The 136140-nt window shown below is 44.7% G+C and overlaps 2 protein-coding genes and 1 pseudogene across 3 annotated transcripts; 1 reads left to right on the top strand and 2 right to left on the bottom strand.

The window, feature by feature from the left end:
- Positions 1-3775: 3775 nt before the first annotated feature.
- Positions 3776-5368, bottom strand: SLC18A3 (solute carrier family 18 member A3; the record flags this gene model as incomplete). Its single annotated transcript, XM_080926677.1, has 1 exon — positions 3776-5368. The coding sequence occupies one exon, from the start codon at positions 5366-5368 to the stop codon at positions 3776-3778; it is 1593 nt and encodes a 530-aa protein (XP_080782803.1).
- A 31394-nt stretch (positions 5369-36762) lies between these two features.
- Positions 36763-37069, bottom strand: LOC308427985 (peptidyl-prolyl cis-trans isomerase A-like; annotated as a pseudogene). Its single transcript has one exon. The product of its transcript is annotated as a peptidyl-prolyl cis-trans isomerase A-like (transcript).
- Positions 37070-48760: 11691 nt separating this feature from the next.
- ERCC6 (ERCC excision repair 6, chromatin remodeling factor) lies at positions 48761-117581 on the top strand. The gene is made up of 21 exons (XM_080926177.1): positions 48761-48811; positions 52584-53019; positions 54453-54573; positions 56396-56507; positions 61824-62550; positions 76669-76797; positions 82264-82422; positions 88401-88536; positions 94484-94654; positions 95078-95254; positions 99416-99532; positions 101328-101423; positions 105103-105318; positions 105660-105770; positions 106026-106145; positions 106516-106610; positions 108039-108184; positions 108269-108958; positions 114042-114246; positions 114963-115035; positions 116022-117581. Exons 2-21 carry the CDS (start codon positions 52598-52600, stop codon positions 116436-116438), a joined length of 4440 nt encoding a protein of 1479 aa, XP_080782303.1. The 5' UTR covers positions 48761-48811; positions 52584-52597; the 3' UTR covers positions 116439-117581.
- Positions 117582-136140: the final 18559 nt, after the last annotated feature.

Raw genomic sequence — 136140 nt, 5'->3', positions numbered from 1 at the left:
AGCTTACCAGGCTCAGAGCACTAGAGAACTTTGGTTTGCCTGTAACTAACATCAGTTTCTCTCCAGCATCAACTTTCCCCCAAGACTATAGCTCTGAAGTGCAAAACTGTATCTGCTGCCTTCAGATTTCCCCCTAGGATGCCTGGCACAGAGTATAGGGCATGTGAATTCAGAAAGCTTCCTCATCCTGTGTGTGTATGAGTATGTATAAAAGTATGCTTGAATGTCCCCAAGTATTCTAAGGCCCTGTACTCTGGGTGGCATTCTGGGCTGCTTGAGAACTCTGAGCCTGTTATTAAAGTGTTAACTTCTGTAGTCTGTGGACAGCAGGCTCTAAGGTTAGGTACAAGGGGACTATGGAAGGGCATGACACCTACTGGAGAGTGGATATAGTCAGTACCTCTAGAGACTCCTGACAGCCTTGGGAAAGGCAGATTAATTTGGACGGTGCACTAGAAATAAGCTAAGGACACAGGACAGTTTTTAGAGCTGTATACCTTCAGCCCCACTAAACCCAAACCTGTACAGATATAAGTCAAGATTTCCACCTACCTATCCTTTGTTAGCCTTCAAGAGGCTAAAGCTGGCATTTAACCTGTTGGACTGCCACCAGCAACAGCAGCCAGGTGCTGGCATAAGGCTCAGCTGGGTCATCTAGAAAGGTAGAAGAACCAGACCCAAGGCTGGAAGAGATGGTGAATCTGGTCCCACTGAACAGAGGATGGATGTGGACGATGGCACAGTAATCCTTGAGCCCAACTGTGTCTAGAAATGGCCGGATAAGTTTGGGTGTTCCATTGATTACTTTTGACTGAGGCAAGGTCAAATTAATAAAGGCTGTACCAATTATGCACCTAATGTCTCCTTTTGTGCCATCTCAGTAGTGGGACCGGGAAAACACTGGCTGGGCCTTAACGACTTCATATCTCAGAAAGGAGAATGGATCCCTGTCAGCTAACATTCTGATGTGGACTCCACTGTCCCCTACAACTCCCCAACTCCTTCCTCCTAAGGTCCTTAGCCCAGGCTTAGAGAATGTGTATGCATTTGTCCTTCTGTGGTTTTGTACTCTCCCATTTTGCTTCTATTGGCCTGGCTTGTGGGGAAACTTGGGGGTTCTCTGCACTGCTCTTAAGGTCCAGCACCAGTCTGGTCTGGTTTCCCACTCCTGCAGATGTGGCACTTAACGCCCTTCCTCCCCAAGAATGGCTGAAGAAAACTGAGGCCCAGGGATGTTACCAACACCTCCTCCCTACCCCCGGTTCTAGACACCAAAAGCACACACGGTGGGCTTGGCAGATGTTAGGCGAAGTCAAAGGAAAAGCCGGTAAAGATAAGGGGAATCCTCAGCCCCCGCCCCCAGCCCAGGCATCCTTGCAGCGGAATCCCGCAGTCTCCCAGCTGTGCCCCGACGACTAGTGCCTGGGATGCTGTAGACTCTGAACGTCCCCGGAGCCCCCTCGGAGCTGTCCCTCGGTGGACAGTTCCTCTGGAGAAGGACACCTCCCCCGAGAGACAACTCCTGGGTCCCCTCGCGCTTCAGCTCTTCGCGCCAGCCAGCGTACCGTGGCCCAGCCCTTCTCACCTGCTCTCCTGAGCTGTTCCGCGCCAAACCCGCGCTGTTCCACACCAAGCAGGGCTGTAGGCGGCTGCGTGAACCAGAAGGACCTGGGAAGGGGTGGCAGCAGTGCCAGAGGTTGGGGCCGCCGCCTAGGTTCTGTAGTAGAGCCCCAGACTGCGATGCCAGGTCCCAGCAGCCGCCCGGACTGACTGACTGACTGACTTGCAAGCAAACCGGCCACACCTCTCTCGACTCCCTCCCATCCCTCCTCCCTCTTCTCTTTTTTTCCTCCCCCTTTTCCCCTCCCTGCCTCTCTTCCTCACAGTCCACCGCTCCCCCTACCCCACGCTCTGCCCTGTGATTCCCATCTTCTGCCCTCAAAACCTGTCTAGGACAGCTTCCCGGATGAGTTCCTGCACTGGCATCAGATTTAGGCCCTGGAAAGGGTCACAGAACATTGCCTGCCCACCGCCCCACCCCAGCCTCCCGTAGTCCCCTCCCATCCCCCCATCCGCACAGCCTCCTGGGCAGCTGCTTATGCAGAACCCTGGGGAGTGTTTGAGTCAGAAGAAATGTTGCCCCTCCTCACAAGGCTGAAACCTTACTGCACCCCTTTAAAATATTAAAAATTCAGGAGTTGGTTGGCCACGGTGGGACCTCCCCTTCTTTTCTTTTACCATCTTATTCCTGCAGGCTCTTGGGGAGGGGAGGAGGAGACAAGGGACCACACAGACTTGCTCCACTCTGACTGCAGGTGGGGGGGGGGTGTTTAGAGTCTCAGCCAGTGGCCCACAGACACTCCTCCCAGGCCAAGTACTCCTTCACCTCACACAAGGAGAGTCAGACAAGGACAGACAGACAGAGTACTCCTCCTACCACTGTACCTCTTGCACAAGAAGACTCAAACAAGGACAAACACAGTGAAACAGACAGAAACACAGACACAAAGCCTTTGTATACAAGAAGATTCAGACAAGGGTGGACACACACACACACACACACACACACACACACACCTACTGCTGGCCAATGCTCTGCATACACAGGTTAGCCTAACCCAACTTCCTCTCCACCCTGAAATCAGAGTTCCATGTACAGGCAGCAGGATTCAGGAATGAGTGAGTGTACTGCCACCAGCCTGGGCCTCCATCATAGGAAACCAAGGGTGGAAAATCCCCTGACATCCTTGAGTGGCCAAATGTATTCAGAACAGGGTGGACTAGGAATTAGCACCATTTCCCACATCAATCTACCTTCCATTTGCCACTCAAACTTTCACAGCCGAGAAAAGGCAGGCCCACCAGTTCTCTCAATTCCTCAGACGGAAAAGCCTGAATCTTTACCGAACACTGTCGCCAGGCCAGGACCCTAAAAGACAGGGTCTACCTCCTCTTCTCTGCAGAAAACAGCTCCCTCGTGTTCCTTTCTTGACAAGAAGAGGCAAGGTCCCACTGTGTGGGAAAACCCAGTCCTTGGCACCAAAAGCTCCAGGTGCCAGAGGCCGTCCCTCCAAGGCCAGGCAGATCCTCAGGCTCCCTCGGGTGGAACCTCCAGGTGCTACACTGGGCTTGGAGAGGAGTGACTATTGTTCCTGTGTGTGTGTTTGTGTGTGTGTTCCAAATATCCATGGGGGAGAGCCCTCTTTTGGGCTTGTTCTTTTACCAGGCAGCAAAGGAGCATCAGGGCTTCCACTCCTCCACATGTCTGGATTGAACATGTGAAACCCAGACAGCCTTCTCTGTGCTTGGTTCTTGTGTCACACCGCCCACCCCTCATCAGTAAAGAGACTCGGCCTCCTTAGACAGATATGGTTTATTAATTCAGGCCAGAGGCACCGGGGTGCAGCAGACCAGGTTTGGCACTGGCAAGATCCGCAGGAAGGACAAACAGATGCATGACTCTACTTGGGGGCTCTGAGTGGGTGCCCGGTGATCACCCGCACACCTCTTCACCTCTGCCAAGAGCCCAGTAGCTTCTTATGTCTCCCTGCTCCATGTACTCAATGAATAAGAGTGTGTTTGGGGGATGGGGTTAGACTGGGAGGGGTCTCGGAGAAGGGATTCCAGCCAAGGAATTCAAGATTCAAGACCGGGGAGGGACTGGGGTACTCGTTAGAGGAGGTGGGCCCCAAGCCAAAGTTGGCCAGTGCTCTTGCAGAATGACCACCTTGACCTAAATGGGGAGGGTAGGTGGCCTGGAGGAGAAGCGGGTCTGCTAGCTGCGGGAGTAGTAGGTGTAGTCGTCCTCGCACCCATCAAAAGGGCCGGGAGGGCTACAAGGTTCGCCGCCATTCTTGCCCTGCACCTCACGCAGGCGCACCGCATCGTAAAGACCCTGCGGCGGTTCATCAAGCAGCACATCGCGCTCGGAACGCGAGCGTGTAAGGAGGCCTATATTACGCAAGAGCAGTAGGACTGGTGCATAGAGCAGGTTGGCCAAACCCATGCCAAGGCTGAGCTGCTCAAAGCCAAGCGAGTGAACGATATGGCCTGCCACTATGGGCCCGAGAGCGTAGGCCACGGAATAGGAGATGTCAGCTATGGCATAGACACTGCCATAGACCGATACATGGCGCACGTCCACTAGAAAGGCTAGCGTGGGTAGGAGCGCCGTGTCCACTAACGCGATGCCGAAGCAGAGGCCGCAGAGCGAGACCACTAACGGTGCGAAGGAGCGGCAGGCAGGAACGACGCAAGAGCTCACTCCAATAACCGCCAGCCCGAGAGCGCCGTACAGCCACTGCAGGTGTGGATAGCGCGCCGCTAGGCGCACGGTGAGATAGACGCCTAACACGTGTGGCACAAAAGCCGGCAGCCAAACCATGCCCATCTCCCACTCGGATGCCGCCATTGTGTGCTTCATCCACGTGGCTATGGTGGGCTCGAGGAACGCAAGGGGAATGTTACAAGTCGTGAGCGCGCCGGCTACCACAGCGATGTAAGGGTCTAACATGAGGCGATGGATAGGTGTGCCCACGGGCAGGTTGGCCCGCGCCCGAGCAGCAGCGGAGAAGGGCTTAGCCACGGCCAGGAGCAGGAGCGCGTCAAAGAGCGACACGGCAGCGAGCACTAGAAAGGGTACACGCTTGCCCGCGAACTCGTAGAGGATGCCCCCAAACGGTGGCGCCACTAGGCTTCCAAAGCTGATGAAGGCTAGCGCCACGCCCAGGGCACGACTGCGCTCAGGCTCCTCGGGATACTTGTCGGCGATCATGGCAATGCCAGACGTGTCGGCGAAGGCTGAGCCCAGGCCTTGTAGACTACGCGCAGCGAAGAGCGTAGCATAGTCTTCTGCAAAGGCAAACATGACTGTGGAGGCGAACATGACGCCCAGGCCAATAAGCAGCGGCACGTCGTAGCTCATGCGATCAATGAACGGCCCGCTTAAGGGGTTCACCAGAAGCTGCAGGATGGCTTTGGAGGCAAATAGCACGCCTATCTTCACATCTTCACTTTCTGTGGGGTAGCGAGGCCGCAGGATTGACCGAGCCGACCCGGCAGCCGTCGGGGACGCCGAGGTGTTGGCCAAGTAGGCACTGGCATTAGCCAGAGTGGGCGGCGGCAGGGTGGGTTCCCACACCTCAGAGACCAGGGTAGGGCTCTCGCTGCCCCCGCGCATGTGAGCGATATAGTCTGGAACAATGGGCACGATGACCATGTACAACATGTTGTCCAGTAACAGTGCAACGCACACGATGACCAGCACCAGGCGCCGCTGCCTCTGGGGCTCTTGTAGCGCGGCTCCCACCGCTTCCGACAGTTTGGTGGCCGCCGCCCGGGCCTGACCGGTTGGCGCGGTGGGCTCCATGCCCCTACCCGCTGCTCTTCCTAAGGTGCCTCCACCGGAGTCGGGTGTCGGCGTCCCGCAGTGCAGAGGCTAGGGCACCTTACTTCGGGGGCGCGGCCCTAGCCGCGTAGCGCCCCCTGTGCTTCAGGTGGCTGTGGGGTTCATATCCCCGAGCTCAGAAAAAAAGCCAAGATTGTCCCGCGCGGCGCTGCTGCTCTTAGATGCTCCGGGGACCAGTTGCCGCTGTTTCGAGTGCAACCGCGGAGGCCTGCAAGCAGAGGTGCTGAGGCGGGAGACTGGACGCGCGGTACCCAGAGAGAGCTGGAGCAGCCCTTGCCGCGCAGAGAGGCCGTGTGCACCCGCCCAGGGGCATGCTGCCGCCGCCCGCCGTCTCTCCAGCCCTCCCCGCGCGTCCGCTCTTGCCTCTTCCTCTACCTCCTCCTCCTTTTTTTTTCTCCCTCCACTTGGGGCTATGACGCGGTGAGTCTCGGCCCCCGAGTGGTGCCCGGGCCACTGGCGTCGCTCATGCTAATAGGACGTCGTCGGGGCGGGGGCTGGGGGCCGGGGGCGGGGCGCGTCTGGGCAGGGGTCCGCTTCCGAGATGCGCCCAGGCTGGAAGCAAGGGGCAGGGGTCTTGGCGAGCTGTAGTCTTAGTCAAGCCCCTGGCGATGGGTGAGCAGTGGGAGGAACCGGCCCTATGTTCCCCTTAGTTCTGGGACCTATAGGGGTGAGGCTCCGTTCTTACCCCCACTTGGGAGGAGGGGTGCGGCAGCCTGTTCCTGGCAGCCTGGTGGGAGACGGGAGAGCCGGGGGCTCTAGACCTCCTCCTCAGCCTGGACTTCGGCGCACAGCGGGCACGGAGCCCCCGAGGTGAGCCGCGCTGCCTCCATCTGTTCTCGCAGCTGGAACGCGCAGCCAGGACCCAGAGGCACGGCGCACGCAACCCCCTTCCTCAATCCCGCCCCTAGCCCGTCTCATCCCCTCCTCCGGGAAGGGAGGGGGAAGGTACAGAGCCTTCAGGGTCTGGTTCCGACCCACCCTCCCTTAGGCAGAAAGTCTTGGCAGCTAATTCCGGACTGTGAGGGTATGAGGACTGAGATGAGGAGTTCTTTGCACCCAGGGCCCTGGATGTCAACATTAACTCTCCCCCCCCCCCCCCGCCTGGTCTCTCCCTTTCGGCTTTTCCGGGCACGGGTCTCCCCCGCCCCCAGCTCCGCTTATTTTCCCTTTCTTTCTACTCTCCCACTCCTCATTCTAACTCCTCCCAGGTCCTCTTCTCTCCAGACCTTATGCTCCCTGGGCTCTTGAGAGCCTCCGCCCACTTTTCTTTATTTCCCCACCCCACCCCCACCCCGGCCGCCTCCAAGCCCTGAGTGGGCTCACTAGTGGCGTGGAAGCTTCTGGGTCTCACGCGGCAGGGCCTCCGCAGCTTTGCTGTCAGTAGAGGCTTGGGAAGGCTCACCTTCCTTCCGGGAGGGCTGCACAAGCTGAGAGTCCTGGCTTGCAGCCGACAGGCCAAACACATCAGCCTACGCGTTGGGCCCAGCGTGTCCTCAGATGAGTTTTGACCCTAGATAGCACGTGAGGCCCGTGTTCCAGTCCACAGACTGGCAGGAGAGAGGATACCAGTCAGCTGAGATTGGGGGTGGTGGTGACGTTGTTGAGATTGGACTTTCTCTGTCTTCCCGAGTCACAGGGGCCTTCAGATCCCAAGCTAGCCTTCCTCCACCGTGCTTCCTACTCGGAAGGAGGCATCATGATCTGGGCTTCAGAGGCAGACAGATAGGATGGCTCCCAATGCTGCCACTTAGTAGATAACAGTGCCAAGGTAGCCCGTGTTTCCTCCTTCTACCCCCACCGTCCCTTTATCTGTAAAATGGAATAGGAGTGCCTACAACCCAGGGTGTGATACACACAGGATGTGAAACATCAGTGCTTGTCGTTGTTGCCATAGCATGTGCTGCCTTGTGTTCGTGTCGCAGTGGAGGGTCGTGTGAAGGGCAGATAGACGGCAGGAGCATCCTGACTCTCTGACTTATTCCTCAGTTGGGTAGGCATTGTGAGCCTGGTCTCTCTCTGGGCAGGTGGAAGATACAGAAAGAGCTGGAAAGTTGGCTTCTGTTCTTAAGCCAGTTGCAAGATGAGGTGATGGAGACCAGAGGAAGGGAGAGAGGCAGCAGTCAAGTGGTCTAGTGCTCAGCCTCCCAACCCAGGTACTCCTGAAAGGAAGAGACTCCTCTGAGCAGGGAGCTGCCCTGTGATGGCCCAGCTGCCCTCAAAAGGAGGGGAGAAGCCTAAACATGGGGACAGCCATGGCTGTGGATAGCATTGGGCAAGTCATGGTCCCCCTACTCCTGGCCCATTTGGCCTCTGTTCATCAAGAGGTCACCAAGATTCACATCGCAGAAAGTGCAGCGAAACTACTTTATTATCCCACTGCCTTTGTTCACGGCACACACTCCGGCGACTGGTCTTTCCCTCAGCTTGCTTCATGAACTCTGTCTGTCACCCGCTTGGCTCTCCAGACACTCACATTTAAGACTTTTCTATGAAAACCCTACTGATGGTTTTTAAAGAGGTATTCCCCGCTCTACACGGCAGCGAGTATTTATTTGTGTATTGCTGCTCTGTCTGAATAAAGTCAGGAGGCAGGATGACACTGGAGGCGGCAGTTTTCTTTCTAGTGGTTAATGGACAGTAGAATCTTTCAGAAGAGAAACTTCCCAGTGCTAGCAAGAGGCAGACCTTGTCTCTCGGCTCTCTGGCCCACAGAATAATCCATAGCTGTTCCTGAGAATGAAGGAATTCGTTTTGGGACGCACATCCAACTCTCTGTTCCTTCATTCCTCTGTGATAAGATGTAGACTCACTGGTTCTGTTCCCGGCACAGGGTAGATGCTATCTGAGCCCCTCCCTCCCATCACATACCCTCATAGGGAACCAGGCATGGAGAAGGGAGCCAGTCGCTTTCCTGAGGTTCCAGGCTGAGACCTGCTTTGTGATCTTCCTGCCAACTCCCTTTTCTTTGTGTTTCATTACCCCTGTGTCACTCCATCTGCAGTGTGTCACACCTTGGCAGGGTAAGGGCAAGAGGCAGATAAAACTGGAATGAGGAAGGCACCGGGCTGGCTCCTTCCAGGTCCCTCAATGCCATTCTTTAGCTTCCAAATTAGAAGGCAGAGCCTTTGCATCTGAAGGATACAGGGGTCACAGTCTGGGAAGGACCCCTTTCAGTGAAGAGCTTTCTCTCCCAGATGTGTCAGGGCTTAAAAACAGCTTCCCTTCCAGGCCTCTTGGCTCGCTGGAACTGTCCGTGGTGCTGGACATTTGCTGCCTGGCAGCCTCCCAGGGGCGGGTCCCTGCTTGTGGCTTTTTCCTCACACTGGTGCTTGGTAAACTATTGTTCCCAGAGACTCCTGTATGGAGCATAACTTGCAGACAAGAGGAAATTTCCCATTCAGTCTTGGAGGAAAAATGGAAGCTTTTTTTTTTCTCCCTCCTTTTCATTTAAAATATAGAAACTATTACTACAGGGCACATTCCAGCAAGATGAACGAGTGAAGGAAGGCGTTTCTTTATTAGATCTGTAAAAAGAGCTAGCAATGTATCAGGTAGTGTGGTAGGCATGTACTAACTCACATAATCATCTCACCAACACGTATTACCCTTCAATAGCTGGGGACACCATAGGGAAGTAACTCATTCCAGTCAGCTCTGGCTCCCATGTTCATCTCCTAGTCACAGGGACATCAGTCCCAGCTGCAGCAGGGACAGGCACAACAGGGAACTCACCACATGACCTCAGGGAACAACCCTGGATACTCAGTGGGAGGTTCATTATTACCCTGAGGTCATGGGTCTGTAGGTGCCGCTGTAGAAGGAGGGGTTCAGCCTACTCTTGCTTCACTTCTGCCTGGGTGTCTGTGGAAAGGCAGGTTGGTGTGGTGGTTAGCAGTGTGTGGGCGGGTGCCTGCTCTTGATTTATTATTTCTTTGTCTCTGTGGAAGCACTTAAGTGCAGGCTTGGTTCCAATGACACTCAGGAGCCTCTGGATTCCAGCACTGGGGATGGGGGTTGGGTAGAGTGTTCTCAGGCCTCCCCAAGCCCTCCCCTGTGTGCTGCCTTGGGAGGGCCCCAAGGCTTCAGCATTACTTAATTAATTTAGTCCTCTACTGCTACATAGTCACAGATTCAAAAGAACAGAGTGGCCCGTGTCAGCCATTCCCGGAAACCTGCGAGTCTGATGGCTGGAAGCCAGAGGACTATGTGTCTGCCTTGCTGCCCTTGGCCAGCTCATCGCGAGGGCCCAGACTCAGACAAGGTAGTAGGCACAGTGGGGCAAAGGACGGTGTCTTCCGTGCAGTGAGTGGGCCCTGGTCTGCTCTCTACAGCTCCCAGAGAAAGGACCTGGCCAATTCGTGGCCTTTTCATTTACAGATACCTCACTTGCATTCTGATAGAAAGCCTGGCCACACAGAGCACAATGACTTTAGCCCTCATGTTTTCTTTCCATTCCAATTCAACGAGTCCTTCAGGTTCGCTTCCTTCTCCAAGATTTACCACAGACCAGTGGTTCTCAATCTGTGGGTCACGGCTCCTTTGGGGAAATTGAATGACCATCAGAAAACATAGATATTTATATTACAATTCATAACGATTGCAAAAATCACAGCCATGGATGTAGCAACTAAAAGAGTTTTATGGTTGGGGGGGGGGTCACCAAACAACACGAGGAACCATATTTAAGGGCAAGCAGCATTAGGAAGACTGAGCACTGTACCAGACTCTCCACCTTCCCCAAGACTGGAGCACTCATTAGCTCTCACCTGGGCTCCCTCCTCACTGGCCAATGCACACCTGCATGACACCAAATTTGTTTGCTCTGTCCAACTTTGGGCAAGTTCCCAGCTTGTTCACAGAGACCCACATACCACTTGCTACCTGGGCCTCCGTTCTTCTCCTGACACATGGCCTCCCAACCTTCCTGTTCTCAGACCTTCTCTAACCAACCACAGCAGCTCATCCCTGTTGTCTTCTTTTGTTGACCCGGAACTCTCAAAATCCTCCTGCCTCAGCTTCCCAAGTGCCTGTATTTCAGTGGCATGCCGTCGAAGGTGGGGTCTGTTCATTAGGGGTTGGCCACGGTGCTCTGCATGGGAATCATGGTGTTAGATTGATATTTAGTCCCCTGACACCATTACTGTTTTATTTATATTTCCAAGCCCTTCTAAACCTTTCTATACATAGATATAAGCTCATTAAATTCAACAAACAGTGTTGTGTTTAGTTAAGTGTACTTTGATGTATGTTGCTATACATGTGTCATTCTGGAGCTTTCTCATTTTCTACTTAACAAGAAGTCCACATTAGTTCATACAAAGGGAGTTACGCTTTTTTCTTTAAAGGTGTAATGATTTTTAAGCATTTGGGTGTTTTGTCTGCATGTATGTCTGTGTGCCACATGCATGTCTTGTAGTCCCAGAGGGTGCCAGATCCCCTGCTTTGTGTGTGTGTGTGTGTGTGTGTGTGTGTGTGTGTTGTAGTGTAGTGTACTCTATCTGATTGTACACCTGCATGCCAGAAGAGGGCATCAGATATCAGTATAGATGGTTGTGAGCTACCGTGTGGTAGCTGGAAATTGAACTCAAGACCTTTGGGAGAACAGACAGTGCTCTTAACTGATGAGCCATCTCTCCCACCCATACGATAGTGTTTTTTTGTTCTTGTTAAAATAAAAAGTATAATATTAATTTCCCACTGACACTCTGATTTTTTTTTCTTTCTGATTCTTGATGTTACAGTGTTGCAATGAATGTCTTCCTCCTTTTGTGGAGATGTTTCCCTCAGTGGTGTGAATATTTATTTTATTTCTTTGTTTGTTTGGTTGGGTTTTTGTTGTTGTTTTGAGACAGGATTCTCTGTGTAGCTCTGTCTGTCCTGTAACTCACTCTGTAGACCAGGCTGGCCTCCAACTAACAGAGATCCACCTGCCTCTGCCTCTCAAGCGCTGGGAACAAAGGTGTGTGCACCTGCTGCCACACAGTGTTTTATTTTCTTTAAGACAAGTCTCTTATGTAGGTCAGCCTGACTTAGGACTCACTCTGTAATCTAAGTTGGCCTTGAACTCAAGAAGAATACTCCAGCCTAGACCCCCTGAATGCTCTCTCACACCAAGCACGTTTCATCCTTTAAAAGAAATTTCCAAATTGCCTTCCAAAATGGTTGCATAAACCTTCACACCAAACCCACATCCGTGCCGGCGCTTGCTCTTAGCTGTCTTTTCCTTCTGTCTGTCTGATGAGAGATAGTATTCCCCGCCATTTCAATCATTAAATGCTTAATTGGCTGGGAAACTTTTCCTATGTTTGTAGGCCTTTTGCATCCCTTTAGCATCTCTCTCTCTCTCTCTTTCTCTCTCTCTCTCTCTCTCTCTCTCTCTCTCTCTCTCTCTCTGTGTGTGTGTGTGTGTGTGTGTGTGTAAATTGTCTGTTGCTTCACTTCCTGCTTTTCTATTAGGTTGTCCTTTTCTTTCTGAATCATAAGCAAATTCAAATGTGCTGCCTTTGCTCTGGACATGCCAGTTATAGATGACAATTATTACTAAACCTTTGCTCTAGCTTTGGCAGTTTATGGATTTTGAACAGGGTAAGTTGAAGCGGTTGTGAGGCTACTCCATCTGTTGAAGCCTTAAGAGCCTCTTTGATAGGAGACAATTCAAGTTGCTTAGCTTGATATAAAGGTCTTCTATCTGATCCACCCACTGCCGCCATCTAATGCAATGCCCAGGTTCAATTCCTAAGCCTATCACCTTCTATCTCTCTGGAAAAACTTACTCAAACGTTCTGTGTTAGAATCTGTCCTTTTAAACACCTTACAGAATCGTTCCTTCCTCAAGAAGTTGTTGCTTCTTTGCACATGTCTGAGTCTCTGACCTTGTACAGCTTACTCAGGCTCACCAAACCTTATTCCGGTCATGCAGTGGGTGCATTGGTGGCTTATAGAGTCTGCTACAGATGGACTGAGCTCACGGATGCTGTCCTTCACTCCTGCCTTCCTAGATGGCTTACACTCGGTGAATCTTCCCTCGTGTTGTGACCACGTCCCTATCAATGCGTGGATCACACTATGTCACATCAGTGCATGCTGTCTGCTCCAACACAGTGTCACCCATGTAGGTGGGATCTGAGGGAGCGGAGCCTTGATCTCTGGCTGGTGAAGAGCATCCTGGACTGGTGACTGTGGGATAAAGGATCTGCCCATTTCAAAAAGAGTCGGGGCTTTCTCCTTTTGCCGTGGTGTTGTGGAGGGAGACTGAAATAGATGTCAACAAGCACCAGATCCGTGCTGGGAAGAATTAGAAAACATCTCGACTGATGGATAGGTTGGGGAAATGAAGATATCAACAGGAAACTGCATTGCACAGTCTAGAGTCGTCTTTGTTGGGAAAACAGAAGATAAATTTTCTCTCCTAGATCCCAAGGCTGGCTGTGATTGGAAAAGAGGTCTGATGAGGTACTGTCACTTTCATGTTTAGTCTTGAAAAGCGTGAATTTGGGGCAGGAACTCTTTGGACTTTCTTTCATGTCCTGGACTGGTGGTTCTCAACCTTTCTAATGCTGCAACCTCTTAATACATATTGTGCCTCGTGTTGTGATGGCTCCCAACCCTAAAATTATTTTTGTTGCTACTTCATAATTAATTTTGCTACAGTTATGAAGCATAATGTAAATATTGTATTTTCTGATAGTCTTGGGTGACCTCTGTGAAAGGGTCATTCAACATCCTTCCCCCCAAAGGGTTGTGACCCACAGTTTGAGAACCACTGTTCTAGAAGGCTGCATCAACAGCGTGTAAACAGCACATGGTGGGGGTAGAAGGCTCCTTGCTTATCTAAAGAAAGGGTTGTTTGTGGAGCTAATCCCTCTAAATAGATAGGTAATGTCTATCTACCAGATATGTTCTGTTCTGTAGACACAGGGCAAGATTGTCTTGAAACCTCTAAGTCTGGCTCCCTAGTAAGTGTAGTCAGTGCAGACATGAGGAGAATGCCCCCTCTAGTGGCAAGGTGGTGCTTTGCAAAGCCTGCACCTCCTTCAGACTTGGAGCTGGGACAAGAGTCCAGAGCACAGTATTTTCAATGAGCCTGTTTTCCTGAATGGCCTTCCAACACTCCTAGCTGGTGCTTTGTCCAGACAAGTCTACTGAGGGGGAGACCAGCATCAGGAGAAACACCAGACAGGCCCAGGGCCAGCCAAGTAGAAGATTTTTTTCTTAGTGGCTTTTTGTCACATCATCTTCTGGAAAGAAAACCCCCAAAAGTCCATGTGATCAGTGCAGTTCAGCAGCCCATGGGTGGAAAGATGAGTCTAAGTCTGACTGGCCCTCTGCTGCTCGTCTGCTTGGCCCTGTGTCTTCAGTACTTTATTCTGTGGCCTTCAAAGCTCATTATTCTGGTCCCCCCAATAGGCAGTGTTCTGGGGGTTCCAGACAGCCAGGAATCAGCCATACAACAAGAAGGACAGGGGCATTTTATTTAATTTTTACAAAGACTGGGAGGAGCCAACTTAGGGTTTTGGGAAAGTCCAGCAGCACCCCATCATTTCCCACACCTTTCAGCAGTCAGGTGACAGGGCGGCCTCCTGAAGGGGGTCTCTGAGTCCCATGTCTACCAAAATCAGTCTCTGTCATAGTTAGACAGGTTTACAGAAACAGCAAGAGCAAGAAACAAGTGCTTCAGGTGAATGTTTTCTTTGTAGCAATGAAAACCACACCAACATTTGCAGATGACAATTAAAATAATCATTTTCTTAGCAAGCAGAATGGTTTCTTTCTTTTGCTCTGCTTTTCCTCTGTTGTTTGACCACATTTCTTATTTTCCCAGATCCATTTGCACAGTAACAATGTTCCTCACGTATAGATACAGAGTCCTTCCTTTTGGTTAGTCAGCAAATTTAATCCTCTTCTAGTCTGAAGGAGTGCTTCTGCAAGAGAGACTCCATGTCTCTTACTGTCTCTAGCGACTGGGCTACCTGTCCCACGTCTTACATCCCTTTTGTGGCCACCTGTTTATCCTAGATCCCCGAGGAAACTAGTCCTCCAATACCAGTCTATACTTCCAGTACTATTCCCAAACCCAGCAGCAAAGGTACAACTGGACAGCTCTTCTAATGCTCTCCTGGGACAGGAATCAACTGGGCCTTCCCCAGAGACAGGCAAAGTCAGTTGTATTCTGCTAGGCTAGGGTTTGATAAACCCGGGATCTGAAAAGTGGCATGATACAGCTGCCTATCATATTGCTAGGGCTAGGGAGTACAAATGTCCTGTGTATATACGAGCAACACTTGGATGTCAGGCAGCAAGGTCACCCTATGACAAAGCAACAATTGTCTTCTAACACTAAGCTAAGTATGATGTTTTCCCCTGGCAACAAAGGTTCTCATAGAGAATAAAGTCATCTGGGTTTTTTAATGTAGTAGGTCTTCTAGGTAACAAACATGTCACTGGGATTGTGACTCTGTTATATAAAACCTGAACAAGCCCTGGAGAGTTTAGGACTGGCCCAAGAGTTTAAGAAGTCTGTTTCACTGGAGATGTAAGACTTGCAGTTACAATGGGGATAGAAGAGGTTCATTATTGTCTTAGGACTTGAAAGACCCTATTCTTGGATATTCAAGGAGACATCAACAGTTAGAGAAAGCAAGTAATTCCTCCTAGCATACTTGCTAGTCCTATATAGAGAGAACATGGCTAGAATAATTTTCTGTGCCATTATGGAAGGACCATGTCAAGTTCTCAGGCTGCCACCGTGTATAGACATGTTAGCCTGAAGGTTTGTCATAGGAGCAGGGCTTCTCTGTGTAAACTAACCAGGTGTGGCTGGGACAGGACCAATGAGTGGTTACTCATCATTTTTGGAGGGTGACCCAGAGACGTTGTTCTGGTTGTGTTCTTGCAGTCAAGGTCTATTTTTCCTCTGGTGGTGTTACCAATTTAAGTCATGAATGCAACTTTAACAGCACTGGAATCAACAAAAGTTCTCAGATGAGGGCTTGTCTTTCTGGGCTGGAGGTAGGCATGGGTGTGTTGAATTAAACCAGAGGTCATAATGGGCAGAAGTCTTCTTATCAAGAAGAAAATTGTTGCTGAGAAATACTTCTTTCTATAACCCCATGTGGTTAGGTATAATATTCAATCAAATAACCAGTTCTGGTGTGTAATCTTTGGGTATAATTCCCTGCTGAGGGTCTAGAACAATGTAGGTGACTAAACTTATTCTTATGTTTTATGTCAAGGCCAGTTGAAGATCTGGCCCTTAAGGGTCACTTGGTATTGGGAGGAGCCTCTGGTTCCTCTAGCCTTCTTTGACCAGTTGTTGTAGCTATGTGAGGGCAAGTCAGAGGCTCTTCTGGACCATGGCTTCCCCTGGAACACCAAAGAAGGTATTTCTTTGTGTTGGCTCTCCTTTTTGTCGTCTGGACACTGGTTAGAGTTCACCAGGTGAATGACCTTCTTCCCCGGAGAACAGGTGATTCTGCACAGTTACAGAACCTGTCAAGAGCTACCCCACAGTCTCCTGGGACCTAACTGAGCTTGGAAGGTAAGAGGAACACACACACACACACACACACACACACACACACTACAGAATTTCACAAAGATAAAACTTTATTGTCTCAAGACTTAAAATGGCACACCAGGATAAAAACTACTTATTTCAAGCCACCTGAAACCATATCCATTTTAATCTTGTAGGTTGCTGGGTTACAGGTGCCTCAGTAGCAGCTGTCTTATGTCCTGGGTCCTTCTAGGCCCTTCCATGACACTCTGGTGATGCTCCCCACACAGTGGCAGAATTTTCAGACATGTAGGATACAGAGTCCATGACAACATTTTCTTGGGGACATGAGAACCCAACAGAAGGACCAAATGCCAAAAAGTAGAGCAGTGGAAAGATAATTAGAGCTGCCCCCTCATTCTGTACAGGATATAGGGGTCCCCTAGAAGGAAAGAGGTCCCAAGTGTCAATTGATCTTTATGTGTTAGCCCAGTCCCAGAGTGCAGAGAGGGCAGGTTCAGAGATAACACTGATAAGAGTGACCCCAGGTCTGACCATACAGGAGGCTGATTCCCTTTAAGAAAAAGTCTCAGGTTCTGAGGGCTGAGAGGTCTCTATGTGGATTCTCCCTTATAGACTTCTCAGTGTTTCCTTCCTATGCTGATGATGTGAGACAGACAGACAGACAAGGATGAGGAGTGTTTTAGTTAAGGTTTTACTTCTGGGAACAGACACGATGACCAAGGTATCTCTGAGAAGGACAACATTTAATTGGGGCTGGCTTCCAGGTTTAGAGGTTCAGTCCAGTGTCATCAAGTCATGGCAGCATCTAGGCAGGCACGGCACAGGAGAAGCGAAAAGTTCAACATCTTGTTCTGAAGGCAAATGGGAGGAGACTGGCTTCCAGACAGCTAGGATGAAGGTTTTAAAGCCCAGGCCCACAGTGAAATTCTTCCTCCAAAAGGCCACACCTATTCAACAAGGTCACAGCTCCTAGTAGTGCCACTCCCTGGGCCAAGCTTATTAAACCACCACAAGGAGTATCTTGTTGTGCAACCAGACGTTAATCTGGTGCCACTCTTAGACCATTGTTTTCCCCGTGGTATTTAAGAGAAGCTCCCATGAACTCTATAGCCTTATAGGGTCCTTTAAGGGAACCTGGCCTCGGAGCTATAAACTTGACCCTGATGTACAAGCCAATCAGCCACACATTCATTCAGATGTGATCACACTTTGGGAGATTTCTGACCTGATGGCCTTCTTAGGAATGACTCTTTATGGTGGAAAACTCTCTTCTACCCCAAGAATAGGCCTGACCCGAACTCTGGTCTTCAGAACCTTTCCTTACCCTGCAAGTTCTTCCTGTCAAAGTACTAAGTCAGAGTACTTCCCACAGGAATGTCGGATAGTACTTAGCATCTTCACTTAGAAATCCTTCACTCTGGCCCAGCTAAGCTGCTATTTCCTCAGTGCAAAGGGATGCTGTGGCTGGGGCCTTCCTGGGGCCTCCAAATTATGTCATGGGAATTCCAGCCAGCAAAGAAAACCATTCAACCAGAGAGATAAAGCAAAACAAAACAAAACAAAACAAATAAACAAACACCCATACAAACATTTGTAGGCAGTAATAAAAACAAATTCTTGTTTAAGGAATAAGATTTACAGTATGACCTTGGTCAGATGGCCACGGGGGTCACTCCTTAACAATGTTCCTGGGAGTATTCGCCTTCCCAAGATGAGAGGTAGGGACTTTAACAAATGGGCAGAGATCAGCACTTAAGTACAACTTTAATTTCTTGTACTTCTACAAAATCCTGCCGTTTCTAGGCAAAGATTTGAATTAGGCTAACATAACACAGAGCAATAATTTGATCTCATTAGGTGCCTGCATAATGCAAAATAGATATTCATGTTCTTTTCATTAGCGTGGGGCCCATATTGCTATCACCACTGGTTGTTAGGCACAAAAGGGCAGGTCAGCTTCAGCGTTCCATTGTTCAGCTCAATTTTATCTGCTCTGCCAGGCTTTGAGGTGCTCTGTGTGGTCTTCTCTCCCCTGTCACTTTCTCCTTGCACTTTTAGCTGGCACAGGCTTCCCTGCCTGGGGTACCTGTGTTCTGATGTTCTGACCCCAGAGCGTAATGTGCTCTCTTCACCCCCTTCCAGGATGAGAGATGACTCCCAACAAGGGGCACACTAACCTAGCATTGCTAGGAAGGTTTTCTTGGCCATGTTAAATTCACCTGGCATCTCTTAAGCCCACCATGGGATCCAGACAGAAAGACATTGAGGATGCTTTGAGTGGAGACATTAGTGTCTATGAAAGAGAAATGTTGCAACTCATTAATTTGGTTTTAGTTTGTGTGTGATGATGAAAGGGGAGAGAGAGAGAGAGAGAGAGAGAGAGAGAGAGAGAGAGAGAGACAGACAGACAGACAGACAGACAGACAGACATTTTACACACACACACACACACACTGGGAGGCAGGCAACTTCAGGTGTCCTGTTCTATTGATTTCCACCTTATTTTATTTTATTTTTGAGACAGAGTTTTGTTATATATCCCTGGCTGGTCCGAAGCTCATTATGTAAACTAAACTGACCACAAAATCATAGAGATCTGGCTGCCTCTGCCTTCCAAGTGCTGAGATCAATAGCACGCAACATGATGTGTGGTATTTACCTTATTTTGAGACAGAGTCTTTCACTAACCACGACGCAGGTATCGGCTAACACAGAGCAGGTATCAGCTAACATGGCCGACCAATGAACCTCCCACGTATTCCCCTACACCAGCCTGTCTTTGCCTTTCAGCACTGGGTTTATAGACTCGTACTCCCAAACCTGGCTTCCTAACGTGGCCTTCAAACAGATAAATGGTTGTTTCGCAACCCCTCCTCAAAGCACCTCCATCAAGTTGAAACTGCTCTGTTCATCTCAGGTGAGATGCAAAGAGAGGAAGGCGCTCCCTCCGGATCACGCCACCAGGGAGCATCGTGGCAGGACTGCAACTCAGGCATGTGCTCTAGAGCCCGAGGTTCACCTCCAACACGTGGCAATAATGACTGATGGTGGTTTGTGAGGTTGTGTCAGGAGGTTACCAAGACTGCCAGGCGCACGAGACACAGTGTCAGTTATCTGAGGGATCACGTACCCGAGGCACTGACTGTTGCCGGTGTGTGGTTTGGGGTAGCAGTGTCAGTCTCATGGTCCAGCCAAGTGCTGTCTAAGGCCGGGTGCCATCCCAGTGTGTCTCTAGCACCTGGTACCATGCCTTTCTCATGTAGAAGCTCTCACGGGGAGGAAAATGCCAATCATCCCCATTCTCTCTTGTTGAGGGTCAAAGTCATTAAACCCATCTGAATTTGCTGTTGTGTTGTGCCCATGGGGCAAGAGGTCTCTGCAAGGGGAAAATGGTCTGGGCTGATGAACTGATCGTGTAGGGGATCTTCTAAACTCCTGATGGGATTAGGTGTGTGAGGATGCTTGTGTCTAAGTGGAATGGATGTGTGGTGCACAAGTGTCCTGATGGGTACACGTGTCATTTTACTTCAGGGCAGGCCATGAAAATACCATCTTTTTTAGAGTGTCAAGAAGAGTAACCAGAACGATTGTTTCCTGGGTAGTTATGATGCAACTGATTAAGCTTCATTTAAAGTTAGTGTCAAACTAATCATGACATCCATCCATCCATCACAATGGAGAGAGCCTGTCTCCCCAGCCCCAGGGCATGTGGTCCAGTGAAATGTGTTTGAGCATTAGTTGGCTCCATGCCCTGCCAAACTTCCTCTTCGCGTGGACTGCCTGCGGATGTGTAGATGACAGGTGTCATCTCCTCATTTGAACTCCTCAAATGCCATCTGGTAGCAGACCTCATGACCTGGAACATTCTCACTGACCCCAGACATTGAGTCAGTTCCAGACTCCCTTGTGGAGCATTCAGTCTGCATGGTGGGTGATTGACTCAGACAGCCTCTGAGTGACTGGGCAGAGAACAGAAGGTCATGCCACCGGGGGACTGGCTCTTTTAAGCCACCCTCAGAGAAGGGGCAAGATTACTGTCAGTGTCTATAGTTCAAGAGGGACCCAGGCTGTACCCTATATAGAAGATTCCTAGGAATGGCCCCTCTGGTCATGGCCCAAGCTGTGCTCTTTCTCTGTGAGACACCTGTAGGAGAGACGTCCTTGTCCTGGACTGAGAGGGGAGGAAAACTCTTTCCTAAGGTTCAGAGGTCTTCCAGACCTCATTGTAGCTTGTTTATGCTCTCAAAAAGTGGTTCTTCAATACTGTACTCCTGGCTCCTGTGCCCTGGTGGCCTGTGGCTACCACTCTCTTAGATAAGGCCTGCCCTCAGGGTATCTGAAAGACATCAATGTGAGTCCCTCGAACAAAATCAGCAGCTTATCTCATAGGTAGAGTGTGCTTCTTAGGCTAACAGCCCTAGCTTTCTGGATGGGGTTAGCTGAGCTTAGCTTCCTTCTAGATTCGTCCTCTACTCCAGTAGCCAAATGGGAAGGGATGGGGGCATAGAGGGTCTTCATATGATGCCTTCAGGAAGGCAGGAGATTCCATAAGTAGGGAGAGTTCCTGCAAAGCCTTCATACTTCTGCCCAGCAGGCAGGAGGAGGGCCTCGATCTGGCCTACCCCTGAGGGTAAGGGACCGACACAGTCCCTTCCTTCAGTGTCAAGAATGGTATGTGAAATGCAAGTGCCAAGAAAAGTAAGGCTGCCTTGTTCCCGAGTGTAGGAAGGAGATGTGAGGGGAGCAGGACAGGCTGGGCCAGCTGGCGACTGATGTGAAGTGAAGGGCGCCACTGGAGGGTGTGCCCGGGCCAAGAGAGCACAAGACCAGCTAACAAGACTGCTTTAGGAACTGGTCGTTCCGTGGGGCCTGTGCATGACCAGTAACACCTACAAGATGCTTTGAAGAACATGGAGAAAAAAAGTGCTTTGGAGCCCTGGGGAGGATGTGTGTTGCTTACATATGGCCAGGCGAGTTCATGCTTGCTGCATTATCATTGCCCATGCTTCTTGCCTCTACTGGAAGGAGTAGTTTCATACGTGATCCATGCACATACGTGATCCGTGCATATACGTGATCTGAGCACCCCACTGGGGAGCAACAAAGATCTGCAGATCCACCTCTGAGACTCTGGGCCTTCATTGCTGGAATAGAGCATCTTAAATATTTTAGGGAAATATGATAATGCAGATTCAGGATAGATAGGATGAAAATTCCTCCACAAGATTTGGACTAATTTACCTATAATCAAATAGTTAATGTTTGTGCAAAAAATGTGGCAAATATTCCTATTCTTAGGGCTGGGGAGATGGCTCAGCAGTTAAGAGCACTGACTGCTCTTCCAAAGGTCCTGAGCAACCACATGGTGGCTCACGACCATCTGTAATGGGATCCGATGCCCTCTTCTGGTGTGTCTGAAGACAGCTACAGTGTACTTACATGAAATAAATAAATCTTAAAAATTCCTATTTTGAAAACCAATAGAGCATAAATAGACTGGTGTCATTTCGGGTCAGGTTTTTGTCAAAAAATGACATAAGTCCAGACAGTGTTGAAGCCACATGAGTCACAAGAAATCTTCTGGCTTTCGATCCCTTTCAGTGATGACATTGCAGCTAAAGGACTTTCGGTTTGTACAGTCCCCACGGAAGATCCAGAATGGCCGGGAATGAAGAATGGCTGAGCTAAGGAGACAGAGCTGGGCTACCTCAGAGACCTTTGCTTCTGTGTCACCTGAAATCTGCCTCCCCAGTCCTCCAAGTGGGCTTTGAAACCCCAATGTGAAACTGAGTTGCTGATCAACAAGTGATCAATTTATCTGATCAAGATTACTCTTAGGTCCCAGCAAAGTTAGCTTTCTTCCCTTACTGAAGCAGAAAGACAGACTGCTCCCCTGGACCTTTGGCTTCCTAAAAGAAGAGGTGCGGAGCTACTACAGGGCTGGGTGGGTGAACAGGGCTTTAGGCAAAGAGTTGTGCTAGGAAGCAAGTAGGGTTCCTGTCCTCAGAAACTGTAGTTAGGATCCATATGGAATGGTGGGTCTGAGTTGCTTTGTGACTCCTGGCTCAAGTGCTCAAAATACAACTGGGAAATCCAAAGAGTCCTCTCCAGCCATTTATGGTTTTAGGGAACAGGATTTATCAGCATGGCATCCTCACAGTTTCCGCAGATAGAGACCAATCCCAGTAAGTGCTTCCCAGCACTGCACAGAGTAAAGACACTTTGCTGGAACCACAGCTGACCTCTTCTCACTTGGAGACAGTCTGGGAAGCTGGGGAGGAGCCTAGAACCTGACTTGGTGTCTGGGTTCCAACATTCAGTAGTTAGAGACTTCCAGGCAGTTCCTCAAATGTGATGGTGTCAGAAAGTTCCAGCTACACATGACCCTGACCTAAGCATGGGTCCCTTCTGCCAGACTCCTTGAGAATCAGGCTACGGCCTGAGCTTCATACCAACACCTACATTTTTCATTCATCCCAATTTCTACTCACCCAGTGAAACCATTAATCACTCCCCTTAAAACTGATGCGTATAAGCTGCTTTGTGCTAAAACAAACCGACAAACACCAGAGGGGTCTACGAGGTAACAGACCAGAATGGAAGTCTAGCATCTCTGCCTCCATGTGTGTCTGTCTCTTTAGGGTCAGACTCTAGCTGGGCTGATAGGCCTGTCAATTCCTCAAGGAGAGTCTGTGTGAAAACTGGTACCAGACCTGCACTTTCAGCATCCTCCAAGGATAAAGGCAGAGACATGAGTAAAGGAAGCATTTTACCATGTCTTGCTCCAGAAACCCCAAAGCCGCTAGAATTTTCAGTAATTGTTCTAGACTTTGAGTGTCAGGAAGAGCAGAGCCCCAGGAAAGAGTCACTTCTTAGCAGAAACGATCTTCTCACAGGGACAGGCCTGCCTTCTCAGGCAATAAGGAAGACTTGGAGTCACTCAGCTCAACCGATGCTTAATGTTCAACCAAACTACCGCTCTTGACCAAGACTGATCCATTCTGCATCCTGCTGCTCCCTGCCCCAGTTATTCCTCTGTGGAAGCCATAGCTCGTCAGTACTCTAAAGATAGACTTGAAACACCTGCACTTTCCCCATTGGACAACATTGACTGAGTTTCCATTTTATATGCCTTTCTTCTCTTTGGCTGATGGGTTGGGACAAGTGGCTGAGCTTAGTGTTTTAGGACTCTAAAAAAACTCAGGCTCTTGTCTGAAAATCCAAGTAACATTTAGAAGGGCAGGTGGCTTCTGGTGTCCCACAGGTCCAGCAAACTAGTGTGCTGATTTGGGTCTGTCCAACACCCTGTAAATACGTGTTTGTTATCTCTGCTTCTCTAGGTTTGACAAAAGGGACATCTCAGTTCCTAGACTGCCAAGTATGGGGACACTCTACTTCTTGAGAGAAGGGGAGACCCCTCAGAAACCTATAAATGATGCTAGACCAGCTAGGGAAAAGCAAGAATGTGGCTTTGCCTCCCTTTTACAGCTAAGGCTTGGTGACTTGTGCAAATCTTGCCTTAAGTAGCAAGGCTAAGACTAGACTAGATCTGTCTTTTTAAGAGCAATGCTCTGTCTGCTTCTGGTAACACTGTCACCCAATCCCAGCCACCATGGGTAGAAAGCCCACACTGGGCAAGTGGCAGAGGTAGGTGTGGGTAGGAGGAGATTGGGAAGGGCCAGACATTTGGAGAAGGGACTACAGAAGAGGTAGACTCCTGCTTTAATGTATTCATTAAGACACTATGAGAAGAGAGAACCCCATTGGAGGTAACATCTGGCCTTCAGAAGGAGCCAAGACATAGAAATATAGAGCCATATTCCTTCCTAAGACAGAGCGAAAGGCCCACCGGCAGGCAGGTAATCAAGGTGTCAAGGCAGAACAGGGTGTAGGCTGGAGAGGAGTAGCTATGTCACTCAGGTAGGAAGACTCAGGACTTCAATCTCCTCTGTCCCCAGCCTTTACTACTAATGAGGTTTAGAGTGGCAGACAGATTCTCATATAAAGTTCTTTCAATACTAGGCAGTTCAGAGGTTAGGCAGAAACTATTCAGTAAAATAAAGAAATCCACAATCAACTCTGAGAGTAGTGCCTAGTGATTTGGAGGAAATCTGGTGGTGCTTGGGGGGAGTCTGGAGCACCTGGGTTTGAGATTTTGCTTTTCTGATTTCTTCTGCTCGTCTGGATCTTTAAGCCTTTTTTGGCTTGCTTGTGCATAATGTCTGGAAAGGCACTACTGCCAGTCTCTACTGCCACCATGTGGTCGGAGTGGAGAATGACAGGCGCTTCCTTTCATTTATATCAAGGCTCACCCAGTTTCATTTTAATCTTTATTTCCTCACAAGTAAACTCTCTTCCTTGTACATTTCTCGGTGAATATTTATTTTTACCCATAGGCTTTACACACCAGCAAAACTTAAGCCTTTTACAGGTGATTATTGTATCCAGTTCAGGCAACTAAAGTGTCTATGCTTTAAAACTTAGCATTTAAAACAATGGGTTTAATGTTATGTTTTTGAGCAGGTACAGCTCTACATTGCTCACATCTACCATTCATTACCCCCTTACTATGCTATTATACCTGGTGCTAATTATTTATAGCGCATCTTTCCTTCCTCCTCCAGGCAATTTGGTAAAACTCAGAATCTAAGAATTGTAAGCCTTGCATTTGAATTCAGGATCAGCTGCTTGTTGCGTGGCCTCCAGTGAATTCCTGGCGCTCTTTAAGAGGAAATGAGTTTCCATCTACTTAGTCCCTGGTTATAGAAGAGGTGTGGCGCCTGCAGATACCTGGGCTGTGTGTCCCTTCTGGACTAGACCACAGTGTGTTTTTGTGGAAGAGTAGCTGCCGAGATTGAAGGCTTCACTGGGCTCTGCAGAGGTGAGTGCAGGAAGGACCCTGCAGCATCCTGACATAGTCAGCAAGTGCAGGTAGAGTGCAGAAGACCCATGGGCCTCTGCTCCATCCAACGTCAATAGGACTTGTTCGGCAGTTGTGTGGGGCAACAAAGGAGTTTTGCCTGTAGCCCTTCCTGACAATTGGGCCAAGCTTTAGCCACACTTAGAAAACGTTGTGACCTCTTTCAATAGGGCAAACTGTAATCCTACAGTGGTGGCTGCCTACAATGACAGCAGTGAATCAAGTCCTCGGCCCTGTTTCTGCTTATTCCCCTGCCCTGTGCCATCTGTGAAGACATACAACAAAAGAGTGAGCAAGTGAAATTTCAAAATTGGAGTCTCTGTGTCTTTATAGAACTCGTTCTAATGATTTCTGGCTCAGGAGCAGAGCAGGGACTGATTCACAGCAGGTTTGCAGGTCACCTTTGAGAAGATTCCCAGGTCCTGCCTCAAGGCAGGACAGGGGGAAGGTTGATTAGCTTACTAGTCATCTGTCTCCAATAGGGGAGCCATTTCCCAGATAACCTTACCACTGTTCTATTACCATCTACTCAGGCTGTTAAGTAAAATAACAATATGTCTTTTTAAAAAACAATTATTCTTTGTGGATTTCATATCATGCACCCCAATCCCAATCATCTCCCCATTCCTTCTAATCCACCATCTGCCCTTGTAACCTTCCCCACAAAAAAAAAAAAAAAAAAAAATCTCATTGTAAAAGCTGTCGTGTGTTCTACAGTCTACCCTTTGGTCTATACATACACTTTTATGTGCAAATGTTCATTGACTAAGTCATTGGTCTGGCTCGAGGCCTCTGGCTTCTGCTGAACTATTATTGATAATGGATTTCCACCAGCAAGAAGCTCTGATATCCTGAGTCAATGGAGTAGACAGTAAACTAATGTGTCCTTGTAGGATTAGCCTTGGTGCCTGTTTGTGTTCTGAGGCTTCTTGAAGAGGACTTTATCTATTTTTTCTTTGATCCATAATCTTTCTAGGTCACCCTCAGCCCAAATGTGGGAACCATAAAGCTCTGACCTTATGAGAGAAGCATAGAAATTCATCCTCAGGGAACAAATGGGCTTGAAGGCAATATTGGTGTGTGTGTGTGTGTGTGTGTGTGTTCTTTGTGTAGACACTTGCTCAAGTGTGTGTGTTCAGTCACTGGGCTTTGCTTCTGACACCCAACGCCCTCTTCCTCCCTCCTTGTATGTGTACAAATGTAAACCATATGCTGTAAAGCTTGTCACTTTTTATTTGGGGGTAAATACTGTTTCAGTCTTTTGGCTCTAGATTTCCACCTGAGTGTTCACCGGATATCCACAGCAAGGCAATGGCTCGCTTCAGAACAGGAACTGAGGATGGGAAGGAGGTTCTCTCTGCAACAGTTGTTTAATTTGATTTTTGGATGAAGTTTCCATCTGCTGCAGTGGTTCTCAACCTTTCTAAGCTGCAATACAGTCCCCCCATGCTGTAGAGACCCCCCAACTATAAACTTTCATTGCTACTTCATAATTGTCATTTTGCTACTGTTATGAATTGTGACCCAAATGTGTGCTTTCCAAGGACCTTAAGTGACTTCTGTCAAAGGGTCGTTTGACTTGTCAAAGGGGTTGCTACTGGCAGATGGAGCACTGTCGGTCTACTGCATGTGGAGACAGACACTCTTGCTGCTGTGCTGCAGAGCTAAGATACAGCCAAGGACTGAATTATCTCCAGTATGAGGGAGACTCTCACGCTAAATTCAAAGCTGTGTCCAAACTGAGGTTTGTCTCTGCTCTCTTCTCCAAGCAAGCAAAGACCTTTCACTGAGGTGCTGGGTGCTAAAGTGTCTGTGCCTGGGCCAGCACGTATCTTGAAGCCATCTTCCCAATCTGGCTTTTCCCTCTACCCTGAAGTTTTCTAATGAATTTTCATGACCTCTGTAATACTGTAACTATCTAAGTTCCACTTCCCAAACTTTAAGAACTTCAATCAAAGTTTAAATGACTTGCCACCAAGGGACGCACTGCCATTGTGACATCATGACAAATCCTTGAATGTTCTCCAGGATGACGATGCTGGTCATCGCAGTTTTAGTATCTCCTGGGGTTTGAGCCTCTCTGCTAATCTCAGCTGCTGAGATTCTCCTCTCTTGGTCTACTTACCACCATTTTCTCAGCAGAGGTTGTGATGAGAGAAATAACTGTTTTCTCTCCCCATTTGCACACCACACATACATTTCAAGTTTTATTACTGCAATTAAGAGTGACTTTGATGGATTTCCTTAACAATTAAAAATTCTATTAACAAAACCACCAATTCCATTAGTCTTAGAAAAAGAAAAGCAGAGCTGGAGAGATGGCTCGGTGGTTAGAGCACTGACTGTTCTTCCAAAGGTTCTGAGTTCAAATCCCAGCACCACATAGTGGCTCACAACCATCTGTAATGGGATCCAATGCCCTCTTCTGGTGTGTCTGAAGACAGCAACAGTGTACTGGTATACATAAAATAAATAAACAAATCTTTTAAAAAATAAAGAAAAAAAGAAAAAAGCAGTCTTCATACTGGGCAGTGTTGCATGCCTTTAATTCCAGCACTTGGGAGGCAGAGGTAGGCAGATCTCTGTGATTTCAAGGTCAGCTTGAGCTACAGAGTAAGTTTCAGGACAGTTGGCTACACAGAAAAAATGCTGTCTCAAAAAACCCAAACAAAAGAAAACAAAGAAACAAAGGCTAATGAATGAGGGACTGGGCTATGATACTGTCATGTCCCAGTGTAGCCAATGTACTGGGCTAATGCTGAAGCCCTAAGACCTGGCCTTTAACCACTGCTGTGAGCCCTTCACTGTGGGCTTTGGCTGTCACAGAGCTCAGACACCAGACCAGTTTTGGAGTTTCTGGGAATCCACATCGATATGCATAATGAATTTGAATTTTCTGTTTTCTCCTACTACTGAAAATACAATATGGAATCTTACTTAGCCAGGCAGAGTTTTATTTATATGTCATACTTTAAATGTCAGTAGCACTTTGAGAAAGAAGTGGGTAGAGGGGAGAGAAAAATTGAGACCGAAGGAGAAAGATTTGTGATAGAGTATGATGTCACAGAGAATCTGATTTCCAAAAGGTTAATTCATCACCTAATTTAATTATCTGGCTTTGTCTCTAGCTCAACTGTACACATGGTCAATTACCACCCCCCCCCCCCAACACACATACACACTCACACGGCGTTAAGCATCTAAACTTCATGATTACAAGTTTTTTTTTAATTATTGTGGTTTGTTAAAGACCCGTGGAAGTGATGGAGCTGTTTTATCTTTTCAAAGTAAGGTTTTCACCCTGCTTCCTCTTTTGTAAGTGACCGGTGACCAGAACCTTGCTTACTGGTCTTCGCAGAGCTGCTATAGCTGCCTGTGTCATGCACGCATGCTCCGGGCATCATAGTGAGCATTGCCTCAACTCTCCCTTTGGCAGCATTTGCTCTCTGCATCCTCGGTGGAAACTGTGGCTAACAGAAAGACTTTTCTCGGCTGTCCATTCACCCTTCCATTTTCCTCTCATTTCCTCCATCTGTCTGTGTCCCATTGGCTGTTTCCTGTTGCCTACTTACTGCATGACCCCAGTGCCTGCTTTGTGCTTTACGAAGGAACTGGTCTCTTTTCTTATGTAAAGGCCTTGGCTATTTGGGAGAGTGGCTCACAGTGCCTCCAGATTGCCTCAAAAACAGCTGGCTTCACTTCCACCTGCTCCCCAACCACCCACTCACCCCATGGCAGGTGGGGAGCATAGTGTGGTGGTGGAGGGGTGAAGTTAAATTAAACATATAATATCCCTCTTACCAAACCATCCAGTGCTTTTCTATTAAGTCTAGAAGAATATTCAAATAAGTAGGACTCTAGTTGTACTTGCTAATTTTATGTCAATTTGACACAGCTGTGGTCATCTGAGAGGAGGGAATCTTCAATGAGAAAATGCCTCTATAAGACTGGACTGTAGGCAATCCTGTAGAGTGCTTTAATTATGAATTAATGGGAGGAGAACCCAGCCAGTTGTGGGTAGGGTTATCCCTGGGCTGGCTGGCAGTCCTGGGTTCTTATAGAAAAGCAGGCTGAGTAAGCCATGAGGAGTAAGACAGTAAGCAGCACCCCTCCATGGCCCCTGCATCAGCTCATGCCTCCAGGTTCCTGCCTGTTTGAGCTCCCGTTCTTTTGAGTTGCTGTTCTAACTTCCTTTAATGATAAAGGCTAATGTTGAAGCATAAGCCAAATAATTCCTCCCCACCCAAGTTGCCTTGGTCATAGCGTTTCATCACAGTAATAGTAAACTTGACTAGGACCAGCCCCGAGACTGCATGCGATCCCATCTCGCCCATGTTTCAGATCCAGCGTCTTCCCATCTCCATAGTTTTACTTCCTGAAGTTTATTTCTATCAGTCATGCTCTAAAAATATTAACTGGAATATTCCAGAAATAAACAATTTCTAATTCCTGGCTTGCATGCCATTCTGAGGCACATAATGAAAGCTTACATCATACTACTCTGCCCCATTCAGATACAGCTCATCCCTTTGTGCGGTGTGGCCGAGTGCTATACACTACCCATTCATTAATCATGCAGTAGCCATCTTGGTGATCAGAATGGTTGTAATGGTTGGCATGGCTCCAAAGCCCAAGAGCATGGATGCTGGCAATTCAAATCTGTCACAGAAAATCCATGAAGTGATTGCTGTAAGAGAAAGGGCAGAAGTTCTCCATTTAGTAGGGAAAGAAAAAATTGTATGCTTACATTGTTTAAAATGTGTAATACATGAAGATATTTAAACACAGAGAGAAATAGGACATCCATATAACTTAAACCCTATTACTCCTTGGTCTTCTGTTTTACTATTAATTACATTGTTAATCTTTTGCTATGACTAAATTATCAGAAGAGTGTATATTAGGATGCAGGCTCTGTTCTAGGCACCCACTAGGGTGTTAGAACAAACACACTCCTAGAAATAGGGAGGAGGCCTTAAATTCACTGTGACCTCTGTTCCTCTTTACCCACAATTCACTAGACCTTCCCTCATTGGCTTCCTCTTGTTAATCAAGCCTTCACTCACCTGTTACTGGTTGGTTGTGTTGCTCAATTTTAATTACAGTATTTTGGAGGTAGATGTAGGCAGATCTCCATGAGTTCAAGGCCAGCTCAGTCTACAAAATGAGTTCTAGAGTAACCAAGGCTACACAGAGAAACCCTATCTCAACAACAAAGAATCAACAACAAAACCTCACCTGTCAGCAGTTGTCTCTCAGCATGCTACCCAGCTCTCCTGTCTCACTAGCTATAGTCCCTCTGCCACAGGGTTTTCTCCCACTTTCATCACGGCATGTGTCATTGTCTGATCCGATTGCATTTAATACAATCTGACAGAGCAGAGATTGTGTGCTGTGACTCGCTGTTGTGATCTCAGTGTCCAGAACATTACAGATGGTTAACGATCACAGTGAACAGTCACAGAAACAGGAAAGTGCAGTTTGGAGCTGTCAGCTCACTGGTAGGCTACACAGGAGTGCCTGGCCCAGAACAACAGCTTGACCACTGCAATGGCTATCCCTGGTTGTCGCCTGGACTACATCTGGAGTGAACTACAATCCAGAATTGGTAGGCTCACCTGTGGTCCAGATCTCGACACTGGAAGACTCAGGTTTTTGACCTGGAAGTTGACATGGAGATCTTGAGGCAGCAGCCATGAAAAGCTTAGATCCAGGCAAGGTAGTATACGCCTTTAATCCAGGAGATTGAGGCAAGCAGATCTCTGAGTTCAAGGCCAGCCTGAGACAAAGCAAATTTCAAATCCAGATGTGGTAGTATACACTTTTAATCTGGGCCACACCTTTTGCTGCAGACCTACATAAAATATTGGAAGAAGGAAGACACACTCTTCTTCACCTGCTTGTACTTTCTTGACAGCACATCTGTTGGAACCTACCTCCTCAGGATTCCAGCTTATACAGGAGACCAGCTGAAACACCTAGTCTTGTGGGACTGAAAAGTTTCCTTATTCTTAGACTTTCTGTTCACTGCTGCCAATTGTTGGGTTAGTTGACCTGCAGACTGTAAGTCAGTACAATAAATTCCCTTAATATATATATTCCATAAATTCTGTGGCTCTAGAGACCTTGACTAATAAATCACCACATTGGTTCCTAACCTCCTGCTCTTTGTACCCCCAATGGCCACCAACGAAGAACAGTTCCAGAAGCCCCTCCTGTGTATAGGTGACTTGAGAAAGAAAGCACAACTGGGCATTCTTGTCAGACTCTCAGGGTAAACCAGGGGACCACATATCAACACACTGGATGCTGAAGTTGGGTCTTGGGGAGTGAGTAAGCTAGACTGCCACATGCCAGTTGGACCATGGATAGGGGTGGACTGAGTTAGGGTCAGGCAGGTGTTTGTAGGGACACTACAGCAACAGGATCTGTGAAAGGGACCTGGGAGCCTGGCCTCTAACCATGGAAGACTGGTTTAGGGATCTTGGGGCCAATACTGTTTATTGTGGCCAACAGAGAGGGCACTGATTGCAGCAAGCCAAGCGCTTAAAGACTGCTTCCAAAACTGAGAAGCAACTGGGGATTTATAGTTCAGAAAGCTGTGATCTCACTTGCTCTGGACTCCTTTCCTAGAGTTAGAGATTTGCTTGTTTCCCCTCCCTCCTTCTCTACCTCCCTCCCTCCCTCCATCTCTTCCTTCCTTTTGAATCGTCTTTCATTTTTTGAGACCAGGACTCTTCTGTGTATCTCCAAAAATATCTCAACTTTGTAGTCTTCCTGTCTTAGTCTCCTGACTGCTGAAATTACATGTGCGTAATATCACTCTTGTTTTAAATACTAGCACTTGCTTATAGACACACAACCCCTCAGAGCTTCTTGAAATACAGGAGGGCTGTTGAGGAGACATGAACTCCCCAGGCTTGCTTTAGTACCCACCCCAACTTTTTTCCCACTGTAGTGAAGCACCCTGGAGGCTGTCATTTTCTATCACTTCCTCTTTGCTGAGACAAGTATGCTCAGGGACCACCCATATGGGCCGCTCCAGTTTTGTGGCTTCTGGGAGTACACAGACCTGACAGGCTACAGCCTTATATTTTCCTAGCTTTGTGATGCGAAAGATGACTCATTAGGCGGATGCTAGCTTTACTGATTAATCTTACTTATGAATGTCTATTCTCCCCTGAAGCCTTGCCGGGAGCACTCGTTTTGCTACACTAGGAACAAAATCACTGGCGGGTCCCTGTAGCATTGCATACTGCCGACTCCATCTCTTTGGTCCTCCACATTAATTTACTTCAAATGACACCAAGGGGCCGATGTGTTGTAAATACACCTTTGCTTTGATGAATTTTTTTTGCTTTCATTTCTAACCATTTGTATAAAAATCTCTAGTTTCAGCTTGTTTAGACCTTTAGGGCAGGGAATTGAACTCTTCCAAACCACTTCCAAATTGCTCCCACTCTGAAAACGTGCTGAGGCTGGCATTTTCTCCTGGACCAAAAGCTTCTGTTCTTTTATCAGTCAGAAAACGGCACACACTACACAGCCTCTGACTCCCAATTCTGATCCCCCATGATGCTTTTAAATCAGCGGTTTCCAACCTCCCTAATGCTGCGACCCTTTAATACAGTTCCTCATATCATACTGATCCCAACCATAAAATTGTTTTGTTGCTACTTCATAGTTGTAATTTTGCTACTGCTACACTCATAATGCAAACATCTGATATACAAGACATCTATTATGTGACTCCTGTAAAAGGGTTGTTTGACCCCCATAAGGATTGTGACTCAAGGCTGTGACTCTCTAGGTAGAGCTGGTGCAGCCATGTGGACAGAGTGAGGTTGTAATCCACTGTGTGTTACCTCTGCATTAGATGACAGATGGGGGACCTCGAGACCTCGTAAAAGAAGGCTGTGGGTTGTAGGTGAATGGGTCTGTTATTCTCTGCCTGGTTACAGTAAACTAGTTCATAAATCCCCTTGGTTGAAAATGGCTCTTCTGGGTAGAAGAAATGGCTCAGTGGTTAAGAGCACTGACTGTTCTTCCAGAGGTTCTGAGTTCAATTCCCAGCAACCACATGGTGGCTCACAGCCGTCTGTAATGAAATCTGATGACCTCTTCTGATGTGTCTGAAGACAGCTACAGTGTACTTATATATAACAAATAATTTTTAAAAAGTGGTAACCTTTAAAAAAGAAAAGAAAATGGCATTTCCACTTTCTTTTTGGTCAACCATCCAAAAAGGTGGCCTGAAGTTCCACACACAGTTCCTCAAGTTCTTTAGCACATTCTGAAAGCTTCCTTTCTTTCTCTTGTTTGGAGGCTGAGTGGCTGCTCTCTAATTCTACCCAACTTTATTCAATAGGCTGACTTTCAGGTTGGCAGTCCTGTCCATGATGATAAAATGTGAGTCACTGAGGAGTTCCCATTTCAGGATTAAGCAATGCCAACTGGCTGCATTGTGCCTGATTTTTCTTGCACTGACAGATTAGACTGGTTTTCTGGGTAATGCATTTCCAAGAGTCTTTGCTTCCATGTAGACCACAGGCAGAGTCCACCAAAGGAAACTACATCATATTTGTTCTATTTCTTCTTTTAAAACTTTCATTATTTTATACATACTTGTTATGTGTAAGATGTCTTACCTGCATGCATGTCTGTACACCATTTGACTGTCTAGTGCCTTTGGAAGTCAGAAGAGGGCATCAGATCCCCTGGAAATGCAGTTACAGACAGTTGTGAGCTGCTTTGTGAGGGCTGGGATTTGAACCCTGGTCCTTTGGAAGAGCAACTCTTAACTGCTTAGCTATCTCTCCAGCTCTTCTTCCTCCACTCTTTGGCTGATGAATGTGAGGCTGGGTTTCTTTTTAAGCACGTTTTAACACTACCAAGAGAAAATGAGGAGTATAGTTTTGCTCTATCTGGAAACTCGAGAGTTTAATAAAATAAATAAAAAAGTATAATGATAAATAAAAAGTATTTCTTGTAGCTGGACTGATAACACCAAAAGTCAAATATAAAATTAATGAGTTAATTTTGCTGCATTGCGCTTGAAATTTGCACTCTGGCTGTGGAAGGATGTGATTCTGGAAACTATACGGGAACCTTTGGTTAGACCTCGAAGCAACTGTCAAGCTTGAACCTCCAATTGACTCTGCCACCTGAAGACATCAGTCTGCTTGTGTCTGAATCTCCTGTGGTACCTTACTTGAAGTAAGTGCCTAAAAAGGCAGTTCCCACCCTTCTCAAAAGACGAAGCCATCTGCTTGCTGTTGCCATGGGACCCAGAGCTAAGTCACATTTCAGCATGCTGCAGCTGCATATCCTCTCTACTAGCTACTTCTCACAGCATTGGAACAATGTACCTGGTGGAGGAAACCTAGACAGGGGGTTACTTTGGTTCTTGGTTTCTGGAAAGGCATCCCATATGTTAGGAAAGGTATGTCAAAGAAGCTGGTCTGTGATAAGATTAGTTGTGACATTTTCCATATCTTGCTAAACTAGGAAGCAGGGACAAGAATGGCAGGAGGGACGATTTTTATCCTTGGGACCTCACCTCTAGCAACTTTCCTCTGTTCAAGGTTCCGTAAGCTCTCAATACATTGCCACCATCTGAGAACCAATGGTTTTAACATGTGAGCCTGGGGGGGAGCATTGTACATTCAAACAACAACACACTCACCCCCAAATAGCTTACACACCAAGAATTCCAAGATACTGATGGTGTGTATCATTAGAGGCCTGGAAAAGGTGCAACTGAACCTGAAAGATGTTAGACCAAGGAGAGGGACATAGCAGTGGATCAACTCTAATCCGTGGATACAGCTGCATATTAATGTGTGTGGTACTTACTGAGAGTCTTCCTCACAGCTTTGCTCCTTACTCGACCTAAATGGGGGCACAACTACCCTTCATTTAAGAAGATGAGATTCTATAGCTTCTCTAGCAGGTGATAAAGAATGCAAAAGCCAGGGAGATAGGATTTATCTGTGCAAACGGTAACATCTGTCCCCACTGGTGCTCCCAGCGAAGGCCCCAGAAGACCTGTCTCCACAAAGGCAATGATAAACATGTTAGTGAACATGACACCTACCCTCCCAAGCAGCTGTGTGTTCCTTCTCTTTGTAGGTCAGCCACATCCATAGGGGATGCTAACAGTGTAATGAGCTCTCAGTTTTCAACTGAGATGAGAGTCCAGACCAGTGGCAGCCAAGAGACCATTACTGTAAGGGGCAGCAGGGAGGTACAGTCAGAATTCCCTGCTCCAAGGAGATCTTCAGCTGTGGTCAATTCTTCCCGGTATTCCTAGAAATTAAATAGGCAGAGATATTACTATAGCATTATTTGATACATATGATATAAAATACTCTAAGGCCTGTCATGAAGAATCTGACTGCAGCAGCCAGAGCTTTTGACACTGTCTCAAGGCAAGCAATTCAAAATCTCAGTCTGTTGAATGTCTGTGTGTGTGTGTGTGTGTGTGTGTGTGTGTGTTATGTCATATCATTGTCACAAACATGCTCTGTAAATCTTATGCCAAGCTTTCTCCAAAAGGCTCTATTGGTTAGAGTGGTGGTGTTTGAAATGAAGAATTTCTAGGCTTTTCCAAGATTACTAGACATTGATTCTGAGTTGACTCTAATTCCTGGGGACCCAAGATACCAAGTGACCCCACCAGTCAGAGTGTGTGTTGATGGTGGTCAGGAGATAGAATCTGAGCTCAAGCATGATTCATAGTGGAGCCAGTGAATCTACAGACACTGACTCTAATATTCCCTTGCTTCCTGCATGGATAATGGCAACACATATGCAGACGTGAGATGAAGATCATTCTGACAGGAATTATTGCCCATTCTCTTCACAATAGTATGGTGTAAGCCAGAGGACTCTATCCTCTCACAGAGATGCCTGCACATTCATGTTTTGTGCTTCCATTTTCACAACAGCAAGGCAATGAAACCAGCCTCTATGTCTATCAACAGATGGATACTGAGAATGTGGAACATATACACAAGAAATTTTATTCACTTGTAAAGAAAGATAAAATTTACAGGAAATGGTGAATATTATCTTAAGTGAGGTGACACAGAGTAAGGAAAACAAACACTGATTGCTGCTTTCGTGTGTGGGTCTTTCTACTTGGCATGCTTGTATATTTAGGTAGTATATTAGTATATATAAGTATGGTTAGAAGACACACACACACACACACACACACACACACACACACACACACACACACGGGGTGGAGGAGAGCTGGAGAGTGCCATATCAAGATGATGACTTGGCTGAAGAAAATAAGAGGGAAGCAACTTATAATAAAAATATTAATTTCAACACATAAATGCTTGCAATGACCAAATGAGTACTGAGTTGCATGTGGCTGTGTGTAGAGTCAGTGAGGCTGAGAAGCTCCGAAGCAGATAGACAGAAACGAGATGCTATGGACACTGTCTCTCTGATGACAATTATGTTAGACTCCAGTCCCAGAAAATTCGAGGAAGAAATGCAGGCAGGACAAACTGAATGTCAAAGGTTTTGTGACTGGGTTGGTGTACTAATACCTCCATGTGAGGACTTGCCTGGTTACAGAAGATGGTTGGTTCAGGTTCTGCATTTTCCATTGGTAGGTGTCATTGCTAGGGTTACCTTCTTTCTTTCTTTCTTTCTTTCTTTCTTTCTTTCTTTCTTTCTTTCTTTTTTCTTATTTAGTCTTCATTCCTAATCATAAACTTAACTTTGCAATTCAGCTAGACTTGGAGGGGAATGAGGAAAATATGGAACCCAAAGAACTTCAGTGAGAGCAGAGATCACAGGGTATTTTGAGCAGATGGGGTGGGAGTGCTCTCCTTAGCTATAGAAGGAATGGTTTAAGGGGTAAAATTCCCACAAGTCAAAAGAAATTAGAGTTGTCTAGTTAGAAATGGTGATCTTCTTACCGGTCTTGCCCTTTTTGGATCCAAAATGCTTCATGGCTTCCACAATGTTCATGCCGTCTTTCGCCTTCCCAAAGACCACATGCAACCATCCAGCAACACAGTCTTGGCAGTGCAGATAAAGAACTGGGAACCATTTGTGTTTGGTCCGGTACTTGCCATGTACAAGATGCCAGGACCTGTATGCTTCAGGATGAAGTTCTCATCCTCAAATCCTCATTATCTCCGTAGATGGACCTGCCACCAGTGCCATTATGGTGTGTGACATCACCACCCTGGCACATGAATCCTGGAATAATTCTGAGAAAGGAGGAATCCTTACAGCCAAATCTTCTCTCTCCAGTGCTCAGAGCATGAAAGTTTGCTGCTGTCTTTGGAACTTAGTCTGCAAACATCTTGAAGGAGATGAAGACTAAGGGCTCGCCATCGGCTATGATGTCAAAGAACACTGTGGGGTTGACCAAGTCTGCAGCAAATGGCAAAAAGCAACCATGGCATCTGCTAGGGCAACTTTCATAGTCCATGGACTTTCTGCTGTGCTATGTTTCTACCTCCCTCTGAAATGTCCCCACCCCCATTCTAATTTTTCTCCTAGGTTTTGTTCTGTCTCTCATCCCTTGTTTCCAACTCCACCCAGTCCACCGCCAACATCTACTCTATTTCCCCTTCCTGGGGAGATTCTTGTGTCTCCCTGAGCTCTACTTGTTACTTAGCTTCTCTGTGGACAGTAGCATGGTTATCTTTGACTTTACAAATTTATCACTAATAATTGAGTGCATACCATGTTTGTCTTTTTGAGTCTGGGTTACCTCACTCAGGATGATTTTTTTCTTTCTAGCTCCATCCATTTGCCTGCAAATTTTATGATACCATTGTTTTTAACAGCTGAGTTATATAAATGTACCACATTTTCTTTTATCCATTTTCAGTTGAGGGCTGTTGTTTCCAGTTTCTCAATATTATGAATGAAGTCACTATGAACATAGTTCAGCCAGTGTCCTTTGGGTATATGCTCAGGAGACATAGCTGGGTCTTGTGGTAGATAGATTCCCAATTTCCTGAGAAACTCCTATATTGATTTCCAAAGTGGTTGTATAAGTTTGCTCTCCCATGAGCAGTGGAGGAGTGTTTCCCCTTGCTCTATGTCCTGGCTAGCATAAGCTGGCACTTGTGTTTTTGATCTTAGCCATTCTGACAGGTGTAAGATGGAATCTCAAAGTTGTTTTGATTTGTATTTCCCTGATGGTTAAGGATGTTGAACATTTCTTTTAAGTGTTTCTAGCCATTTGAGATTCTTTTCTTGAGAATTCTGTTTAGATCTGTACCTCATTTTTTCAATTGAATTATTTGGTTTGTTGATGTCTGGTTCCTATTCTGTGGGCTGCCGATCACCCTGCACAAAACTCAAGCCTAAGTGGATCAAAGACTTCAACATAAAACCAGACCCACTGAACCTGGTAGAAGAGAAATCGGAAATAGATTTGAATGTATTGGCACAGGAGATGACTTCCTGAACAGAACACCAATAGCTCAGGCACTAAGAACCAACAGTTAATAAGTGGGAAACTGAAAAGCTCTGTAAGTCAAAGGATACCATCAAGGGGAGCCTTTCTCTTGTGTGTAGACAGCTGCTGTGCTTGGAGGAGTGGGCTAGTTACAGTTTATTACAAGAGTGAGTTCGGCAATGAAAAGTCATTGCCAGATGCCAGACTGATTTTGGACCAGGTGGTCCAGTCTCCAGAACTGTAGGAAACAAACCTCTGTTCATTATAAGTTACTCAATCTGTGGTATTCTGTTATAGCAGCATGCAACAAAAGGCAACCAGCAACCAGGAAAAGTTCATGCAGAATGACGAAGAAACATCAAAATGGGGATTTCACCAGCTTGCAAATTACACCCAGGGGAAAGGTGCTCTGTGGTCTCCTTTCTGCTGCCCTTACAGTTTGCTAAAACACATCACTTAATGTGTGACACTTTCATTATTTACTGCTCTGAGGCTCAGAGAGCAGAGCAGCCAGGCTGGTCTCCGCTCACTCATTCATTAGTTTTAATTAAAGCCTCTAATTTTATTTATGCTGCCACAAACTGATTAACAATTTGCCAGTACAGAGCAGGAAGCCTTAAAAAGTACCATGAGGAATTTGTGGGTCTCTAACCACAAACCTTATAGGAATGGGGGTGGGGGTGGGGACTGTGGAGGGCCTCCATCCACCACAGCACAGTGAAGCTGTGGAGTTCTGGACAGAAAATAAGAAAGGCTTCAGATAACCTGAAGGGGTTGGAAAGCTTCCACAAGGTGAGACAAGAGGACTTGTAGAATACCCTAGACTGACAACTTGGCTGGGAGAAAGTGAGGAATGACTCAAACATTTATCCCTTCACTCTCTGAGGTACAGGTAGAGTGCTAGCACCAGATATTAGGGGGAAAAATTAGAGACCAAAAAGGCAGAAGTAGGAAGTTTTAACCCAGACATATGCAAATGTGGTTATATATACACTCCAAGCTGATCTAGTTCCCATTGGGTGATAGAGTTGTCTTGGTCACATCAGAAAGCCCAACAGGTTTTTAATTTTTTTTAATAATTTATTTTTATCTTATGTGCATTGGTGTTTTGCCTGCATGAATGTCTGTATGAGGGAGTCAGATCCCCTGGAGCTGGAGTTACAGTTATGAGATGCCATGTGAGTGCTAGAAATTGAACCCTGGGTCCTTTGGAAGAATAGCCGGGGCTCTTAACCACTGAGCTGTCTTTCCAGCCCACCCACCCCATTTCCAACAGGGTTTTAATAAAGTGAAAGTGAGTGCTGGTTTTCTTTTGCTATTCATGCTCTGGTGTCATTTCTAAGAATCCATTCTCAAGTCCAAGGTCATAATTGCTAACTCAAAAGTTTCCTTTTAAGGATCTTATGGGGGGCTGGAGAGATGGCTCAGCAGTTAAGAGCACTGACTGCTCTTCCAGAGGTCCTGAGTTCAATTCCCACAACCACATGGTGGCTCATAACCATTTGTAATGGGATCTGATTACCTCTTGTGACAGCTACAGTATATTCATATAAATAAAATAAATAAATCTTTATTAAAAATGATCTTATGGTTTTAGTACTTATATTTAGCTCTTCAATTCATCTTGCATTATTCTTTTTGAGTATTTTCACTTCTGATTACCCTCTTCTATATTCAGTTCTTTTGTGAATGAGCATCGTCAATCTCAGCACCACCATTGAAGAGACTATTATTTCCCCACTGAATGAACCTAATTGGTGCCATTGCTGAAGCCCAGATGAATATGCATGTGTGGGCTCTAATTTATTGATTTATATGACTATGCTTATACGAGTATACACTTTTCTAGATATAAATTCAATCATCTCTTCTTTGCCTAGTAAATAAAATAAATCTAAATTTCATGTTCAGCTTACAAAATTTTAGATTCTGGTCTTTCCCTATCTTAGTTTCAGTCAGAGGCCCAATGTCTACTCTTTAAATAAGCCAACCTATATATGTTTAGCTTCTTTGCATTGCTGCTTCCTGTTAAAAACCTCTCTCCATCCAACCCTCTCATAGATGTCTTCAGGAATTCCTGTGGCTCAAACTACTGACATGTGTCCAATTCAGATCCCACTTCCTATTCACCGTAGCAGTGTAGATGCTTCCCCCGTGTTCGTGTGCTGAAATATTAATCCCAGTGCAGCCATGTCGAGGGGAGGCCGTGGAAAGGCCTTAGGATGATTAAGAGATGAATAATGGTACCAATGAAGCATGGGGCTTCTCCATTTTTTTTCTTGCTTGCTCTTTTGCCTTCTGCTACAGGACAACACATCAGGAAGGCACCCACCAGATGTGATGCCATGATGTTGGGCTTCCTCTGAAGCCCTAATAAAAGCAACTGGTATTGTTTATAAATGATCTAGACTCAGGTATTCAGTTATATCAGTACACACCAAGGTATCCACTAAAAGTTAGTTAGCCACTGTGGTCCTATCTTGTGATCTTTAATCTTTAGTAGCGTTTCTTACTTAAGATTTCTCAGCCTTCAGAACTTTGAGCCTATAGCATTTTGTTACGGCAGCAGCCTGAACTAAGACATGTGTACAACAGGCACTGGGAACTGAGCACAGCATGTACCTAAAAGCACTGTAAATGGCTTTCAAAATTCAGGGAGAAAGGGGCAGACATGAGAGAAAAATTAGATGGCGCAGGACAAGAGAGGAGCTTACATGACTGAGGTAGCTTAGAGTCACACCTCCATGGGGAGAGTCTGAGGCAGAGAAAGCACACGATCAGAGCTGGGTCTTGTGAAAATCCCATTGTCAGCGGCAGACGAGCGAAAGGAGAATGAAGGTGAGTAGAATCAAGGTTGCACACAGTGACTGAGACAGGCGGGGGGGGGGGGGTTGGGGGGAGGGGATGGAGAAAATGAAGCACACACTTGTGAGTTGTGGAGGGGGCTGAACCACTGCACCTCAGGACCGACTGGTATAGGCGAGGATACTGGGTTTAGCTGATGTTCAGACTTCTATGTTCATAAACAGTTTGGCAGATTTGGTCCCAGAAGTCTTACTATTTGGGATATCCAATCTTTAATTTTCAGCAGGGTTGACAATAGGGTTTCCACATTCTGACTGGTTTTTCTGGAGGCCTCTGCAGGTTTTTGTGAGCTCTTTGCACCTCCACTCTATGTGACTATCTCATGATGACCACATGCAAAACTCCAATTTTGTGTTTTTAAGAAACCAAGGAGAACACAGAATTTAGCATCTGGAAGCTGCCACCAACTCAAACAGTTCTCTGAATAGTTTTCCTCTTGAGAAGTGTCCGGTGCCATATGAAGGAGCTGCAGAAGGACAGCGGAACTCTAGGCACTTGTCCTGACCTATCCCATTCTGGTTCCTGGGCTCAACACTGGTGGCCACAGGTACTTTTAGCATCCTGGTCCTGAGCCGAGAACTTCTCAGTCCACGTGTAGGACACATACATGACAAGGACACTGAATTTTCCTTAATTGTTCAGATGATTCAGTGTAAGGGAACAAGGCACATGCCTGTGTATCCAGGCAGTAAGTAGTTTGAAGCCTGAACAAATGATTCCTATAGGACGATTGCTAGTTGTCAAACAATACAGGAGGGATTCCCAAGCTGTGTTTAAATTAGAAATGAGTCACGTCAGGGACAATCCTGGTCTCAGGCCACATCATGTCACATAGTGCTACTGAAGAACTGCCACACCAAAAAAATAAAAAGCATCATGGTGGGTGTGGGCATATGCCTGTAGAGGAAACCACCATGGTGTTCACTCTGTAGAGCTCTCCTGTGGGCAGCAGATCTGTGGGGTTCAGGATATAAGCAGAAGTGCTATGGTTTCAGGCCATAAAGGCAGCAGGGTCAATGAGGACCTCAGAGTGTCAACTAGAGTGGTTTTGGCAGAGTTCTTGGGACTCCCAATAACTGACAGACAATAGGATCAGACACGGCTCTCATACATGTATCTAACCTGCAGCCTTTATAAGCCCCAAGGAATGTGGCCCAACACAAAGTAACAAACTTACTTAAAACATCATACAATTTTGTGACTTTTTGGGGGTAACTTGGTCACATAGATATCTCATATGAACTTTGAAGATAATAATGTCACGCTGCCACAGTGTCAAAAGTTTGTACGTGCCTACTAGGGCATGGGAAGATGAAAGGAGGCCTGAGGACATCCTAGACTAGAGAGACCCAAACTCCAGACAGACAAGTAAGATGGACATGAGGCCACTAGTGACGACAGCAGCAGCCAGGAGGTACAGATAGGACATTTTGAGTTTGTGTTATGAAGATGCACTTGTATACCATACTGAATAAAATAGTCAGTACCTGACACACTATTAATGGTTCTTTGTTCTGAGTTAATTGCCTCTCAGTTGAAGGCCCCTGGGGGGATTTCAAGGTTGTTACAACAGGAGATAACTTGAGCATCCAGAGTGACAGAAGAGAGCCAGGGATAAGGGGAGAAGCATAGGTATTACAGGTCTCAAAATGGTGGCTCCACAGCTGACCAGACGGGTGAGCCCAAGCTCCAGAACTGTTATTGCCTGTGTTCCATCCCCATTACTCCTAATACAATCTGAAGACTCTAGAGTAATATCAGGTCAGACAGGTCTCTAGCCTACTTGCTGCATGTGTGATGGCTTAATATTGATTGTAAAGAACCACCCAGGAGACAAACTCTGGGTATGTCTGTGACAGGGTTTTTCTAGATTAGGATAACTGAAGTTGAAGATCTACCCTAACTGTAGGCAGCACCATTCCATGGCTTGATATCCAGAAAGAATAAAGCAGAAATCTCGAGGAGCACCAGGGTTCATCTCTGCTTCCTGACTAAGGATGGGGTGTGACCTTAAGCACCTGCAACCATGGTACCTACAGCAGCTGTGACTTCCGTCACTATAGATAGACACACCCTTGAATTGTATGCAAGAATAACTCTTGTCTTCCTTCCCTTTGTTTGTCAAGTATTCTGTTGCACCAACCAACAAAGTAACTAATTCAGAGATTACTGCCTAGCCCAGCTACAGACTGAAGCTCACCCTTGGTTTAGTCCCCCACAAGACAGGAGAACTGGTAGGCAATTGAAAGGATCTTACTGTTGGAAGGAGAAGCAGAGTTTCTCCCAAATACATAATGAATGATTCCTAGACATTTTGAGAATGTGATATCACTCCTAACGTTTTGGGGGGTAGAAGAGCTTATTCTTGTCTAGAGAAACAGATGGTAGAAGCAAATGAGGTAGTAGCAGAGGATTAATAGCTTCCAAGGTGTGGGCGGGGCTTAGAAAGGCCAGTAAGTGCCCACCCATCACAGACGGTGTTCTCTCCCATTCCCCTGATTCATATGCAGATCTTACCTTAGCTCCTTACCATATGAATGTACCTGGGGAATAGGGCTATCTATTAAGTCTCTAATTCTGTATTACTGTTGTCCTTGTGAGAACAAAATTAGACAGAGACGCATGCCTAGAGGAAACTCTGTGAGGGGACACAGAGAGAAGAAGGCCATCACAAGCCATAGTGAGAGGCCTCTGGAGAAAGTAACCCTGCCAACGACCTAAACTCAAGACTTCAGCCTCCAGAACCACAGGGAAAATGATTTCTGTTTTTTGAGCCAGTCATCTACTAACTACACTGCTTTAGTAGCTCTAGCAAACAGGCCTAAGGGGGTGGCAAAGGGCAGAAGAAAGAGACCATCTTGAGAGAAACACACTGACCTCGGGTTCCTCCAGTGTCACTTGCTCTGCCTCTCATTGTCAAAACCAGATAAAGCCTGCACCTGTTGACATCAGATGATTAGGTCAGCTTCTAGAGTGCATAGGTGGGTGGGAGAAGTGGGGAGTGGGCCCAGGGCCCCAAACAGAAAATATGCACTGGCATTAGGAAGGTTGAGAACCACTACTGAAGGCAATGTGAAGATGTAAGTAAGAGAGTAACTTCAGCGGAAGCACATTGCCCAGCAGTTTCCTCACAAGTGGTTACTGTACACCTAGGCACAGGGGGCTTGAGGGTTTTCTAGGGCAGAAAAGGCAACTTTAAAAGTAGAACATTCTATTTGTAGATCTGCTCCCCTGATATGAGACCTTGTTGGGAGCTTCCCAGAGCCTATGTTATCAGCCTCTCAAATGTTCTGTCAGGAGGTTCTTAGTTAGCCTTAGCTGTTAGGTCATTAGCCTTCCAGACTGGAAAACTAGTAGCAGGGCATGGAGAGTGTAATGACTGGTCAGAAGAATGGGACCTGAGCCATGTCTCTGACCCTGGGAGAAGACATGGCATCCTGAACTGCCAGTCAGGCCATTAGTAAATAAACATTTAACGAGTTTTCAGAAGATTGTTCCTGAAAGAGTTAAATTGTAAAGGCCTGTTGACCACTGGGCATGAAAAAGTGCTCCCCCTCCAGGACAGCTGTGTGCTCTAGAGACTTGAGAAATACTTAATTTTAATATTTTGGGGGTATAGCAGAATTTATTGATGATATTCAAGAGAGTAGGGAGGGCTCCCTAGGCCCTTCCTGTTACTATGGGGGTCTGGGATGGAAATTGTGAGGGAGATGCTCAGTGTTGGGGGCTGAGTTGGGATGGGGACTCCTCAGCAACTGAGGGCCTCTCTCTTGCTCTCAGTGTCCTTGCTGGGGGGTGGGTGGTCCAGGGTTTCTTACTCCTTGGAGGCCATGTAGGTCATGAGGTCTACCACCCTGTTACTGTAGCTGTATTCATTGTCATACCAGGAAATGAGCTTCACAAAGTTGTCATTGAGAGCAATGCCAGCTCCAGTATCAAAGGTGGAAGAGTGGGAGTTGCTGTTGAAATTGCAGGAGACAGCTTGATCCTCAGTGTATCCCAGGATGCTCTTTAGTGGGCCCTCAGCTGCCTGCTTCATCACCTTCTTGATGTCATTATACTTAGCAGGTTTCTCCAGGCATCATGTCAGATCCACAGCAGCTACACTGGGGGTAGAACATGGAAGGCAATGCCAGTGAGCTTCCCATTCAGCTCTGGGATGACCTTGCCCACAGCCTTGGCAGCACCAGTGGATGCAGGGATGATGTTCTGGGCTGCCCCATGGCCATGACGCCACAGCATTCCAGAGGGCCATCCACAGTTTTTTGAGTAGTAGTGATGGCATGGACTGTGGTCATGAGTTCTTCCACCATGCCAAAGTTGTCATGGATGACCTTAGCCAGCAGGCTAAGCAGTTGGTGGTGCAGGATGCAATGCTGACAATCTTGATTGAGTTGTCTTATTTCTCATGGTTCATAGCCATCACAAACGTAGGGGCGTTGGCTGAAGGGGCAGAGATGATGATTCTATTGGCCTCACCCCTCAAGTGGGCCCCGGCCTTCTCCATGGTGGTGAAGACACCAGTAGACTCCACAACATACTCAGCACCAGCATCAGCCCATTTGATGTTAGTGGGATCTCACTCCTGGAAGATGATGATGGGCTTCCCATTGATGACAAGCTTCCCATTCTCAGCCTTAACTGTGCCATTGAATTTGTCATGGGTAGAGTCATACTGGAACATGTAGACCATGTAGTTGAGGTCAATGAAAGGGTCGTTGATGGCAACAATCTCCACTTTGCCAGATGCAGAGCAGAAGGCAGCCCTTGTAACCAGGTGCTCCATACAGCCAAATCTGTTCACGACCTTCACCATCTTGTCAGTGTGAACGAGGCTGGCACTGCCCAAGAAGATGCAGCTATCGCTGGAACAGGGAGGAGCAGACAGCTGAGGAATACTTTAAATGGAGTCTGAGATGTAGCCAGACCCAGTGGTCCCTTTGGCCATTGTCCACTCTCATTCCTTGACTGTTCTCTGCTCCACACTGCAGTTAACTATGTTCTATATAAATGTTCTAAATTCTTTTCATGCATATCATAAGGACTGGGAAGTTAAGTTAAGCCCCCTGGGACTGTGTTACTGAGAATGATTAAGCAACCTTCTCAACTTTTCCCCCTCACTTGGGGTTCAACGTGGGAAGGTGCACATCACTACCTGAAACAAGATATGTCACTAGGGGATATTTAAGGAATGAGTGTCTGGATTATAATTTCAGTCATATCCTTGCATAGAACTTCCAGGAAGGGGTGCAGGTTTAGGAGAAGAGAAATAGGGGGAGAAATCCCAAAGCAACAAAACAAACAAACCCAGGCCTCCCTTCTTACATCCTGACTTCTGGCTGGGCAGAGCAAAAATGGCTCTACACAAAATTTTGGCTTACACAATTGTGACATCTTTGGCCTCTGACAGGGATGAAGCTACTGCCAGGACCAAGGACATTTTTGGCTTTTAGCAGAGAATCTCTGAATAAAGAACAACTTTACGATAAAATTGCTGTCTCTGCTCATTGGCTTTTGTAAGTGACAGGCAGCAAAAACCAAAGTCTGGTTACAGAGACTGGTGACTGTAGTACTCAGGTGAGCACAGGAGTCATCCTTTTACCATAAACTACTTTCCTCCTCCTCTTGAGTTTTCAAGACAGGGTTTCTCTGTGTAGCCCTATTTTGGAACTTGCTCTGTAGACCAGGCTGGCTTTAGAATCAGGTCCCCCTGCCTATGCCTTCCAAGAGGTGGGATTAAAGGTGTGTGCCACCATGCCTGGATCAGATGTGGATTTTAATGTTGGGTAGGGCTATCAGGTGATGATGTTAGGTTATTCTTCCATCAGACCTATGTAAGGAACCTCACAAGTACAGTAGTGGTTCCAACTGTGTTGTTAATACCCTGGTGCAGTTAGGAAACAAAGTCCTTGATGGGCACCTGGGTAAAGACAGGAGAACAGGCAAGAGAAGAGTCAGAGCTAAGTGGATGTGGAGACCACAGAGCAAGGGAAATGATTCCATTCCTCTAGGAACAGGCAGGAGTTTATAGCTTGGCATTACAAGCTCCAGGCACAGACCAGGAGGAGAAGCAAGATAATTTTAATGCATGGAGGTCAGAGGACAAGTTGTGGGAGTTGGTTCTCTCCTACCATGTGGGTCCTGAAGACAGAATTCAGGTCCTAAGGTTTGGTGGCCACCTGATCAGCTCAAGCCTGTTTTTACTTCTACCCAAGGTATCTCCAGAGTTAGCACATATCTAATTTACTAAGAGAAAGTTAACAGGAGGGGTAGAATGGGCAATCTTTTGAGCTGTAATACTTACATGGCTAATGCTATGATGATTGTGGCTCTCCGAGAAGCTCACACACACCCTGAGTGTGTCTCACTTTCTTCCCAGAGCCTCTCCTTTCCTTAACCTTTCATCTTAAGCCCTTTATTAAAATGTCTTTGATGAATTCTTCTGACCCTGCTTCATAAACAGGCTAGTCTTGAAATTCCTCAGGTTGCTAGGATGGCAGTGTGGAGCACCTCACTGCTGCTCCTAAACATTCTGTCCTCATTTTGTGCCTTCACACAGGACTTTGTGCCAAGGACCCTGACGATTCTACCTTCTCCATTCTTGGCATTTCTGGAATAAGAAGTTCCCAGTTTAATACAGCTATTCCTTGGGAAGCCGGGCTTTCTTTTTGTAAATTCTTACCCAAGTGAGGCCATCTTCAGAATTCTTGGCTGGGTAAAGAATTTTACTACTTGGCTCCAATAGTTAATATTAATTAACAAGTATTAAGCGACTTAATGCAATTAAGTCATCTATTGTAGACCTGCTGCACCAAGTACATGTACTCGGGATTTTGTCCAGGTGTGTGTCTTGGGGTGGTGGTGGGGAGTGGTATTTTTTACTCTTCTGTTTTAAAATGTGTCAGATGACTAAGGCAGTGAGGATGTCAAAGCAAACGATCTGAGCACCTTTAGCTAGTCATTCATTGGCAGGCTCCCTTTGTTTTTTAAGAATGTTTGGTTTCTGACCCAGGGGCAAGGGACTTAGATGCATATTTTACATATCAAAGTCTCCAGGTTTTCCCAGCATCTTTCAGTCCTACCTGGCATATCCGGCTCCCTCACCCCCAACCCTGAACTTTCCAGCCCCTGGGCTGCCCTTTTTCTCCCAGGCATTTTGGTCTCTTCTCTCTTTATGCACCCCCCTCCCTCCTTTCCCCCTCCCTCCCTTCCTTCCTCCTTCCCCTGGCCTCAGTCCTTGGGGCCAGTGAACTCAACCGACCGAGAACAGTTTCCTGATAAACCTGCCTTTAATCTAATCTGGTTTGAATTGGCTCATTTCGCCCGCGGCGACGGAGAAATAACCTATCAATATATTTTAATTCATAAACCTAGACAGCGTTTGCGGAGAATGATACAAGCTACCCAAATGGCCACAGGCTGACCGCACAGTCCAACCTAGCCCGGGACAAAGGCCTTATGCTGCTCCCTTTGGTCAATGCACGTGGCAAAGCCTTGCTTACAAACAAACGGCTCAGCAAAGCGCAGGCGCCGCTGGTCTTGCCCCCACCCCAGAGGCGGTGCTTATCACTGGTCTAGGGCGCATGCGCTAAGGTCTGTACCAACGCTCCGACGCGGCTGTGGCGAAGATTTGTCTGGGCAGCCGCGTGGTCCTGGGTAAGTGTTCGGCAGCTGGACGGAAGTCCGGGTGAGAGTGCCTGCGCCTCGGGCTCTTCATGCGACCGTGGCCCCGCGCCATAGGTTTCTAGCCTTCTGTCGCGGAGCCCACCGGAGCGAGCGGCGGCTTCGTCCGTGGGCCGGGTATCTTCCGGCAGGCGCACCTGAAACCGGAAGTGACGTGGGCGCACGCTCTCACCTGCGGGGCGGGCAGGGGGCTGTCGCGGCGTGGACCAGCCTCTGGTATCTGCTTCTGGGTTTGTGAATGGGGCCGGGCGTGCAGGGCCTGTAAGGCTCTGTTGGGTCTGGATGATGATAATGGTTTCCTTGAGAGGAGAGTCAGGGTGGTGCATGCCCGGGCGCCTTCCCTATTGATGCAGAGTTGAGTGGGAAGGACTGAGATGTGAATGCTGTAACCCGGTGCCCCTCCTAGTGTCATCTTCACCGCTGCCCTCCTCTTCCAAGCTCTTGCCGTTTTCCTCTTGACTACCTCCTATTAGCTCCGCATTACTATTTCTCTATTATCCAAAACTGGTCTTGTACGCATATTAGTTGGGTCCTGCCATTATCACACATCTTTAAACTCCTTGAGAGCTGTCTCAGTGAAATAAAACTTAAGAGCATGTTCCCCACCCCACCCCAAATCCGGACCTGTGTGACTTGGCCCTTCTTGCCTCAAAATCATGCTTATGTACAGGTAACTTCCAAACCCTAATCCAGCTCCATTGTGGCCGAAGAAAGCCCAAGACACAAGTCTGGTTACCCAGCCTTTGCAAGTTTGGAATGTATCTGAAGTGACTCTGAAAGATTTACAAAATCAGCAACAATCTAATCAGCTCTTTAATTTTGGTTACAGTTAAATTCTCACTGAGTTACAGCCTTTTCTCACTATCTCATTTGGAGATACTAACTCTGCTTTTGACCTTGACTAAATCCCATTAATTTTTTATAAATGTTTTTTATTTTACTTATTTTTTAAAAGATTTATTTATTATATTTATATGAGTACACTGCAGCTGTTTTCACAGACACCAGAAGAGGACATCAGATTCTATTATAGATGGTTGTGAACCACCATGTGTTTGCTGGGAATTGAACTCAGGACCTCTGGAAGAGCAGTGCTTTTAACTATTGCTGAGCCATTTCTCCAGTCCCCCCATTAATTTTTTAGGCTGTCACTTTGCCACAGAGGCTACCTCACACCTACTTTCACAATTTCACTTAGACCTCTCTCATCATGGAGTTAGGAAATTTCTTTTTATGGCCATCACCACCGTAGCCCTCATATATATCTGCACTAAGGCCATTTTTTAAATGCCTGGCTTCCCAAGAGACAAAGCTCTGCCCAGGGGAACTAGTGTGCCTCATGCCTTATGTGACTGAGTCAGTAACAGTTCGTTAATGTGTGATTTATTTCACCTCTGAAGCTTTAATGCTTTGATCAAATCCTTCAAGTTTACATTACACCACAAGCCCCCCCACCTCCATATGCATGTGTGCGAGTGGCTCTCTTCTGGCTTTAGCTAGAAGCTAGATGGCTTTTTGCTGTCTTCCAGTTCCTTTCTGGCCAAAAATAAATGAAAACTCCATCCAACAGTGAACTCCAAGCTGTTACTTCAGCTGCTCTTCCTGCCCCCTCTCAATTCTTACTTCTTTGTTCTACTGCTTCTCTGACCATCCCAAGGAATGACATTTCTGCACAGCCTGCTGGTTACGGGAGGAGAGAACTGTACATCCCTGGAGTATTGCCAGTCCGTCATCATTTCGGAAAGCACACACCTGCAGTGTTTATTTCTCACCAGCAGACTCTTTCTTCTCACACCCACCCACCGCATACCAACTGTGACTGACTAAGGAAAGGCCCAGGCTTCTTCCTTACAGAGTTGTCTTCCCTGTCAACTCCGTTTTGCATCTGTGGGCACCAGGCATCACTCCTCAGCTAGAGGCAGATAAATGTGCTGTACCTTCTTGTCACTTCTCTTTTGGTTCTTCCCTGGTTGCTGCACAATTTTCTGTTCAGGTCATTGCTTTCTTGCCGTATATTATTTTTCCTCTTTACTTTCCAACAAAACCTTGGGTTATTTATCACCTTTTCTTCCTTATGTAGTCAAGGTCCTTTCCTCTTTTGCCTTCCCTGCCTGCTGACCTCAGACAGTCTAGTTTTTAGTTTTTGTGTCTGTTGCTCTACTACTGGATTCAACTGTTCACACACAACACACACACACACACACACACACACACACACTTGTTCTTGTTGCTTGTTTTCAAATGGTATAGCTGTGTAGCTCAGGCTGGCCTAGAACTTACTATGTGGCTTCAACTTCTCAAGTGCTGGGATTACAGTGTGTGCCATGTCCAATGAGAAACTTCTTTCACTGGTGTCCCCAGTGCACTGCTAGAGTCCAAAATGTATAGACTCCTGCTTTTCTTCCCTAATCTAGTCATTCATTTCTTTTAATTGTTACTTTATCCTGTTTAAAAATCAATTTTCTTAAAATATTATTTGTAAATTTCTTTGATTAAAATGCTATTGGTAATTTTGATTTAATTGACATATTTTAATTAAAAAATAAATCCCTTTATAAGAAGTTCTTTAAACTCTGCATATGTGGATTTTTAATTCCAGTTCTTACAGGCAGGAACTTCACCCTTCTGTTGGAGGGTGACTTTTTCTTTAAAGATAAACAGAAAGACCCCAAAGGGTGGAATATTCTCTTTTTATCATCACCCTCCTTAGTGATGATCTCTGGTATATATTAGAGCTTTGGGACCTCTGGGGCTGCTCTTAGAATATCTTCCCCGTCCTTCCCTTCTCTTCCCCCTTGGATTGGACAACAAGGTGTATCAGTATTGTGACTTGCACGAACTCAGCAATCCCCACTTTAGCTTCCTGTCTGCTTTCTTTCTGAGAGTCATTGTTGTGATTGAATCCACTGTGACTCAGTCGCCTTGGCCATCCTTTTATTTTGGATTCCTGTGTGTAAACCTTACTTCCGTTCAGCAGATATCGACCCATACAATTGTTCCCCTTCTTCTACATGGATCCCTGAGTCACGAGGGCAGAGATTTGGTGACTGCATTTGAAATGGATGTATCTTTGAGGATTTTTCACTTTATCTTTGAGCTTCTGATGCACACCATTTACCAGATGGGGGTTCAGCTTAGAAGTTCCTAGTGTGAGTTCTTTTTTTTTTTTTTTAAAGATCTATTTATGTATTATATATAAATACACTGTAGCTGTCCTCAGACACACCAGAAGAGGGCATCAGATCTCATTACAGATGGTTGTGAGTTGTTGGGATTTGAACTCAGGACCTCTGGAAGAACAGTCAGTGTTCTTAACCACTAAGCTATCTCTCCATCCCCCCCCCCCCCCAGTGTGAGTTCTATAGTTCTCACATTACTAATAAATGCACTGTACAGTTGGCCAGGCTGCTCTAACACAAAGCTTGTGTGCCACAGACCAGTGAAGGTGCTAACTGCCAAGACAGAAGCTGGGGCATTTTACCTGTTTTAGAACATGTGGCCATCACTTAGGATTGGGCCACTGGCTTTTTCAGGTGGCTGTCCGTGTGTTCTTTGTTGTTGTTGCTGTATTTACTTTGTTAGCTTTTTTAAAAAAATCATCATTTGTTCTCTTTAAAGAAGTTAGTACTTAAACTTTAATTGGAAGGTTTATTGATGTTTAGAGAAACTCTTACATTTAACATATTTAAGACACTGTACACTGATTAACAACCAAAAGGCTTATCAATGTTTTTTCCCCTTTTAGATAGTTTGTAGAGGATGCCCCACGAGGAAATCCCCAACTCCACTCAACCTCAGGAGCAAGACTGTTTACCAAGTCAGCATGTCAGTGCTGACAAAGACCTGCCAGTTGGGCAGGAGAGTATTGAGGTCTCAGAGGCTGGGGAGTGCCTCTCATCTACTTCCTGTGAGTATGGGCCATCCACATCTGCTGAAGCTTGTGTACTGGCAGCCACAAGGCGGGGGCCGACCCTGCTACACATTGACCGGCACCAGATTCCTGCAGTGGAGCCCAGTGCTCAGGCCTTGGAGCTGCAGGGCCTGGGTGTGGACGTCTATGACCAGGCCGTCCTGGAGCAAGGCGTGCTTCAGCAGGTGGACAGTGCAATGCATGAGGCCAGCCGTGTGGCCCAACTTGCTGATGCAGAGAAAGAGTATCAGTCAGTCCTGGATGACCTTATGTGAGTATGAGTTTTTTTTTTTTTTTTTCAGAGCTTGCATTGAAGTATGACAGAAATTCAGGTAATAGAAAGCTGAGATGTATAGAATCTCTCTTCTAAGTAATAGTTGGTTAAGATGATCCTCTATTTGCCTTCTGAGTGCCTGTCCCTCCCTTGAGGAACAACATTTGCCTGTAGTTAAGCTTAGATCAATCCTGAACCTGCCTTGGGTCTTGAAGAGCAAGGCCTTCCTGGCAGCATGTGTGGTTACTCTTTGAAGTGAATTCTGGGAATTTCATACTTGAGACACAGGGAACGCTTGGGGTCTGTCGTTGCCTTTCTCTCCTATAGTTTCTAGTCTGCTGATCCCAAACAATATTTATTCTTTTTTGGCAATTTTTTGGATTTTAATTTATGAAAATATTGAGAATAAACTCCCTGCCCTTCTTTTTTTTGTGTGTCCTATTGTTAGCTCTAAAGAAAGATGCAGTCTTGTGAGGACTTCATTTGTGTTGTGGAGGAAAGAGGCTTGGACTCTGCTGAGTGAAGTACTCTGGTGGGGAAGGTGTAGGCCAGCCTCAGGGAGAGGCCAAGGGCAGGGAGGCAGTATGGAGCCCACTCATCCTCCTGGGTGATGGCTGGGTAGGGTCACTGAGGACTGGCCTGGGTGGAAAAACGGGCCACTCCACTGCATGGCTAGAGAAGGAGGCAGGTGAGTGTGTACAGAGCGAGAGGCACTACTCGTGGTGGGGGCTGTTGCTAGGTTTCTATGGATACTCAGAGACCACGTCTTTAACAGTTCCTTGACAGGTTCTTTTGTTTGAATTGAAATCATGATTGTTGTCATTATAATTTGCTTACACCCCATGCGTAGCTTATCTTTTGCTTAGGTGTTTTTGAAAACGTCCTTGTTCTGTGTAGTTGCCCACCTTCTATGAGTGCTCTCAGAACTGTGTCCACTTTCTGCAGAGGTATTAGAGAATACTGCCTTAACTAGCCAGTCAGTGGCTTATTGTTACCTTGAAAGAATACAGACAGCAAATTATGAGATTGGTTTTCTCTTTAAAAATTAGAAGCAGCAATTTTGTAGTATTTTAGGAGCAACTAATTTTCAATTCTTTTCTCTTTACACTATGAAGTCTACTGTTATAGTAGAGGAATTTCCAGTTCTGTGAAAGGAAAATATTTACATAGATAAGTGAACAATTAAGCACTTTTAGGACTTATTCAAACTTTGGGGGGCTTCCCTGGTGTGTATCATGGAACCTTGGACTGAGTTCGGTCCTTACCCCACTGTCTTTAATAAGTAGACACTAAAAAATGCTTGTAGTAGAAATGAGTCGGTTTCCAAATAGGCACGGACTGGTTTAAACCGCCTGAGAAGAGAGGAGCACTGTTACTGCTTTTGTGCCTCGGATCTATTTGACAAACAGACAATCATTCTTATTTTTCAGGTCATGTACAACATCCCTGAGGCAAATCAATAAAATTATAGAGCAACTTAGCCCTCACGCTGCCAGCAACAGAGACATCACCAGGAAGCTGGATTCTGTGAGACGACAGAAGTATAACAAGGTGATGCTGAGTGACCTACTGAGCACCACAGTGCACTAACTACCGTTTACGTCCACGCTGTGGGAATAGCATTATGATAGAAACATATTTCTTAAAAAGATTGATCTTTAGTTTAAGTGTTTTGCCAATATGTGTACCATATGTGTGCCTGAAGAGGCAGAAGAGGGTCCTGGATCCCTTGTAACTGGTGTTACAGAGAGTTGTGAGCCACCTTGTGAGTGCTGGGAACAGAAGCTAGGACGTTTGTACGAGTAGTAGTTGCTCTTAACCTCTAAGTGACCTCTCTAGCCCCACAATAGGAAAATTTGGGGTGACTTTTGTGTGATCTGTCTGTCCTGCTCTACAGTATTTTTAGTTACCCATATGTACAGACACATCCTATCCATGTATACATGTGGATGCACACATCCACGCATACATACTCGAGAGGAGTTCTTGTGGTTTTTGCACGTTCCTCACCTCACTTCTGTGCTCTTTCATGGCCTTCCCTGTTACCATCATTAACTCCAGCATTTCAGCCTCCGTTTGGACTCCGACCTCTCACTCCATCTCTGTTTTAGCTCTCTGCTTAGGTCTTGCTTACTCGAGTGTCTTCTCATTGTCTCGCCATCACCACTCACATGCTCCATCTCTGCTTTGGGTATAGTCAGCACAGCTGTGCGGGGCTGCCCATGGAGGCACAGAACTTGGGTAGGAGGGAACTGTTGCCTCTGAGATTGCTTTTCTGAGGCGTTTAAGAATAGGATTTTTATACAGCTTTTGAAGACTGAAATGTTTTTAGGGTTTCACACACCACCCTGTGGAAATTGATGGCAGCAGCTGAGAATGACTAGTGTTGATGGTTTCGGCTCCCAGCTGGCAGCTGTACGTCCACTTGAGGGCTGTGTGTAGACTCTGAGGTGGAGTCTTCCTTTTCTTATCTCACTGGGCTCTGCATCTCCACAGCAGCAGCCCAGATGTCCACGCAGGCAGTAGTTCAGTGCAGATGGGGCTTTATAAATCTTGGAGGACATTTGGCTTCATGTGCTTTGAACTAAACCTTAGGTGACTGAGTCATGGTCTGACCTAATTATATTCTGTGTTTAGGATTTTCAGAGGGAAAGTGCTTGAAGCAGGATACAGGAAGACTGAGAAAACAACAAGTTGCAAATTATGGTAGCATACTGTTTGTGTTTCCCATTGACCTTCACCCTGATGCTAGAGCTCAAACCCAGGGCCCCTGTGTACTAGGCAAGAGCTCTTTACTCCATGAAGACAGTGGAAGCTCTTAAGGTCTGGCTAGTTGAGGCTTTAGGAAGGCCACCTGTCTGAGTTCTGATAATGTCAAGGGAGACAAAAAGGAGTCTGAGGTACATGGGAAGAAAGGCTTAGCAAAATGTCTTTCAAAGATTTGATGGGGTAGAGTACTACAAAGGCTGCCATTCAGGCCAGGTCTCCATAGGCCTGACTTTGTAATTAACTGCTTGAGTGTTTGTATTTTATTTCCTGTCACTCTAGGATGTGGGAAACAGAGTTTAATGATGTATGCAGAATGTATAGAGAGAACATTTCCACTTCCCAGTCAGTGCATGTGACCTCAGTGCTCAGTCCCAAGGGTGAGGACCTGTGGGTGTGGTAGCTGTTCAGGAACACTGTGGCTGCCGTGCTGCAGGAAAGTGGGAACTGTTCAGCTAGTGCTCACTAGTGATAGATTACTACGTGGGGCTTCTGTTTCATTTTTAGTTTACTCTTGACTGAAGTTTAAAATTGTACAATGCAGTCTTTTTGTTTTAACAATAAATCACTGTATTGTATATCTTGTATTTGGGCTTTACAACTTAAGGAACAACAGCTAAAGAAGATAACTGCAAAACAGAAACGTCTCCAGGCCATTCTTGGAGGGGCCGGGGTCCAAATGGAACTGGATCTTGCCAGCCTAGAGGAGGAAGATGCAGGTGAGGATGCAGGGGCAGCTTGGCATGCTCTTAATTGATGCCTGATGCCTTTTTAGAGGCTGAAATAAAATGTTAATCCAAGTCTTTCTGGTGGTTACTGGCACACACTGTGTTAAGCTTAATGAATAAGAAATTTACATGTTTATATGCATTAACTTCATAAAGAGAACTAGTATCTTGATTGGGTTCACTTTATAATCTTAGCATCCTCAGTCAGTGTCTGTAAGATTGTACCCACTGTCCAGCATCCTCGGTCAGCATCTATACGATTGCAGTTTCTTATCTTTAAGGAGCACAGTGGACTTTCCAAGCATTCCTTCTGTTAAGGAAAAGCATACATGTTAGATCGTGGCCATTTAAAATTCTCGTCAGGACAGATGTGCTTTGGAAAATCTCTGGGGAAAATGTATAAACTCCAAGACTAAATATTTTTTTCTGTGTGTCTGTATTTACACACTGTTGGTTGTTGCCTGGTTAGTTTCTGCTTAAAACATAGATTAAAGATTAAACTTAGAGTTTGGTTGGTCAAGCAAACATTCTTTGCTAGCTCCTGGAGCTTTCTTTCACATGGACAAGAGGATTTGTATGATGAATGTAACAATGGAGGAAAAAAATGTATTCCCCACCCCCAAGTCACTTAAAACAAGATCTCACTGTGTACCTCTGGCTAGTCTCAAAATTATGGTGCTTCTGCACCAGGTGTATATCCTCACTCCTGGCTTTACATTTGCTTCTAAAGTTCAGTCTCATACGCTCCTTCAGTTCTACCATGGTTTCTGCTACGTGGGCACTAGGTTTCTCATTGGTAAAGGGGATCTTCCCTGTTTGTCTGAAACCTGCAGTTCTTTAGTTCTGTTGATGCAGAGTTCATAGGTACCTCTGAAAATCCTGACGCTTTTTCTTCTCTGCCAAGTTCAGCCTGATGATGCCTTGAGAGAGTGCCAGACTCCCATCTCCTGGCTTCTTTTCTACCCCCTGGTTAGTCCTGGTTAGTTATTTTTGGTAGCTCATCTGGCAGTATCTTAATATTGATACTGCTTAGGATTTGTCTAGTGCTCATGTTGCTTCCTCTCCCTGTGTCATCAATTTCCCATAGGTTTGCAGCCACCTAAGATCTGGCGTCTTACAAATCCATAGCCCCTTTTTTTCTGAACTCTTGGTTCCCAGGATACTTTCCCATCTGACCACCGGCCATTGCTGGAGACTGGATCCTCTCACTGCCCTTTGCCCTTGCCCTGTCTGCAGAGGTCGTAGAGCTGGATGCCAGGATAGCCAGGTTTTGGGGGACCCAACTCTGTACTGCTGGGTGTGAACCTCTCTCAGCCCATCTGAAGTCATATAGCAAGTGTCAGGGGATGTGCTGCCCACATGCTTGCCTGGGGACATGGCTTCACTGCTTTTCCCGTGGTGATTATGCAGCTTAGCAGCAGCAGCTTCCCGCATGTGGGTGGGATGAGGACAGGTGGGAGATCTGCCTTAGCCAGTGTGCTCTGCAGGGCAGCAGGCTCACCCGATTACCTTCTCTGTGCAGCCGTACATGGTCCTGTTTGAGTAAAGGTGGAAAAGAAGGAACTCATTATTTACAACCTATGATAGTTTATATAGAAAATTCAAAAGAATTGCTGTGGAATTACCACAAGACTTTTTTTTTTCTCTCTTACAACTTTATTTTTTAAAAAAGAAAGATACATGTACAGATTTTTAAAGGCATTTTGGCACAACACTATATGAATATATTTTTGTCAGTACTTAATTCTTTTAGAGGTTTGTTAGTATGCATTGAAATCTTACTAGTTACCATAAGCATAAAGTACATGTAGAACGTAACATGGAAACAGAGTTTTCTTGGTGTATATAGATTAAGCATAATGATTTTTGAATACCAAAAATTGCCACAAGGTTATATTCTTAGCTCTTGGATTATTAATGATTTAAGGTCCAGGTGTACCATACTCTGAGAGGGTGCTATACACTTATTTTTTTTCCTAAGAGGAACTGAGGCTTTCACTTTTTGGCCTTTGTTTTTCTTGAGCTTCATATGGCCTGTGAGTTGTTTCTGGAGTATTCAGAGCTTCCTGGGGCTAGTATCCAATTATCAGTGAAGACGTTTAATAATAGCATTGAGTACATAGTATATAAAAATTAGATATTTTTGTACATTAGGAAAACTAAAAGATAAAACTTAATACAGGTACCACTTGCAATCCAAATACCTAGAAATAAATCTTAGAAAAAAAAGTAGTTCTACATTGTTTTATACATCTAAAAACTGTAAAATGTTATTGACAAAGAAAAGCCTAAGTAAATGTGGTGATATACTGTGGTTTATGTTGGGTGATTCTATATTATAAAGATGACATTTCTAGCCAGTTGTAGTTTCAGTGCTCCCCAATATAAATTTGAACCTTTTTAAAAAAATGACAAATGGCATGTATCAGACATGTAGGCTGAAGGTAGAGGTTACTAACAAGCTAGTGCTAAACTCTGCAATTTCAGCTCTTGGGAAGCAGAATCAGCAGGATTGCTGTGAATTTGAGGCCAGTATAGCCTACAGAGTAAGACCTTGTCTTACCACTCCTTACCTAAGAAAAGAAAACAAAATGCCAAGGTGTGGTATAAAACTGTAGTGACTACGTCAGTGTTGCATACACAGTCAGGCTGATGGATGGGATGGAAGGCTCCAGAAACAGGCCCACCTGTGCATAATCACTTGATTATGATGAAGATCGAAAGCAGCACTATGGTGAACACTGTTTTGACCAAAAGACTAATTTATATAAAAATAAAAGGAATCTCGATCCATTACATATATTACATCCAAAAATATTCCCAGACTGTTTATAGATCTGAATGTTAATGATAGAAAGGCTCTGAAATTGTAACACTGGGAGACCCTATCACGATCCTGGGATAGGCGAGGCAAGGACTGAGGCAAGACCAGAAGTGTAAAGTGTGTAAGGGAAGAGAACTGCTTAACAACTAAATGAACAGCCAGGAGCTTCTGCCTGTCAAGAGAGTGTTGAGACTGGGAGAAGGGAGGCTGCAGATATCTGGGAGATGTCTGTAGGGCATGCACAGGATTTGAATTTATGATGCAGTAAAACAAAACAAACAAAAAAACTAGAAAAGTTTAAGACAAAGAACAAGATTTTGTACACAAAAGCAGTTATCCATAAGGCATGGGTTTAAAAGGCCTTTTATTCACTGGGAATCTTTGAAGTTGTGGGATGGCAGGAATGTGGGCCAATTGGAACTCTTAAACACTATCGAGACACAGTGCCACTTTGCTAAACTTAGCATTCTAAAGAATCAGATGTTATTATCTAAGGATGTATACCAGAGTGTTCACGGTAGCCTTGCTCAAGTCTAGTGGTCCAACCTTAGAAACCACCCAAACTAAGGTAATAGTGAAAAGAGAGAACCATATAATCACAGAACGTTAGTAACAGTTAATAAATTTCAATTCAGTTTAACATTAGATCAGTGTGGATTTTGTGCTGAATGCCAGGCATAGCAGGCAGACAGGGACACAGAACCAGGCATAAGTCATCCTCAAGAGTCAGGCCTGTCCGTGTCTCGGGGGAGGCTGGAAGCTGAGAAGGTGGCAGAGAGGGTGCTCCAGGAACACTAGTTCTTGATTTCTGTTGATCTGGATGCTAATATAGAACTATAGATTTTTTTTTTCCTTTTTGACAAGTCATTGGGACTTATAATTTATGTATTTTGATGTATATTTTATTTCAATGCAGCATTAGTGGAAATCTGGCTGTGGTGGCATTGGCCTGGTAGGTCTTTAGACATATCTTCATATTTAATTTATCTTTTCAAGTTTTTCACATCACATGTCTAGCATGGTATCATCATACAGTAGGGGTGTGTGTGTGTGTGTGTGTGTGTATGTGTATGCATGTATACATGCACTGCATGTGTGCATATGAAGACCAGAAGAGGATATGAGGAATTTTCCTCTGTCATTCTGTACCTCATTTCTTGAGACAGGTTTTCTCATTGTACCTTGGGCTTGCTATTTTGGCTAAGCTGGCTAGCCAGAGAGCCTGCAGGATCTACTTGCCTCTGCCTTAATGTTAGGGTTACAGCACTGTGCTCATACCTGGCTTCCCAGGAACTGAGGATTTAAACTTAGGTAGTAGGTCCTTGTATTTTTAGAGCAATCCCTCTTCCCAGCTCTCCGATGGACCTGTCTGCACTGAGAGGAACATGTTCTCTTTTGTTCAGTGTGCCAGCCGTTGGTCAAATCTTGATGTTGAGCACCCACTACATTGTAGCTGTGGAATTTCCCATTCGGAAGTGAACCAGGCATGTCCCACCTGTGTCCTGTGGGCCACATGTATCCCCAAATAGCTATGAATGCAGCCCAACTAGATGACAGTGTCTTGTGGCAATGCCAGAAGGTTACACAATCGGATTCTGGTGACTGGCTGTGACCATGCAGGAGGTGCAATACTTTGTCTTTCTTAGATAGACATGCTGGTGTCTTGGATGAACTAAGGTTCTTCTGAATAGTGGGCAAAGCAATGACATAGACTGTTGGGGATCACTCGTCATGGCTTGCTTCTTAACTGATGAGCAAGGATAGATAAGTTTGTCTGTTTATACCCAATAATGTGTAGGTAAGCCTGCCTTTGTACAGAAAGTATGACTATAATGTGATACATTTTTATTCACACTCAAAGTTAGACAGAAGGTAAACATATAGTGTACTTATGGGGTGTCATGTAATATTTCAGCGCATATATGTTATGTAGTGCATAATTAGGCTAAACCTATCTGTCTTCTCAAACATTTTTTTTTAATGGTGAAAAACATCTAAAATCTTATTTCAGCGATTGGAACAACACAATCTGTTACTACTCTGTGCCACTCCTCCTCCCGTGGAATGGCATCACAGATTTCCCCTTCTGTTATCATGGACCAGCCTTCTCTCCCTCCCTGATGTTCTTCTCAGCTCTTGATAGTCCCGTTGTACTCTCAGTGCTGTGAGGATCAGCTTTCCTAGGTTCTGAGTATGAAGGAAGCACACAGTAATTGTCTTTCTATGCCTGGCTTGTTTCACCTCACAGAATCATCAGTTCTCTGTTGTTGCAGGTGTAAAATTTCATCCTTTAAAAAGTGGGTACGTAGTGTTTGTGTGCCAGTTATATAGTGTCATATTTTGGGGAAAAGAAGTTACTGAGAATATATATTACACTGGTATTTTTGTGAGTTCCTGGAAATTCTTACTATCTGTGAGTGAGTGATTGTTTTTCTGTGTGTTCTTTGAGAGTTTTACTGGCGTCTTCATTGTTTCCCTTTCAGAGCCAGGGCCATCATGTCTTGGCAGTATGCTCATGCCTGCCCAGGAGACCGCCTGGGACGAGCTTATCCGCACTGGCCAGATGACACCATTTGGTACCCCAGCCCCTCAGAAACAGGAGAAAAAGCCTAGAAAAATAATGCTCAACGAAGCATCAGGCTTTGAAAAATATTTGGCAGACCAAGCACAACTTTCTTTTGAAAGGAAGAAACAAGCTACTAATAAAAGAACAGCTAAAAAAGCTGTGGCTGTGTCTGAGTCAAGCCGAGGACCAGATGAAACCAAGCCAGACCAGAGAAGCCAAGTGCTCTCTCAAACAGATAAGCGCCTGAAGAAGCACATCAGGAAGCTCCAGAAGAGGGCGCTGCAGTTCCAGGGGAAAGTGGGATTGTCAAGGGGGAAGAAACCTCTGGAGCCTGAGGTGAGGCCAGAGGCAGAGGGAGACACTGAGGGTGAGGAGTCTGGGTCCTCTCCCACCAATGGGGAGGAGGAGGAAGAACAAGAGGAGGAGGAAGGGGTAGCCAACCTGTCTTCTGATGACGTTAGCTATGAACTAAAGCCTCTCCGGAAGGGGCAAAAATACAAGAAAGTCCCAGTGCAGGAGATCGACGATGACTTCTTTCCAAGTTCTGAGGAGGAAGATGAAGCTATGGAAGGAAGAGGAGGAGGCCGGAAGGTAGCCAGGCACCAAGACGATGGAGATGAGGATTATTATAAGCAGCGGTTAAGGTTAGTGTTTGGGGCCTCTGCTGCTTACCAGGAGTGAGGAGGCCACCCTAAAGATCTTAGCATTTTTAGAGCCCTATTGTACTAGACACCCAGCTGTGCAGAAGCTAGGCTTGCTGCCTTAGCCCACAAGAACCTGGGCATGAAGCCCTTAGTGAAGCTGGCCCTAAAGGTTTCAGTCTCATTCTAATTTAGAGGCAAGTCTGGGATGAGGAGCAGAGGGGAAGGCTGGGCAAGAGCTGAGAGGACTAACAGTAGCTTCATGTTCGACTCAGCTATTGTCCTGCAACAAGTGTCAAGAAGGAAAATGTGCTGCTCTACCTTGGGTTTTTTCCTTATGAGGTAGGATATTCACTTTAGAGAAGTTTCCTTTAGAAAAAAAGCTGAAACATATTTTGGCATATGAGAGAAGATGTTCTTTTTCAAATACGTCCAGCCTTGAGTTTGAGAGAACAGTTGTCTACAGAATTACAGACCACTGTAATGCTGACGGGACACTATGCACAACACACGTCCCCCTCACCACCATCTGCCATTGCTGACGCTGGGTTGGCTTTTACCCTCAGGACTTTGTCAGTGCTTGGTGTGAGCTGAGGGGGAGAAGAGCATCTGTAGAGTTACAGTCATCATCGCTGGGTGGTTTCTATGAGCCAGGAGAGCATTCCACACACCACAGGCACAGGGTTTCTGTAGAGGTCAGAGGAGAAAAGGAACCATGGCACTACTCAAATCTTTACTCTTGGGATGGCTTTGGTTAGTCCTCAACAGTGCTTTTATTCCTCAATGAGGGGGAAGCTAATTGATATTGTTTCTAGTAGAGTTCCATGCTCCTTCCTGTGAAAGTTGGCTTATTGGTTCTTAGTTCAGAGCTGCTGTAACCCTAGTCCAAGCTTCAAGTACATTGCATAACTTTTTCAGAATTTCTTAAAGGTAAATGAGACCCAGTGACACTGCCACTGTAGTAGCTCCTTGTGGCAGTGCGTGGATAGGGAGGGGCCTGTGCTGGTCGCTGACCACTGCAGCCTGTTAGTGTGCACACCTATAGTTGTAGTGTTGAGAAATACTGCTCAGTACTGACAGTAGTGTCAGTCTTTACTGTAGAAAATTAATAAAGATGTTAATCATAGCATATTGATTATAAATGGAGCAATATATCGTCTTCTCATTAAACTGGGTCAATATTAAATGTATTTTAAACATAGCAATTTATTTTGATTGAATTTTAAATATGGGTACGGTTTAATTTCATGGCAATAAGTTTTTTTTAATAATGTTAAGATTGTAAAACAATTTATTATTTCCAAAGCCATATCATAATCCATTTTTTTTGCTAAAGTTATAGTAAAATCTCAAATGAATTTCAGAAATATCAATAATTCTTAATTGCCACCAAAATATGATAGCTCTTAAAATTTTATAGCTAGTTATTAAGGTTGCTAAGCGGCAGATATACACATTGAAATGTTTATATTACATCTCCTTTGGTGCGCTTTCGATGGGGGGATGTTAAAAGAAAATAAAATGCTAAGGATTGAGAGGCATATTAATGTTTGGAGTTTGTCATTCATCGATTCTGTTGTGCACTGTTCATCTGTACAGATAGCTGGAACTGTAGTAGTAGCTCTTAGACTAAACAACTCAGGGCTGATGGTCACAGAATGACTAGGATCAGCAGAATAAACCCATAGTTTCCAATGTAGAAAATAGAATTTTTAATTGTTAAGGATTTGGCATACCTCTCTAGAATTGGCAGCTGTAGTTGAAACCCTCTGTCTTCTGATAGGTCTACACTCTCAGCTCAGTCTTGGATGTAAACTGTGTGGCGTTGGCTCTTCGTGTGCATTTCTTATCCTTTTATACACTCAGATCCTCAGCTGGGGCCCAGGAGCTGCTGTAGGTCAAATCTCTGAATATTCTTAAGCAGGAGCTATGCTTAGAAACTGATGTGTGTGGGCTCTTGTTTGTGCTGGAGGTACACAGGTATCCATTAAGATTGACTTTCTTAACATAATGCTCATGCTCCAGAAGTCTTCATGCTAAATAGATTTTCTGGAACTGATAACCTTTTCCCAGCATGCTGGTCAAGTCACCTGTACCTGTGCCTGATTCTTGCTACCTGGGTGATATGTGCTCATTTCCCAGTTGTGATGAGAGGGCAGCTCTGTAGCTTGGTCTTTGCTTCCACATATCTGTGCCTGTCTGTATCCTGTGATGGGCTTAGAGGCTAGTAGACATGAAGAGATGCAGAACCTTAGTGTACAGGGAACTGTGAATGCGGATGAGGTGTGGAGGAGACTCTAGAGGAAGTTCATCCTGGTGCAGGGCCTTGTCTACTCACTAACGTTGCTGGGCTCCTTGTGGTCCATATTAACTTCGCCTCAGATCCTCTGCTGTGTCATGGGAAAGAGAACATTTTATGACAGTGGCAGGGACATGCAGCTCAGCACTACTCCCTTCAGAGACCTTGCTCAGTTAAGCCAGACCCTGATGACACCATAGAAAAACACCCGAGGACAAGTCAGTGAAGCAGAGTGAACGTGTAGAGTACAGACGAGGGATACACACTTCAGATTTCAGCACCGCCGGACAGATATTTGGCAGGGCATACATACCTGAGACATGGCTTTGGGCTTCTCAACAGAGAGAGGCGTACAGATGTCCGCGGCAGTAAATATTAAATGGAATCCGGCTTATCTCCTTATTGGCCCCCTGTGGTCTCACTCCATGGGTGTCACTTTTAGTTTGGAGCCGTGTGCATGCTTGTCATTCGGTCCACAAGTTACACTCTAAATTACATTGCTCAAAGGATACAACTTGTAAGGATTAAAGATTAAGCAGTTTAAAAATTAAGCAAAATGCATGAATTAGTTTGTAAAGAGTTTCCATTTGTAAATGAAAGTGCACAGTGGTTTTATGAGGTATGAGTGTGATAGAAGTACTAATAACAGTCAAATCAAGGCTGCATCCCCTTAGGCCCTGAGCACGCATGGCTTGTTTGTTGTTTTTAGCACCCTGTTCGCTCCTTTGGGAAACCTAGAGTTCTCTCCGTAGGTACTCTTGGTTTTGTCAGTGCTCAGACCCTGGGAGGGGTGGTCTGCTTTCCAGGAGACCCAGGCCTTTTGGGGGGCTGGGGAAAAAAAAAACAGCATCCCTCAGTGATCTGTCCTAGCCCCAGAGGGTGAGTAAGGGGACATCAGCAGTTTTCCTGCCAGCTATTCACCTGAGATGGTAAAATGGAAATGTCCTGGGCTCGGGCCTTCTTCCCCAGCAGTAGTTAGCACTGCTCAGATCAGTCGAAGGACATGGAGGAAGTTCATTTCCAAAGACTTTTGTTGTTGCTTCTTGTTGGCAGCAGGAAGTTAGCATTTAGCTTTAATTCATACCTAGAAGCTTTACTTTTGGTTCCAGCCAGCTATAATTTAAGTTGCTGAATGAACTGCCTGTACATCTGTAGTAAGAATTAGGCACTGGAGCAGAATTTAGCACAGACTGGTCTCTGACCCTGGGAGTAACTGTACAAGTCTATCCTGGAAATCCCACCCAGAAGCTTGTCTGAGCATCCTGTGGTGCTGTCTGTGTGGAAACAGCCAAGATTATATGTCCATTACTGTTTCTCTTCCGAGACCATACATAGCTTTTGGATGATTTGGTTTCTCCAAAAGCTTTCCATGTGCGCCTTGATAATTGTGTATGAGAGGGCCCGGGGTAGAGTTGAGTCTCAGCCTTTGATGCCATTGGAAAAAAGTGGTAATGTTGGGGCTTGGGGTGCAATGTTTCTCTATTCTTCTCTGAAACCGTGTGGAGTTGCTTTTGAGATAATCCTTGTCCAGTCGTCATTGCTGGGGGTTCAGCCAGAAGTTGGATCCAGTTGATCCTTGTGCTTGGCATACAGGCTTTTTCCATCTTCCTCCACTTGTTGTAATTGTAAATTTATAGCAATATCAATATGGGAAACATCTTTACATATTTTTCTTTATTATTCCCGACTTTGAGTTTATACACACCTGTTTTGCCTTGTTATGTTATAATGGCGCTCACAAATGTGTTACAGTCAACTTGCTCATGGTCTCAAAGGCTTGAAGTTGTGAAATGTTGGAAATGTTGCCTTCCATTGAGGTTTGGTGGAAAGTACAGTGTCCATGTGTGACCACAAGGTGGTGCCAAAAAGCAGCACACAGCTGCCGCTATGATGGCTAAGAAACCAAACAGAAACCTGGAGTCTGGGAGGTGGAAGTGGGTTAAGGAGATGGCTTCTTAAACTTTGATCGCTGTCAGCAAAAGAAATAGCTCATACCTCAAAAGACAGCAGGGGTGGTTTATTTTGGAGTCAAATATGAGAGATTTTGGCCCAGAAACACAGATTTAACTCAATTGTACTTTCTTGTGATTTAAAATTTTTATCTTTTTGTGCCCTGTTTTTACTTTTATGTGACTAGACTGGAAGTGGCTGATAAAGGCTTCATTCATTGTGTAACTGTTACAGCGCGTCTTCAGTTGTCTCAGGCAACTAGAAGCTAATGCTCCCCTTTGCCCTCCCGTCCTCTGGAGCACCGGCTGGGCTTCTGCAGTCTGGCAGAGTTGGATCATACTGTGGAGATTTGGCTTGTGTACAAGGCCATCTCTGAGGAGGAACAGGTTGTCCTTGTGCTGCCAAGGGTCAGACCCTGAAAGGGTTCAAGCTTTTGGTGGGATGGCAGTCTGAGTGACTGTACTCCTCATCGTCTGTCCCTCTCTTGGCTGAGTTACTGACTTGGGAAGCGGAGCCTGTGAGTGGGACAGCAGCAGCTCGGTCGGCAGCAGAGGACTCACAACACTGTCTCCAAGATGGATTCTCTGCTCACTGGGGGAAGGAGGTGTCAGTTCCACCCTGCCCGAGGTCCAGCTCCTCCTGAAGACAGCTCCAGCCATTGTGCTGTGGAGCCTTTTTCTCCTTTTGCCAGCATCCAGTGTAGGATGGATTGTTTCTGTTCCTCTGCTGGATCCTTGTTTGGACAGAGTAGACATTCAGCAGCTTTAGAATGTACATGCTTAAGCAAAAGCCAAATTGATTTATTTGTACTTTTTTAGAGGCCCTAATAATTTGATTTCTGAAAATATAAATAATATAATAAAATGAATATTTAATCTAGCTATGGTCCAGAAACCTAAATACAACAATGTGAAAATTGTTTTTAACGTGTTTCTAGGAGCTTAATTCTTTATCAAGGAAATAAGCCATTTTTTTTTTTTTACGTTCTTCTTAGGAATCTAGATTTTAAAGAGGAAAGAAAGTTGTTTCCCCTCCCCCCCCAGCATGTTTTCCTAGAGAGCATGCTGGCTTTGAAATGACAAAACCAAGACACAAATGAAGACTAATTCTGCTTCCTGCTCTGTGCACACCTTTTATTCTCGGCTCAGGGCATAATTGTCTGCATCAGTCTTAATTTACTCTGTGAGATCTGGACTCCTAACTGAGGGTATTTAATCTGCTCAGATGTGCCAATTAAGTCCACCCAGATAGACCATAAAAAGGGAGATAAGAAAAGTAAAACACTGAGCATCTCAATTTAGCAAATGAGACTAATCTGCAAGGGATTCTTAGCTGTCTGAAGCAGAAAACCTATTGCAGGGTACAAATGCAGTGGTGTTCGATACACAGCTTGGTGTCTGGGTACACTTCTAAAAATCAGACGGTTCTCACTGTGCTGCTGTTGGAGAGTCTCTGTCATGGAAATTGCAATGGACGAGAACGATCTTGAGTTTGAAATTTCACTGTTAGCAGTGATTTGACTGTATAGTGTATGTTTTCCCCGTTTCCAGTCTTAAATAGTGCTGGGTCCAGGGATCGTTGCAGTTGTAAAGACAGTGGAGAGACCAGGGCAGTGAGGACAGTGGAGTTTGGGAGGGGCATGCTCATGTTTGACTCAGTTCCCGTTACTAGGCATACTTTGTCCTGTTAGTGGGTTGGTGTGGGCAGTTGTGTCCATCGATTTGTCTGGTGTTAAGTGTGTCTCTCGGGATGGTTCAGCTCAGATCATCTGTAGTCAGAACTGCCAAGCAGCTGTTCTGTGACTTGGGAGAGTCTGTAGGTGTCAGGTGTCAGTGGGTTGTAACTTTCCTTATGTAAGGTGGGGGTGGAGTCATGTTGTTGCAGGGAAGCAATCCGTAGCATTGCTGATTTTCTCATAATAAACTTTATTATAAAATCCTGTAAAAATGTTCACACATAAATTAACCATGCCCAAAGTCTGTATGTCTAATTATACAGAAGGCCACTGCATACTGCTGATGTTATGGCAGAAGTTGACGGTGTAAAATTTGGCCTTCCCTCATTATAAAGGTCATCACCGATCCTTTGGCTAGCAGTTTGGACAACATCCACTGAGAGACACTGTAACATAACAAGAAGGGGGATCCTGGGGAGCCTGCCAGACTGGGCTGGTGTCACATGTACCTCTCCATTGCCCCCAGCTTGTCCCTCTCTGGGGAAAAGTCAAATGTCCATCCTGTTAAAGGAGTTAATAAATGTGAACTGTCTAGGTTAGTGCCTGGAAGAGTGACACCAGTGACTTCAGCCACTGCTACTCATCAGCGTCTGACTCTAAATTTAAAAATATAGAAGTATTCATATATGATGAACATGTGATCTCAAAGTTTGTCCGGGGGCTAATGACCTTAGTTTAGTTCCTAGAAGTGAAAAGCTTTGTGTGACGTTGCACATCTGTGGTCTAGCACAGTGAGATGGGAAGTAGGACAGGAGAAGCTCCTGGAAGCTCACAGGCTGGATAGCCTGGGGTATGCTACCTGCACACTGGCATAAACCAGGAGCAAGTCATTGCTGAAGTTGAAGGAGAGAACCAACTCCTGGAAGTTGTTTGTACTTCGCCCCCGGGGACAAACCGACCCGATCACTGCCAACATAAACCAACAGAAAATGTGTCCAAGGCAAGCCAGCTCTCACGTCTGAGGTGGAAGACATAGGCCATGAAATTAGAGCGTCAGACATGCAACTGGTAGCCGTGAGATGTTTCATCTATAAAACAGGAACGGGAATTGTACCCTGCCACAGGTGGCAAGACTACAACAGACAAGACCACAGGCACAAGCCTCTAACTGTGGGCTGGCTGTCCTTAGTCCTCATGCCACAAACAGAAGCTGAGGGCAGATTCTGACAAACTAGGAAGAACCTTGAGAAGAGGTCTGTGAAGAGCTGTGAAGACATTGCAGATACTGTACACATGTGATGTACAAGTAAAAGGCAGCTCAACATTGCGGCTAGTGTGTGTGCATAAGTATTACCTGTCACAGGCTTAGTTTTATTGCAGTTATGCTTTCTGTAGTATTTGCATTTTTTTCTTAGATATGAGCACCTTTGTTAGTGGTTATTTCTCTTTTTGCAAACACTAGGGGGCACCAGACCCCTACCAGGTAGGTCAAGGTTATATCCGTGAGTCCCCAAAGTGCTGCTCTAAAGGATCTTTTTTTGAGGCTCTTATGTGGTCTTCCATGGCTTGCTTTCTAGACCCCTTGCTATCTTTGATACAGGATGTCATATCTGCAATGCCTTATCCATCTTGACAGGCTGAGATGGGGTGGAGCAGCCATCCATGCTCAAGGGAGGTTGGGCAGTGGTGGGTTTACTTCTAACTGGTCCAGGTGTATATTGTGTAGTTTTTGTTGTTTGTTTACTTATTCTTGAAAATTTCCCCCTTTTTAGAGACAGTGTCATGTAGACCAGACTGGCCTCAAACTGTGTGCTTGATACACCATGAACTCCTGATCCTCCCTGCTCTACTTCCTCAGTGCTGGGACGATGGTCTGCACTGTGACCCTAGCTGCAGTAGACACTTTGAATGTTTATTTGTTATTTATGTGGAAACTACAGTTAACTAATATTTCTTGATTTTCCTTTTATTTTTTTTTTTTAATTAAAAATGGGCTGGAGAGATGACCTAGAAGAGTAGTTGCTAATCTTCCAGAGGACCTGGATTCAGTTCCCAGCATCTGCAGGGGGTTAGTTGTATAGTTGTTTAGAACTCTAGTTCTAGGAAGTCCAACACCCTCTTGGCCTCTGTGAGGGTAAGGCTTGGAAGTGTTACAGACAGTAGGCAAAATACCTATTCACACAAAAGAAAAGTAAATAAAGGTTTATAAATTAAAAACTTAAAAGGTTTGTTTTATGCATATGAGTGTTTTTTTGGCTGAATAAATATATGCACACCACCTATGTTTCTGGTGTCAGTGAGTGTCAGAATGGGGTGCAATCCCCTGGAACTGGAGTTGCAGATGACTCTGAACTTCAGTGGGTTCTGGAAACTGAACTCAGATCACCTGTAAGAGCAACAAGTGCTCTTAACTGTTGAGCCATCTCTCCAGCCTTGACTTTACATGTTTTGGTAAAGATAAATTTGAGAATTAGCAGATGCTATGCAATACATATATAGTGTCTTTCTATGCTATATTTACAGTATCTCATCTGGTCTTTGTAGCAGAACATGGTGGGGCTCTTTGTATGGTTGAGGACATAAATATGACAGTGAGGAATGATATTTTCTGGAGTGTAAGCCCCTCCTCTTCCCAGTTAGAGTCTCTGAAGTAGCTCTCTGTCTGCATCTGGCTCTCTCAGTGTTCAGTTTGCTTGCGGCTGCAACAGTTAGGAGGACAGCATAAAGGAAAACATAAGGATGAGCTCATTCAAAGCATCATTTCCGTCCTAGTGATACATGGGTTAGAAGTAGCAACTCTGCTCCCAGCCCAAGAAGGGCTCTTTTCTAAGTTGTGGAGTACTTACCCATCCTTTTCAATTGATCCTGGACAAGCTTGGAACCAAAACTGGGGTCCCTGGTTCCTACTGTAGGATACAGAAACCCGCTGGTCTGAACCAAGTAGATGCTTTGGGAAAAATTGAGCTCAGTTTTGAAAATAAGAACATTTTGTTTTATGTATTTTGTTTTTAATTGTTCAAAGTGATGAGCTTTCCTTTATCTCTTTTAAAATTGCTGTTATTCTAAAATTCTAAGAATTTCTCTGACATTGTAGCTAGCTACCCTCTTCTGTGGATCAACCTTTGTCCCAGACTGTAATAATGCTTATTAGTAGGCAAAGTAAGGTATGGGGCTTTAGGGTCAGGTGTGTGGGAGTAAGAAAGCAAGCAAGAGACAATTTCTAAATGAGGTAGAACAGGAAGTTTCTAGAAACATTTCTGAATAACCCCCTTATGTCATTTTCAAAACAGCATCTGTCCTTCTCGTCCCAAGTCCAGTTCTGAACATTGTTTATTTCTCAGCATTTACTTAGTGTCTGTGTGAGCTCTAGGGCATCATGTCAGTCTCTGGCCTCTGGCCCCCTCTAGATTGGGAGACAGATAAGGATCTCAGGGTATGTAGACAGGCACTGTGCACAAGACCCTACCCTAGTGTACCTAGGATGCCATAGGATTAGGATGGCACTTGGTAGACCAGATACCTAACTCTATTTGGTCATGAACAGCTTCCTCTACGGCAAGGAGCATGGTATGTGAAGGGTCTGCCAAGTGTGAAAATATACATGTTTGGAGGATGTAGGCTGAGGACTGGATATTTCAGTTGAAGAGAATCAAAGTCATGTAACAAGGCATGGCATAACGCGCCCAGCTGTGTTTTTCCATTTATGTAATTCAACTTTCCCTGGAATGCTAGGAATTCTAAAACAAACTAAGAGTAAATGGTGGCATTTAGCTTGCAGTATGCACTTAAGCTTTCATTGACAGAGCACCCCAGTAGCTTACATGGACCTTGGTGCAGTTCAGCTGGTTATTCGGGGTCTGGGTTGCTTCTCACAGACATTATTGCAGCATCAGCCCCAGATCCCACAGCCTGGGCCAGAGTCTCATTCCTGCAGGCATGTAGGGAAGCCAAGGAGTGTTTTCTGTGCCTGTATCTGATGAGAATTTAAGTTTATGTTTCTCGCTGGCTTCCCCTGTAAGTGGCTGCCAGTGGAGTCAGCAGCAGGCTGAATGCAGCAGTTGTATGAGGAGGTAGAAGCTCTGCCAGGGAACACCAGGCACTTTAGCTTTATGTGGCTGCAGCTGTGACTATTACATGTGTGATTTTTTTAAATGAGAGGATGAAGGACATGAAAAAGTTATTCTTTTCTGAAAAAAGTAAATGTTGGACCATTTACTGCCACCAGCCATTTTTTTAGTAATTCTGCATGTGCCTTTCGTTACATATAAAAGTCAGCTGTAATTCAGACCATATACACATTTATGGCCAAATTTTTATTTCTGTCTTTGGTGCTGGTGATTGAATCTAGAGGCGTGTACATTCTAAGAACGTGCCCTGCCATAGAGACACCTTCCTAGTCCATAGCAATGGTTATCTTGTAAAAATTTAGACACTTAGCAGGTGTTTTCTGAAGGCAAAGTATTCTTGTTTGGTCATATCATTGGTAATAATTCACTGTTTGATCAAGTGTTGTAGTTTTCACTGACATACATTCATTCCTTCTAGTAGTTCTGTGAAATCTTTGAGAGCCATTGCATTATTGCACATAGATGGTATGGAAATAATATTGCCTCTGCTTCCCCTCTGTAAACTGGTAGTTTAAGGTGGTAGTTCCCTTTACAGAGGGATGGCGATGTCAACAAGTATGCACAATCACACACAAGTCTGTCTTAGTTAAGCACTTAGATGACCCAGTGAAGCAGGTGTCACTGATTTTTCCAACGCTCTTTGGGGACACTTAGTTGCAAGGTTAAGTTTCTTGCTGAGGGTTAAGGGTGCCTGTCATGGTTAGTTCTGTAATGTTCTCTGGAGGTTCATGTATTTTGCAGCAATAGCAGTGTTCAGTGGGGTTTTGGGGGAAGTGACTCTGGCCTCATGCATACATCAACCCATCGGTGGTCATATTTGATGGGTTATTGGGAGGTTGGACGTAATGGAAGGGAATATGCTGTACCTGTCCTTTCCTATCTTTCTCTGCTTCCCGGCTATCTTCACCAGGAGATGAGCATTTTGGCCCCTCCTCATGCTCCTTAACACTATACCTTCCCCAGAAAACAGTGGGGCCAGGTGACCATGATATGAACTCTGAAGTCAAAAAAGTCTCTCTCTTTTAAGTTAACTTTCTCAGGTACTTTTGATATAGTGACAGAAAGGTTGACTCACATAGCTAGTACATGTAGCAGGGTTTGCTTCTAGCCAGTCTGTACCCAGACTTCTCTTTCCTCCTGTGTAGGATATTTATTTAGCCCCTTCATACCTGCTGGCTAACAGATTGCTCAGCCTGCTATGCTGTAGGCCAAGCTGGATCCTAGAGGTCATGTTGAAAAGAGCAATCTCAAGAAAATGCTGGGACTGGTGGAATGGCTCAGGAGGTAAAAATGCTTGTGGCAGCCAGACCATCTGTGTTTGACCCTGGAACCCATGTAGGGGTAGAAGGAGAGAACCCACTAGTGGACATTTTCTACCTCCACGTGCAAACCATGGTACGTGTGGATCTAACAGTTATAAATCACCACCAACAGAACGGTTCTTGGCAGATCTTTGGGTGGAGAAGCCACTGTTTTGCTGTTTTTTATTTTTCTTGGAAGAACTGGTGCGGAGCCCAGACCCCGGCTCACATGTCAGACATGCACTTTATTACCACACTACATCTTTTGGTATTTGGGTGGCTACAGCTCTCCTGAGTTTGCCGAGTCCTCCTTGGAGCCACTTCTTAGATGGTGAGCTGCAATCTACACAAAAAAAAATGTTGCTGTCTATAGCTCCACCCACATGTACATGAGGTTGTATTTTAGATTCTTCTGGGATGATTTGTCTTCACAGTGGTTTGGTTGCTTGACTGAAATGATTTAGCCCCACCACCTTTGCTCATTCTTTGGCCAAGCATTAAATGTTGTCATCTTTCTTTATGAAGCGGAAAGCTCTGGGATGTAATCATTTCTGTGGTGACTTATGTGGTTTCCTAGGTGCTGGGTTCTGTGGCAACAGGATGCCTGTGTATTTTAGGACAGAGAGAGGAAGGCAGAATGAGAAGATGCAGCCTTGTCAATGTAGGGTGATGTGGTGGGAAATTTAACAGCCACAAACACTGAGTGGTGGAGTCTAAGGAAACAGCTGTTACCCGTGAGTGAAAATGTATTGTGCTATGTGGAAAGACCATTGTTCATCTTGTGCCAAACTGCCAAAGCCAGTACCTTCGGAGATTTCTGTTTCCCTCCCTGCAAAAAATGCCAAACAAAGTCTCTTTAAGTGGCAGGGATAGCTTTTGTGATTCTTGGAGTGTCACGGGATTTGCTGAGTAGAGGTTTCTTACTTTATAGAAATCTGATGCTTAAGTTCTGATGCTCAGGGTTTGGGTGCCAAGGATTATCTTATTACCCGAAACTGTAGCCCATTTCAGATTTGTGCATCAGGAAAATGCCTACACCTTTCCTGACTGTTCTCTGGACAGCTTCTGCAATTCCAGGCTTTCTTGGCATTATTGATATGTGAAGCTAGGTAAGATTTTTACTAGAAGGTTGGGCTTCCCTAAGTCTGTCATCATGCCTTAAGCTTCTCTAGTTTCCTCATCTAAGAACTGAACTGCAGTCACCTTCACAATAGACAAGAAGGAAGAGTCATTGCGCTCTGGAGGAGGACGTGTGTGGTAGCATGCCTAGCAGCTTTGGGCTCCCCTTACAGGATACCAGCCGGAGGCCTCTGTAGTGGCCAGGAGTGTCTCTAAGCTTGTCAGAGTGGTCTAGGTGCATATGAAGGGAGCAGTTGTCCCTGTTGAGAACCACTGAGGCATACCATTGCACTGTAAGACATTTGAAAATAATGTGAGACTCAGCCGAACAGCAGGTTGTTGTGGTCACCCAGAGGACTCATTGATCAGGTGCATGGAGGTAAGTGTTCAGGAAGACAACTAGTAAAGGGGAGAAGAGCTGGTCTTCTGTTCCCTGGTGAACTGTTCCCACCACATTGCAGAGCAGTTTCCATCACCAGCTAGTGCTTCCTTACTAAGCACAAGTAAGTTTTAGGTACTTTGAAGAGCTGAATTTTGAAGGATGTGCTTGACCACCTGCTAGTGGCCTCCTGGATGGGCTGGTTGCCCATCTCTTGGGCCTGTGGCCTCTGCAGCTTTTGTGATGGGTTCTCCAGCCAGCATGTGCCTACCTCATCCTCTCACATTTTCTCAGCTTCCGAAGACATCCTGTGCTCCTCTTGCACAGTCATTAGAAGTTCAGAGCCTGTGTGTGCTGCTCTTGTCTTCCAGCTTCTGGTTAGAGACATTTATAAGTAGTCACACCTTAGCCCATTTCTACCATGTCGTAACATTAGAATGTCAGTTGTATACATGCTAAGAAAGTGATAATTCTTCTTTTAAATAATGGAATCCAAGGCTATTTACTTTGGTAATTGTTTTTCTTTGTTCACATCATCAGCTTTTATTACAGTTGGAGGAATGTAAAATTAGTCTAGTTAAATGGCTGTATCCTTCCTACAGCTGTGGTGTACTGCAGGGCCTTCACAGCTTGTTACTGTCTATAAAACAAATACAACGTCATGCTTCTGAAATAGCAGTGTTCATCTTTTCTTTAAATTTAAGTTTGTCTGTAACACATTCTTTCTAGATGGTGATTGTCAGGGCCTGGCACTGCTGTTCCTCTTCAGTTGAATAATTAGAAACAATATCTGATATAACAATTTTGAACAAAAATTGTTGTCTTTTTTCAAAATAGTGTATTTTTATCTCGTGACTATTATTTTCAGCAGAGAAATACCAATTCTAAATGCAACATGCTCTTGTTAAACTGTGTTACCATTTGGCAAATGCTGTTATATTGTAAGTTTCCTGAGTCTCTTCTGGGATGAAGGCCATGTGTCTTAGAAGCTGGTAGAGGAGTTTCCCCTTAGGGTGTGCTGAGGAGGAGTGGCTGGTGTAAAGCCATGAGAGTAGAGGAGTCTCTGTACAGTAGCCATAATAATTCAAGTAATAATTGACTCGAGGGGGCATGAGAGGGGTTTGTAGATTGTTAGTGTTGGATAGTGATGGCACTAGAAGCCTGAACAGCCATTCAGATTTGACTGTTCTTTCCAGTGCATAGTCTAGAGCTGTCTCTTTTCATAGTCTTATAATCCAAATAATGGAAATGGAATTTTTTTTTCACTATAGGAAGTGGAATAGGCTGAGGCTGCAGGACAAAGAGAAACGCCTGAAGCTTGAAGATGACTCTGAGGAAAGCGATTCTGAATTTGACGAAGGTTTCAAAGTGCCGGGTTTTCTGTTCAAAAAGCTCTTTAAGTACGTGCCATTTGTTCTGTATGTTCTGTTTGTCATTGAGCTATTGTGTACAGATTAACATTTAGAAATTACACAGTAGTTACCTGTGGGCCCTGAAGGTACTTGCAGCAATTTATTGCAAATCCAGATGCTGTCAAATGAAATTTTAGCCACATGCTGTTCATTAAAATTAGATGATAATAAATTGACTAAGGTGCGCATTGGGTGTGTTTGTAAACTGATGAATCTGTATGGACTTGTCTCAGCAGACTAAAAGCAACACATTTAAAAGCCTCTGCATCAAATTATGTTTTTGCTTTTAGTAATTTTAAGGCACCAAACTTCTCATTTTAAAAATCAGATTAACTTAAGAAGATTTATATATTAAAACCAACAAGAGGCGTTACAGATATTAAAATCAATCCTTGGAGGAGTTTTTTACTTTTAGTTCTGTGAGGAAACAGAAATTGTTGATTGATTTCTGAGGACCTTGTCTCATACCTAAGGGATAATATTTTTGAGCTGTTTAAATATGCATCTGAATATTTTATGTAGACGTCTTTCTACATAATGTCAAAAGATAAGACACAGACAATACCTTGAGGATCAAGTTGGTGTTGGAAGACTTAACTTCCCTGTAAATTGGCGAGTGCTGTGATGACTGGAAGCTGCCTGAGAGACGCATGCTTGGTCTGTGGCTGGGCAGGACTCCTGTGGTGGACATACCCACTGTTTCCAGTCTCCTCTTTCAGAGGCTTTAGCTGTGCAGAGGAAGTGAGACCATTCCCCAGCTTCTCTCCTTTTCATATCACCACTTCACAGAGCAGCGAACTTCTGTGAGAAGGTGAAGTTTAAGGTCCTGGATAAACTCAGCTGTCAGCCATGCCCTAAATTTATGGAAGGTATCTACTCGAACATAGCATGCTCTTTGTATTTCTTCTCAAAGAGCTTATTTGTGTACTTCTGAGAGATGTCAGGCAAGAGCAAGACCTACAATAATACTTATTTATTTGATTATTGTGCTTGAGGCTGGGATCCAGGTATTCTACGACTCACCATCCCCACATTACAGTTTTATGTCCAGTTGTCATGGTTCTTTGGGTTGGAGGCATTTGGAGTGGGGAGTAAAGAGTAGACATTTATCTCATTAAACACGTAGCAAACCAAGTCCTAACTGAAGTGGTATGGCTGGGCGTCCCACTAGAGGAAGAGCCACTGGAAGGTAGACCCTACATTTCTGGTCATTTCTGCAGACAAGTCAGTTTGTAGCCTAGAATGGCAAATGGTTTGTTCACTGCTGCTTCCCAGTGAGAATCAGCTATAGAAAGATAAATAAAGATTACACTTATTGGCAGCTCTTTTTATTTTCTGGGAAGTAATTATTTATTAAGTAACAAGAAAAATAGTGTCTGTGTTGTACTAGCAAAAAGAAATACCCAAATTATACATTAAAGTGATTTAACAAGGACAGGCTTCTTCTGCATGATCAGACAGTGAGCTGGCAAATGTCCTCAGGAGTCAAGTTAAATGCACAATTTTGTATAAGTGTCAGATTTTCTAGCAAAGAAGCTTCATAGGTAACAGCACCAAACTTTGTTTTACTAAGTATATGTAAGTGTCAGTATATTGGCTATTAACTTTATTATAGTTACTATAAAAATACATGCTTGTTAGTGTTTTAAATTTGTCTCAGTTATGTCTTTCTAGAAAATATTCTGTTTTATCTCTATAAAAGTAATTTAAAATACTTTATAAATGATACTAGATTTCATATTTTCTATTGTAAGAAAATGGAGGATGGAAAGAAACTGCTTTTAAAAAGTTATTTATGTGTATGGGTTCTTTGCCTAAATGTATACTGTGTGCATGCAGTACCCAGAGAGACCAGAGGAGGGGGCCAGGTGCCCTGGAACTGGAGTTCTAGTGAGTTATAGCTGCTGTGTAGGTGCTGGAAACCATACCCAGGTCCTCTGCAAGAGCAGCAAGTGTTCCTAACTGCTGAACTCTCTCTAGCCTCTGAGCTCTGCCTTTTAAAAAAAGATTTATTTATTTTTTTGTATATGGGTACACTGTTGCTGTTTTCAGACACACCAGAAGAGGACATCAGCTCTCATTACAGGTGATTGTGAGCCACCATGTGATTTCTGGGAATTGAACTCAGGACCTCTGGAAGAGCAGTCAGTGCTCTTAACTGCTGAGCCATCTCTCCAGCTCTGATCTCTGCCTTTTTTATGATTAAGTTTTAGCTCAGCCAGTTTACTTTTAAGTTGTGGATATATTTTTATTCTATTTACTATATTCAGTAGAATTGAATTAACAGGGTATAGTTGCACCCCAGGGAGTCAGGCACAGTTTTCCATTTAAGTGCTATTTTCTGCAAGATAATGTTTAACTTCTAAATTTCAGTTTTGAAAGTTTGCCCAGCAAATGTATTCATCTGTATAATTTAACAGCCTCATGAAAAACTTCAATTTGTTTTGACCTTACCCTCCACCGAACTAGTAAATGCAATCTTGAGTTAGTGCAACAGTGCCAAGTCCAACAATTCTGTGTGGTTATTTTCTGATGCTTTGGTCCCATGGGGATAACAGAGTTTAGTCATTTCCTTGCTGTTGTATAATAATTTAAAAATACTATTTAACTTCCTAAAGAGTAAAATTTATATGCTTCTCAAGGATTTTAAGAACTAGATTCTAACCCTTGTTTTCATTTTAACTGTGTAGTTGTTTTATGGTATTTACTATTCAGAATGTAAAACAGTAAAACTCAGGGCATTTACTGGTTCTAGAGCCAGAGTGTAGGTCTTCAGAGCTCAGTCAGGTCTTTTGTCCTTACTCACTATATATCCCTGCTGGTCAGGGTGGTGAGTACACTTTTGTTATCAATGAATATTCTTCACCTGAAGTCTGAGGGCCTGTTTATGATGTGGGTTGGGGGAGCTAGCTCCTTACCCAGGTTTTGTGCACTCTCTGGCTGTTGAGATGCAGTTCCTGGACTGCCTCTCAGTAACCATTTCTCCTTCAGTTATTTCTGTAGTACTTCTCACTGCTGTGTAAACATCCCATTATGCATCTTGTTAAAACCCTTGGGGTGTTAGGGTTGGAGATGGCAAAGTATCTGGCCCACTGTTGCTGATTCTCCAGGGTCACATGGAGTCCAGTCTGGTTCACTCTCAGATTCTTTCTAAGAGACACCAAACTGATAAGTATTCCTTTCCTAAGTCCCCAGTTGGTGGTTTATGAATTCTTACCATTTTAATAAAATTGGACCCAAGGGAAAGAAAAATGTTGACCCTGTGTTGGGTGGATTGATTTCAGAGTAGTCACTAGGAGATCCTGGGCCTGTGTGGAGCTGCTCCCATGTCTTCCCTGCTTTGATAGGAGAAGGCCAGTGTCCAGAGTCCAGCCATTCTGGACTGTGAGTGCAAACGGTCTAATTTGTTTTCATTATATTTAATTTTTAATCTTTTGAGACATGGCATTATCATGTAGTCTAGGGTAGCCTCAAACTTTAAAACCTCCTGCCTTAGCCTCTTGTGTGTTAGGATTATAGGTATGTAAATTCTAAGTCAAGACTTACTCAGCCTTGGCATGCTTGACATTCTGGGCCAAAATTTTTTTTCTGAAGGGACTGACCATAGTGGTGTAGGATGAATAATATCATCTCTGACTTCTGCCCACTAGGTCCTAATTGTTCTTTTCCACATGAAAAAAAGATGTCTGTAGATATTGCCAAATAGCCCAAGGGAGCAAATTATTCCTGGTTCAGGACCGCTCTTCTAGATTATTTCCAAAATGGGGTCACTTTTAAGTCATACAGTTCTGGATTTCAACTTTGCTTGCTTCTATTCTTGTTGTCTGCAAGTCATTCCCCTTCCCTGGCTCCTCTCTCCTTTCCTGAGCCTTTTCTTTCTACCTATAAAATACACCACCAACCTCCACTGTGGAGCCTGCCTAGTCCAGAGCCTTCCTACAAATGGACTAGTTTGTTCAGTGGGAGACATTGGTCTCCCAGGACTGAGATGCATTTGTGGGACTTGTCTTCTCAAATTGTCTTATTTTTATATTTAATTGTGTTTTGATTTTTTAATCCTTTTCTCCAAAGTGTATTTTCAATGTATTTATTATAATTAGCCAAATAAGCAGTGTCTCAAAGTTTTTCTTACACATGAGCAATGATGTTACCATGTAGATTTACACTTAATAACTTAATACTGAGAGAAAACTAATTATGGCACATCTACTGTAAGGAGTTAAGTAACAGCTCACCAAGAACAAGGTCCACAATGAGATGGGCTCATTTGTCTGTGTGTCTGTCTGCTCCTTATCTCCCTCCTTCCCTTCCTTCAAGACAGGCCTGGATCTCCTGGAATTCTGCCATAGCCCGTGTACTGAGGCTATGAACAGGCCCATTGCAGAACACGATTTCAGTGGGCAGTAAAGTAGGAATGATAAACCCACCTTCTCTTACCATGGGAAAAAGCCTTAGCCTTGGTGTGTTTTCTTTGGGCAGGATTGTCCTTTGGCTTTTATCATAAGTGGGTTTTGCTTATGTTTTGTAATTTGGCAGATAATCTTCATACCATTCCATAATAGCAGGTCATTATTTACTCCTGAATACATTTTTGCTTTATTACTTAAACACAAAGCAAACCTAGAGGTTTCTAAGGTTGCATGTGTGAATGGTAAAGAAAGGAAAATACCAGCTGGATTTTTTTTTTTCTGAGAGGGGAAAAGGAGATACTGTTTTATTTTTTACTTAAAATTCTTATTTAAAAATTTATAGTCCTGGTCTTGTAACTTTGGTTAAAATCCTTGAGTGCTTTAAAATACTAAAAGACCTATTGTGCTGTTTGTCTTTTGTAAATAGTCTTTTATTAATTACATCAGTTAATTGTGGAACAGAATTATCCCTTATACACTAATTTTAAGAACATTTCTGTTATTCATACTTGTTTATGGCCTTAAAATTTAATGTAATTTTCTCTAGTAAAAGATAATGTGATTACAAAGCGGCTTTACAGCTATATAAGCTATAAGTTGTAGTGTCTTTAATTTGCTTTTTTGATGCTATGTAGAGTGAAAAAAAAAAGTATCACTTCTTTTTTGTAGAAAAACTTATAGAATCTAATTTAGAATGTTTGAAATTCTTATTTTACAGAAAGTGAGTCAAAGCTAGTAAGTTTATGCTTGTTTATCTAGCTATATCTAATGTTGAAAAAGAATAAAATAGTCCTAATTACCCCATCTATCAGTTTAATGAGAAATGTGTTAACATTCTATGACAAAAAATTAGGATTTTTATGCCTAAGTGATCAAAAATGTATGTCCTTATAAATATAACAGCCATATAAAACACACATCCGGCAGGCTCCTCTGACTGGACTAGAACCTAACCAAATGATTAATTCATGAGTACTTTCTGTTACAGTCTGTATTACCCACCATTTGCCATTTTCTCTTTCCTTGTTGGTGTTTGTTGTTGTAGGTATCAGCAGACAGGTGTTAGGTGGCTGTGGGAATTGCACTGCCAGCAGGCAGGAGGAATTCTGGGAGACGAAATGGGATTGGGCAAGACCATCCAGATAATTGCCTTCTTGGCAGGTCTGAGCTACAGCAAGATCAGGACTCGCGGTTCAAATTACAGGCAAGTGCTCCTCTGCAGACTGTCAGTCTGTGGAGCTCAATTAATATTTCATCAGATGGATTGCTGTGGAGGAGGGTCTTGTGAATTATTGATGACATTTCAATTACAATATTCCTTTAATTCTTTTAGTGGGGGACATCAAAGGAAAAATTTTACGAGACAATGGAGCTGTAGGGCAGGAGAAATTAAACATGTAACACTTGTAATGAATTCCAGGCGTTGATGCTTCATTTTGCAGATGGGCCCCACTAGATATTTTGGGTCAATACAATGTCTAAGGTTAGCTCTTGCAAATGGATTGTTTACAAACTCAATTATGTTAATATCAATAGTTTACACAATATGGAATTTTAAATTAGACATAATACCTTTAGTCCCATTTATTAAATTTTACATTAAAATATTTGTTCTGGCAGGAGACCAGGTAAGCATTACAGTAAGGACGAGTCTGTTCATGGGCAAAGTTGGAGCTTTGAAGAAGCCTTTCTCTACAGTTCCTGCGTACACTAAGTCTGTGTGTGTGATAGCATTTAGAGCTGTTCTCGCTGTTTTGGAGTGAAATTACTTAGTCTGCTCAGTATGTTTTAGACTCCCTTCCTAACATCAACATCTAAATGACTTTCAGAAAGTATAGGAAGTAATCTTAGTCTGTTTCTGCTTGTTTTCTATTACTCTGCTAAAACATTGGTGTTCTGAAAGCATGGACATTTCATCTGTTTGAAGGGGGCACTGAATGTTTGTTCTTGTAATAAAGAGCTGTGAGCATGTCCTTACTTAAGTTGCAGATTATCTTCATGGGAATCTATGTCGGTAAAATTGTAGTGAGATAATTACATAGGGTGTTTGATCTTGGACACAGATAAACCAAGAGTTTGCTGTGTTCCAGTAGGTTCATGAGTCGCAGTGACTGAGGTACTGTGTGGATCTGTGTTCTGTGACCTGAGGAGCTCATTGTGTGAAGTTTGCAGATGTGTTTGAACCGGTGTTGATGTGTTGGGAGTCAGCAACTGCAGAAAAAACATTGTTGCCTCCATTCTAAGGAAGAGGCACAAAAATGTGTAGTAAAGAGCCAGATATGTCCCATAAACCCTGCTACCAGAGACTCCTCCTGAGACCAGCTTTTGTCACTCATTTTAAAATGCAATACTCTGCTCAGTTAACAGGCCAGCACTTTTTGGGAGGAATGTTTGAAGTTTTCAGATTTCTAAAAAAAGATTCATTTTTAGTATGTTTGTTTGTGCCTGTACATATATGTTGGGAGTATGTGCATATGACTGCAAGTGTATGTGGAATCAAGAAGAGGATGATCCCCTGGTGCTGGAGTCACAGGTGGAAGATGTGAGTGGGTGCTGGGAACTGAACTCAGGTCCTTTGTAAAAGCAGTGTGTGCGCTTAACCGTTAAGTCTTCTCTCACCCCTAGATATTCTTCAGAGTCCTCTGTAGGCAGAGAAAACCCATTAAAAGATTTTAAAAGCTGAACATCTTGCAGCTGTTACAGGAAGCTGAAGTGAAGGAGTCTCTGCTGCCAGGTTACACAGGAGGTATTCTTTAGGAGTAGGGTATATTTTGCCTGGAAATATGAAAACATTCCAGCCTAAGAAGTCAGTCCACCATAGGCATCTAAGGTTTTCTGTCCGTGACTGTTCCTTAGCATTTCCAAATGACCTTTTCTGTTCCAAATAGGTCTGGTCTCCAAGCTCTTTTGAGGTTTGATGGCTAGAATGTCCTGACTGTCCCAGTTGTTTCTAACACTTTCTCTCCTATGTGATTTCTGGAATTTTCTCATTTCCCCATTTCTTTCTTCTCTTTCTGTCCTATTAATATGGACCTTGTGTGGAGTTTTAACATTCTGGGCATAGGAGACCTCAAGTCATCCCTGCAGTGTAGTTTTGATATAAAAATTAAAACATGTTCTCTTGAGTGGTGACAATCCTACTAGGATGATGTTAGGGCTTCTAATGAGCATCAGCTGCAATCAATTAACTATCGATGCTCATATTCTCTTTCCATAATGAAATAGTGTGGCATATTGGACTAGCGCCCGGATTGTCCTTATTAAAATAGTATTGGTGGGACCAGCTTCTGAGGATGTGGCAGTGTATCAGCCACACTACAGGGTTGGCTGAAGAGGGGTGTGCCAAGGAGCTCAGTGAAGAATGATTGTGTAACACGTCCTTCTGTACTAGCTGAACTTATGTCTTAAAAAAAAATAGTTCTTAAAGCAACAGGAATGTGTGTAAGCCAGTGTTACATTGTTGACTACAGACGATGGGGCCCCAATAGGAGGTGATGACCTAATTTCAAGGTCTGTGAACATTGTGAAACTTCAAGTCTCTGTAATACCAAGAAACTTCTCTTAAAAGTAGTTTGTTGTATTCATTTGTTTTGATGAATGGTGTATAATTGTTTTTAGAAGAGAAAGAAGCATGTTACATGAATGAATAAGTGAATGCTGGCAGCTATGTTTCTGGAGCACGGTGAACACACTGACTTTTTACTTGAGCATTCTTTATACAATTCTTTTTTAGATTTATTTATGTTATGTACATGAGTATACTATAGGTGTCAGACACACCAGAAGAGGACATCAGATTCCATTACAGATGGTTGTGAGCCACTATGTAACCACATGGTGGGAAATGAACTCAGGACCCGTGCAAGAGTAGTTAGTGCTTTTAACCACTGAATCATTTCTCCAGCCCCTTATTTGAGCATTCTTATAGTGACAGGTCCTTTGAATTTTATAACAGGAAGATGTGAGTGATTTACCTTTAACATTTTAGTTAATACTTGTCTTGGTTGTCATTTAATTAATTTCTAATGAAGAGTTAAAAGTCCTAAAAAAGTTAACGAACTTTGAAGGATAAATGTTACACTTTGTAATTCCCAGTAAGTCCTTGGCCATACATAGCTAGTAGACTTTCCACTCATAAGTTGAAGTATTTGACCATGGAGCTATTGACTAGTCCTAAATTCATTAAGTAATCAATGATAATCAAAGATGAAAGGAGCTATTGCATGTTTGGTAATTGATGCTAATCACTCTAGTACATTTAGCCATTTCGTATCAGCTCCCTGATACCGAGGCTCAGAAAGTGGTTCACTTGCCTGTTAATGGATTTGATTGCCCCCTCTGTGGTCCAGGAACAGCCTACCTCAGCTGTGGGATTTCAGCTCAGCATGAAAACCTCCCAATTCTAACAGAGTGAGAATGACAGAAATTAAAGGACAGCAGTGCCAGGTAGCAGTTCAGCTGGGATTAAATAGTAGACTTATGAGCAAGCATATCATAGCAGTTTATAGAAGGTGTGCTATAAAGGAGAGGAAAATGCTGTACAACCTGAAAAGCAAGCCGTGTGTATGCATTCAAACTTGTTTGAAGGGGAGCATGTTTTAGACTATTGTAGACAGCTTTTGATAGGCCGTTTCCTAATCCCTGTCAAGTGCATATAGAGGACAACTCCCTTTTATTCTCACTGGATGCTATAAAGAAGCTGGCACATTTAATCCTTTTAAAAAGAGTGCTGTCATCGTAGGAGCCTGAGGTCAGGCCAGGGACCAGGGGCCAGGCCAGAGTCCTGCTTTCCCTAGGGGGAGTGAGAGACCCTGACTAGGCCCTGCCTTTAGTAACAATATGGTTTGGAAATTCTTTGGGAAGGGTTGAGTTTGTTAGGACCACTGTATTCTCTGTTCCTACCCTGAGGTCCAGGGAACAGTGACCATATACAACAAGAGGTGAAGGGCTCATAAGTAAACCCAGGCATTTTATCATGTTGTAGTGTAGGGGTAAAGCTTTTAGTTGGCTAGTATCTTACTTTTCTGCTAGACTAATTATTGTTTAGTTATGTAGATGATAGTTTTGAAAATCTCAAGCTCTGTGTGGCTCTCATTGAAATCTTAAAACATTTTTTAGGTTAAGGAATCATTTCCTAAGTTATAATAAGAATATAAAAATTATGCATAATTTGTCAGCTTAAAAATAACCATTCACATTATTATATCCATCCTTTACATACTGTGGGCTGGGCCCTGAGGTCATACCATAAAGAGACTGTCCAGGCTTCTAAAGAGCTGAAGAGGAATGACGTATATTACAGTGGTGTTAGCGTGGGTGGTTACCCCAGGGGAGGCTCATCTACTTGTCTAGGAGAAGGACCAGCTTTTTCAAGGATTAAGTGGTGGCATCAGGGAGAAGAGGGAAAGGAGGAGATGAGTGTTTAGAAGACAGAATGTACACTACATATTGGAGACAGTGCAGGCTGACAGAGTCCAGGGGCTGGTGCTAACAGTAGCAGCAGTAAGACAGGTGAGGCAGGAGCCAGAACTGCATGGTCTCATGGTCCCAGGCTAAGGTGTAGATGCTCTTCCAAGAGTAGTGTGTAGCCATTGGAGGCCTTGGGAAGGGACAAGACATTCAGATTTTGCTTTCAGAAAGTTCCAGAAGATGCCAGAATGTAGATGAGATAGTAGTAGCTATCCTGGAACAGTAGCACTGTATAGGGAAGAATTGGTGACTTAGGAGAGATTTAGGAGGTAGAAGGGATGTAAACTTGTACAGGTGTCTTATGGTGGGAAGCAAGAGGATTGATCAGAGAACCAAATCTGGACTTCTGGTTTGGTGCCTGGAGAATGGATGACAGTTCTGTCATTTGGATTGGAAAGCCATGAGGGAAAGGTGGCATGCATTCCTTTGGGGACATCACTATTGATTTTGACTTGTGCTTCATCTTAAACACCAAATAGCATACATACACAGCAGGACAGAGCAAGACAAATGGCTCCCCTAACCTGGAGAGTGAGTTCTTTTAGTAAGACAAGCACTTCTTCCTGCGGGAGTTGCAGGGGCATGATGTGCTACTGGAAGTAGACTGGGGGATCCCTGCTTTATGGCATACCAGTGCTTAAGACCCCATGAAATAGATCTGTCTGTTTCCAGTGGAGCTAGGGGAGGACCATGGCGAGGTGCCTTCACCTGCCTTCCAGCTCCTGCTTGCTAGGAAATTACAGTGATCTGTAAGGGTTTTTCTTTTTAAATTTATTATAAGCATTTTCTCAGGTCATTAGATATTCTTCAAAAACAGTTTTAATGATTATATAATAGTATATTTTATTCAATAAACCCTTTTAGTATTTACCAAATGACACGGTTGTAAGTATTTCATAGATGTTAGCTGTCAATTTTCATAGTAATTGTAAATTTAGTACTATTATTTACTTAATGATGAGAAAGTGAAATTCAGAGATGTTAAGTAATATGCCCGAGATTGGACAGAGTGGTGTCCATAACCACTGGCTTGTGTTTTATGGGATATTTCAACTCTCCTTTGTCTCTGCACATTAGGTCATATTATCCTTCTAGTATAAATTAATACTGCTCAATGCTTTCTGCAGTGACTCAGTGAGCACTGCAGCTCAGCTTCCCTGCAGAGAGCAATCTCTGGGATGCTCCTCCACAGTGTTGCCATTGCTTAGGGAAGTAGGCAGCGTATCATAGTGAGAGGAGGCTACAGAGACCAGAGCAGGCTTCCGAGCATCCCTCCAAGCTTCTGAACTATGTCATGCATGCTTTCTAGAGCAGTAAAGATGTATTGAATCCATGGGCTGAAAGCTCTGGTAGATGGGAAATCTTCATTCAGACTGAAGCTGCTGTTGTGCTCTTCGGTCTGGACTGGTAAGAAACAGGAGGGAGGAGGCTTTTTGTTGTGTTTTGTTTTTATTTTCTTTCTCACTATTAATAATGACTTCCAAGTGAACCATTTACTGCTTGTTCTTATCATGCATCAGCTAAGGGATGAGTGGATGCATACGAATGTCCCCTACCGTTAACCCCTGTAGCTATTTTCCTTGAAGAAAGCATCAGTACATTTTCATAGGTTATTTTCCTTTTTGAACCATTCAGGATTTTTGTTGTTGGCTACTGGTCTTTTTCTTTACTGTCTTTCATGGTTGTGTTTTCTTCTTGGACTTTTGGGTACAGGTTTGAGGGTCTAGGCCCCACTATAATTGTCTGCCCAACGACAGTGATGCATCAGTGGGTGAAGGAATTCCACACATGGTGGCCTCCATTCAGAGTGGCGATTCTGCATGAAACAGGTTCCTATGCCCACAAAAAGGTAATGGTGCAGCAATCAGCTGCTTTTGTTTGACCGATACTTTGCCTTTTTTTTTTCTTTCAAATGTGCCTACATATGTTTCTTTCATTTTAACTTATTTAGTTATTGACTTGTAGCTCCATCTTATTAAACAGATATGAATAAAGGCATTGGATATTGTAGTTCCTCCCATGTTTGCAGATTTGGCAACAGATTCTCTCCCTCCCTCCTTCTCTCCGTTCCTCTGCAGCCTCTGTTTCCTCTCATCTCCCCTCCCCACCTCCACCTTTGAGACAGCATTTCTACATAGCCCTGCCTGTCCTGGAACTCACTATGTAGACCAAGATGGCCTCAAACTTAGAGATCCACCTGCCTCAGCTTCTCAAGTGCCAGGATTTAAGTTGTGTGCCACCATGCCCAGCTACAGGTAGATGCTTTAAAAGGAGGCTTATCTTTGCTCTTAGACGTTCTGTGACTGTATTATACCAGGCTGCTTTTTCTCTTCCCATCTGTTTCAACATCTAGACTGTAGACTAGATACTGCATATCTCAAGCACAACGGATATTTGCTTAATAAATAGTATAATAATAGTCTCAGGCTTGCAGGCTTCAGTCCTGTCAGCTGGCAATGTGTCTGGCTTCATGATTTCCTGAGTCTGCCCAGCTCCTGAGTGAGATGCAGCACCAGCTATAAGGGCCACAGAGGTCTCTCTTCACCCGAGAGGCACTCTAGCTGCTGAACTCATGGTCTCGAATTCCCATGCACTCAGGACTTTGGGTAAGCAAAATTTTCGATAGAAGTAGATTAGAAGTATCTGTAACAGTCACTGTCTTTGCCCAGGATTTTAACAGATAGGTAGAAAACAATTTGAATTGAGACAATTAGCAAAATAGAACACATTCTGTGACTGAGAAGAAATGGCTTTTAACCATGAAAATACTGAGGGTTCAGGAGCCTTTCTCAAAGACTCTGAGCTGCTGACTGCCATGTCATCGCCTTGTGAGACATTGTTTCAGTTTTCATCTTACTGCAAACTCAGATAAAGAGTAGTCTTAACTATTTACTAACTGGTAGAAAGATAGTTGATAGCAAGCCTGTTGGAAAACATGGACCTTTATCTGTTGGAGAGACTAATGTGTCTCCTCTGCTTACATCACTTCCAACTTTGTTGCTGTTTTCATTTGTGGTGGTGTGTTTTCCTGAGTCTCATTCTGTAACCCTGGCTGGCCTTGAACTTGTAATCCTCCTGCTTCTGCATCCTTTATGATGAGGATCTCCCTGCTACACTCACATGCATGCACACACACATGCATGCACATGGTTGTTTCTGCCCCCCCCCCCCCCCCACTGCTTTGCATTGCAGGGTTTTTTTTCCTCATGGGGGGGGAAGATTGTATATGAGTTGATTAATATTTATTTGTGGAACAACTATAAATGCTATAGTCCAGGTGTTTCATATTGTTAGGTCTCAGGAAGAAAGGGGCATGATGTTTTAATTAACCTTGAAAAGCCACCTCTTCTTGGAAAGAACACACATGAAAGATAATGAAGGAAGGCAGTCTGTGGAGCTTGTTTCACCACTGCACAGTGGGTGGTGCCTCGTTAGCACTCTTTTGAAAAGCTTATTTAACAATAAAGAATCATCTTTTCAGTTTGCTAGAAGGTGTATCATGAGAGACTGCTTGTATTCTAAAATAACCCTTATGTCTCCCACCTTTTCCTGATATGATCCAGTGATTTTGTGGACATTTTAGATAACCAAAGAGTTTGTCTCATTTTGATCAACTCATGCCCTAGAGTCCTAGAAATGAAAAACAACAAAAGACAAAACCCCACTCATCTTCTGAAGTTTCAGGAGAACAAGGTCTGTTTTACCGCATCAGGACTTGAGCAGCAGACATGCCTGCTGTTAAGGAATTGTGAAACTGGTGTTCTACTGGCTTCTCTGAGTCTGGTTTGATGATCTGTGGATTGAGTGGTTTGATAATTTTATGAAGGTTTATTGAGGTAATGTACATGCACGAAAAACATCGTGTGCTCCCTGACAGGTAACAGAGACCCACTTATTCCTCCATAGCAACATAACTCTCATCCTGGTAGTTGAGAAAGATGGCCCGGAGACTATTTAGTATACGTTCCAGATAGAAAAGGTCATCATAACCGTATCAAAAGTGTTCATGGCCAATGTTTAGATCTTTTTTTCTCATGTCATAAAGAATGATTTAGAATGTTACAGTTCTTTTTAGAAAGAAGATCAGGGTATGGTTCAAAAGCAAAACAGTGCTTGGCCATCTGATGAATGTTGTCTTGGATTCTTTACAAAGGCTGCTTTCTGGAACAGGAGCCAGGACTTGTCTTCTTAAAAAGTGGAAAGGGGACTGGAGAGATGGCTCAGTGGTTAAGAGCACTGGCTGCTTTTCCAGAGGTCCTGAGTTCAATTCCCAGCAACCACATGGTGGCTCACAACCATCTGTAATGGGATCCGATGCCCTCTTCTGGTGTGTCTGAAGAGAGTGACATTGTACTCACATACATAAGATGAATAAATAAATCTTTTTAAAAAAGTATAAAGGAGTGGGTGGGTGAAACAGGCTGGTGGGTAGAAGTGCTTTCACGCAGGTTTGGTGATCCTAGTTTTATTCCTGGATCTCATAATGTGGCCAGAGAAAACCCACCCCAGAGACTTGTTCCTTTATTGCCACATGCATGTTGTGGCAACACATGGAGACAGACACGCAGACACACACACACACAGACACACTCACACAGTGAGAATAATAAATGAACAAATAAGAATTAACTGCAGCGGGAGAGAAAAAAATAAAACAGGTCAGATTAGAAAGGGCAGCCATATGCTCCTTCAAGCCTCTTGAACATTTCAGACCCATTTCAAGCACAATTACAAAGCAGCGCTGTTTGCTCGTAACTCGCTGCTCTGTGCACTGATAGAGGAGCCATAGGTGCTCTGTGAGGCACACTGTAAGATTACGTTGCTGGAGCCCCCTTTTCGTCGTTGTCAGCACAAATCCTTGTTTATTAAAGATTTAGCTTGAAGGAAATTTTAATTAATTACAGGTGCAGTAAATCCTGCCTGGGAAGCCGCTGCGTGTTTACTGTGAATGGCCTTCATGTGCCTGTGCTTCACTGGTTTTCCCCGCTGCCTGACAGTGTGATTTATGGCTGTTGTTTTCCACCAGTCCACTGTTTGCCCTCTAGGAGGGATTGGTCTCCTGAGCCTCCATAATAACGGCAGCACTTCCTCAGACATCTTTTAATGACAACAGCACTACATTCAGTAAGTCAGGCTAATTGCAGATGTACCCTATTAATTGCAAAAACTAGAAGAGGTTACATATTTTACAAGCTTTTAATTTGAAACCGCCCGAGATGATTTGTCTTAAGTGTTTGGATTGAGACGTCCATAATATTCAACAATTCACCGTTATTGAAACTCCATTCCAGGCAGTTATAGAATTCTGAGATGGAATCAGGTGAATATCAATAGTCATAGATGGGTTGTTACCTAGTAGAGATTAAATTTTCATTGTGAACATTTTGTACAACTTCTTGTTCTTTCTATAAGGCATCTTTAAAATTCTTTATGACCACTATACATCTTTCTGAACACAGTAGAAATATGAATTCTGTGGTTCTATAGTTAACATTCTAGAATGACCCAAATAAACTTCAGTTCTTATGCAATCACAAGAAGCTGCGCATTGCTCCAGTGGTGTACATTCAGCAGGTCAGTGTCTCCTTAGTTTAACTATGGTGAAGCATCTAGTTACATCAAGTGATTTCAAGGACTCATTTTGAGATTGTGCACTTTAGGGGTAAGTGGGTGACCATGGTGAACCTGCGCAACAGTTGGAAGTCCCAGGGCCATGAGCAAGTGAATCCACATTTGCAGGGCTTAGCCAAAGGCAGCCAATGAATGTCTTGTAAGTTGGGGTGGTGTCTTAACTTCCAGTCTCCTTTTCTGTCTCTCAATTTGCACAGCTAGCACCAGGACAGCAGGACACAGCTGACACCCAGACAGCACTCAGGCATGCAGTATCCACCGCTGTCACCTCATGCTCTTGTGGGTCTGGGTTTGTGCTTTCTGAGAGTGTGCATATGAAGGACTGAGGTCTTTGTCTGAACCATACTGTGAGGGACAGCCCTGGCAGCATACTCAGGTCCTGTGTCCTCAGTTTGAAATGTCTTTGCTTGGCTCATTCCTTGACCAGGAGAAGGCCCCTGACCAGAAGCTGTCCAGATTGCTTTGGTGGCTTTGCCGTTGGTTGTTACAATGTTTAATGTATGTCAAGGTTCCTGGTCTTTAAAAAAAAAATACTTCATTCCCTTTTAAGAGATAAAATGTATCTGATACTTATACTGTAAATTCTGTCCTCTTTTATTTGCATTTCCTTGGTATATCTTTGCTGATTCCAAGTCAGTGTCCCTTGTCAGTCTGCACAGGCGTCCTCTAAGCTCAAGGCTGTGTTTCTGTCTTCCTCTCTCAGTATGTGCTCACGGGTGAGAGGTATGAGGAGGTCAGAGGATGAATACCTTGTGAGAATCAGCTCTCTCCATCCACCATTCAGTGGGCACAGGGTCACACTCAAATTACCAGGCTCGGTGGCAAGCACATGTAGTCATGGAGCTGCCTCCCTAGCCAAAGACCTCGTCTCAAAGAGAAGGTGACAATACCTGAACGACATTGGAAATTGTCTCTGGCCTCCACATTCATGTGAACACAGGCACACGTGGTGGAGGTTTGGGTTCTACTTTGATACTCATTCCCCTCATTTTTCTGTAGGCTTTATTAATTAAACAGGAATTACAGTAATATTTAAAATATATATTTTTTCATTATTTAAAAGTATGTTCTATTATGCTTCATGTTTTCGCAGGCTTTTAAAAGACATTAGTGCATTAACACGGAGTTTTTGCTCCAGGATTTCTTGTGTACTATGGGGAGCAGCAGCTCAGCCTAATACTAGATGCTGACTGCTTTGCAGTGGGCTGCCCTTAGCCATCGGATCCCGACTCCACTGCTCAGAGGCAGGACCTGATCCAAGTCATAGTTTCCCTCTGTAGAAGGGGGAGTTCATGGTGGTCACTATCCTTACACCACGAGTTGGTGTGAGCATGCTCTGTTGGGGCACCACCCCAGCCCCTCTGCCCCAGTAGCTTTCTGTGGGAATGCCTCCCCTGCACTTCCTGTGTGCCTAGGCAGCTTCTAGGTGGCTTATTTTTTGAACTCCTGCTTCACTAAAGCCCCACTCAAGCAGGATTCTAGGTTTTGACCTTTCCTTGCGAAGAATTATGTATTTCTATCCAGAAAAATCATTTATTTCTGACATTTTTAGGTCTTAGAAAAGATGCTTCTTGAGGACTATTTCCTTGGAAAGAAAACTTTTCTTTATTTTCTCTCTATTCCTTACTTTGAAGTCATCTAGACGGATATGTTGGGGGGGATAGAGCGTTTCATGATTTTTTTCATGAGATGTTTTTCTCCAGACTCAGTCTCCTAGCTGTGGGATTTTCTATTACATTTTAAGTCATTGCCTTTACATCTTTCTTGCCTACCTCACACCACTTTTTGTGTCTTACGTCTTTGACTGTTTTGTTCACTTTCTTGCTTTTGTTGTAATGTTCATTTTTCCTCGACATTGTTTTAAAGATGTAACAGGGACAGACACAAAGGGTGATTCAGAAAAGTAACAGTTGAGTAAATGATTTCATTTTTGTTTCTACCTTCTTAGGGAGTTCTGCTTTAGTGTGATTACTATTTTTCAGATTAACCAAATACAAAGCGCTGATATGTATTACTAGATTTGTATGTGTGTTTGTATATTTTTATGGTGTGCTTTAGGTAGTCTCATGATAATCCAGATCTAACCTTTAGATTGTCATTTAAGTCATACTTTGGTTTTTTGCTTCTTACTTAAATCTTCCTTTACTGTGCTATTGTGGTTCTAGGAGAGGCTGATTCGAGATATTGTTCATTGTCATGGAATTTTGATAACTTCGTATTCCTACATCCGACTGATGCAAGATGACATTAGCAGGCATGACTGGCACTATGTCATCTTAGATGAAGGACACAAAATTCGAAATCCAAATGCTGCAGTCACCCTAGCTTGCAAACAGGTATAGCTGCTTCACAGAGGGGGGGGTTTCAGATGAGTAGTGGTATTTAATTTTAGAGAAAGCTATTTGCTTTATGAATACATTTATTGAATTTTGTCTCAATATAAATTCCTTATGTCTGTTCCTTGTGACTTTCATTGTTCAGACCTTTTGTAAGGGTCAGCTGTTAGAATGTAACCAAACTCCACTCTAATAGGTGCTGGTTAACTTGAGCAAGACAGAATTCTTCTGATTTCTTCCATATGCAGTTAGAAAATTGGACAAAATACACAGTTGTATTTGGAGAGGACCAAAAATAATAGACAAACAAAACAAAAATTGTGATTAAACATGTTAAGTAATAATTACATGTGTTTTAGAGTTGATGGCATTCATCTGTTACAAAGTAAATTTCATAAAACAATGTCTCATTTCCTCATCTAGTTCCGGACACCTCATCGGATTATCTTGTCTGGCTCACCTATGCAGAACAACCTCCGAGAGCTGTGGTCACTCTTCGACTTCATCTTCCCAGGAAAGCTGGGCACATTGCCCGTGTTTATGGAGCAGTTCTCTGTCCCCATCACCATGGGAGGATATTCCAATGCTTCCCCAGTACAGGTAATATGTAGGCAGTAACACGTTTGGCATTTCCTTAAAGCATTATACTTTGTAGCCAAGTCATTGACAGTATTGAGGAAGATGGCCAGGCTTATAAATCGGTGTCTGATAAAAATCAGAAAATTTCCCTACTCAATAGGTTATATTTTTACAGATAAAGTTCTAAAAAATTCATGTACACCATTTACTTAAGGAAAGCACAAGAATAAAACAACTTCCCTTTTCACAAGAGAAAGAAAATGGTTTCAGTGTTAGTTTCTCTGGGAAATGTCGCTTAGATACGAAGTTTAAAAATAATTTTGGAAGTGAGCACAAGAACAGTGAGCAATCATAAAAAAGACTAAACAGTTCTGGACAGGGTATACTTTGGTGTCAACTAGGGTAGTGTTCCTTTTATAGTAAGAAGAGGTGGACTGGAAGCTAGGAAAGACAAAATGAGCCACTCCTTTAACAGGCCACGGAGTGTGTGTGGAAAAGCTGGAACTAGGGCCCTTGAAAGGAAGTTGGTTGCTGAGGGACAACAGGAAGGGATTTGATCCAGCAGGTATAAGGTGGCAGTTCTTGGGGTTGTTTGGGCTGCAAGTAGTCACTCGAAGGCCGGTATTAGAGGAGTTGGGGCTTTTGAGGGTGAAGTAAAGAGGTAGACCAAGATTTAGGTGGTGGTCTTAGAATAACATGGTAGGAGATCCAGGTAACATTTTAGGCAGGATAAGCAAGGTATGGGTGCTGATAGAATAAAGGAAACAGGGTTGGGCTTGCTGTATCTGACTGAGGCTTTAGGCCTGGGCTACGGGTAGTTTTGGGTTAGCATAGAATTTAGAGGGTAGGGATCTCCAGAGGGCAGTCTGTGACTCATGGAAGTGGCCCCAACCCTTCAGTGAAGTAGGGTATCTGTGTGCACCTATTCAGATGGAGAGATGCCTCCTGGGTCTTGGCTAGGCAAAGAGTAAAGTTCTAAAGACTGTTGATCTGATGTTTTGGAATACTTTATGAAACCAATTTTTTACCTTTAAAACCAGAGACTTGTCAAAACCAATGGCTTTCTCTTTGGTGACTAAATGGTTATTACTGAACTTGTAAGTGCTCCCTTCTCTGAGTTCTTACTGAGTTCTCCGTTTATGTGGTTATTCCCATTGTAGAATCATTGCAAACTCAACTCAGAAGAATAAAGAAGTCCTCCATGTGCTTCACCCAGATGTAGCATTTCCCTAATACACATACAATCGCATACAAATGAATTATTTTTTTAGTGGATTATTTGAGAATAAATTCAAGTATGGTATCTATTCTCCAACTCCTTCAGTCTGGATTTGTGGGTGAAGGGTTTTGTTGTTTTGGTTTTTGGATTTTTTTGGGGGGGGGTTATTTTATGTCTAAGAGCGTCTGCTTACATGTGTGCAGTGCCCAGGGGGGCTAGTAGAGGCCATTGCATTCCCTGGGACTGGAGCCTCAGGCAGTTGTGGGCCATTATGTGGGTGCTGGGAAGTGAACCTGGGTCCTGTGGAAGGGCATCCAATGCTCTGTTAAGTGCTAAGCTATCTTTTCTCCAGCCTTCAGCAAGCCTTTATAAACAATGGCAGCCACGTCCATAACTATAATGAGGACAGCGGTCAGGATCAGGCCTGTGTTCTGCTTCTAGCCCGTTGCTCACATTCTGCCAATGGTGTCCAATATGATCTTCCTCCAGCCTTTCTTAATGAGGAATACTTCTAAGTGTTCTTTTGCCTGTCGTGACCTTTGTAGTTTTGAAAGCTACTTGTGAACTATGCTTGTCTTGGGTTTTGTCTCACATGGCTTTCACACTGCATTTAGACTATGTATTTGTGGCAGGAGCACCATGAATATGATGCTTTCTCAGTGTGTAGAGTCTGGTGCTTCTTCCTGTTACTGAGGACTGTTGGGCAAAGTGGTCTGGGCCAGATTTCTAAACTCTGGATTTAATATTTCTCTTCGGGAATTGACAGGTCATTTGTGGGAAGATATCTTGAAATCTTCGATCGGGAGTTTGTGTACATAGTTCCTCCTTGTGTGTAGGAGTTATTTTCTAACACATGTGGCTGATGCCTGCAGTTATGGAGACAAGCTCTGTGGTACAGGACAGGCAGTCTAATTACTGAACCCACTGCTGGTGGGTGTCAAGTACAGTGGGATACAATGGCCGGAGGAATGCTTTGTGTCTTAGATGGAACAGAGCAGAGCTGTACATGATTTTATTATGCTATGTAAACAGCACACAACTTAAAACTAACGAACTGTTTCATTCTGCAATTTTTCGTGTAACATCTGTGAAGCAGTTGGCTTCACAGAAAGCAAAACTGGTTAAGAGGAAACCATTGAACGTGTCTTTCATAGTTCTGGATGGCAAGGTTTTATGACGAGGCATTGCTTTTATTTGTTTTTGCTTAAGATCATGCTTGCCGGGTGCTTTTGAATCCTGTGAAGATAGTCTGCCCACAGGTAATTACTGTGTCAGGTTGGGGCTGATAACAGTGGGAGGTGGCTGGAGACTAGAGGCCTCCAAAGAAACCCCGAGGGGGTACAGCCAGGGGAATGTGGTAAAGGGGCAGCTAGAGCAGGACAATGAGGTTTATACACAGGTGTCACATTCAGCCCTGGAGGACAGGGAGCCAGGCCAGGCCTGAAGGCTGAGGAGCTGAAGGCAGGCCATTCCAGCCCATAAGAGGGATGCGCCCAGGGCTTCAGAACTAAAGAGAGTCCCAGCAGACAAGTGCTGGGGGGACCTCCCAGTGAGGTCTAGGGAACCATGCTTTTGTTTCTTGAGGTCTGCCATTCTGCAGAGGCAGAGCGAGGCTGTGTCACCTCCTTTACTGTCAGCCTCAGCAGGTGTCTTCGGTCTCATTAGAAGTAAGAGAAGGGGTATAACTGCCCCCTCCACCTCGTCATAGTTTTACTAAGAGACACATACCTGGAGACCACGAGGGCATTAAGTACGATGATGACATGCAGAAGACAGTGGGCACTGGAAACTGATTTCACCTCAGCTGAGCTCCAGTGTAGTTTCCCAGTGTCCACGCAGCAGTAGGGAGATGTGAATTGTTTACCTAATACTCCACAGCCTTCTCCATGGGCTGTGTTTTGTAAACTGTGAATTTTAACATCTCCGCATTATAAATTGTCTGTACCTCATCTCCTTACAGGTAACTTTTATCATTGCCCCAGTGATAAACTTAGAGGGTAGAAGTTGTTATCAGGTTAGCCTCTTGGTGTTGCAGGTTCTGCCTGTGTTTTGTAATTATTCATGTTCATTCACACAGAGCTTGCGTGCAATCAGGTGTGCATACACAATGCTGAAACAAGAGAGGAGTCCTCAGGGTCTTCCCAAATATGTATTGAATGTGTTTAACTTGAACTTTTCTGTGTTTATTATGCTTAAGCTTCTTTTAAAGCTATTATTTTACATTTAAATTTTAGATTTTTTTGTTTTATGAGTAATAATTTACTAAATTGTTCAAACTATTTAGAATTTTTTAAAGTATCAATAATTAATTGAAGCCTTTGTTGCTGGTAAGTGAATTGCATAGGGTGTGGCTTCCTGGGCTGCAGGTCTTTGTTTTTCTGTGTACAGTTAATGCTCTCTCATGTGGCCCTGTCCATTATGGAGCCATATGCTCCGCTTTAGACCAGAGTGACCTCCATTTCTGGGATCATAGGGCTTCTCTTGAACTCATTCCCCAGAGTCTAATCTCCTTGTATTAGCTGGTGGCTCCTACTGTGACAGCTCTCACCACACTTAGCTTTTGATCTCTACCCTTACAGGGCCCAGGTCATTTGTAGCTCCCACAGAACACAAGATTATAAGTAGGGATTTGTTTAAAACTAGTTTTCCCCCTAGAGGATGGTCAGTAACCAAATAAGTCTTTACATTCCTGCTTAACTAAATAGTAGTAATTAAAACAAGTATAGAAGAGAAGATCAACTGTGATTTAACAGGTTTTCTCTCGTATGTTTTGGTTAATGAGGTAATTTATTTTCTCTCATGATAGTAGTTTGAAAGGTGCCATCCCTTGGAGCATCCAGAACTTCACTTTTTCTAAGTTGAATTTATAAACTGGCTGATCATTCTTTAGTTTTTAAGAAATGGAATCAGTGGAGAAGAACAGGTATCTTCCTTAAGCTAATATCTCTTTTCTTTTATTAAAGGTTAAAACTGCCTATAAGTGTGCATGTGTCTTAAGAGACACAATAAACCCGTACCTACTTCGGAGAATGAAATCAGATGTCAAGATGAGCCTTTCATTGCCAGATAAAAATGAACAGGTCAGTGGATCCGGGAGGTGGCCGAGCAGTCCTCAAGCATGAGTGTGTCTGTATAACTAACTGACTTACAGCTCTGGTCCTGGCACTGTGGACAGGCTGGTCTGTGCTGACTGGACACATTTGTGGCATCTTTCCATGGCTGGAGTTTTCCTCTGTTAACACATGAGCCTGCCCCCCAACTACTGGGAAACATCTTCATGTTTCTTAAGCCCCCAGTTCTTTCCCGCAGACGTTGTATCATCAGCTCTGGGACACAGAAGTGAGCAAACGGTTTTGTGATCATAAACCTCATAGGTTCCCAAATAAGTAAAAAACTATGAGGGTGTTTTTACCAAGTGGGGAGATAAGACATGTTGAAGGAACAGGCTTTCTCTGATGGATAGTCAGAGGAGACCTCTGATATAATTGTGTTGAGGCCTAAGGAAGGTCAAAGAACAGATTGTTTGGAATTTGGACGAGGAACATTATGGGGAAAGATGGAGCAGTATGTTAGTACTTGTGGGCCAGCAGGGGTGCCAGGGTGGTTAAAGCTGGGAGCATATGTTGAAGTACTTGGACAACATCCACTTGCATACGAGGTTGAGGGATGTGAGAAGGGTCTAGGATGGCCATAGCTAAGACTGAGCTGGTAAAGTTGAAGTTCTGAGCAGAGATTGGTTTACCTAAAGAGGATGTGGAGACCAAGAAGAAGCAAGTAGCTGAAGCAGTATCAGAAGAGGGTGGAAGAAGAGGAACTAGCTGGGGAGATTGCAGAGGTCCAGGCAGATAGGCTGCAGTGGGTCAGGAGGAGGTGCAGCAGGAGCAGGCAGAGTGAGGGGCAGACAGCTGCTCTGGGAAGAGCCTGGTGCATGTTGCAGCTCTGAAGTCAGTTCTGATGCCTGGGTGTTTTCAGTAGCATCAGTGACTTGTACCAGATGCTGGCTGGTGAGGGCTGTCCCATGTTTGCTCAGGATGTTCCCCATTTCCCTGTAGAGAGCCTAAAGGGTAGGGGACTGTCCTGAGGAAGATAGGTAAATGCTCAGATCCAGCGCAGAGTTTGAAGGTTCTTTACTAGATTGGTCTTATTCACCTATATGAAGTAGATGCAAAAGTAGAGCTGTTTTAGGGATGGGAACCAAACTCCTACAGATACGGATCTTGATAGCGTCTGTTCCATTTTTGTTGGTTTCTGTTTGGGTGTTTGTGACTAGATGCTGAGACAGATGGCTGCTAGGTGAGTGGCTTAGGCAGTCCCTGGGCTTAGCACAGCTATTCAGGGCTTTAGATGGTGCTAGGCAGGGTGAGTGGGGAGATGCCTCTTGGGGCAGACAGTGGTGGACTACTGTGAAGAAAGTCAAGTCTTGAAGTGGAGGTTGTAGACTTAGAAGGGACTAAAGGGCAGGGGCAACGTGATGTGATGAAACAGCTGACCCCAGTGGGCTGGGAGCGTGGGAGTTGCTGGTAGGACCTGGTAAACTTGTGACCCCTTAGAATGGGGAGTTCCAGGTGAGGAAAAAGTTCCTGCAAAGTCAGCCAAACAGTGTAGATGAGAGGTCTAGGGGAGAGTCTCATCACATTGAATTTAAGTGAAATGTGACTGTGTACCTGGGTCCTGTTCCTGCCTGTGAGCAGGAAGCTTGTCTGGAGGGACTGCTGGGCCGTGGGTTGGAACTAGGCAGTGGATGGCTATGGAAAATGGAAAACTCTTTAGCTGAGAGATGTATCATACTTCTTCAAATTGTGCACATTGAACTTTTTAGAAAAGGGAATCTTATTGATAATGTATTTTTACTATTCATTTCCTTTTCTCTTGCAGGTCTTATTTTGTCGTCTAACTGATGAGCAGCATAAAGTCTACCAGAATTTCATTGACTCCAAAGAGGTTTACAAGATTCTCAATGGAGAGAATCAGGTCAGCCAAAGAGCAGACTCCAGAGATGGCAGTTGTTATCAAGGCGGGTGGGGCAGGAAAGGAAACGGGTTTAGAACGTGCCACATTGTTCACAAACCTGCCATCTGTGGAGTGGCTCCTGAGTCACAGCCACAGCTGGAGGCAGGTCACTGGTATGAGGGGGAGCCCTGAGCGAAAGCTGGATTCAAGGTAGGGATGTGCCCCAAAGTCCTACCACCCAAGGCTTCTACCTGGTAGGAAGTGGTGCCCAATACACTGCAGGTTTTTCTCAGCAACTATGACTAAAATTATATTATCAGGACATAGTTATCAAGATGTGCAAGTTTTATCAGCTTCTCTGTGAGCTTTATGACCAATAAACACTGGCAGACTGCTGTTGTCTTAGTTAGGGTTTTATTGCTGTGAACAGACACCATGACCAAGGCATGTCTTGTAAATGACCACATTTAATTGGGACTGGTTTACAGGTTCAGTTCATTATCATCAAGGTGAGAGCATGGCAGCATCCAGGCAGGCTTGGTGCAGGAGGAGCTGAGAGTTCTACATCTTCATTTAAAGGAAGCCAGGAACAGACTTAGCTTCCTCAAGCAGCTAGGAGGAGTGTCTCCAAGCACATCCCTAGAGTGACACACTTCCTTCAACAAGGACACACCTTCTAATAGTGCCAGTCCCTGGGCCAAGCTTAGAAACTGCACAAAATTCTGGATCAGATTTCTCAGGTTCTAACTCTTACTTTTTCAGCATATGAAAGGAATTTATTTACTCATCTATTCTCAAGTTCTGTGAGCACACTTCCTAGTATTCTAAAATTTGGAAATTGTTAGACAGTGCCTACTCAGAAAATGCTGTTATGCAGGTCACACAGATGTGAGAGTGGCTTTCTAGAATACGTCCCACTGTGGGATGTCCCCAGCGCTTGACATGAGAGTGTGGTGCTGACACAGCAGTATCTAGGAGCCTAGGACCAGTGAGGCACAAGAACCAGAAGCCAGGCATCTGAATTTTACTTAGCTGGGCAATGCCGCCACTGGGTCAGGTGTTTTCTTTGACCCTCTGAAGCCATTTTGTGAGAACCTTAACTGGATCTGCAGCCCTTCCAGAAGTGAGAGAGCTGTTTGCATAAGAGGACATGCTGCCTGCTCCTCTCCACCATAGGCCTGGTGCACTTGAAGAAGACCACTGAGGAGTGGGCCCAACAGTGGTGTGGCTTGCAGGGCTAGGAAAGCCCAGCCTATCAGGGTATGTGGCATACTAAAGAGGACATGTTTTCACACACTGTTCCAAAAGTGGCCTTGTCAGCATTCAGCATGACTGTGTGTCTGTCAGTGACTCTGTGCCAGGTGGATAAGAGGCTAGAGCTGCAGGTTCTTTCACTCCCTGCACATATTGTCACTGACTTGACATGTAACTTTCCTAAGAACAAGTAGACAAGTTCTTCTTGTTTTTTATCTAGGCAGAGCTGTTTCTGTGCAGCGTTTTTAGAACAAGCTTGGCAGCCCAGTGCATTCGGGTATTGTGCCTTCCCCTAGCAACTGCAAGTTTTCATGCCCTTAAATGCATGCTGGGCCTTGCAGCCATGGCCCTCACTCTGCCCTATTGTAGGTACACCTGAGTATCTTCAGAAGTTCACCTGTGAGAAGGTAGGGTGAGCTCACACCGTGTGACCCCTCCCAGGCTCTGCAGTGGCTGCCTGTTGTCCTCACCCTCAGGTGCCTGTAGTTTAAGATCAGTCATTTTGACCTATCATCACTTACCAGAACTTTCTTTTTTGTTTGTTTTGTTTTTAAATGTTATGTGTATGGGTATTTTGCCCCAAGTATGTATGTCTGTGCACTTGTGTGTGCCTGGTGCCTGTGGAGCCAGAAGAGGGTGTCAGATCACCTGGAACTGTTGTTAGAAGGTTATGAGCTGCCATGGGAGTGATGGGAATTGAACCTGTATACTTTGGAAAAAGAACTAGTGCTTTTAACTGCCAAGCCAACGCTCCAGCTCCGCTTTTTAAAAAGATTTATTTTATACATATGAATGTTTTGCCTACATGTATGTAGGTTCATTATAACATACCACATGCATGCCTGGTACCTATGGAGATCAGAATAGGGCATTGGATCTCTTGGAGCTAGAGTTATGGATGGGTATGGACCACCATTTGTGCTGGGAAATCGGAGTCCTCTGCCTGAGCAACAGGAGCTCTAAACTGCTGGGCCATCTCTATAGTCCACGCAGTTTCTATTCTTCCAAATGAATTCTCCCCAAATCACATCTCCTCAGCTATCAGCTCTCCCTCACGTGCCTCCAGGTCAGGTGATCGAAGCATACCTCTGTGAGTTTGAGGCTATCCTAATCTACATACTGAGGTCCAGGCCAGTGGGCTACACAGTAAGACCCTGCCTCAAAGAGAGTAAGAGAGAGAGAGTTACTTCTTTATTTTGTATTACATATTTAAACTTGGTGCGAGTTTTACTTTTGTAGTCCACCTCAGTTCAGATGTATGTGGCTAGTAGTTTGTGCTGTGCCGCATAGGACAAGATGAGAGGGAGGAAGAGAAATATTGGAAGGCTGACTCTTTGGAGAGCTTTGACCATGTGTCTGGCTGCTCATACCTTCTTTTGTTAATACAACCGTTATTCAGTGAAACCTATCATACTCTGAAAATTAGTTTAATTTATAATTCTTTTGTTTTTTTTTACTTAGACTTTCAAACTAGTCACAGTCTGAACGAGACAGGGTTTTTCTGTGAAGCCCTGTTGAACTCAGAGATCTGCCTGCCTCTGCCTGAATCATTCTTAAAGCTTTTTGAATCACCTTGAGGCAGGGGCTGGGGCGGAGAGTAACACCAGCCTCTACATCTTTCTATTCCATGTCCAACCCTGGGAATCTCCTCCATTCATGTGTTTGTTTAGTTTCTGATGGAGTAGCAGTATGTGGTACTTCAGCCTCTGGTCCACACACTAAAAACAGGGCTTTAAGGGCCTTAGATGTGTAAGACTGGGAGGTCGGTCAGGGGTGGGTGTGGCCTTTTTGTTGTCGTTGTTCTGTTTTGTTGTTTTATCAGATACATAGCTGTGAACTAAATATCCTATTCTCTGGTGAGAGAAGTTATCAGAAATTGACTGTGACCTTTGTGGATATGTTCAGTCCGATAAATTGTTTTTCTTTTCCCCCAGAGAAGTTGTCCAGTCAGGAAAAGAACATGAATGAAAGTTAATTTCTTCCAGTATGTGTTGGTCACTTTTCTATCACTATGACAGAATGCTTGAGAAAATCAACTCAAGGAAGAATAGTGTGGGGACTCGAGGTTTTCATCCTGTGGCCCTCGGCAGGGCCGCACAACATTGCAGGAAGCACATGTGAGGGTAAAAATGTCTCACCTTATGGTGGCTGGAATTAGCCCACTTCCGTCAGCTAATTCCACCTCTTAATAGGCTATGGAATGATGAACCCATCAATGCATCAGTCTGTTGATGAGGTCAGAGCCTTCATGGGCCAGTCACTTACCCAGAGCCTCATATATAGATGCCACCATACTGGGGACATTCAAGATCCACACTGCTTCTCAATGTTGACGTGAAGAAATCAATGAGCCGATAAAAATGATGTAATCCATGTAAAGTGTTCTCCCTTCCTCCTTCCCATTATTATACCCTCGTAACAATATGTGTTGTTGTTTTAATCACAGATTTTCTCTGGACTGGTAGCTCTGAGGAAGATCTGCAACCACCCTGACCTCTTTTCTGGCGGTCCCAAGAATGCCAGTGGTCTTCCAGAGGACGAACTGGAAGAAGAACAGTTTGGATACTGGAAACGCTCTGGGAAAATGATTGTTGTTGAGTCTTTGCTAAAAATCTGGCACAAGCAGGGTCAGCGGGTGCTGCTGTTTTCCCAGTCAAGACAGGTGAGTGCTCAAGCCACAAGTCAGCTCTTAGGACTTGTAACCACAATGTAAAAGGTAGGATGTCACCCCTTACTGCTGAGGTGGCAGCCATGGTTCCCTTCACAGGAGTGAAAAGGAAAAAGAGTTGGCTTTTTAAAACAGACCTCACAGCAGGATCCTGGCATCCTAGTGAGTCTGGGATACTTATAGAGAATTAGCACAAATTCTTTGGAAGCTATCATTTCTTTTTCTCAAAGCAAGAAATAGAGGCCCACTGGAGAAGGCACACTGCTTACATACATGGGCAAGCATGTGCTTGGAGTACACTTGGTTTGCAGACTGTTTTCCTCATTCACTAACAGATGCTGCACATACTGGAAGTGTTCCTGAGAGCCCACAAGTATTCCTATCTCAAGATGGATGGGACCACCACCATAGCATCAAGACAGCCACTGATCACAAAATACAATGAGGTAACAGAGATGGGACGGAGGCAAAAAGGATGACCGTGTGCAAAGGGAGAGTGTACACGTCTGCCCTCACAGCCACTGAGAGGTCTTTGTGTCTGGCTAGCAGGCCAAGGGGGACATTATCCTTTTGGGTGTTTGTTTGTTTGCTTTTCTTTGGGGCAGGGTCTCACTGTGTAACCCTGGTAAGCTGCAGAGCGGGGAGTGAAGAACTATAGCAGCTCTCAGCTCTGCCCACTCTGTTCTGCATCTTTCCTGTAGGACACGTCCATCTTTGTCTTTCTTCTGACTACACGGGTGGGAGGCTTAGGAGTGAACCTGACCGGGGCCAACAGAGTCATCATCTACGACCCTGACTGGAATCCAAGCACCGACACACAGGTCTGTCTTCCATGAAGAGAAGTACTTGCAGAAGGGCAGCTTGTTAATGGCAGTTTTCATCAGTCTCTAATGTTATGCCTGGCTTCACGTTTGCAGTCTGCATGGTGGTCACATGGTCAGTCCTACAGACTTGGGTAGCCTCCTGGCTCTCCACAGCATCCATCACAGCTATGCTGGGAAAGTGCTCACAGAGTCAGAAACCTCTTGCAGTCAAGCTGTCTTGGTTTTCTTTTTGTCATGTGACTCCTCGTCCACTTGCTTGGGCCTCGAGTGCACATTTCTTCTTAGACAGAATTCTGACTAGGGGACAGAAGGCAGTGATCAGTTACTGCTTTCTCTTAGTTGGCCCTTGTTAAAATCTCTCTGCCAGGCCCGGGAGCGAGCATGGAGGATAGGCCAGAAGAAGCAGGTGACTGTCTACAGGCTTCTGACGGCCGGCACCATTGAGGAAAAGATCTACCACCGGTCAGTACAGAGGGCTGCTGGGCCTCAACTTCCTAGCCTAGAGTTTTCAGGAAGAAGGGTTTTTATTTCCAAGTGTGGGCGTAAAGATCTTTTTGTCTTTGAGGAGTAATTACTGTAACTTAAAGGATAGCAGACTATTTTGTGTTTTTATAATTTTCTTTGCCTAAAATATATTTTGACACATTACTCATTTTTGTTTGCTTGTTTGGCTTGATTTGTTTTTTTGAGACAGGATTTTATTGTGTAGCTATTGGCAGACCTACAACTCACTGTGTAAACCTGGATGGCTTCATGTAAATCCTGGATGGCAAGATACACCTGCCTCTGCCTCCCAAGTGCTGGGATTAAAGGCGTGCACCACCACAGCCAACCTTACTGTTTTTAAAAATATCCTAGGAATAATTAATTGTACCTTAATCTAAACGAGAAACTCTTTATATGTAAATTTGAAATTGTGTTGTGAGGAAACCATCCTGACTTACTGTAGTGTGGTCCTTGCTTGAGAAGTGACATAAGTGAAGACGGTGCATGCAAGCCCCTTGCAGAGGGTGCAGTATGTGCCCCTTCCTCTTGCAACTAGGCAGCTTGAGGCAGCGCTATCTGCGGGGAAAGTCCAGACATTGCCAGCTATTCCTGTGCTCCTCAGACTCCATTCTTTCTCCGTATCCCAGAGCCTGCATTGGCACTGGGCTGTTCCAGAACTATTTTGTGTCCTAGCAGGTTTACTGTAGGGTCTGGTGATGAGGTGCATCTGTGAGAAAGGGTTATTCCGAAGCACAGTGGAAAAGAGGCAATGGTGTTGCTGTGTGGTAAAGCCTGTGTGACCTTAAGTGAACCAGCAGGTGGGGGCTGGGAAGCAGAGCATGTGTGAGGGCTGTACAAAGCAATGAACCCTCCACAAGGGGCACTGGGTAGGGCAGTGCGGGGAGTCTGATTGGCTCCTTACAGCCTGTAGAGCCTGTGGTACATAAATGTAAAAAGTTTGAAATGTGATAGGCTTTAGAAGTAAAACAAAACTCATTGGGCATAAATAATAAGGTATCATTTCTAATTTAAAATTTATAAAATTTGGGACACCACCTGATGTATTATTTATGTTTTGAGTTGTGATTTTCCATGGCTGAAAGTTTGGGGCTTTGTAATCATTCATAGATCAGTTGTTGGTTTTTATTTTTATGTATGGGTGTTCTGTGTACCTGTCTATGCACCATATGCATGCAGTCCCTGGAGAGGCCAGAAGAGGGCATTACATTACCTGGGACTGGAGTTACAGGTGGTTTTGAGCTGCCCTGTGAGTGCTAGGCCGGAAGAGCAACCAGTACTCTTAACCACCGAGCAGTCTCTCCAGCCCCATCCCTCATGTTCTGTATTTGGAATTTTGAGGTGCAGCTAAACATTGTTTCATAAATGTGATTTTTATCTTTTTAGACAAATCTTCAAGCAATTTTTGACAAACAGAGTGTTAAAAGACCCAAAACAAAGGCGCTTTTTCAAGTCCAATGATCTCTATGAGCTGTTTACTCTGACTAGTCCTGATGCCTCCCAGGGCACTGAAACAAGTGCTATTTTTGCAGGTATTACATTAAGTCATTTAATTTAATCAGTTGCATAAGAATTCCGCAGTGTAACATTAGCTGTGTTTTTTTCCCCTGTTATAGGAACTGGCTCCAATGTTCAGACACCCAAATGTCACTTTAAGAAAAGGACTCCGCCAGTCCTAGGAACAGATCCCAAATGCAAGGAGCCCCCTGTGTCTGACACATCTTTAAATGGTGCCACCCTGATGGAAGAAAAATCTAAGGTGGCTGGAGCTACAGGAAGTGTCAGTTCTAGAGAAAGTGGCCCTTTGAAAAGTGACCATCATACAAGTGGGAGCAGAGCTAGCAGTGTTGCTTTTGGAGAAGAGACAGATGCAGGGTCCACACTGGAGCATTTCTTAGTGATGGGTGAGGATGGGAAGCATTCCGATTCTCCAGCAGTTGAGCACACATCTGGGCCCTCGGACGATGTGAGCACCAGTGAGAAGCAGGGTTCTTCCTATGAAAGGGAGTGCTGCCAGGCTCAGACAGAGCCTGTTTGTGTGAGTGAGCAAACGGAAGGCCATTTCTCTAAGCACAAATCAAAAAGGAAACATGATGCAGCGGAGGAAGAGACCACAGAGAAATGTCCACAGCCCAAGCAAAAGGCCAAGAACCCCAAGCATTTCAGAGATGCTAAGTTCGAGGGAACTCGAGTCCCACACCTGGTGAAGAAAAGGCGGTACCACCAGCAAACCACTGAGCAGGAGAGCGGAGCCAAGGACCGGAGCAGTGATGATTATGTTTTGGAAAAGCTTTTCAAAAAATCAGGTAATGATTTTGATGACTCTTTCACCTGGGTGCTAGGAAAGCAAATGTGGGAACCATTTCTAGCATGGTAGTCTTTAACTATGGGGCTGGCATTTTGGAGATTGTATTTATTGAGACCTGAAAAGAGTTTAAAACTTTAGGAAACATAATACTTAACATATGGCCATTTATAGTAGATCAGATACCGCAAATAGTCATATGCTGCCTGAATGTTGGTAGGCAGTTTCCTTTCGTGTTGTATGTATATGCTTTTCTAACTATAGGAGGTTAGAGAAACAGGTCATGGGAGAGAGCCAGAAAGGACTCTGGCTGGGGCAGGCAAAAAGTGAAGCTGATGGCCAAGAGGAAAGAGAAGCATTAGAGAAATCAACTAACAGTTGCCGAGACAGTGAAAGTCAGCATGCCCTGCTCTGCTTTGGTACCTCCCAAGTGTCATCTTCTTTGCCTTTGCTGCATTGTGATGACAGTGGTGGCCATAGTTACAAAGATTCCTGAGTCAGGTGTTCTGTTTGAGAAGGCAGGTTTATGCATTGCTTCAGAAAACCCTGTCAAAGAAATTAGCATGATGTGTGCCAACATTTACAGTTTTCATCATTTCCTTTATCATATCATTCACACACATATGTAAATGTGCCTACAAGTACACATGCATGTGCTTGAGTGTTCAAGTATATATATTTGTATTCTATAGCTCTCTACATTTATGGTTAAGAACCATATGATTGCTGTAAGGATGGCGCAGCATTACTCTCCCACAGTGCAACAGCTGAAATATGACCAGTGTGCATATGAAGCAGTGGTGCCAAGAGGGCACCAAAGGATGGTGATCTCTCAGATGGGAGACATGATCTGAGCTTGCCACTTGCTGCCTTGAAAAACATGAGAGGGGAGTCCAGATGGAACCCTGGACAGACAGATCCAGAGAGAGCTTAGGTGCTGGAGCTTATGCAAAAGTGTGAAGGGGCCTGCTGAGGGACTCCTTTGGAACTCAGCTGGATGCTCTTCAGCACTTCCTGCAAGGAAGCTATTTGAGGCTACAGAAAGGACCACTCAGAAGTAGGGAAGTTTCTGTGCACACCCAGAGCAGGGACAGTGCCTGTGCCTACTAGGCAGCCTGTTGGTAGAGAAAAAGTATAGTGTCACCTCAGCCTTAGCACTGTTTCAGATTTTACTGGGCTCTTATAGACTATGGGTATAAACGCTGGGCAAGACAAAGTGTATGGGGTTTTGCATCAAATATAAAAATTATTTGGTATAGAAAGAGGTAGGAAAATGTGATTCACAATGAGGGAATAAAATAGAACTGACAGGTTGTGGAGTTAGCATGGACATTAAGTAATTATAACTGTTCAATATATTCAAAAAGAGGCATAAAAGATGTACACATACATTGAAAGTGAATTTATACGTAGATGTAATGGCTGGTGTGGAAAACTCCTGGTAGGAGATGGAGGCATATTAGACATAGCAGGTGAAAAGATTAGTGAACTTGAGAGCTGAGAAGCTCCTCAAAGAGTAACATAGCGAAGTCACAGAAACAAACCGACTGCGGGACTTCAACAGCCTCATGTAATGGTCACTGAGGTCCTGACCAAGAAGGGAAGGGAGGGGAATATATCAATAAAGAAATGCTGGTAAGCAATATTTCAAACTTGATGAAAGCTATACATCCCTTCATTCAAGAAACACAATAAAACCCTAACCAGAAAGAGAAAGAAAGATACACCAAAGCACAATAATAAACAGGCCAAAGCAGATGGGAGGAAGAAACACTGGACTCTGAAGTGTATGTGGGGAAGAGTCTGGAAGAACAAAGTTCTGAGCCTTGGGAATAAAGCTGATTGTAAGTCACCTCGGTAGCGTGACGGGCAGGCTCCACATGGTCTTCTCTGCAGTAGGGTAGGGTGTTGGAGGGTGGGGTCTCATGTGCCCATGTGCCACGAAGAGGCCGTTGCAAGTCAGGGTATCATTGCCTTCCTGGGTTTCTTTGGTCAGAGTAGGCACATGTTTAACTTCATCTTTTCTTACACTGTGTCCTGCTCCTTTAAAAAGCCTTGCATATCTGGAAAGTCCCCCATATTTGTTCATAGAGCCCATCTCCCTTTCTGTGGCCTTTACTTGGACACACCATCGTTTCTTCACATTGAGCACATAGACTGCTAAGCTCTTTTCGGTCAGTTTTGTGGTGAATAACCTTGTGCCATGTATTGTCCTGCTGGTAGACATAACTGCTTCTTAACGTTTTTAGAAGGGAGGCCACTATGCAAAGATAGACACATACGGGTGTTTGTAGTTTTGAAATGATCCTACCCCCACCTGAACATATTAGCATTTGTCCTCATGCCATGGCTGTTGTGTTCCAGTTTTATTTTGTGCCTACATAAATATGAGAAGCTGGGTGATGTGGCACACATCATTAACCCCAGCACTTGGGAGGCAAAGACTAGTGGACTAGTTCCAGGCCAGCCAGAGCTGCAGAGATCCTGACTCAGATAAATAGGTGGGTGGGTGGGTGGGTGGGTGGATGGATGGACGGACTGACCGACAGACAGACAAGTAGGTAAGAAATAGATGTCTGTGTCTGAGGGGCAGATAGATACAGACAGGCTAGCAGGCAGGCAGACAGACAGAAGTCCATGGCTGAGGGGCAGAGACAGGGAGTACAGCTACAATATGGCAGCCATAGCAACCTGAGGAGTTCCTTAATTTTTTAGGGACCTTGATACAGGTTATGCTGAGTATAGTGGCTTCAGTGCAAAAGAGTTTGAGTACTAGCCTATATAAAGGAGAGTTGGAATTTAATAAAGATATTTTAAACTAGGTTTAAGCAGGAGGATTACAAGAAAGGGAGTTGCTCTGAAGAAAGTAAGGTACTGGAAAGCACAGGCATGGGCTTTGAGTGTCACAGCCATCAGTCTTAAATACTCATAGGATTCAGACATTTACATCTTGAGCACTGTTAAGAAACCTGAGTGAGACCACCAGGTGGTTGTCAGGGCAACCATGAGGGTTACAGTTGCTGAAGTGAAAGTCTAGGTTGCTGGACAAGGAAGGTTAGGTGGTCTTCACTGTAAACAGAGCTTCCAGTTTTGCTTGAGATTCTTAGATGTCTGGGGAGAGGAATGAAGCTCCACCCATGAGTCTTACACCTCAGGCCTCAAGCTGGGGCCCCTGTTATTAGTCATAAAATACTTGTGCACCAAAGGAATATTCACTGCGTCATCAACCTTTACAGCAAATGTTAATTGTCTGCAATTTTGCTTCTCAGCAGGAGAGGTTGCAGTCAGAATTGAGGGTGTGTGGGTGGGGGGGTGTTCCTTTCTCTTCCGTTCCCTATGTTCCCTTTCTGTCTGTCCTGACTCCACCTGGCATCTCATGTTAATTCACTTTATTTTATTAGTAAAATTGAATAAAATCCATTTTCATCTTTTTGTTGTTCATTGTTATTGTATGTGGAGTTTCCCCATCATTATATCCTTTAACTGCTGTTTAATGAGAAGGTTTGTTTGTTTTAATTTATATTTGTTAGGTGGTTTACTGCTTTGCTTTGTCATTGATTCTCTAGAGTCCTTTAGCTTTTTAGCCATTAAAAACTTCAGAAGAGAGTGGGACTGGAGTTATATTGATTGATGGTAGAACACCTGTCTAGCATGCATGAAACTAGTCCAGAAAAAAACAAGGGAAGGAAGGAGGAAGGGAGGGAAAGGAAGGCACTAAGTCAGGGAAAACTGTGCTGCCTTCTGTCACACCTTGGTTCTCTGATACTAATTTACTAGCCTGTGATGCTAGCAGAATATTATCCATCACTACAGTAGAAAGACCTGGAGTGTTGACTCATTAAGAGTCAGGAGCTGGGATAAAGCACGTGTCTTATTAATTAATTCCTGGTTTGGGGAATGGCTTTTCTGGTCTGGGTAATGAAGTTTGTCAAAGGCATTTTCACTGTAGAGACATCAGTGGTTGGTATTGAAAAGAGCATCACAAAGCTTATTAGGTAATGGATTAGTTAACAGTAACTGACCCTGAATTCCAGTGACTCTGACCTGTGTCGTCTGTAATCCTTTTTTGCTGTTGGTTTCTATTCAGATTGGCACAAAGGTATACAAATATTTCTATAGTGATTTGCCTTTTCCAAAATAGCTTCTTTTTTTTACTTTATTCCATAAATTTTTCTTTTTTTAAGTGAGTTTTCCATTTTGCTACTTTTATCTAGTAATCCAGGATTCTTACTGATTAACAGGGATCCATAGTTGATCTGGTCTGTATTTTATTATTTTAATTTATAAATTTTTTAGTGCTTTTGCTTTTATTATATTTTGGTGAGATTTGGGGAGCTTAATTATTTCCTTGTATTTATGTCTTACTAGAAATTTATTTTATTCTTACTTTAATTTAATTACATTGTTTACTTTTGGGCGTATCATTGTTTATCTCATGTTGGCCTTGAATTTCAATGCTTCTGCTGTAGCCTCTTAGGAGCTGGGATTATAGGCATGCCACATCTTGCATTGCTGTTTGTTTTTACTGATGCATTCAGGGAAATTACTTTCCACTGATTATTCTGTTAAGTGTATTCTACTAACATTCCCATGAAGGTAAATTTGCTTGAAATGTTTATTTCTGCTTTATATTTTCACGTTGAAGGGTTTATTAATATTTTAATTATTCACAGCATAGCTAATAAGAGATTAAATGTTAAAATTATGACTAAAGCATTTTAAGTATTTTAAAACAAGGATAATTGATAACTGTCCCTTGTAGGGTAGTGGCAGGTAGAAGTTCTCATCATTGCTACCACCCAAGAAAAAGCTAAAAGCATTGTGGGTTTTTTTCTCATGTGAAACTAGTATTACAGTGCATAGTATTAATTTTAGTGCATAATATTACTGTATGTTGTATTACAGTGTGTAGTATTTTAGTGTGTAGTATTACAGTGTGTAGTATTTTAGTGCGTAGTATTACAGTGTGTAGTGTTACAGTGTGTACTGTTACAGTGTGTAGTGTTACAGTGGGTAGTATTGCAGTGTGTAGTATTATAGCACATGGACCAAATCATCACCTATTCTTTCCTTATTCTTGTTAGTGGGCGTGCACAGCGTTGTGAAGCATGATGCCATCATAGATGGGTCCAGTCCGGATTATATGTTGGTGGAGGCAGAAGCCAACCGAGTGGCTCAGGACGCCTTAAAAGCTCTGAGGCTCTCTCGCCAGCAATGCCTGGGGGCAGCATCTGGTGTTCCCACCTGGACTGGCCACAGGGGTATTTCTGGTGCATCATCAGGAGTAAAGTAAGAGACCACTCCCCAACATGCTTGCAAGGAGTCCCACTGGTTGAGGCTAGCTACAGTCAAGGTGGACCAAGGCTTGCTCTCTATGGGACAAGAAGTTTCCTCAGGGAGGCATTGTATGGGACAGACCTGAGTGACTTGAAAAAGTCCTTTTTTTTTTCTTTCTTCCCCTTCATCTCCTGCTTTCTGGAGATTACTTTTTCAGGGAAGAAGTGATCAGTTTTGCTTGAGAGATGATGTTTAAAATAGTGAGAAGTAGGGGGCTGGAGAGATGGCTCAGTGATTAAGAGCACTGCTCTTCCAGAGAACCTGACTTCAGTTCCCACAAGGCAGCTCACAACTGTTTGTAACTTCAGGTTCCAACACCCTCACACAGACATACGTGCAGGTAAAACACCTATTATTTAAAAAAAAAAAACATGAGGAGTGTAAATAGCAACTAAATGTTAGTAGACAATTAGGCAGACTATAGCCATCAGTAATTGCTATGCTAATTATAATATTGGCATATTGTTGCATAATTATTATCCAAGACGTTTTCTCACATCCAGTGTTGAATGAACATGTTGAGTGGAGTGTAACAGTCAAGGTGGTAGAGCAGGAGTGAGGGCATCTGACGGCAGCGGTTTTCCCAGGAAGAGGCTGGTTGTTGAGGGTACCTTGGCCTCTGATGCAGCACCTGACATCCTGTCTACCTGTTTCTCTTTATTATTTAGGAATAGGTTCGGACAGAAAAGAAACTCCAGTCTCCCTGTGCAGCGTCCTTTGTCACTAACAGAAAAGACTCAGGTAATGGTATCCTGGCTGCCTCTCACATTTGAGATTTGTGTGGGTGGCCAGGAGAATGTATGTCACTAGGTATAAAGATGAAGATGGTTGTAACTGACTAGTGACATTTGATAGTTGTAGGCTCAGAATTGTGTTGTACTTTCATTTGAATCTAAGGGTCTTTTTACTTCCTAGAGCACAAAATCTCAGCAGTTCAGTCCTCAGAAAAGTAATATGCACAGCCACCTCTCTGGAGGAGCTGTATCAGCTCTAGAGACACAGCCGGATGTCTAAACTAAATGCCCAGAGACCCTTCTTGAGTGTTGGGCAAAGCACCTCTTCTTTACCACATTGCAGCAATGATAAAACTGGGTGAACACATCTCTGTCTTTCTGCCTACGGATGTGTTAATGCTCACACTTAAAGACTCCCAGGTTAAGACTCTAGTTTTAGCTCCATGTGAACTTCTTTGAGAACAGACACATTCCAGTCTGCAGTGTTCTGGGATTTTAGCAGCAGGAGTCTAAGGCACTTCCCAGGTTAGTTCTGATGTTTTAAGAAAATGCATACGATGCAAGGTGGGTGGGGAAGGGAGAAGTTTGAAAAGTGAAGAAAGTGATAGCTGCTCCCGTCCCTGGTGTGAGCCAGGGTGCATGTCGGAGAAAGAGCAGGGCAAGCCCATGGGCATGGAACGCTGCCTAGGCCTCTGGAGGACCCGCCCAGGCACTGTGCCTGAAGTAAGGGCTCCTCAGCTCTGCTGCTCCTACACTCTGGCATCCAAGAGATGGCTTCATCCTCTTCTTCCTGCTTAGTTCTTTATGAAATGCCCATTACATATGGGTAGATTCATGTCCACTTCTCTATCGAGGCATTGGATGGCATCCATGTCTTTCTCCCACATCTCACCATATGGCATATGAGTTATTCTGTGGGTCCTCACGCCTTTGGGGGAAATAATGGAACATTCTGCAAGTCTGTTCTGTTACCATGTGGTCTTCCTTTTCTAGAACAACTTGAAAAAGGAGGGGAAAGCTCACACCCCCGAGTACTTCAGTGGCAAAGAAGATGGAGCATCTTTGTCTGGAGCCCCCAGTTCCTCCTCACTCTTGGCTAGAATGCGAGCAAGAAACCACATGATTTTGCCGGAGCGTTTAGAGAGTGAGAGCGAGCGCCTTGCTGAGGCTGCTGCTGTGCCTTCCTGCAGCACAGAGCACGACGGCCTTCTGGTGGACATGAGGAACTTCATTGCTTTCCAGGCCCAGGTGGATGGCCAGGCCAGCACTCGGGAAATCCTGCAGGAGTTCGAATCCAAGCTGTCTGTGGCACAGTCCTGTGTCTTCCGAGAACTACTGAGAAATCTGTGCAATTTCCATAGAACTCCTGGTGGTGAAGGGATTTGGAAACTGAAGCCAGAGTACTGCTAACAGCGATGCTCCCTATACTTTTTCAAATGGGAATCTTGGCTCACCAATCCTGTGGTGTGTGTGTGTGTGTGTGTGTGTGTGTGTGTACACGGGCGTGTGTGCGCATGGCTGCACTTGGTGTTTACTGTGTCATCTACCTCAAAACTAAAACTTGAAGAAGGAAGTAATTGGAGGTTTTTTGTTTTGTTTTGGTGGCACTGTGAATTAAGTTATAAAACCTTGGAGGGACCTAACGGTTGTTTAGTGAAGCAAATACATTACTTAACCCAAAAGATGCTGTCGGGGGCACATTCTACTTAAGAGTAGATCTCGTTTCTTCTTACTGGTGCTGGGCGCATGTCTTCTCTTTACCCACCCCATCCCATAGGTGACTTCACAGTATCTGATAACCTTAGTACCCCATACAGGATGTGTAAATAGTTCTGACCCTTGCTATCTGTCAAATCACTAATTACTTTAAATGATTCTTTACAGTACTTTTGAAGTAGCAGGTCTGGGTTTTGCTGTCTGTTTTAACTGTTGCTGAAGACAGCTTGGTGCCTTGCACATGCTAAGCGTGTGCTTTACCACCCAGTTCATCCCAGTTCATACATACAATCAAAGAAGGCAACCTCTTTTTTCTTCTCTGTCATTATTATGTAAAGATGGTGGAAGGGGTTTGCTTAAATAGGTTAATAAGTTCTAAACTTCAGTACTTGGCACAGAAGGAAGTCACAACACCCATTTATTTATTTTTTCTTCTAGTCGTTAGCCTACAAGGAAATGATGTTGCCCTTGTCCTCAGGCTGACTACTGACCTGACTCACTAGTGTGAAGCGTTAGTGCTGTGCCTGTAATATCTGAGATCTACGTTATACTGAGCTAGAGAAGTACAGACACCTTTTAACTGTTGAAAGTGACCTACCGTAGAAGCAGTAATCGAGGAATCTGCCTCTGACCTGCCCAGCTTAGGAAGGTTGAATCTGTAAACATGGTCATCTACCTAGCTGGGAAAAACTTAGAGACCAATGTTCTAGGTTAAAATACATTTTAACAATATACAGCACCTTTATACATTCACTGAGCTGCAATCTGATTTTTGAATATTAAATACTTTGTGTGGTGTAAATAGACTTGGTGTATTAAACATGTTAAATAATTACAAATAAAGGATTTAAAAAATTCCAGCTTTTACTGCATTGTCACTGCTAAATCCTTCAAGCTCTTCTTCCTTCCCACCCTGTGCTGATGTTGCTTCCCTTCCAGAGCCCTGTGCAGATGCCCAGGCATTTGCATGGCTGCTGGCTTGCTGGACCAGTGACTGCTCAGCTGATGATCGTTTCTCAGCCTTCCTGTAGGTACATGTGGCCACATCGGCAGTTCTAGGCAGTGAGTTGGAGAATTTTCACCTTGCAGCTTATACAAAGTCACAGTGTGCATGCCCCTGGCTATCTGTGAGAGCTTCAAGGGTCTCCTGGTATTTCAAGAGAGGGTTTTTGGTTTACCAGTCAGGCTGTCTTTGACCAGATACTTTGGAATGAAATAAATGAATTCTTACTTAACACAGTTTTGACATCTAATTGGTTTAATGTATGTAACACACTAATGGCATATATTTCCTGTGTATCTAACTTTCACTCCTTTGATGCAGCTCTGCTTTCACAAAACTGCTGAACTCTAAACCCATCACAGGCTCACTTTTCCCATGTTTGCCCACAGCAGCTAGTTTTCATCTTGGTATGTTGTTTTAAAATCAATCTTGTTTAATAAAATAACCTTACTTTAACTTGAGTTTCTGTGATTACTTTAACACTAGACAGAATACCATATTCACCTAGTTTCCTATGTTATTTCCAATATAAATGAAAGACAATTATGGAACAGGCAAAAATACAAAGCCATCATGTGCTAGTCCATCATTCCCTACCCACTCCAGCTCACACTGCTGCAGAGCTGACCCCATGTCTGTTTCTTCCTCCCCAGTCTGCATGCTGGTGTGCGCCACCTGTGGGAAAGTCCATGTTCCTTTCTGTCTACTGTGTCTTATTTTTGTGCATTTCCTGTTCCAAGCAAATGATAGAATTAGCTTATTCTATTATTAGTTCCACTAAAGTGTTGCTCTTTTGGCTGCAGTTGCATTAGTTTGTCCATTATTGGATGATAATAGACTTCTTTATAATTAATATAATTTCCCATTAGTATTATGATAGGCCTAATTTTATTTAAGTCCTTAATATGCTTGAGTAACATTCCTCATAAGGGTTTTCACAGTTTATATTAGCTTTGCTCTAGATGTTTTACAGAATTTTTGTTTAGGATTTTAAAGGGTCTTTTACTTTCACATAAATCAGATGATTGACTTTGTGTTGCTTATCACCCAGAAGCCTTTACGTTTAGAGCTTCTACATTTTGTCTTTTAATAACCTAGGGTTGTGATGCAATCTCATGAACGGTATTGCTAGTTACAATGTGGCTTGGATGGGAAGTGTCCCACCTGTAGACTCATGTCTGTGGACATGTGGTTCCTAGCTCATGGTGCTCTCTTGGAATGTTGTGGGAAAGCCAGATGTACCAGCCTGCTGGAGGAAGTGGATCTCTGAAGGTGGGCCTTGAGGCTCATAGTCCAGCTCCACTCCGTCCTGGCTGCCCACGCAGTAAACCAGTGGACCTCCTGAGGCTGCCAGGATAGTCTGTGTCACCTGGAATGTGAGCCATAAATGAACCCTTCTTTCCTGTGGTTTTTTTTTTTTTTTGGGGGGGGGGGTCTGGGTATTTTTGTCAGCAATAAGGTAATACTAAATGTAATTATATAGAAATAGTTATTCTCCTAACGTCCCCTTCTTCCTGATTTAGGCAATTATAAAGCCACCACACCACCATTATGTCCCATGTCCATATAATCGTAGAAATGTATCTGAACTCTATTTTGTTAACTTTGTCTATTCATCTTTATCAATAAGCCATTTTTAATCACGTAGACTTCTAATTGGTTGTCAGAAATTGTAGAACAACTCTTGGATCTTCTATATATATATATTAGATCATCTTGTCACATCGGGATTTTGTTATTATAATGAATGAGCAGGTTTGTTGAGGATTATTTGTGATGACAGGTCCCATGCATTTCTGAATAAACCACATCTCCGTATTTTTATTACATGTTTATAAAGAAATTGTTCTATGTCTCACATTTTGTAATAGACAACTTATGTATGCATAGATAGAAAATGCGTATTGTGCAAGCAACTCTATCAAGTGAGAACAGTGAGTCTGATGTACAACTTACACTTAATCCCAACTCTGATTTTGTACCCATGGTAAAGGACACCTTCTGAAAATACACGTTATCATTTATAAAGTCTCATCTGGTTCTAAGTTGGCTTTGCTCCCTGATGTTATATGTGTCATCTAGCAACTTCGCTGAGCTTGCACTCTGACCTGCAAATTGTTCTGTAACACTTGGATCACCTATACTAGTGATGGCTGTGTTTCACATGTTCCAGTTTGTACACACCATGATAAGGCCGGCATACACATGTTTACAGGTGGCATAGTATTTTCTCTCCTGTCATCGAGGAGAAGCTTTGAAACCTACAGTTGCTGCTGTAAACCAATAAATGGTTAAGTCGGGTTAAGAAAAACAGGTTTTTTCCAGTTTTAAATCCAGTGCTGGATTTCATTAAATGTTTCTCTTGCTCATATTGACAGTTTTCCTTTTCTAATCCCCACCTAGTTTGGTGAAGTACACAGTCAAATCTAACATCAGAATTTCTTTGAAGCTTCTGCCAGTGTGGAGGTTGGGCGGGGATGGAGGTTGGCAGGGATGGAGGTTGGGCGGGGATGGAGGTTGGCAGGGATGGTGCGCAGGTTCACCAGCCAGAAATCAACTCTGACAGGGCACTGGAAGAATAAGTTCTTTCCAAACAAAACCACATTTCTTTTGAAATTCTCCTTAAAGCATATAGAGGATGTGTATTATGCAAGCGATTTTGTCAAGTTGTGAGAGCCATGGTGATGTGAACCACAGCCCTTTGTCTACCCCTCCTCTGTTATCACAGCACCAAGTGTTACCAGGATTACATGACCTTGTCTACACACAGTGTGTCCCACATGGAAACCAATGTCCAAGAGTCCACTACTAGGGAGAGAAAGGCTGTACAGTGACCAAAGGATGAATTGGGTGTTTTTCTCAGCTCCAGAGGTGGAAGGGTTATAGACACACATTGGAAATGGAGAGATGGGAGCTATAAAGGAGAGTCATGAAAAACAGGTTGAGATGCTTCAGGAACTCTTGCTGCTACTTTCCTTTTCTAGCCATGTTTGTGATCACGGAAGCTTGTGGGTGCCTTTAGCTTTAAAGTGGGAAGAGAGAGACAAGGCAAGTTTAGGTCAAGGAAGCTCTGTCATAGTCTTGGGTAAAAACAGTTCTCAGTGAGTAACACCCAGAGCTGAAAAAAAGACAGACACAGTATGAAGGCAAATACTGGGGTTCTCATTCTGGTCCATCCACCTGTCAGTCACCCCCAAGCCCAGGGAGTAAAGCAGTATTTTCAACAGCAAAAGCAGCCTTCAAGACTCAGAAAGGTGACCTAGGCAAGCATGAAGCCGGCAGAGGCAATACCTACAGCAAAGCTAGTTGGAATCTAGCAATGTGTTGCGAACCCATGTGAGACCTTGGCTCCCAAAACTAGTGATGTTTAAGTCAGCTGAGTTAGTGAAACTATACAGTTTACTTTTCCCTTGATAATACATCCGGATGGGTAGAACAAGCAAGCAGGTTTGCCCATCGGCTCCTGTCGGGCTAAGTTCTTTCTGGGAGGGGTGGGCTGCCACATTTCTGATCATCTCTAGCTTCAGGTTGTAGGGAGAAAAATTAAGAAATTCAAGACTATTTTAGTTTCCCATATGAGCTGGGCATGGTGCTCACCAGCACTTTAGGACATGAAAGGGATCAGGAGTTGAAGGTTCCCTGCTTCTTCTTCTCTGCTTTCTTCTTTCTTCCTCTCTCCCCGGCCACTCACATGACTCCATGCAGACTGTTTTCCACCTCAATGTTTCAGTGCTATTTTCCTCAAGAACAAAACGGTCTCCCAAATAACCACAGCAGCTAGCAAAAGAACACACAGCCTCCTGAGGCAGCGCTAGCATGGCACATGAACCGTGGTTTTTCCAGCTCTCTGGACACAACAACTGTCCCGCTGTCTGCCCAGAACTGCAGCATTGTTTGGTCACCTGTCTGCTGCCACCTGTGGCTGAGACAGCACCCACTGTCCTGACCCTTTGTGCCAACCACAGGATAAGGCTGTACTGGGTGTGTCCTTGCCATTGGGGTGAACTGACCTTTCATGGTGCCTTCAGTGCAGTGTCCGGCTGTTTCTGGAATGGTGGTGCTCCTGTTGAGTCCTGTCTATGACGGGCTCCTCAGGGCTCCTACATCATCAGCCATTCTTGTGTCCTCTCAGCTTCGTAGGTAACAGGTGGGGAAACATTTTTGAAAATAAAAGAATATTTTTTGTTCCTCATCAAACTTTACCCACTGCTATAACCTTCATCGATGCTTTTTCCTAAATCCATTATGGCCACGGTGCCTGCCAAAGGCTCCTTTGACTCTCATTCACCATGCCTTGGCATTTACTGGAAGGAAGAGCTGGCTCTATTACTTACTGACGTCAGAATAGACTCATAACATCTTTATTATTTGGTAGATTATAATCCGTCTGGTGTTGTCTTTTATTTTGAGGTTCGGATAGACCCAGTTGTGGCTAGGGCTGCTGTGAACTGTGGCCTTTGATGTGCCCCTATGGTTTGGGCCACTTCCTTCCCTCCTGGCACTGGCTTCTTGTATACTTTTCTGCCTTTTCTGGAATCAGCTTTTGGGCATTTCTCTAAAGTGTTATGTCTCCACCTCTCTTACCTGCTCCTCTCCTTGTTTTAAACTGATTATTCTGGAATAATTTTGAGTATGTACCTTTGTAAGACTGGCTCCCGATTCAGTGAGGAACTGTGTTCAGAAGCTCTGCCCTGTGTGCTCGCTGCCACTGGAATATCACTTCCGTGTTTATTTTCTATCTACCCCATGAACTAATGGATACTGAGTTTACAATCTCATTATAAAGCATCTGTCACTTAAAATGAATGTTTGATGAGCAATGGAAGGAATTGGAAGAAAAACATATAGTCATAGTAGGTCTTGGACCCAGTAAACACTTCCAGGCTGGAACAGAAACCGCTGGAATATGGGAGTGGAGATAAAACAACAGAGAGGCCTCAGGTCCATGCTGCTGGGCTCATCACGCTGTTGTTGTTGTCGTTGATACAGAGAGGTACTTTGGTATCTTCCCACAACAGCACATGTCCAGCTGTTGGGAAAGCTGACATGGACTAAGAGATTTAGCCTATTCCCGCCAGCACACATGAGTATAGTACTCACCACAGGCATATACATCATTATCACCATCCCAGCTACCATCCCTGTGATAAAATGTTCTACCCAAAACGTTTATATGTTATATGTTAACCTTCCGGAGGAAAGGGTTTATATGGCTTACAGATGACAGTTCATCATCATGCAAGACAAGGCAAGAACCTGAAGCAGAAACTCAGGCAGAATGGGGGAACGCAGCTTGGTGGCTTGTTCTTCATGGCCTGCTCAGCCAGCCTGCTCTTACACAACTCAAGACCACCTGCCCAGGGGTGGCTCTGCCCCTATTGGGCTGGATCCTCCCAACTGATGATTGCTCAAGATATGCTCACTAGCCAATCTGATGGAGGCAAGTCGTCCTGCGAGGTTCTCTTTTCCCAAGTACCCCTAGTTTCTACCAAGTTGACAAAAACTAGCCAGCACAATTGCTGTTGTACAAAGATGGAGAAACGGTGAGAAAGGGCTCCTTAATGCTCCAATAACTGTGCCCAGCAGTGCTGACCCCTGGTTTCTGTTTTGGAGAATGGCATATTGGGCAGCACAGGAGGGTCTCCTGCACCACTGATGCGCAAAGACAAATACACTGGGGTCGTGTTTCCATCACAAATGTGCACAGGCTTGAATCTGCTGAAGCAAGAAGCCATGACTCACTGTTGAGTTTGCCTCAAGAACTGGCGGCCTTGAAAGGCTTTTTATTTGCCTCTTTCTACCTGATTTACTTAATTAACACATGATAATTATAATAGCTATGGGGGTGCAATATAGCTACTTGGTCTATAGCATATGCAGATCAATTCATAGTGTGTAATGTCTCCCCTTTGCTTGGGAAGCTGTGAGCTCTTCCTTTCTACCTGTTTTATAAACGTCCTCATGAGTTGTGAGCTGACGTCACATCACAGCGTTGCCCACCATGCACTGAAACATGCTCCTCTTACACAGCTGTCTTCTGGTGTTGGCTACCAGCCTCCATCTACCCCTCTCACCCATTTCCAGCTTCAGGTAACTGCTGATCCGCTCTCTACTGTGACATACGACGTTCGGCTTTCATGGATGGATGAGCACACCTAGCACTTTTTCTTCTGTGCCTGGCTTATTTCACACACACACACACACACACACACACACACACACACACACACACACACACACACACACAGAGAGAGAGAGAGAGAGAGAGAGAGAGAGAGAGAGAGAGAGAGAGAGCGCTTCCAGTTCTCTGTGCAGCCACCAACAATAGGATTTCATGCTTTCTCATACTCCTCTACTGCATGTAGTTTTAAAAGGAAGGAAAATTCAATAGCGGTCCAGCCAGTTCCTAGAGGGCACGTGTCTCTTAATTGACTAGGGCTAACTCTGTCTCTCCATCATTCTGTGGGTTACCTGCCTCACCTACTTTCTGTGGGGCTTAGTGATCGAGGCTCTGGCCTACAGGCCCCTAGGCTCCCAGCCACCAATGTACCCAGAGAGCAGCGTTTTTATTCCGCATCTAACACCCAACTACACAAAGGGGATAGACAGTCTATCTATAATAGCAGCTCTACATAGACTCCGACCACCCACTGAAGAGACGCCCTGGCAGATACCTGGAATATCCCTTGGCTATGACTATAGCTTGTAGATTTAATAGCTAGAAACGTGTGAAATAGCCCCTTTACTGTTATTAGGAGTCAGGTCCCTTGCTTGGCTAAGCCTTCTCCAATTTTCATGAGACAGACAATCGACATAACAAGGTTGGCTCTTCTTCTGGAGCTTTTGCTCCAGGATCATCTGTGAGTGACGTTTTGGAGACCAGTGTCATGTGTGCCCGACTCTTTTCTCCAGGGTCTGCCCACTTTTTCTGCAGCTGGTACAGACCCCCACCAATTTCACTACATGGCAGATGCCAGAAAGGGGCACCCACCCCCAACCCTCCCCTCACCAAACAACAGGCTGCCACAGTGTAAAATCTCAAAAGAGGCTACAAGTGAAGGCAAGGCCACATGCTGGCTGAATGCAGGGCGTCTGTGTGGTTTATTTGTACGCATAGGCCCCTAAGGACCTGCTGGATGTCCACGAGTGTCAAAAATCCACAGATGTTCAAGTCCTTTATACACAATGAGGTAGTATTTGCGTGAAGAGCTCTGACACCGTGAAGACCCAACCAAAAAAATGGGGTGACGTTCTGCAAAAGAAGCCAAAGAGGGAGGTGAGAGTGTACGACAGACGGCAGAGTCGGTTAACTAAACATAAAAATGGTGGGAGGAAGTGCCTTTTACAGGGCTGGTCAGCTTTCTGACTTTACTGTAAAAGTGCCCAACAGCCTCTGTGAATATGGCCAACGGCTCCCTGCACCTGGCCCTTGGGAAATTTCCATTGTCCCTAAGCTCCCCGTGACTCTCCAGAAGGGCAGCCATCCGGCCAGGGTGGCAGGCTCAGGGCCAAAGGCAGAGGGATGAATAAATGATGGTATTTCTGGGCAGAGTCAGCCAGAATTACAGTTAATGAAACCTGAATCTTGAGGCCTCAATCACCAGGGACCCTGCCTGGTCCTTTACCATTGGCTGTGGCCCTGGAGGTGTCTGTGAACATCTTTTTGTCTCCTTTCATTGTGGCTCATTGAGCAGAGAAAATGAAGCTATGACTATATTTGGTCTGTTTATTCTAGCCATTGTGAGGAAATGATGTTGAAGACGGGACTCAAGGTTGGCAGGGTCACCAGGAATGTGCCTGTGAAGGCTTGCTGGCTTCTCTTGGTATTTCAAAAAAGCCACACTCAGATGCAGATGGCACTGTAGGTTTTGGCAGCATCTGGGGGTTGGGAGAAATGGGACTTGTTGGTCAAGGGCTACAAGATTTCTGTACAGAGTCAGTAAGTTCTGGGGCATAATGAGCAGCCCTGTGACCGCAGGCCAAACATTGTGTCACATGCTTGCTCTTTGAGAACTGAGTGGGCTTTAAGTATGCTAACTATTTTTACAAAAAAAAAAAAAAAAAAAAAAAAAAAAAAACAAGTAACTTGTGAAATGTCACTTATGTTAGATACCAGGTCACAACATATATGCATGCAACAACTTATGTGCATCTTCAATATAAGCCCTTTTTAAAAAAAATTATCAATCAGACCTCAATAAAGTTAGAAATTCCTTTTCCAAAGTAAACAAACAAACCCAAAGCACTCACCTGATGGTGGGGAATTCTGGGTAAGGATGATTGACAGGACCAGTGGCTTCCTGGTACTCGCTCAGTCAGAGAGGGGTTGGGGCTTCATTTAGATAACAAATTTCAGTGTCCAGGGGTCTGTTGTAGATTTCAGGGTACACCATGTGGCTGGCATGCCCCTAAAGAGAAGAGCCCTCAGTATGTACCCACAAAACGTGAAAAAACCTCCAAGAAGAAAATCAAGTCAGGAAAACGGCCATGGCAGGGTGGAGAGCTAGAGCCCAGGAAATGGTAAAGAGACTATTCGGAGCTGAGGCAGGGTCAGCACCAGAGTTCTGAAGGCCAGTCATGGGCGGTCTTTGGATAAAATTATGGCAGGGTGGAAGGCCACAGTAGGGCTATTGGGTTGGGTGGGAAATGGGTACAGGGAAGGCCTTTACTCTGATTGCCCCAGGAGACATAGATGCAGTGTGAGGGGCGTGTTCAGTGCTCTCCTGCTTCTTTACCCACTAGCACAAGAGTAGCAGACCTGATCTCATTACTGTGTGCAGCCGTGATATTCTTCCAGACCCCAGGACCCTCATGAAGTGAGGGGACAAGATATATGGTAAGGCCAGGATACATATAGAGCAAAGGAGAAGTAGTGTTTAGTCTTTTAGGGAGAGGAATCAACTCTATGCACCTGCCCATCTGTCTGTCTATCCGTCTGTCCATCCATCCATCCATCCATCTATCCATCCATCCATCCATCCACCCTCCCTCAAATCAGCAGACATTTGCACATTTTCTGAGCTTTACTCTGTGCTAGGGCCCAGATAGGAGCCAGGAACACTTCAATAAAACAGCTCCTGCCTTGTTCTGAAGTGGCTGCTGCAGCTAAGAAAAAGGCACTACTCCCTTTTGCAGTTTGGTGCCATCTAGTGGCAGCTGGTGGTATCGGATGTAACAGATGGGTGTGATTCTGGGCTGGGTGACTGACTCCCTGACTACCAGACTACAGCATATCTCTTGGTTGATTCATGCCTGTCTGTGGGTCTTATCTTGGGCCATGGGACTGAGGAAATACCAGAGATGAGGAAAACACTGTCTTAGCTCCTGTGCGTTCCTGCATAGGGTTGCCTAGATTACTGCCCCCTCCGCCCACTTCCTTTGTGAAGTTTACATACCTGCCTAGTTACTCAAGAACCTTGGCCACTTGAGAGAGATTCCTTTAGGACAGTAGGCAGAGAGGCTCATCTGCTGGTTGTTAACAGTTTCTTGGACCTGGGGAAGTAGCTGAGGGCTCAGAGGCCTACTGTGTCCTCTGTGCTGTTTGACTCTGTGGGAGAAGTGGCCTAGGTGGGCTCCTACCTCCTTTGACATTTGACCTTGGAATATTTTTGACCCCATGCTTGTCTCTAGAGCCTTCTATCCTCCCTTGAGGATTTCTTTGGCCTTGGACTGCTGACTGACTCCTGGTCCTCCCCGGTCAGGGTCAGCTTCTAGTTGTCTGGGGTAGGGTGAGGTTGGGGATGGGGTTCAGTAGCTTCCATCTGGACCGCTAGCCTCTGTTGTTCTGACTGCCTATCTGTTTTGGGCATGTGCAAACCGAGACATGGTTTCTAAGTTTCCCTACCACAGGGTGTGGTCGTCAGTGTGACTGGCAGAATGGAAACAGAAATAATGACTCCAGGGCCCGGGGAGTGTGTTCTTTAAGGACAGTTATGTCTTTGGGGGCTATTCCATCTCCCTGGGGATCATAATGCAAAGTGGGGGTGAACTCTTAGATTACATGAATCTGACATTCTCACGGGGCAGAACAGAGGTATGATGCCCTTGACATCCACTTCAGAGCATCAAAAATGGTTGTTTAAGCCACTGTTGTAGGCTCTGTTACAGAAGTTGGATATATATTGGATACAGTCGGAGCACATGCAAGGACAGTTAATAACACAATAAATAATAATATTCTCAGTACAGCCTTACATGAGAAACTAAGCATGGGATACGTGAGAACATGCTAGGGAGGTTTGTCCTTAGGTAGTAATGTGCAAACGACTTTAAATTCATTGATCTATTCAATTTGCTTTAGAAAACCTTGCCAAAAGAGCACCAGAGACGGAAAGACAACCACGAACATGGTCCTTAGGGTCTAAGCAGGGGGTTTAGGTTCAAACATTTTGAGGCCTCAGAGAGCAGTTGGCAGCTGCTTGGGGGGTGGGATGCTGCACCGGGGAGCGTGCGAAGCATGGTGCGCAGTGTGCTGCACTCTTGTTCCATAGTGTGCACATGGCACCAATGAAGTGTAAGACAGAACCAGGACTGACTCCAGCCAAACAACAGGACATTTTCTCTGCTGAAAAGAAGGGGGGGGGGAGCTTCTCTCCCTCCCCCCCCCACTCTCCAGCGCTCCTTCTCCCTTCTCAGCAATCCCCCTACTAGAAGGGCAAAGGCAGGAGAGCCAAGGCAGGTGCTCCCCGAGAACATGGTGTCACTCACACGCAGCTGGCTTAGCACAGCCATTATCAGGTGGCAGTTGGGTGGAAGTGATGGAGGAGTAAGAGATGCTGAGAGAGAGCCTGACAGAAAGAGGGAGAAGAGGGGACCAGGGAGGAGGGAACGGCAGGAAGTGAGGAGAGGTTGGGCTTTACCTAAGGTGTAAGGATGAGGTTGCAGAGGTGGAAGGGCTATCTGTCCCTGTGTCTTCCCCCTGTTTGGTTTTGGGAGCAGGAGGTGACAGTAACTAACCCCTGCCAGTATGGGGATCCTTTCCCATTTTATAAAGTACTTCTTCCTGGATGGGAGTCACTTCTCGTTTTCAGATGGGACAAGTCATCCTCAGAAAGTTAAGATGAACCCAGAGATGGAAAACAGCCATGAGGACATGGGCCATGAGGTAGGAGATTCAGCTTCCCACTGCAGGCTGGGGGTGGGGAAGGAGCACCTGGGATGGCTGAGAGGAGGTGGGGCAGAGAGGGGATGGGAGGAGGACCGAACTCCCCTGCCTTTCTCCCAGGATTGGACTGGGCAGGGTGTCCCTTTGTTCGTGAACTCAATGTCTTTTATGCCACTTTGCAACTGTCCCAGAGCCCTCAGGAGCTGCTAGCAACAAGTGCAGGGAAGAGATGATTGGTTGAAGGTCTGTCTTTATTAAAGTCCTGGCTTAGCCCGGGAAGCAGGGGAGGGCACAGGGCAGTATTGCAGAGAGGCATCAGCAGCCAAGGGGTTTATGTTTCCGTTCTCTGAGACTCGAGGCCACAGAGTCTCTCTTATTAATCTATGAGTTCCACATATCCTTCCTGCGAACCTACTGGGTGTGGGCCTTGATGAACCTCGGCTGCTCTCCACCATCACGGCCTTTAAAATCTAATGGTAAGGAAAACCCACACAAAATTGTAAGGAGGCCAGGGAGCTGGCCCAGTTAGTGAAGTACTTAGTGCATAAGCTTGAAACGTAAGCTCCCATGTACCTAAACAGACATCCTGTGTAGATGTAACCCTAGCACTGGTCTAGCACCGGTGCATGTGTGTGTGTGTGTGTGTGTGTGTGTGTGTGTGTGCATGCATGTGTGCACGTGCAAAGACAGGCAGATTGAGGGAGTTCATTGACCAGCCAGCAAGAGAACCTACTTCCAAAAAATTACGTGGAGACTGACAGAAGATCACACCTGACACTGACCTCTGGACACCACACATAGACGTGGGGAAGGGCGCACCTGCACACACATATGCACACACATATGCACACACATGTGAACATGTGCATATATGACGCACACACACAGAGGTGTTGTAGAAAGTAATGTGAAAGAAAAGACTGTCTTTCTATTGCACTTGGCATAAGGCTGGTGTAGTACTGTCTTTTCTATTGCTGTGATACAGCATCATCATCAAGGAAACTGAAAAAAAAAAGAAAGAGGTTTGTAGATGGAATTATATTCTTTCTAGCCTGTGGAAGACACATAATCCATGTATTTTATTTACAAGCTGTGAACCTGGACTGGGCAGGTTTGGGAGCTGCTCTAACTTACACCTCAGCCATATGTCCCTTGCTACTTGCTGTTTCTATTGGCCGCACACTCATGGCTTCCTCCTCCCTCCACATCCTTTTCTGTCCAGGTAACTGAAAACCCACCTACCTCTAGCCACTGCCCAATCACAGGCTTTAGCCTTTCATTGACCAGTTAATTTGGGGAGCAAGGATACATGGTATCATTGGGTGTATGTGAAGATTTTGGGGGGTAGTGTTCAGCATTTGAATACATGCAACACCAGACCAACCCCAACAGAGGTTAATTTGGCTTATGGTTCCATAGTGTTAGAGACTACGATGATGGAGCGAAGGAAGGTGGCAGGTGGCTGGAGCAACAGCTAAACGGTCACATCTTTATCCTCAAGCAGGAAACAGAGAGTATACTGGAAATGACACAAGTATTTGGAAACCTCAAAGCCTGCCCCCTGTAACAACGTCTCCAATAAAGCCTCACCTCCTAATAATAATCCTGCCTGATTAGTACTTCTGACTAGGACCTAACATGTAAATACATGAGCCTAGGGGCTGTCCATTCTCATCCAAATAACCACAATACACTTCCTAACCCCCATAGGCTGGTGGCCATATTGCAATGCAAAAATGCATTTAGTCCAACTTCCAAAGTCTAGAAGAGACTCAAGAAAATCTTTTCATTGTAAGCCTCCATCAAAAAAAAAAAAAAAAAAAAAAAAAAAAAAAAAAAAAAAACAAAAAAAACAAAAAAAACAAAACAAAACTAAAAAAAAACCCCCAAAACCTTACATCCCACATACAGTGGCACAGACCATACATTAGCGTTTCCAAAGGGTTGTATTAAGGCATAGTAGGAAATATGGGATAAAAGCAAGATGGGGGCAAACTTCAAATCCTGTAACTCCATATGTAACGTCAAAGGGCTTAACGGCTTTTCTCTTGCAGCTCTGTTGTCTATAAGAAACGTCTCTCCTCTAGGTTGATTCCACTTCTGGTGCTCAGTTCTCGTTGGCCTACATCCCATGGCTCTGCTAGGAACATGTTATGGGTGTCCAGCACAAGCCAAGCTCCACTCTCATGGCGTTACCAAATGACCTCTCGGGGTCTCCATGCAGGGACTCCTCTCCACACACATGGCCTCAGCAGCTCTCCTTAACCATCCGTCATGATTCTAAAGCTAGAACCTGGTGAACAACACTGCCAAGTTTGGCTACCAAGTTGGCATGGAGCCCAGGCCCCCTGACCCACATTTGCAGAAGCCTTTGTTTTTGTTGCTTTTTAGGAGCAGAGACTCCCTTAGGCCTTTTTCTTTCACAAGTTGGAGGCTTAGCTGGATAGGTCTTGCCTTAAGGGGCACACCTGCCTTTATTCTTAGCTGGGTGGGTTTCACTTTGGGGGGGCACCCTCCTTTTATTTCACTTCTCATTGGCTGTTTCACTCATCTCTTCGGCTCTTCCAGCACACGCCTTGAGTCCAACATTGAATTTCCTGCTGCTCTTTTTCTCTCCAAACTGTGCATTTTGTGTTTCTTTTCTGCCCTGCTTGCTCTTTTTCATCATAGATCTGAACAGAGGCGATTACTAATAACATGCTAGAGTTGATATCAGGCTGTCTTAGAATTCTCTCCACTGAAGAAATGAGTCTGTCACTTTTCTACTTGATCTCAGGAAATATCTTAGCTAACGGACAGAAGGCAGCCACCTTCTTAGCCAAAACATCACAAGAATGTTTTTTTTTTTTATCTCATTTGCTTACACCGTTCCCACCCTAAGCCCCCTGAGGCAGCTTCTATAGTCTGCATAGCTTGCAGCACTACTGTCTTCCAAGATCCTGCTGGGGTGGTACATTGGTCAAGGTGTTTTATCACAACAACAGCGCATCACTGGGTTGCTCTGCCGCTCTGCAGGCTGGTACCCTGGTACCCAGCTCTTTGACATTAGCAAGATAAAGGAATGAATGATTTCCATATGTCATGGCCATGTTAGGCCTGATTCCTCTCCACCCTGGACAGTTGGGGCTTGTGCGATGGCTGCCCAAGTGCCAAGAGTGGCAACTGACTGAGCCAACCTGCCCTAGACTCTAGACAATCTCAGCAGCATTTCTGCTAAGATCTGTATGTGCTCCACAGGGGCTGCCATCACACAAGCAGCGGGTTGGAAAGAAGGTGACAAGTACCTCTGGAGTGCTCTGAGAGGTTCTGTCACCGCATGGCTATGGTAGGCAAGAGCACAAGTACCAGGAGGTCAAGAGAGACCCGCAGGAGGAGCAGAGAAGTGAAACATGGGTGGCAGCTTCGTCTTAAGGACAAGCATGGGACAGCAGGGAGTGGTTCGGTGAGCTGTTGTGGGGAGCTGGGGAGGGTGTTTGAGTCTAGGGTTTCAAGAGTATCACAGAAAAGTTAGAGCTGTGGAGAGCCCATGAGCACATGCACATGTATGTGTGTCCATTCATCTGTCTGTCTGTGACAGGAGAAGGAAGAAATAAGTGTGTGTGAGGAGGGACAAGGAAGGAGAAAAGCAAGGGTGACAAAAGTGTGTGTGTGTGTGTGTGTGTGTGTGTGTGTAGAGGTATTTGGCAGAAGGCATGTATTAGAGAGAGATACAAATGTGGAGGTTGTTTGGGTGTAGAAGAGAGACAGAAGAGAGAATGTGTGTGTGTGCGTGTGTGTGTGTGTGTGTGTTTGTACGTGTGAGAGAGAGACAGATAGACAGAGAGAGATAGAGATACACACACAGAGATGAAGAGAGAGACAGAGAGACAAAGAGACAGAAAGACAGAGAGACAAAGAAACAGAGACAGAAACAAAGAGACAGAGAAAGACAGAGAGACAAAGAGACAGAGAGACAGAAACAAAGAGAAAGAGAAAGACAGAGAGACAAAGAGACAGAGAGACAGAAACAAAGAGACAGAGAAAGAGAGAGAGGTTGTGAGAGGAAACGCTGAGTCAGATACTGAGCAGCAAGCATTTCCAATAAAGGAGGAGGTTTAAGAAGTCAGATTTGACCCCAAGTCTGCCTGATTAGAAATCTGCCCCTCCACCACCACACTCTACATAATTCAGGTCTCTTAGAAACGGGAAAGCCTCACTGTGTTTACTAATCATTCACGTAGTAAACTTCCTTCATTTGTTCAATAGGCATTTCAATTAAATGCTGCACGTTTATTGAGCACTTAGCATGGGCAATTGACTGTGCTTATGTTTTAGGAGAAACATGTCTTATTTAAGAGGTATGGTGGGGAGTGTGGGCCTTGGCTTGGGAAGCCCAGCTCCAGCCTGCCTCTGTTGCTCATCAGCTCTGAAAACCACTTCACAGGGCTGCTCCTCAAGTCTTATGGAGAACTGTCCGCTTTGGAACCAGGGGCTGACTAGAAGGCTACTGAAGGTAAGCTGTTTCCCATACTTGGCTGGGCTGGGTTTGAGATTTCCCCGGTTGATTTCATTTCCTACTGGTATTTTTTTGGGCTATGTTTTTATAACAGTAACGACTCATGAACTAAAAGCTTATGGAAAGACATTGTTCTGCTTCAGTGACTCCAGCAGATCCTAACAGTTTGGATGTAGATGCTGACCTTTAACTGTAGGACACACCCCAGAATGATGTGGGCCTAACCCCCAAAACTTCCCTGTGGTCAAAAGGCAGGTGACTGACAGACTGACAGACGTCCTGTGGAGACATTCTCTTGACCTCCCAGAAGGACTGGGCGATCTCCATTCAAAGCAGCAAGATCTTACGCGAGGACCTTTGAGAAGAGGTGGGCTACCTCCTGAGAGCTGCCCTTCCTGAGGGCCAGACTGTGCAACCAGAAAGCTTAGATGATACAGGATTCTGGTGATACAAATGTTTTCTCTCCTCCTTCATCTCCTCTCACAGCCCGATCCTCCATGGGCTGGAACCCGAGACCGCCATAAACTCAGGTGTTTGTCCCCTGTTCCAGATAAACCTGAAAACACCAGAAGCCACAGACATTGTCTCCCTCAACACACTCTACTCTAGCCAGAACGCTTGACAAGAGGTCACTATCCGTGTGGAAATCAGGAAGGTCCCATGTTCTGTAAGGAGGTCATATGCAGACATACAGAACGGTGAATTCAGTAGCCACGCAGAGGTTTCATACTTAGATCAAAGGCATCAAATCATGCTTCAAAATGTGATCTGTTGGCCCAATAGAATACCACTGTCACAACACAAAGGCCCTTGCTTAGATCTCCTAACCCAACAAGTGTGTCAAGTAAAGTTGAACAAATGGGATTAACTGTGAAAAGTGGAAGCCGTGGGGAGCCACCATGCCAGAGGAGCAGAGTGCTGGGACAGAAGCCACAGCAGTGGTCTCCCCCGGAGACTGTTGTCCCATGGGAAACTCAACTTAGAGATCACAGATTTGGGTGCCGTCTTTACCACCTGAAGCCCCACATATAGCTTTTCTAGAACTAGAGACCCTAGCAGATGCCAAAAAGCCAGGAGTTAGACGCCATCATTGTAGCAAGGCAGATGATGGTGGTGGTGATGGTGGTGGTGGTGGTGATGGTGGTGATGGTGGTGGTGGTGGTGGTGGTGGTGGTGGTGATGGTGGTGATGGTGGTGGTGGTGATGGTGATAGTGGTGGTAGTGGTGATGGTGGTGGTGATGGTGATGGTGGTGGTGATGGTGGTGATGGTGGTGGTGGTGGTGATGGTGGTGATGGTGGTGGTGATGGTGATGGTGGTGGTGGTGGTGATGGTGGTGGTGGTGGTGGTGGTGGTGGTGGTGATGGTGGTGGTGGTGGTGATGGTGGTGATGGTGGTGGTGGTGGTGGTGATGGTGATAGTGGTGGTAGTGGTGATGGTGGTGGTGATGGTGATGGTGGTGGTGATGGTGGTGATGGTGGTGGTGATGGTGATGGTGGTGATGGTGGTGGTGATGGTGATGGTGGTGGTGGTGATGGTGGTGGTAGTGGTGATGGTGGTGATGGTGGTGATGGTGGTGATGGTGGTGGTGATGGTGGTTATGGTGGTGGTGGTGGTGGTGGTGGTGGTGGTGGTAGAGTTGCAGCTGGTATTCACTGAGTGATTGCTAGATGCTGGGCATTATATATAATTTGTATTTCAAAAACTTTAAAAATAGTTATTATTTTTAGAGATATTTTCTATAAATGACAAAATTAAAAGAAGCTAAGGAGAGCTCCCATATGCCCACTGCTTTGACAAACACATATTTCTTCTATAATGATTCTTAGCACTAGAAAGTTCATTTGTTCCTATGGTGATACGTACTTATCATCCAGGGTGCAGGGTTTATAACATAGTTCATTCTCAGTACTAAATATCCTATGGGTTTATATAAATGCCAGATGACATGATTCTACCCTATAGAATTATACACAATAGCTTAAGGTTCTGAGGAATGTCCTAGAGTGGTCTTTTGGTCTTCTCAACACAACTTGACGTAGGCACTGTGCTCCTGCACACAGCAGATGTCATGGAGGTCAGGAAATGAGTTCATCTAGCTTCTGAAGACCAGAGCTTGCTCATAGGGAACTAGCAGTGGACCTGCTTTCCTCCATGTGAGGACCTTGGTTCATCCTCTAAGTTCATCAGCATGGCTGAGGCCAAGAGCTTAAGCTGAGCTGTGAAATTCCGGGGAACCACACGGCACCCATGCATTCCTGGGGCCCTGGACCATGGCAAGTGAGGTTCTTAGACTGTGGTATGCATGTGAACAGCTTCTATCATGTTCACATGTCAGATAAAGCTGTGGGCTAGAGAGAATTTCTGAATTAATCAAAAGCACAGCCATCCTTTCCTTTACACACACATTCTGTTCACAAGTTAATTGCTCATTCACAATTTCAATTAGCTGCTATTAAAAAAGCATAGTCTACATGTGGAGATAACCCAAGCCTTATTGGTCATTTCCAAAACAACAAAATGCCCCTACCTTATAGAGCTAAGCACACCTGAGCAATGCAGATTCTAAAATTATCATTCAAATAGCAGTAAAAATATCTTAGATTCTCCCAGAGTAAGTAGGTAGGAGTTCAATGTTTCCTCTCCTTCTTGTTAATTGGAGTATTTTATTTGGCCCCCGTTGTTATGGATTAAAGTTGTGTTTACTAGAACTGGTTTTACTAAAGATAAATTTTAAAAGAGAGGCTGGGAAAATCCCCTTTTGAACACAGCTACAGAGGCCAGCATATACTCAT

The sequence above is a fragment of the Micromys minutus genome (assembly GCF_963924665.1).
Source record: "Micromys minutus genome assembly, chromosome: 12".
Lineage (NCBI taxonomy): Eukaryota > Metazoa > Chordata > Mammalia > Rodentia > Muridae > Micromys > Micromys minutus.
This window is presented reverse-complemented; position numbering and strand designations above follow the sequence as displayed.

Excerpts from the sequence above, each read along its gene's own strand:
- ERCC6 (XM_080926177.1), top strand. The coding sequence starts at position 52,598 with ATGCCCCACGAGGAAATCCCCAACTCCACTCAACCTCAGGAGCAAGAC. Across the intron at positions 62,551-76,668 it reads TATTATAAGCAGCGGTTAAG|GAAGTGGAATAGGCTGAGGC; the intron begins GTTAGTGTTTGG and ends TTTTCACTATAG. Across the intron at positions 105,319-105,659 it reads TGTTTTCCCAGTCAAGACAG|ATGCTGCACATACTGGAAGT; the intron begins GTGAGTGCTCAA and ends ATTCACTAACAG.